The sequence below is a fragment of the Musa acuminata genome, chromosome BXJ1-6 (assembly GCF_036884655.1).
Source record: "Musa acuminata AAA Group cultivar baxijiao chromosome BXJ1-6, Cavendish_Baxijiao_AAA, whole genome shotgun sequence".
Lineage (NCBI taxonomy): Eukaryota > Viridiplantae > Streptophyta > Magnoliopsida > Zingiberales > Musaceae > Musa > Musa acuminata.
Genome location: NC_088332.1, coordinates 39,197,922 through 39,306,289, shown reverse-complemented (window position 1 = coordinate 39,306,289; position 108,368 = coordinate 39,197,922). Strand labels below are relative to the sequence as shown.

The window sequence follows — 108,368 nt, the reverse complement described above, 5'->3', positions numbered from 1 at the left end:
TATAAAAAAAAACCCACTATTTGTTTTTTAAAGATGATGCCCTCCTAATTCTGTTTTACTTGGGTGCCATTTTTTCTAATTTGAACAGAAATATCATCACATTTTATATCTAATGATGTTAAAATTAACAATAATTCATAATTTATTTATTTTTATTAAACTGATTCCTCCTCATTATTTTACCTCCTCCTACTCTTTCTCCTCATCCTCCCTATCAATCTCTATCTGCTCCCCTAATCTAGTTTTTCTCCTATTCTTGTTGTCTTCGCCATCTCTATCTTCCTCTTCTTCTCGTCCACTTTTGCCTTATCTCATTCCTCCTCAGTCTCCTTTCTCATTCGCCTCCTTCATTTTATTATCTTTTATCTCTATCTCCTCCTTCGATTATTTCGATAACGTTTCTTGTCCAATTATTATTGAAAAATATTATAATTCTTTAATAGAATCTCCTAATAAGAATTGCAAATTTATTAAAGACATTGCGATCGAGATAAATTAACTCAAAATATAATATAAAACTAACTTATATATAAAAATATAATTTTCAATAATTATCATTACTGATTTTAGAACTTCTATATTAATTATGTTTTTTACACCTTCACCAAATAAGTATATTCAAGAATATTATAATTGAAGCAAAAGAATTTTTAAAAATCCAATAAAAACTAGTTTATATATTAAAAATAAAATTTTTATTTTTATTAGTTTAGAAATAAAAGAGATATTTTCATATAAGTTATAATGTTATTAAATATATTTATAATATTTTAAAAAAATATTATAAATCTATTTAAAAATATGATATTTAGAAAATAAGATTGATTCATTATATAGATTGTTATGGGAAGAAGTCGTTGATGTCTTGATCGATTCGATGTGGTTCGGACATATGTATGTAGGATTGTATAGGATATCTTCGACGTGAAAACGTCAAACTCTTGAGGTACCATCTACACGAAGATCGAGGTCGAAAGAGGTTTTTCAACTTGATCTCTCTAACCCCAAAGTTAGTAACTCATGGTAGATGAGTGCAGATACGAGGGGTCAGAAAGTGATCCCCCCTCTTCCGTTGTATTGAATATGAACTTTTATGCATAGTTGTAAAAGAATAAAATATTATATAGAATATTCTACGATAAGACAACCTCAACAATCTCTCCTCAACCTTTTATCTACATAGGTAGCAAGGGGGATATAGCCTATAGTTGCTTGTCTTAGACCGTGTCCACGTGAGCAAAGAAGCGAAGGGTAGCCTTTGACTTTTTCTTCCACCCTAGATACCGTATGAAGGTATGTGTCAGGTGAAGACTGACTGGCGATGCTCTCCTTATCATTTGTCCCTTCTCTAAGATGTGCTTTGATGACTCTCGCAAGAGGGGTTCAAAGTGAACCCCGACCCTTCAAGCATAGAGGACGACAATGATGGGGGTTGGTTCCTTGACCTTCGTGGCTCCATAGTGACGAAAAGGGAGGATCAGGTGCTTAACCTCTTTACTTCGAGCGAAGGAGGGGGTTGAATTTCCCAACCTCTCTGGCTTGATGATGACCATAGGTGAGGGGTGCAAGCGTTAATGATCAATGATCCATCACCGACCTACCTCTCCCATTGTTGAGGGACCCACCTCGGGCACAGTGGTCCCATCTCTAGTCGACATGGTTGGGTTTATCGACCACCATGCCTCGGGTGGAGGAGGGGGTCGAGTTTCCTGACCTCCTTAGCTTAGTGAGGACCGTAGGCAAGGGGTGCAAGCATTGTTAGAGGTGATCCATCGCAGACCTACCTCTCTTTTTCTACTCATCGTCAAATTTCTTGACTTCCTTGGCTCAACGAGGACCGTAGGCGAGGCGCTACTAGCGACGGTCCATCATTGACTTGCCCCTCTTTTTCTACTCGTCACCGAGGCAGGCTATGAGAGGAATTAAGGTGGGCAGCAAATAGTGCAATGTGGGCTCCTTCTCTATTTCTCCTTAAGGGACCCACGTCGGGTAACAAGCCCACAATAGGAATGTTGTGAAGCCCCCCATCGATGACCTACCCCTCTTCTTTTGTTTGTCATTGAGGCGAGTTATGAGAGGAGTCAAGGTATGTTGTAGGAGGTGTTAAGGTGGGCTCCTCTTCTACTCGTTATTGAGGGAACTACGTTATGCAGGCAATGGGTCCACAATAGGGATGCTACGAAGCTCCCTATCATCGACTTGCCCCTTTCATCGTTGAGGGACCCACCTTGGGTAGAGGGAGGTCATCTTTGTCCGAGGTGCCTGTATTTTTTTTTTTTTAGCCTCTAAGCCTATGGGTTACATTAGGTAGTGGGCTATGCACTTTGAGTAAATAAGTGGGTTAACGTTCGATCTCTTTACTTCAAACATTTTTTCTCTTATGTCTTCTATCATAATGTATTTACTCTTATGCGGGTCGGGTTTTCTTGACTCATATATCTTGAACACTTCTCTCCTTGTGCCTTCTGTTATGACATATTTCTTTTTACGTAGGTCAAGTTTTTCGACTCACATGCCTTGAGCACATTTGATATTGTATCTCTCGCTATGGTAGGTTTCATATTATGTGGGTTGGATTTTTCCAACTCATGTGTCTCGGTTACATTTTGTTTTGAGCCTCCCATAGTGATGAATCTTTTATTGTATAGATAAGGTTTTCTCGACTCATGCGCCTCGGACATATTTTTATCTTATGCATCTCATCGTAACGAGTTTCTTCTTACGTGGATCGAGTTTTTCTGACTCATATGCTTTGGGTATATTTTATCTTATATATCCTATCATGACATGTTTCTTATTATAGAGACTCGACTGAGTTGGTATAGTCTTTTAAGTAATGTAATTTTTTTTCTCAGCTTGTAACACCTAAACCTAAAAATATTTTTTTTTATTTACAATTAGCACCGAAGACATAGTAGACCAAGGATTGATGCTTGAGATATAGTCATCCTGACCTGACCCCAACGGATGCCTTAAGGGTATAACTTCTTTAAATTTATAATGTAAGATGTCCTTGATAGCACAATCCTTTTTATCGTTTTGAGGTGACAAGTTCTGATCTCTCTCTTATCGAAAATTTTATCATCATGTGATAGGGCAACACCACCGCTCTCAATTTGTTTAGTGTGGTTTAGGATATGATCACATTGTGCACCAACGGGATATCCACCATCATAAATTTAGTCAGTATTATTTTAGAGTAGACTTGTCTTTGTATCAATTGTGACTCTCTTCAATCGAGCATTGATCATCCTTATATAAACCACCAAAGAATCATGATAATTTGGGTTGAAGTACTTCGGCTTTCCCCCCTTAAAGGTTATCTCCGGGTAGTTCTTTGTCCTTGAGTACTTTGTAATAGTAGCTCCTACATAAGCCTTATGCTCCGAGGAGTTATCCCCCTTGGGGTAGGTCTACTAATTATGACATTAATTTATCTCTCCATTGGCCCCTAAGGTCAGTGAGGGTTCTCAGCGCTTTTGGACGAACCATTTGAGGTGTCCCCAACATATCAACTCCTTGATCTACTCTTTCAAGTAGTGACAATCCTTTGTGTCGTGACTGTAATTTAGTGGAATCGATAGTATTTAAACTTATCTCTTTTTGCCGATAGGGTCTTTCATTGGGTGATGGTCTTTTAAGAATACTTTATCTTTTATTTGTAGAAAACCATTAATTCTAGTGAGAGGTCAACTTGGACCGTGGGTGATGTTATTAGGGTTATTTGTTTCTCTTTCGCTAAGTGACCTTGGGGTTAGGACTAATTGTGGCCAATCCTGTTTCGGCGTCTTCACGTTTGCCTAAGACTATTGCCTCAGTGGCAATCTATTGATTGACTGTTTAAAGTATCTTTGGTATAATTGTCGGTAATCTTTCTATCAATAACAAAAAAAGTGAGAGGGCTTTAGCCCTATTATAAAGGTTTGTATTATGAATGATAAAGTCTAGCATGCCTCAAATCTTGCTCATGAATTAAATAATGATGATTGCGAGTGTTTCTTCCTCCCTTTACCTGAGTTTAAGGAGTATTGCTATTGATAATTGTAGGTGTACATTCATGATGAAGTGAAGTTCAAATTGTCTTGCGAGCTAAGCAAAATAACTGATAGAATGCGACTTCAGGTAGACATACCATTCATATATTAAGCCTCTTAATGAGATTAGGAAGGTACGACGTATTAGGGTATCCGAAGTATCATATAATAATATTTGGGTACGAAAGGTTACAATGTGCTCCATTGAGTCAGCACTATCATCTAGCACCTCCAAAGATAAGAGGTGAAAATTCATTGGAATTGGTTTCTTTTAGATGAATAGTGATCAACCTGAGATGGGGTCGATCAACACTTCCCCTTTTTATTATTATAATTATCATCGCATCTTCTCCGGATATTGATCCATCTGCTATAGTTGGACTTATAGGAAATCCTTCGTCGACTCCACCGACTATGCCTCAGATTTAGATAGGGTAGAGTGGTGGTGCGATCCATTGAATTTCAAAATCGATGAGTGCTCGTGTTGGTGGCGATTGAGTTGGTGACTGCGGTTGAGCTAGTGGTATCACTTGTTGGGCTAACTGGGGAAAAAAGCGATGACCTACATCATACCTATTAGTGTCTACACTTCTTGAGTGAGATTTAAGAACATCATATCAGGGATAAGTATGTTGCTCGGGGTCATCCTTAGGGGTGAGAGGCTTGAGTTGTTGAATAGATACCAATGTCGCATCAATGTCTGCATCAAGGTTGATGCACTTATGTGCAGAAAGAATTGTTGCTACCCCCCTTGGGTAAAAGTATTGTGGCTCAGGAGTAAAATATATTTACTTGAGCATTCATTGAGATGGTCTATAGGCGGGTGCTCCTACGACATTGGATCCTCCTAATGCCAAAAATATTGTAAGAAGAATTTGCTGAAATCCTAATCAATTTGTCATGGTCTAGACGTATATGTGCAGGATTATTTGAGGTACCTCCCAAATGAAAACATCGAGGTACCATATACACGAAGATCGAGATTGAGAGAAATTTCCTAACTCAATCCCTCCGATGTTCAAGTTGATAACTCGAGATAGGTGAGTGGAGCGATAAAAAAAGTGATCCCATTTTTCAATGTATTGAATATGAATTTTTATATTTGATTGATAAAATATTTTATAAAATATTTTATAGAAAGATAACCTTCGACTATCCCTAGGTAAACGATATCCTAGGTAAGCGGTAAAGTCTACTTATCTTTATCTTTGACCTTTGTATAAGTGGATAAATAGAAATAGAGTAACGTTTATCATAACCGATAATATTCTCCTTGTTATTCATCTAAAATCCATGAACTGATTTACTAAAGTAGCTCTTAGAAAAAAACAATAGTTTTTTATTTTCTTTTTAAGAAATTCGGCCAAAATTTTTCCCTGGCATTTTCCTTTTTCTTCGCGACTCCACCGATACGGAGTGATTGGAAGGAAACCAATCGTCTCGGGACAACATAACGATGAGGTCGATCTCTTCTTGCTCACTCCCCCTGCCGCCACCGGCACCGCGAACTCCACCGAGAACCCAGCCCCTATCGATGGCCTACTCCCCCTACTCCATTAATTGCACTCTTGGTATCAAGAGTCGCAAACAGCAGGTCGACGATCCCGGCAAGGGAATCTCGCGATGCTTCCAGAATATTCTTCTCCGGGCGGTTGCCGGTGCCCTCTCATTCTCCCTCGTCGCCTCGCTTTCCCTCTTTGACGCCGCGGCCGTCGAGATTCCGTCGCAGGTTGATCTCCCGCCGCCCACCTCTGACCTCTGTCGAGAAGATGATGGCGAGATGGCCTCCACTGATGTGCTGCCGGAATCGATCACGAACGAGGGCCTTGTCGAGGAGGCGTGGGAGGTCGTCAACGAGAGCTTCCTTCCGGACGCCGGGGGCCGCTCTTGGTCCCCAGAGAAGTGGATGGTATCATTTGAACTATCGTCTCTCTCTCTCTCTCTCTAAGATTTTCTTGGTTAAGGGGAAGAAATATTTCAGGGCTAACGTAAATGCATTTGTTTCTTGGTTTTCTTGATCTTGATGTAATCTGATGCAGAATCATCAAGTCAGTGGTAGGCATGTATTCTTGAGTAGTTCTGAGTCATATCGTTAATTACTATGGTCAAGCGTAGTAGTAATTCTTTTAACGTTAATACAATATATTAGTGAGAGAAATGAAGAGATTGTAAGTGGAGAAGAGACATTTGAAGAAAGTTTTTGTGGACAATGAGATGGGTGAGTTATTCAAGTGTTATGTATACGGTATGTGACAGAAACGAGGAACAAAATTTATGATTCAGTTGCTAATTAATTGGCACTATTGATCACCCTGTTTGGAAGAAAGAATGCGTAGCTAAGTTTGGGTGTCTTGTCATCCTATCCAGTAGATGTCTGCTATGCAAATTGGATTTGCTAACTGAGGAAACAAAGAGGTAAATCAGAAAGCTTAACATAAGTTTCCATCAAGAACACAATTATCTCCATATATTTTCAATTATTCAAGCTATCTATTATGTGTTCAACTTCTTCCAAGTTAGTAAGAAATGTCATGAAGAATGGCTTGACCATTCAGAGGTCTTAGAGGAGGTGTACTAGATGCCATAATTGAAGACATAGCAATAGGAACTGGCTAATATAATATCGGCATTAGCAAATTTAAGCGGTTTATTCAGAAAAACTCAAGGTTTGTTTTGAGAGACAAAAAAGAGAACCAGAAGATAGGAATACTTAGAAATAATTTAGAAAGAAATAATTATATTTGTGAATGATCATAGCACTTGCAAATGGATGGTGACTAACAAAGAGAATGAAAGAAAGTAAAAATAAAAAATCAGAAGGGACTTGATTAGAATGACATGATTCAAGCAGAAGAAGTTTGTGGTCATTTAATCAGTAAGATAACAAAATAAATTTCTTATTTTCTGTGTGATCGAGTGAGCAAGCTTGCTGCAATATTAATTTGTCACTCAACTTATAAGAGGGTGGGTCTTGTCACCATGGTAACGTTACTATCCTGTAGCCAGGATGATCAGATTTTGAGGTACAAAGTTAGGCTCTCTACTTGGGGTAATACTATATACATTGATAACTCCAAGATCTCATATTGATGCGAGTCTCATCGATGGCATTACCCTTTCTTATTTTGCTTAGCATATCAAATCCTCGGACTTCTTTTGAACATCTGACACTTGAAGTCTTCAATTAGTTACTATGCTTATATGACAAAAGTCCATTTTCTTTTTTTCATTTCTACTTATAAATACGAGCATCTTCAATGTTTTCTAAATACTATTTTTGTTGACATAGCAAAAGAAACAAGACATCCTTGCTAGCAAAATACAAACAAGATCCAGGGCTCATGATGTAATCAAGAAGATGCTGTCTAGTCTGGGTGATCCCTATTCCCGGTTTCTTTCTCCTGCAGAAGTAAGTGATGCTAATAAGCACGTAGCATATCTATCATTCTATAGTCCACAGGTTTCTTTTCTTTGTTATTTTGATCATGAATTTGTTGTCATTAAGAAAAAGTTATCATAAAAATTGAATAATTACCTAATTTTGCCCAACAATTAGGTGTCTTATAACTTTTAACACCTAGAATAGAGTTATATGAGTACATTTCTCAACTTTTCACCAGAAAGTTCAGGAGGGAAATGCTGAGACTTAATCGAGATCAACAAATCTTTATCTGAAAATGATTAATTATGCACTTCTGTGAGTATCTTTACCATTAGATGAGTGCTTAGAATCTTACTCTATGGTAGATTCATTGCTTTAATGCGAATATTTCCGGTTCATGCTTGGTGTTTTGTATAATGCACTTTTACTTTGCATAGTCTGTTCTTCAAGGTTGCACTTGTAATAGGGCTCAGAGATACAAATTGGTTCTAGTGTGCAAACAATGTTATCATTTTGCTTTGCACTTCATGCTCCTCGTCTCTTGAAAATGGAGTTCTTTTGAAAACTATTATTTCTGTCAGTTCAATGCTATGTAAATTAGCACTAAATTTGTGATATGTCTAACTAAAATAAATCTATGGGAACTGTCAATTCATATCTCAATGGAGGTATTTCATTGTTGGTCTTTTTTTTTCATTTATAGGAATATTCATAAAAAAAATATCAAATAATTTTCTTTTTGTAATCACTCCTTTTATATTTTTAACGAATCTTTGCTAAACTTTTGCTTGATTTATCATTTTATTTTATTTTCCAATTTTCTTTTGTTTTACTAGTCTAGCTGAATTATTCATTGATTGTCAAACTTGTGACTGAGCAACATTATCTACCTGTTCATATGTGCTTTTGAATGAATTCTCTGGTTGCTTTGGATCAATTTAAATTGTACTTCCTTTTTGACCAACTCATGACAATCTCATTTCTGTGTATAATGACAAGGATTGCAATTTTCATGTTTGTTGGCATATGGTACTTTTATCGTTGATCAAAGTTCTCAAAGATGGCAAAGTATGATGTTACTGGGATTGGAATAAATCTGAGGGAAGTTCCTGATGATAAAGGTACTATAAAGATGAAGGTTCTGGGGATTATACTAGATGGTCCTGCTTATTCTGCTGGAGTGAGACAGGTAATTTTTCATTCTATTTATGCTTTTTAGGTCAGTTGAGCATGCTGCATATGTTTAGGTATTATGCTTTAACTCAAGATTGAGCGAGATGACGTTAAAGTAAATCTATGAAGGCAGTTTGCAGTTTATGATGGAAATCAGAATGCAAGCGCAAACTGAAATGCGACGTTCGTACGATAAAACCGGTTTACGTCTAAATGCTGATTCTGAAGATACTGAACTTAGAGATACGTTTTATAAATGCGCAGAAGGCAGTTTGCTGTTATGATTAAAATCAAAACGTAAACGTAAACTGAAATATGATGATCGTACGAAAAAGCCGATTTACGTCTAAACGCAGATTCGGAAAGCTTTGAACTTAGAAACTCGTTCGTAAAAGCGCAGAAGACAGTAAGCTATTGAGGAGGTTTGCAGTAAAGATAAAATGCTCAAATTTAATGCAAACCGAGATTTAGAGTGGTTCGGTCAATCTTGACCTACTCCACTTTTGGCTTCCTCCACCGACGAGGTCACCGACGTCAACTAGAGGCCTTCCTTCAATAGGCGAAGGCCAACTACCCTTTTACAGTTTCACTCCTTTTGACGGGCTTAGGAGACAACCCTTACAGAAATTTTCTCTCCTCTCTTTACAACTCAAAACTTTGAAGAAAAGAGGGAGGAGAACTTTTGGCCTTTACAACAATTTTGAGCTCTAAGAATCACAGAAAAAGATCAAGATTTCGGTGTTAGTTCATTCTCTTTCAGTGCTGAATGGGTGGGGTATTTATAGGCCTCAACCCAGTTCAAATTTGGAGCTCAAAACTGTCAATTCCCGGAATTCTGGGATCAGGCGGTTGCACCTCCTGACTGGGGCGGTTGCACCGCCTGGCAGAGCTCGAAGACTGAGCCTCTAGGCGGTGCCTCCTCTGTCAGGGGCGGTTGCACCTCTCTGCCAGAGCTCGAAGACCGAGCTCAGGCGGTGCTACCTCTTGTCAGGAGAGGTTGCACCGCCCAGTCTCGCTTGGAGACTGAGCCCAGGCGGTTTCACCTCCTGGCTGGGGCGGTTGCACCGCCTAGTCTCCCTGGGAGACTTAGCCCAGGCGGTGCTACCTCCTGGCTTAGGCGGTTGCACCTCCCACAGCAATCAGGGTCCGAATGGGTAGATCCATTCGGCCCAATTTGAGTTTTTCAGGGGCCCAATTGCCCCAAGATTAAGCTAATGGGATCACCTCCCATTACCAACTTAATCATTGTGCTAACTACGATAAATCCTAAGACAATTTCTGCAGCTTGCTCCGGTGCGTCAATCGCTTCTTCCGGCGAGTTTCCGGCGAACTTTCGTCGATCATCCGATGAACCCTCGGTGATTCTCCTGCGGACTTCCGGCAAACTCCTGGACTTACGACGATTCACTTGGCGAGTTCCGACGAGCTTCTTTGGCAAGCTTATGGACTTCTCGGATTTGTTCCCGCAGAACCTTCGACGACTGTCCGAACTTCCGTCGAGCTCTCGAACTCCTAACGTGATCATTGTCATGACTCCGGCGCAACTCCTGCTGCATGTCTTACTTTCATCGTAGTTAATCCTGCACACTCAAAACAAAAACTTCGATCGAGACAATTAATCCTAAGCAATTAACTAAGTTGTCCGGCATGTCATTGGTCCTTCGACGCTTCGTCCGATTCTTCGGCGCATCGTCCTTTCCTGCAGCCTATTGCCCAATCGGCCAGTTGACTCCGCAACTCCGATATCCTTGGCACAATACCCGCTTTTCTTGGCCCGATGCCCGAGTCCACGACCCGAAGCCTTCTGTCGATACATCGACTGATCCACCGGCCCGACGTCCAATCTTCTGACATGTTCCTCCGGCACAACATGATGTTCCTGCTTTAATTGTCTCATCTTGATCAAAGCATCCTGCGTTACTCAAAACGCAGATTAAATCATAAACATATATCAAGTGGTTTCATTATCAAAATATGAGATTCAACAATTTGACTATATAATACATATAACTATTAATTAATTCCCCAAGTACTTTTGATTATTACTCATCAGAAATTGATACCAGTCAATGGATCATGTCATATGGTTGAAACATATAACCTACCTCTCCCAAGGTGTTGTTTATTTTGACTTCTAATTCCTCATTGTTTCCTCTTAATTTCACTGGGGGGATTGAGTACACTGATATATTTTCCTACTTAAAAACTACATCTATTATTTTGTTTGATTTAACTTCTATATGTTTCTTCTCCAGTTTTGGAGATATTTATTAAAAATTGAAGTACATGTTTGCATCTCTTGAACACTCATCTTGTTCTCATTGTTTTAATGAGAAATGGCATGATGGAAGTCGTAGGACTGGCTATTTGCATGTGATGTCTTGCAGGATATTGAAATTCACACTTTTGTATACAAAATAATCTCAATGGAATCATATTTGAACAATATAAGATAGAAGTATGCAAAATGTGTTATAGTTTTACCTATGGATATATTCAGAGAGCTAAATGGTGGTCTGTGGAAGATCCTAACTTTTTGTTAGTTTTATGTGTTCCTTTTGACACACGTGATCTTGATTTAGAGTCTCACCTTACAGTATTGTTTGTCTTACAAGTATTCATCTAGTTATCATGGATTATGTTGATCTTTAGGTTATCTTATTATGATGAAAGCAGGTGCTTCTTCCAGCGTTAGTTGACTATTGTTGCTCATTCAATTTTATGTGTTTTTGTAAAGGGTGATGAGCTTTTGTCAGTTAATGGTGTAGATGTAAGAGGGATGTCGGCATTTGATGTTTCCTCTCTGCTACAAGGTCCACACGAAACATTTGTTACAATTGAGGTTGTGCTACAATCAATGCATATGATTAATTCGATGGAATTATTATAAATTGCAAACTCATCTGACCTTACTTGTAGGTTAAACATGGAAATTGTTGCCCTATCCAGTCTATGAAGGTTGAAAGACAACTTGTTGCTCGTTCTCCTGTTTTCTATCGTCTGGAAAAATTTGATGATGGAGACATCTCAGTTGGATACATACATATAAAAGAATTCAATGCATTGGCAAAAAAAGATTTGGTTATTGGTATGCCAGATCCCTGCTTTTAATAATTTCAGAAAAGTATAATAATGAATTTATTATGTTTTTAGTATTTCCTCAAATTGATTTGGAAAGTCATGCATTCATATATAGGATATTCCAGTAAAAGTCATTTATTCAATTTCAACTTCACCTAGTTTATATAGGGATTTGGAGTTGTGATTTATATACTTCTCCATATGCAGCATTAAAACGTCTTCAAACTGCTGGGGCATCGTACTTTATTTTGGATCTTAAGGATAATCTTGGTGGTCTTGTGCAGGTATACCAGTTTCCAAGTCTTTGTGGTCACTCAGCCAATTACTTTAATCAGTAAAGTCAGTGCTGTAACTAAACTATTAAACTTTATCATTCTTGAAGTGATGGATTACTTGATTTTTTATTTTATCATTTCACATCTTTGTTGGCAACTCTTATTGACTGGATTATTGCCGAGAAGATTGAAAGTTGAAACAAATTCACTGTTACTATTCCACATCATGATTGACCAAAGTATCCTGGTTTTCCCGTAACATGCCTGGTTTGTCCTCTCTCTTGTGTAAGATCAGTTTAGATTAGCTAGGATTGTCCAATTTAGATTGGGTTCAATTGTCTGCAAACAGACAACACATTTAAATAGGTTGAATAGGATGTATCTTATATGTGTTACATTACATGTATGAGACTCTATCTTTGGTGATTTATGTCACTGGTCACACTTTTAAATAGGTTGAATAGGATGTATCTTATATGTGTTACATTACATGTATGAGACTCATCTTTGGTGATTTATGTCACTGGCCATGGAAGGCCATGTGTCAATACTGGTATAGAAGTTAGATTGTTTTAGAAATATTGTATAAACTTCCTTTTACCCCACTTGAACGAGACTTTTATCTCTGCTGTCAGTGCTCTGGTGTTAAAAGATCCCCTATATTTGAAGTAACATTGAAAAATTTACCATTATACTTGACAATTCATAGTAGAGATTTTTTTTTCTCCCTGTATGCCCTTGTCAACTTGGTTTCTTGAGCTGTTATATTATCTTTAAATTTTTTGGGAAATTGATTCTTTTGAACTCGTTGTTTTCTTATGGAAATTTCTTGAATATCAAATTTGATATTTCCCACTCTTCTTCATTTAATATTTTTGTATTTGAAAATGTTCTTTAAATCTTAGCACAATATAAAGACTCAGAGAGTGATAAGTTTTCCTTAGGCAAGGTAATAAGATAGTTACCTTTTGGTAGTTCTGTCTGATTGGGATTTTTGGCTGAACATGGACCTCTGCTAAAGGAAACCTTAAAAATGTAGAATACTAGAATGTGGCTTAGACCATACAATAACAACAATAAAGTCGTAAGTCCCAACTATTTGGGATCTACATGGATCTTTTATCGTCATTGAGATATGTAAACCGTCATATATTTAATTAAGTTTAGAACATTTAAATATTTATTTATAGTTTCTATTAAGGTTTTTTAGATCTTCCCCTACCTCTCCTCTGACCACTAACTTTAATCATTTCGTTTCTTCTAACTACTGCATCCATAGATCTTTTAAGCACATGCTCATACCATTTTAAATGATTCTCTCTCATCTTATCATCTATTAAAGCGATACCCAATTGTTCACAAATTAAAATATTTTTTTATATCTTTTCTAGTAACTTCATACATTCATCTCAACAACATAAATTTTTTTATATATATTGCTTTTTAATTGTCCAACATTCAGAGCCATAAAACACAGTTGGTTTCATAACTATCTTATAAATTTTTTTTAGTCTCAAAGGTATCCGGTGATCACACAAAACTCTTGACGCTCCCTCGCCATTTTAACCATCTTGTTATTACAATCAATTTTTTTTATTTTATTGAATAATTAATTCAAGATACCTAAAGTTTCTACTTAAAGGAATATCTTTCCCATCCAACTTAACTGTATTCTTTTGCCTATTCCTAGTATTACTAAAATTGCATCTCATATATTCAATTTTAGTCCTACTTAATCTAAAATCTAGAGCAATCTAACTGTATAAAAATTTGGAATGTAGAAGTTACAAAAAAATTGAAGTTTACTAGTTTAGTTGGCCAAACTTGGGAGCAAAAGGAAAGAAAAGGGGCCCTTATGCTGTTGTCATTGCAATAGGGATCTTGGTTGAACACTGTAAGCTTTCTTACAAATTGTTATCATCACCCTTCTACAGTCAACTTATTGATTGTTGGTGTAAAAGGTTATGTTACAGTTGAAGTGGTCGCGTGTAGCTGCACCTTAAGGAAAAAAAATTAATGGAGAACTGAAAGAAAATAAAGAAAAAATTCATTGATTCTATTGGTTATAAGCCTTCCTTTAGATAGATAACCATCCTTTTATGTCAATGAGTATTATGTTTCCATGTAATCTCTATGGTGTGACTTTTGAGTGGAACAGTATGCACTGATGGCATACAAGTATAAGCACTACAGCATATCAATATGCTTCATGGAATGCAATTTTTCATTATACTACAGTTCCTTGTCAGTACTGTAAAATTTGCTTCTGATCATTAATTTTTTATGCTTTTCTTAATTCCTGCCTGATTTGTGTATCATTAATTTTCAGTATCTTGTGTTCTATAGAAACTCATTTTACATGTCCTAGCAACTTGTATGTTGTTAATTGTCACATGCCATTTTATCAGCATATTGGTCTTGAAAGACAGTGGAACTGATATTTTTTGGTTTCTCAAACCTAACAGTGTAGTTGTTTTCCTAGGCTGGAATTGAGGTTTCGAAGCTTTTCTTGAACAAAGGAGAAACGGTAGGTAACCAAATTGTTCTGCTAATATATTTTATAATATTTTTATCATCATTAAAATAGAAACACTTTTTTGTTATTGTTCTTGCGTTCTTTTCTTTTCCTATGTCTTTGATGGTAGTTTCCTCAAGCTCATACTATCTTTTTCTTGCTGGCATGGTTTCACAGACCATGACAATGTAACTTGAGGTTCATTTGGATGGTAGCTTCATTAAGAAACTTGGGAGCAAGGCAAGTTGTCTCTCTTTCCCATAAATCCTTCAATTCTTCCTGATTATGATTTTTAGTTGCTGAATTCTTAGGTGGTTTTCTCAAAGTGTTGTTATCTGATAGGAAGTCCATCTAATAGAAATGCCCCTACTTGCTAGGAAAGACTACCAATAGATGACTGCTAGAATCTTGACTCCTTGCTTCGAGTGGGGCCTGATCTGGCTTAAGCTTTAATTTAGTTGGATTTGATCCCTAAAGATGTCGCAACTCAAAAAGCCCCCCCAAAGGAATACACCGAAGGTTGTTTTTGAGGTGAGTGGTGACTCTAATTCCATTGCAAAATCCTTAGCATATAGGCAAGATGGGACTATTTTGAGATGTTACAATCTTTTTAACTAGATCCTAATGCTTTCATCAAGTCAAACACATGCCACATTCTATCACATCACAGTCTGTGAAAAATTCCTGTAGGTAAAGCAGGGGTGCGTGAACTAATAGGTTCTCTTGTAGGTGATGTGGGGTCCAGAGGCCCTATGGTCCATGACACCAATGCTATCCTACCTGGCACTCATCTCTGTCAAACCAAAATTTCACCGAATATGCAAAATTTTCCAATATGTCCTACAAACCATGAATGGTTACGAATCTTGTATTGGATAGTGACAGAGCTTCAGTTACCATGTTGGCTAAGCCTCAAAAAGGTTTAATCAAAGGTTGCTCTTTGGGGGGTGATTAGTGACATATACTATCACAAACTTAAGCCAAAAATGCAATGTGGGATACTTTAGGGTGTGACAAAAGAAGTTTGGACTTGTGGTGATGTTTGAAATGGTCTCTTGAGCTCGTTCTTAAATATCTCCATTCTTACCTTGGTCTCTTTCAAGCCATTGTTTTTGGCATATCCAACTGGGATCACCAGGAATTGACGTGTCTGCTGATCTAATTGGCATGTGCCGATTTTGACTGTTTTTGAGGCCTAGATCTCAAATCCGTGGCAATTTGGTGCATTTGGGTTGAATGTTGCCAATTTTGGTCCATAGTGGTTGGGATTGACCACATCCAGGTTAATATTGCAAATCCATTTAATTCATGTCCAACATAAAATTTGGAAGCTTTGCCTACTTCAATTTATTACAAAAACAAATAATCTTACAAGGGTTTTTAATCAGTTTATCACTACATTGCACTTAAGTGACTATGTTGCTGTAATCAGTAAGTTCATGAGAGTAGCTCTGTTTGCCTATACCTTGTTGTCACAAATTTTTGTGTGATTGTTGTTGATATATATAGCATTTGTCATCTTCAATCATCACTATGCTTCCTAACCTGAATTCCCAAAATTGCCTTAGTGTTTTAAACTTAGAAGTTGGATGCTTGATTGTTGTCCAATATACTGGATTAGGCAGCAGGGAAGTGAATGGGTCAATAAGAGCATTTATATTGAGGAAAATTATATCTTTTTATTTATGTTTTTGTTCATGGCTTCTGGTATGGGCCAAGGAAGTAAAGCAATTAGTACTATTGATTGACTATTTGGATTGGTTGTAATTAAATAAGATACAAATTTTAAATATTTTGCTTCTTTAATTCTTCGTTCTTCCAACAACAAAAAATTAATTCTCATTTGTACGAATATATGAAAGAAAGTGTTTCATTTTATTCACATCCATGGAGATTCCATTTTCTAAGAAATGTCCTAATCTTTTTAGGCTAATTCTTGTTTTGACGATTTTTTAACCTCTGATCAAAATGATAGATCTTGGTTCTATCATAACAACCCTATTGCACTAATGGAAAAAAGAACTTGCAAAAGGTTAATATCTTGGTCAATGTCACAGGAAAAATGATTTAAGTATTATTAAAAAGAAAAAGAACATGCATTTCTGTCATACTTTTCTCAGCTTTGTTTGAACAAATCTTATCTAGATTGGTTATACAGTAGTTTCAAGATGAAATTTATATTATGATTTTAAATATTAATATTTCTACATTTTGGAAGGTTTAACTTAAATTTCTATTCTTGTTGTACGTACAATATGATTTACTGTCTTGGGCTTATTTCAGGTTATCCATACAGTCGGTAGGGATCCTCAAGTCCAGAAAAGTATTGTTGCAGAAAGTGCTCCCTTCATTACCAGTCCTCTGATTGTATGTTTTTCTTTTCAGTCTTGTTTCTTTGCTTTTAATTAACATAGTTTAATGTTAGCCATTTTTTTTTGTTCGCGTGATACCATGAACTCTAAAGCCATAGTTGAACAGTACTCCATAGACTAATTTTTGTAACAATCCTAGTGAAGTATGTAACGTCATAGTTTGACAAGTGAGATGAGTAGATACACTGACTTGACTTTCTTACTTCTATGAACCTTCACTATTCTTTGGTATTGAACATTTTTACAGTTCTGGCTTTTTGAGTATATACTTTAGATTGAAACTTGTCATATAGGATGCAACTTAGCTTTTTTTTCAGATGAGATGACTGCATTACCATTGAAGGAAACTTGAAATACATTGTTATAAAGATTGACTAAGCTAACATGATATAGGATATGCAATATTCTTGGAAGACTCTTATGAGAATCTAATTAAAAGTTGTTCCAATGCCCATTCTTGCTAAGGTGAGAGCCTCATGGGTGGGTATTGTAGTTCTTCCTTCAATTGTTGATCGTCTTTGCATGTGCAGAATTTGATTTCTTTATTAGGTGATATTAGCTTGGTGAGGTCATCATACTCATTGGGATGGTTTAATCACGTGCCAATATTTGACTTCCATGGTGAAACATAGAACATCCTTTTATAAATTGAACAAATTCATGGGGTACTTGAAAGTTACTCTTAGAAGAATGAATTGTTATCTCTGTTAAGAGCATAGTGATAAGTATTGTGAACCCATTCATTGGCTTTAGAACATTCTAATCTCCTACAAAATCCATAAGTTGCACAGTGGCTCCTATAAACTTCTGTCATTGCATGCCCAAACTAAATTTTCTCATCATTCTGAACAATTACATACCCAAACTTACTGATCTCTTGAATTTTTTGTATGGTGAAATGTACATATATCCCTACCCACCTTTCTTTTTTGTGACTGCATAGAATGCTTACCATTCAATAATTTTTAGTTTAGATTACATTCTACATCCACGAGATATGTGAGGCAATGAATAAGACTTAAAGCTCTGTTGTGCTCCTCATCATGTTGTATGAGCTGTTTGAGAAATAAGCTATTGCATACTTCTTTTTCTCCTGGATTTTTAGGAGCTCAATGATGACATGCATGGAGGCTAATCAATGACAGTTTTCATGCAGGTTCTGGTAAATAACAGGACTGCAAGTGCAAGTGAAATAGTAAGTTGTCCAAATCTCCTACTCCCTATGATGATAAAGATCTCATGCTTAAAGTGCGTCGGTGCAATGAAACAACTTGTTTTATAGGTTGCTACAGCACTTCATGATAATTGCAAAGCTGTTCTTGTGGGAGAGAGGACTTTTGGCAAGGTTTGAACAAGCCTTCCTTCTCTATGCCTATTAACACATATCAGGATGTGCACTCAACCAATGACATGCAGGGCTTAATACAATCTGTTTATGAGCTTGATGATGGATCTGGTGTGGTTGTCACCATTGGAAAATATGTCACACCAAATTACAAGGACATTAATGGAGATGGAATAGAACCTGATTTCCGACGCCTCCCAGGTAACCAATTTATTTGACCATAGAAAAGGGCAATACAATAATCCAATGGCTAATAAATGCGCAATTGCAGCTTTGAATGAAGTGACCAATTATCTTTCGCGATGCCACACTCAAGACAAAAGTTGAATGTAGGTACGTGTTGCTTTTTTTTTTTTGTTTTTGTTTGGGGTATTCATCATATCATTTCTGCTGCTTGATGAATTTCTTTGTTCTTTTGATATAACAATAAATTCTAGAACAAATTTGATATGTTCTTTCATAATGATAGTTTTTCATCGAACTACTGCATTTCATGCTAGAGTTTAAACCTATGTAGGTACATCGACAGTCGAAGCTATGAAAAATGGGTCAATCTTCATAATTTTTTGGTTCTTGTTGGCTTCTCTTTCACCTGATTTTGACACATGATGCAAAGGTGTAGACGACCTCGTCTTTAATGAGCATGAAGAACGTTCAAGAGGTTCTCCATGCTAAATGAGCATGAAGAACGTTCAAGAACATCCATTTATGATTAAAAAATATAAAGTGTCGAACATGATCAAAATGTTTTCTGCGTGTGATACATTCATTAGGATGAAAAAAAATATCAACTACACCCAGCACGACCAAAGCATCCTCTTTTGCTTGATTTGTCCCCTTATGAAAAATCAAAAAATTAATTAAAATACTACTTAATCATTTTCTAATACGAGTTATAATAATCAAAATTCTGAAATAAATATTGTGTCGGATACATAATCCCGTAGTGTAATGGTGAGTAAATAATATAGCATGACGACGATGACAATTAGCATCGATGACCCATAGACCGTAGTAAACGAACGGTATTGAGGAGGAGAAGGGTGCAAGGGTTGTGGTGGTGGTGGTGCTCCCTTCGTTACGTCTCTACGACAAGAACCCATGAACCTATGCAAAATATATTTATCTAGGATAAAAAAAAAATGAAGTGCCTTCGTTCAAAATAAAAGATACATGATGCATGATGCATTCGTTCAAAACAAAAGAAATATTTGAAACACCCAACTTGACTTGTAAGTCACACAATGTGTTTCTACAAAAACAACAATAACGTGTTCCTATAAGATTTAAAAAAAAATCCAAAGCAACTAACACGATTAAAGCATCTCTTCTATACGTGATGCATCCTTCGAAGATAAAAAAACATCCAAAGTACTCAGACTCGACTACAGTTTACCTTTTGTGTGTGGTGCATCCACCTAAAATGAAAAAAAAATATATGTCTGACATGACCAAAACATTTCGATGCATTCATCAAGAATAAGAAAATAACCTAGATACTACCTAATTTTTTTAATCCGAGTAATAATAGTTAAGGTAAAAAAATATATATTGTGCTATGGGGGCAAGCAACCCTTATCCTTAATCACAATTATTCAAATTGTATGATCATTATTTTTAATCAATCGTACACTAAACTCAGACAGGAATCAATGCATCATTGTTTTGTAGGGATGAACCGAAACAAAATACAAGATACACATATTTTCTATCCTTCGATAAAATTGGAATACTAAGATATAAGATACAATCATTTTTGTCAAAATAAAAATCCCTCAAATCTCTTTTCCTCCTTTAGACATTACAACACTCGAAGAACAGATGTCAATACTCTCTCCTCGCTCTTGTTTCTTGATTAAACACTATGAAGAGTTGGTGGAGGGACCAAAATGGATGAGGCAATATGGAATCCAAGTTAAACTTCCAGACAACATCAAAACAACAACACATTATGAGTTTGTTCCCACGCAAATGTGCTCTCTTCCATAGCTGCATCTCTTCCAATATATAGATATAGAGCGAGCTTAATGTGCAGCAATTATAGCATCCAAGAGAAGCACAACGGATACAGGACGTACGCGACCAACAGCAAATGGTTTCTCTTCAGAATCTAACTATGACGCGGCCTTGTAATCGACGTGTCGATCGCATGTCGCGATGCACCAAACGAGCGTCTCACTCATAGGCGGAACCCGAAGCGAAGGTAGAAGAAGCAGAGCGTGGCGACGACGGCAACGGCCTCGACGACCCAGAGAACGTAGTAGGCAGCTGCGTCGAGTAGGAGAAGGAGGCGAGGGGCGGGGTGGCGGTGCTGCCTCCATCGCCTCCATGCCGACGAGAAGACGCGGACCCTGTGCCTCCACCCACGCTCTTTCCCGGAGGTCATCGCCACCGTTCTCTTCCTTAACCACTCTCGTTTCCTCCCTGCCATCGATCTCCCAACGAAGGCCTGCGTCTCTCTTCCTAAGGCTTTCATATACCAGCAGCGAATGGAAGGCGACAGGAAGGTGTGTGTGTGTGTGAGAGAGAGAGAGAGAGAGAGAGAGAGAGACTGATGAGAAATAGACATGTAGTCTCACGCGGTTGTCTATGGGACTCTCTATTTCTCGTCAAAACCGTAATTTGGACTCTTCTTCACCATGAACGGAAGCTCGGTCCACCTCGATGGTCTGATGGGTGCCGGGTGGGGTTACGTGATGGAGTGCGATTCGCGGAGGTGAGAAGATTAGGTGAGGGACGGAAGGAAGTGGTCAAAAAGAGCTCAAAAGGAAGAGAGAGAGAGCGTCACGAACTCGTCGTGGCAACGGGTGGTCGACCGATCGCATCAGAGGAGGAGAATAAGAGGAGGAAAACAAAAGTACTGGTGATCGAGTGAAGGTCAGAATTCCACTTCGTGAATTGTTATACAGCCCGAAGTAGACGACCAGTCGCAAGATGACACCAAAAATGGAGCTTACGGTCGACGATGACACATGAAGAAGTTAGGTTTCAGTGGAAACCCCAACGTTCTCACAATATCAACGTTCAAAAAACCTACCATAAGTGAGAACGAGAGAGAGAGAGAGAGAGTCAAATAATGTTATGTGGTCAAATCAGTAGAGATCACTATGTTCTCCCACTTCAAATTCTTTTTCTTCTTATTATAACTTTTTTAAATCAAGAAATTTAGTCTCATAAATTATATATTTATATATTTTTTAGAAATTCTTGGGACCTCCCAATCAAGTTAGGTTGGTGCCATGCTCATTTTATTTAGTAGTTGGCTCGATTACTCCCGAGCTTGCAGTCCAATTACTTTTAATATACTAATTTTTATATTTTTAAAAAATATATTTAAAATATTTAATTTTGTTTCTCTTTGTATCGTCAATTCTACTAATGAAAATATTATACGTACTCAATGATAAATCGAAGTGAGATAAAGTCGGTACGTGTTTAATGATAAATCCTATAGTATTTTCATCAGTAGAATCGTAAGAAAAAAATAAGATTAAATATTTTATTTTCATCCGATATTAATATAATATTTAAAAATATAAATATTAAAATATTTTTTTTTTAAAAAAAATAATTATAAAAAATATATAATTAATCTACTCGATGTCACCTGAAACGTGCGAATCGAGTGACATAATGACTAAATCTGCAGCCTCTCCCGCACTAAATATGGTGGCGTCTTCACACCATAACGGCGTCGCCATGGCGGCGCATTTCTCGTCTCTCTCGGAGACGCCGCCGCCGCTTCGTCTTCCCTGTTCCCCCTCCGCGCCGAGACAAATGGTGGAGAATATAGCCGTTGCAGACTCTTACCGTTTCGCTTCCGCCACCGTCACCCTTTAAATCCCCTCCCCCTCTCTTCTTCCTCACCTCACCCAAAGCAAATCAAGAGCCCTTCCCCCCTGCGCTGGCCATGGCTCCGAGAGCAGAATCCACCTTCCTCTCCCTCCCTGCTCTCTACCTCGCTCTCCTACTCCTCCTCTCTGTGCCTCTCGCGCGGGCGCAGGGACAGGTAAATTCCGGAACCATTCACCCATTCAGCAGCGGCTAGATTGATTGCTTCCTAGTGCTGTTCGCAGAAAACATGGTGCGTGGCGAAGCCTTCTTCCGACGAAGCCACCCTCACCGCGAACCTGAACTACGCCTGCTCTCAAGTGGACTGCAGCATCCTACAGCGGGGATGCGGATGTTTCTACCCAGACAACCTCATCTCCCACGCCTCCATCGCCATGAACCTCTACTACCAGTCCAGGGGCCGGAACTACTGGAACTGCTACTTCAAGAACTCGGCCCTCGTCGTGACGACCGACCCCAGTGAGTGCGCTCGCGTCGTCTTCTTCTCATGAGCAGCTTCTTCATCTGCAGCACTAAAGCCTGTTTGACCCATCGCTTTTGCAGGTTTCGGTAACTGCGTCTACGAATACATCTGAAGAGTGACCGAGTTCTCATGCCTGATGAGTCCCAAACATTACATTACATGTTCCTTCTCTGTTTTCTCCTCAGCAAAATATACATATATAATGGATCTTCTGAAACGTCTCTTCTTCTCGATGCTTAGTCACTCAAACTGTTGCTCTTCTTCAAAGATTCAATCTCCATGTTTCTTGAATGGCTCCGTCGGCTTTGCCGATCCTACTCAGTGGAGAACATAAGTGGTCATCAGCGATTCATTCTGCCATGGAACCTAAACAGAAAGAAGACGAAAGATTTAAACTGACTTCATCTGCTTCTAGCATTCGAACAACCTGACCCATGTTGGGTCTCTTGCAAGAGTCAGGATCGACACATCTCAGAGCGACTAACAATGCACGCTTAAGCGCCCGTGTCGAGGGTTTAGCCTCGAGATTTGGATCCACCACCTCCTCTGTTCTCCTATTCCCGACCATCTGTTTAAGCCACTCCACAAGATTCACCTGTTAAATAAAACGCACAGAGACGACAACATTGCCATGATCAGAGCAGGATAAACAACACCCACCAAGGAATTCGAAAGATCTGTTCTACCTCGTTTGCAGGCCTGCCATGATCTATGGGTTCCCTGCCACTCACAGTTTCCAGTAACAGCACTCCGAAACTGTAAACATCGCTCTTCTCGTTCACCAGTCCAGTATTAGCGTATTCAGGAGCCACATACCTGAAGTGAGAAGAGAAGAATTTGAAGTATGGGATTGTTCTTTGGATCTAAGTAAGGCACAGAGAAGAAGAAGACGTCAGTCAATGCACCCAAATGTTCCCATCACTCTGGTAGTAAGGTGGCTTTTGCCTGAACCCAAGAGCTTAGCCAATCCGAAGTCAGAGATCTTTGCATCAAATTCTGCATCGATCAAGATGTTACTTGATTTTATATCGCGGTGCACAACCTTCGGTTCGACGGCTTCATGCAAATAAGCGAGTCTGCAAGCCATACAATTGCCCGAATTCGATCAACAACCATTTAATGTTTGTGTCGATGCGAAGTCACAGACTTATTACCCCTTTGCAGTGCCGACGATAACCTTCATGCGGTTCTCCCAACTAAGAACACCGTGTTGTTGCAAAGCTCCATGAAGCCATTGCTCTAAGTTTCCATTGGTGACATACTCGTATACAAGCATCCTACACATGTTAGGAGTTCATTAGTCTGCCATACTTCTTCGTCTCCGATTAATCGTGCATTTATCAGACCAGTTTAACAAGTAAAAATAAGATTTCTAAAAGCATAGTTAAATCTATTTCTTCACCTGTGAGTTCCTTCGATGCAGTAACCCAAAAGCCTGACCAGATTCTTGTGCCGGACATGGCCAATAGCTTCCGCTTCCGCTCTGAATTCCTTCTCTGCTTGTCCCCTGGAAATCCCAAATCGAGCATAAAATAATTAGCTGATCATTCTGAAAGCACAATGTCTGTGATCAATGTGAAGTCAGTAACTTACAGATTGTTCAGAAGCCTCTTGACTGCAACTTCAGTGCCATTAACAAGACGACCTCGATAAACGACTCCATATCCACCCTCCCCAGTCACGTTCTCCTTGGAGAAACGATCCGTCGCATTCTCCAGATCCCGTAGAGTAAACCAGTGACCCCATCCCAGATGTGAGAACTCCGGCAAACCGATCAAAGGAGACGCAGAAACAAGGCTGTATGGTGAATGTGGTCTTCTAGCATGTCCTGAACTACCTTCGTCACCAGAATATGAACTTGCGTCCCTGTCATTGTGGTGAATTGAGCTGCATTGGCTCATGTTGTCAGCATCACTAGACATCATCGTCTTGTCGGAGTCATAGGAGGAGAAGCAATGCGTCTGATGCTCATGAGGAGTCTGAGCAACACTCTGTGGTCCAACTCTGTCTACTGTAATTTCCTTGGAGACACTGGGGATTTGAGATACCGGGAGTTCGTCGAAGCTCCTTGATGTCTTCTGGCGAGATGTGACCCATACGGACAGGACGGAGAGGATGAACACAATTAATACACCAACGGAGATGCCAATCACAACCCAAACTCTCAGGCCAAAGACTGGTGTCTTCTCCCATAATTCAGCATTTAGAGAATTAACAGGCCACATTTCCCTTCCTGGAACAAAGAGCGTGATGTTATCTTTCCATGAACCCTAAATCACCTTCTTTTTCCCCCAAATGCATACGATGCAAGCCAAACTCAGAATTTTATATCTAAATTCATGACATTTTTCGGTCGAAAACAAAACTCAAATCTACAGCACCAAAAAAAGAATTCATTGCCAGTGAATCACCAAAACCGAGGCTTTTCGATGGAACATCGGCAATACATCGGTTTCAGATCTTAAAAAAAGTAGATGAGAAAGAGACGTACCAGTTTTGATGGCCTAATCTTGATGATGCTTCGGTGACCAAGTGAAGGGCTTTCCAGCCCACAGGGGGGTTCCTTAAAGAAGCCGACGGAGTAAAACTGGGAAGAAAAGATGCGAGCGAAGAATCGAAGAACCAAAGCAAATGTGAGAAGCAAAGAGTAGCTCTGTGAAGATTCGAGAAGAATTACAAGTGAGTTGGATTTAGATCTATGGAAAGAATGATTGTAAGAACTAAATGGAGTCCAAATCAATCCAATAAGTATTTCCTACCCTAAAGGAATCAATCCTCAGGATTTTTTTCTTTCAATCAAGTTTCCCTTTACTCGAAAGGAAGGTGAGGCGAGACGAAGAAGAAGAACTATTTCCCCTTGAGTTTCGAGGTTGGTGTCTTCTCTTCTCATCTCTTTGTGGTCTTAAAGCTGAAGGGAGAGAGAGAAAGCTAGCTCGGCAAAGCCGTGAGAACGGAAGAGAGCAGTAGAGGGAAAACAAGCGAGAGAAGGGTGCAGGGTTGTCTTCCAAAGCAGAGGAATGCATGGGAGGCAATCCCGATACGGAAAGACCCCTGCACTAATATGGGATTAATGGGAGAAGATGCAGATGAGGATGAGGAGGATCGAGAGAGAAAGACGACGAGAGGACAAAAGACTCCAAATCCAGCTTGCTGCCTGGCGTAACTCCACATTTACAATTTTGTCGTCCCTCCTGCAAGCTTGCCTTGTGATAATACCATTAGCACGAGGAAGACCTTTCAACAGTTACCATGAAGAAGATGCATCGGTGTCTCTCTCTCTCTCTCTCTCTCTCTCTCTCTCTGCTCGACATGAACTGTGCACACCTCCATTGCCGAAGCCTGTGAGGAAACCACAACAGTGAATGGTTATTACAGTCTGTCATTCCACAAACCTGTGGAAAAACTGTGGGTGGTATGATTACTTATGATGGTCCATCGTCTTCTTGCACTCTGGTCACATGCTCCCCACGTCGACGCCATTAGAGAGCTGCAGCTCTCGTGACAAAAGAATGGAAAGGATCAGGTGAATCATATGAACCACACGCTAGATTTCACGTACATTCTCGCTGTAGGTGAGGTTGAATGGCGACCTCCTCTACCGCAGGCTTTGACTGCATGCCCGTTTCACCGCCAAGTTGCTCTGGATTCCCCTTCGCCATTGATGTGCTCGTTTTCATGGTTTCACTCTCATGTCATGTACGGGGAGAGAGGAACAAAAGTGTCCTTATGCGAGGAGGCGTCACGAGCTTCCTTTGGGCTCCTGCAGTCAATGCATCTACCATTGATCTGCCTCTTCCCGCTACTCTCGACCTGGCAAAGGAGAACATACTGTATCATTGTTTATATTTGACAGTAAATATGAGAGCATTTCTCCAAGAATGATTTCTTCTCTGAAAGCCTCAAATTTTCTTCAATAAATAAGAGTGATACATTTTGCAGTGTCTTATCCAAGAATATTTTTTTTTTTCTCTATCTAAGCCCCCAAATTTTCTCAAAAAAAAAAAGAAATAAAAATCGCTCGTCACCAACATCGGAAATGGCACTCAACTATCACTCAAAATGAAGAAATACAGTAGAATTCAGCTCATTTATCTGTTAAAAATGGCCAATTACAGTGTTGATGAATGTACTAAAAGAAACTCTTGCCGTGCCTTCTCCATCTTGATGATGAACTATCTTTTCTCGGCATCCTAACACGGTCACTTGGATGGGCATGCTGCTTTGAAGAGGGAGCATAGAAGAGCCATCACACCAATTTATTGCTTTGAAGAGGGAGCATAGAAGAGCCATCACACTATGTTTTCAGAGTTCCAAATCTGTGAAAAAGACGAAGCTATTCCTATTTCCGCATCTTCTCCGCAGGAAATGACAGTTTCTTCAGAAGATTGAGGCCAAAATGGTGATAGGCTCACGACGTTGCCGATGATAATTAGAGTTGGGGAAACTAATTCTGCTAGTCTAACCTCATTTGCAAGATTGTTCAGCATGGAAAAGACCTGTGATAAAGGACAATAATCTATTTACCATTGGAAGATACTTTCAGTACAAATCAACATTTTAGTAATCCTATAAACTGAATTTATTGTTTCAATGGAACTACTAGAGCACTTGCCATTCGCTGCTGAGGTGTAGTACCTCGTTCCACCGCAACAGCTGGAGTATTTGGGGGTAAACCTTGATTTATCAATTTGGAAGAAAGAGCTGATAGGGTCGATAAACCCATGTAGACAACCAATGTAGATTCAGGGTCAGCAGCACTTTCTGCGACATATAAAGGATCTGTACCTCCATTCCTCGAATGCCCAGTCAGAAATCTAACACTGCAGTAAAGAAGAAACATTAAGAATACGAACATAATTTATGAAATGGCTAAAACTAGCTAGAGCAGTAACTGATGACAAAACCTGCATTACTACACAAAAGGTGTTTATGGGGAAAACTAATTCATCAAATTGCAAATAACAAAAAACTACATTACTAGTTTATGTTTGCTTTGTCAGTGGTTAAACTAATGAAAAACTTTATCCACATAAAAAAATCATGACAACCAGAATGATATGGACATACTACGTATGGAGCCTATGCAGATCAATTTGATTTGCAATTTGTATAGTATGGACTATGGAGTTTAATAAAAGTCAAACACAAATTCAGTGATCACCATGTAAAGTTTCTTCCAGAAATGAAAATTTGAATGAATAAAGGTCTTTAAAACTTTATCTGCTTATTCTATGGCCAAATCAGCACGATGATCATCTCGAACTTAAAACGAGTAAATGAGAACTATTGTTGGGACAAGAGTTTCCTTTTTCTTTCCTTTCATGAGTTTAAATCAAAGGAGAGAAACCAAAGTACATCTGAATACATGATTAGACTAATAGTAAAACAGTCAAAAAAACAATTGCAAATTCAAGAGGCACAGTTGAGGCATCAGAGCCCTTAGCAGATGTATCAAATTTGGCCATTGCAACCCGTTGCGACTGATTAAGGCCCTCAAAATTAACTATATTACCATGCAACATCATTAGCCATTAACTAAGTGTGGCAGCATAATGAAATCTACAGGAATGAAATCAATAACCTAGGCCTTAAAAAAAAATAATAGGAGATATGTTTGTAAAAAAAGGGATTTGATAATCATAATTTTCACTTAAAAAAATATTCACAAGTTGGTTCCAGAGGTGAACAGGTCACTGTAAACAGCACCAGAAAGACAGGAGTCTATGAAAAACTAACACGATTCTACCACAACTAACAATTGATCCATTCAAGATGAGATTTCATTCGCTATATTTTGGTTACAAAGAGGTGCAAAGCATCCAACGATAACATGTACAGCCCTCCGAAGAAAAGAAGCTTATAGAATTCAGCAGGAAACATGCAATTGCATTTAATCATTCAAATGAATCATTCTGGGTAAAGTTACACTTACCTATTTGCAACACCTCTGTGAGTGAGTGGAATTCCAAGCTCTGCTGCTATTCCAGAAGCAGAAGTTATTCCTGAATAAATGAAAATATAATCACACATGGTCAACAAATTTCATTCATATAAACAGTTAGTTGAGTTAGAAGTTTCCATACCTGGAATAACCTTGACACTGATTCCTTGTTGCTGTAAAAAATCCATTTCCTCTCCACCTCTGCCAAATATCTAAAATAAAATGTACAAACAGCAATCATTGCTGTGACAAACTTAAAGCCCAATCCACAGCAAGAGAAGTTAAGGATTATAAGTTTGTGCAAGAAACAAGTATGAATCAGCAGTTGGCAGTGTTTCTTAACCTTAGGTATGGACATGCTCCAATTTCTGACAGAACCACTTTTTCTCCATTTCTCTTTTAAAGAAGCTAGGTGGAGTAAGTTGCTTGGGTGACAAAAAAAAAAGACTTGCATCAGGTGTCTTAAGTATCAGTTAGCTGTGGGCTTTTCCTACCAAGATAATAGATAGCTGAAAGTTGAAACTCAATCCCTACATATATGACAGTCATTCTGTTTTCATTTTCTCTCAATCTAGCTTCAACTATGTTAGTTTCGACTATTGCAGCGTAATAATATATCAACCAACATATACATCCTATAAAAGATTTAACATAGCATCATGAAGCATGCACAATTTTTTTTTGCAAAAATCCCTTCATATTTTCATGAACATCACCAAGTTGAAATATAGTGTCCTGAGGTAACATTTACACTTATCCTATTCAGCTTTAATTGGATAGTCAGAGATGAACTGCAAGGTAAGAATCAAAGAGAAAAGGGGATGTTGTAACTGTCATGACCCGAGTCTGATGAGCCAACTGGCCAATAACTCCATTTTGATCCTTGCAACCACAGACCAAAATGCTTAAGCGGGAGTTAACGTAGTACACTCATCAGGCCCTTATAAGTTAATCATACACATTGTCCGCTTCCGACGTGGGACTAATGGGATGTTACAGTAACTTTTTTCCTATATCCATAATTTTGGCCTCTCAAAACATTGCAGGATTAGGATCACATCAGACGACTCCAACATGAATATACTTGGAATAAGCACAGATATACTTGGAACAGTCTGATATAAACTAGTGATCAGCACATCACTATCAATATCCATGCACTTAAACTAAATACTAAAATGAAATAAAATTCCTTTGATGTTCTTTAAATGGTCCAGATATAGCTTACCCTAATCCTTCACAACGAGTAAAATGCAGAGAAAACTCACCAGAGGATCTCCTCCTTTCAGTCTCACCACATTGGCACCTGCCTCAGCGAAGCTCAGAAGCAGCTCATGAATCTCCTCCTACAGTAATACAGGAAAGAAGTAAAGAACATCCGAGACCAGTGAAAATGATACACATTTGATCGGTCACTAATTGCAACCGGTAGAATACAGTGTGAGCTGAGAAGAAGGAACTTCCATTCAAAAAGCAGTGACGAACCTGAGTTCGACTGTGGTACCCGGCAGTCTTTCCGACATAGAGCAATCTAGCATCAGCTCTGACCAAACCCAGCACATCATTGGACACCAACCGATCATAGAGGATGAGATCGGCCTTCTCAATCGCTCGCACCGCCTTAAGCGTCAGCAGGTCCGGATCCCCCGGCCCCGTCCCCACCAGCGCGACGCTCCCCGGCCTAGCACTACCGCCGCCGCCGCCAGCCTGCCTGGCGGCCCTGAGAGCTTCGAGGAGCTTCTTGAGCTCAGGTAACTGAAGGGCGATCTCGTTCTCCCTGTCGTCAACGCTGCTGGAATGGCATTGGGCGGAGAAAGGCGAAGACGAGGCGGGTTCGTAGACCCAGCTATCTCGTCGGTACCTGGCAGCGGAGTGCGCCTCGGTGAAGGGCGAGGAAGCGGATGAGGAGCAGACGGCGGGGCGACGGGAGGGGCGGATGTTGAAGGAGAGGGGAAAGGGGGGAGGAGGGGATTTGGGCGAGGGATGAGATTTGGAAGAGGAGAAGCGCTGTGGATTCGTTGCGAAGGAGGAGGAAGCGGCGGCGGAGGCGGAAGCTAAAGCCATTGCGGTCGTTGCGCTGAGTAGGGGAGGATGGGGAGGTGTTAAGAAGCTGTGGTTTTCTTTGATCCGACGGCGGCACCACAAAGTAGAAGAATTTACAAGGCAGAAAGGGGAAGCGAAAACGGAGTAAGCAAGCGCAGGCACGAAAGAAAGGGGTTGCTCGCTCTTTGGTGGCGTCCAAGGGGCGGAGGACCGGGGGACTCAATTGCGCCTCCTGAGAAGGATGAGAGGTCCAGGTTCAATGCACAAGTATCTGTATATATTAGAAGAACATGGGCACATCTCCCTAAGTCGAAGACGTCAGTCAAATTGGCTTTTCATAATGGGATTGGGCTGCTTGCGAAGGTAATGATGGCTAATGTGCCTTGCCATTCGCCGTACACTTACACGCGTATGTTGGAAAGACTTACCCAGGAAGAATGGGACTGGAGTGATGGGCTGTACCCTTTCTGGGATCGAACTGGTTCAGGGCGGATCTAACCGGAGTCAACGAAACTATGCTTCATACGAATTTACTCTACTAGCCAACCAGGAAATGAAGAAGGCTCCGGTGAGACAGACTCGAGTCATTCGACGCGCGAAACTCAACTGAGGCTCCGGCTGGCTGGGCCCAGTGAGCTCCGAGACTCGACACCTTAAATGAACTCCTCTCCACAGAGTTTGATCACGACGAGATCAAGAGAAAACGAAGTTTTCGTCTGTTTCTCTTCGTCATCCGAACAACAAGAGGTGTAACTTTTTTGACTACAAAACCTCTAATCAAACGTGTTCTGTGAAGAACACTAGATTCCTCGTATAACCTTTACAATGCTGGCCTTTGTTCTAATTCAAATCTCCAGGTATTTTACATCTATTAACAGTATTAGTAGTCTTTCTTGTATTAGTAGTCTACGAGCAACGTGCCATAATTCATTGGCCAAATAGTGACACATGAAAAGAAGCCTTTCTTTCAGGTGCTTTCTGTAATAACAATGTAGAATCAATGAAACAATGACAAAAAAGTATCCAATTATTACAGGGAATGGTATTACAGGGGATGGATGCTCATTCAGTGTCATCCATATAATATACAACTTAAGATTCCTTCATATCAAACTGCCACTAACCTCTCTATGATCCTATTTCAATAACTGCACGCCAATCAGACGGTTGATTTAAGAAATAAAAGCATGATTATGTCCAAAAAAACAGTGTATAGCAGATGTTGTGACCAACAGGAGTTGTCTTCTTAACCCAATCATGATAATTTTTCAGCTGATCAGAAAAACCTCACGGAACCAACGTCATCCCTGTTACCAAGATCAATCATTAAAATGCAATAATTCCTCAAAAGGTTACCGGATAACAGAAAACTAACGTCATACCGATATTCCAGGAATGTGAAGAAAAACCAATGAGATGAAATACAAGCAGACGCAAATGATCGCTCCAGAAATAAAATTATGGGAGAGACGTTTGCTGTCTTTACTAGGGATAAAGGTTGCTTTCAATAAATTTGTCAGATCAAATATTCTGTATGATATCTGCAAGAACCATAAATTTCAAATATTTCAGTCAAATTTATTGATGGAGTTTTTGCACACTTGATGTGAAATTGACTTACAAAGAGGTAAATTGCCGTAGTAAGTAGGAAATTGAGCAAAGGGTAACTTGGAATGAAACAAAGTAGCCATTTGGGCTGACCATTTGGCATGCTCGACCTGTATATCCATGAAAGACAGGCATTGAAGTTTGTTAGGACCTGTAATTCCTGGCTAATTCAATTATGGAACATGTATCAAGAGTCAAGCTGCAATAAGACAGCTTCACAAAATTCTGCACCAAAATTTATTTTATAGTCAACTCCAGCCAGCAAGTGACAGACTTATAGCACAATAGGTGTACTCTGGTTTTGATTATTCAAGGTAACACAAATACTTATCATGATTAATGAAGCAACACACAAAAACAACAAAACAGTAAAGTCCTAACTATTAATGAAGCAACACACGGATCTACTACACATATAATTGTTCCTTATTATCTCTAAGTTCATGAGAACAAGACTGAATATAAATTGCCAATCTAGCCTCTGTTTCATATTACCAATGATGATTTCATTATAAACTATATGACAGAAGAATAACTACTAAAATAGAAGTAGAGAAGGGTGGGTCAGGTAAGCAATTGTGTGCTGGAGAAATAATATAATTGCACAACAGTGGGACTACTATAAAACAAACTAGAGTGAAGACATGAAATGAAATAAGAGATCAAGTGCATATGGGTATGTACTGCCTCCCCTAAGGATCAAATACAGACACTGCTTCTTTTCTGGAATATCATATCTATTATACAATCATGAGAATTGAAAAAGGAGGAATGTGTGTTAATGTAGAATAATGTTGGATAGAAGAAATCTAAGAATTACATTCAAAGCAGGCACCTATCCGAAAAGAAAAACCAAAGCAAATACACCAAGGGAGCACATATGGGACTTCTGGAAGGATAAAATCTGTGAGAATTTGGACAGAAATCATAAGAATGAAACTAAGTTTCAGCTAACTGGCAAGAAGCTCTACTACTGGCTCAGGTTGCAGAAATAAGTATTCAGCCATAAGACTGGCTAGCTGTCTACAAGATAGACTGATCAAATAATGGAAGTTAATACCTATATTTTCCACGAATGGTGATGCTTGTTCTACGAATTGACTGGGTTCACTGATGCTTGTATTACCAAATGACTGGATTCAGCCATGCAAGCTTTGTGCCAAAGTGAGCCAAAAGCCAGAATCTCAGGCCAAGCGATGGTCACCCAAGATTATCAAGTCCTTAAGGATCCTAGACAGTCTCTTTGTTGTTGCATAGAGCAGATTTAGCTGGACCATTCCCCAGTCAGACTCAAAAGGCCTTATGCAGTAAGCTTAAGCCTGACCAGTCAATGAGGTGAAAGTAGGTCAGGTAAAATCCATGCTAAGGCACTTTCATATCCACATGAAGCCGGATACTGTTTCACGTATGTATGCCCTTTATATATCTGTATTCATATACATATTCTGGAACCCTAACACTTCCAGATATGAATCCAATTCTATCTGCATCTAGAAATCCAAAAATAATAGAAGAAAAGTGATATTCGATTGATTTTCCAGATCTGGATGAATTTATGTTTTCTCATTCTTCTTCTTTCCACACAATTGCTATAAAATTTTGACAATATGTCTGATACATTATCTTAGTTATTTCTTAAAGATATATACAATTCATATGGTTTCATATCTATATATCAACCTTAAATCCTCGAATCCATAACCATACCTGTACCATATACACAAATACAGTTAAAGAATATAGTATGTCTGATATCCATACCCAAGTTTACATGTGCTAATTAGAAGTGGATACCATTTTTTTTTTCTAATACCCAGTTCCTATCCAACGACAGAGAAGCCAAAACCGCCCATATCCTGTCCTATCAAGTTTTCTATAAGCAATTTTCTAGCTCATTCAAAATTATTCAGTTAAAACATAGTGAGGTCAAAGAACATGAATGTCAACAGAAAGATCTCATAAGCTCATTGCTAAAGTGTATTAAAACATCGAGTCCTATGCAGTTATATGCTTGTTGGTGTGTCAAATTGTAAAGTTGGAGAACACTCAAAATATTCTAGTCAAAACGAATCAGGATTGAAGTTATCATACCTCAGCCAAATATGGATCTGAGAGATATAGGTCTCTAGTGTGATCTTACCAAGCCACCTGGTAAAGAGAGAAGAAATGGTTAAAAAGAATGCTTTCAGACGCAAATATCTTGAAAGCAAACCTCAGAGCAAATGATGCAACTTACGCAAAGAGAGAGAGGGAGTAACTGCGAAGCTGCTGGGTAAAGTTCCGCAGGCAAATATAAACACTGGAATTAACCAAAACCAAGGTTATAATCTCTTCTAAGGCAATAATTTATAAATTCAAATTTATTTTAGATAAGCCTATACGCACGTGATTGGGATCCATGACGTGTATGGATGAAGTTTGTTGTAGGTAATTTTATCTAGTTTGTAGATGTATTCATACCATAAACAACCAACCTGCAAGAATTAAAAGGATTTGTCCTTAATCACTGTAGATTCTGCAAGTCATCCTACCAAATTAAAGTAAATGCTCATGACTCACCAACAAGGAAATAGAAACTATGCTTGTTTTAATAGACAGTTTCCTTTTAGTATCAGATTCTTCAAGCTTTTCCATCCATCTTTCAGCCTGTCATGGACTTGAAAATATGAGCAGCTGAAGAAAACAGAAAACAGATGAACATTCAAAATTGCAAGTGAGAGTAATCCATGAGCATACTAAAACCAATACCATAAAGATACTTCCATGAACGAATTAGAAAAAACTATTAATAAACATAAAACATTACAAATATTCAAGAAACTTACGGTTGGATGGTAATATGCATATAACATTCCAACGATCCAAATATAGCGATCAAGGCCAGATCTGAAGTGCCACTCATGTAAGAGTGGTAAATTTGCTTTTTTAGGATCTGGATCTTTGTATCCTGCATCAGAAAACCTTAGAAAAATTGCAAGGTTTGAGTGTCAGAAAATAGGCATAGTTAAAAGTTACTAACCTATCAAGAACGTGAAAGGAGTCCACAGGAGATCAAACACCCCAGGAACTTCCCAGATTAAGATCACCACCAGAAAGCAACATATTATCTTGATGGTCATTACAGGTGCAATCTCATTATACTTGTTAAAGATGCCAAGTGCTCCATAAACCATGAGAGTAAAAAGTGTGTGCATTGGACAGATATAGTACAGGGTGTAATCATTGTTCAGGACAAGGCAGCAAAATGACACAAAGATATTTAGCCTCCACATCATCTGCGCTTTGATATATAAACATTGTGCTTCCAGATTAGTAAGAGAAAAAATTGATAACATAAAGTATCAAGGGATTGGAACTGAAGCAGGCACCTGAGCAAACCGAGCAAGGCTGAAATCCTTACGCACGTAATAGTAAGAGAAATTCCCAAAGCCAGTCATCCACACATAAGCAGCAATGAACACTCGTATTGCATTGTACATTTCAGTGGCAGCAAAGTAGTGGTACATTAAGAACAGAACCTGGAAAGAAGATGGTTAGATGAGCATGCTAATACAGAGAAGTTCTCTAAAAAAATATGCTAATACTAAGATGTGACGTATCAAATATTACTGTCTAAACCAAGGTTCGTAATTTCGTACTTTACCGAAGTATTGAGTTCAACTCGGTATGATATGATATGAGTATGCTGAGCGATACACTCTAGCATACCGCTCGGTATATATATAAATAAATAAATAAACATATATAATAATAAGTAAAAAAAAAAAGGGACGACATCACATCGTTTCTTCTCCCCACGTGCGGAGAAGAAAACCCCGAAGCCTTGGCAACGTCGTCGAGGTTTCTTCGTGGGAAGTTTCTTCTCCCCGCGAAGCCTTGGCGACGTCGCCGAGGTTTCTTCTCCCCATGCCGAGGCTTCTTCTTCCCGCGCGAATTAGGAGAAGTCACCGACGACGCCGAGGCCTCATCGCCTCAACGACAGACTATTACTGAAATAAGAAAATAACACTACTCAAACCTTAAGAAGATACAATCATCAAACAAAGAGACTCATCAAAACACAAAAGCATAAGATTTTTTATGGGAAATTACTTGACATAAAAAATTAATATACAGTAGCTAAAAGGTATGTTCCAGAGTTATATCTCCATATCATAACTAAATAGGCTTTTCTCCAGACATGGTATGCTATGAAAAGTATTGATCTATTGGAATAACTTAACATTCTTATGGTTCAGTTTCGACATCGGGACTTTTCATCCAACTGGATCTGTGTCATGTGTTATTGTGAAGTGGATCCATTACTTAACCAAACTAGGTCAAGCCCTGCATAACTTTTCCCAGCTACTGACTATCCATTTAAAGAATTTGCTCCTTCAAGTGGCGTCCGGATTAATAATAAGGTCTCAGCCTCTGAAATCAAACTTGTAATAGTGAATCATAGATCCAAATGAGAAAATGGTTCTTTTGACATGGAGAAGGAACTTGAACCATGATGTTGCCATACCATTTTTCATTTGCCATAGCAGATGTGTCACCATCGGAAATATGTTAGAAACTAATGTGCATATGTGCCACACACTCTTTGAACATTTCACAAATGAGTATATGAAATCTGTCATAAGCAAGGTTTTTAATTTCGATGTATACCGCCCAATATGGGTGGTACGTATCAGTCCGAGAGCTTCTTGGCATGCGGACTGCCTGCTACCGGGCAGTACCAAGGTTTTGACCCCGTATCATGAGATACGAGGCTGTACCGGGCAGTAATGGTCGAAATCCGACTTATACCGGGTGGTAACGGTTGAAACCGACCATCACCGACCTATATCAAGTTTCAAACAGTCAATTTAACCATTGGAGGCATCCTAAAGGGTTTTTAAACCCTTTCCTCCCCCCTCTTTCAATTCATTTCACTCTTTCTATTTTTCAAGTATTTTCAGAGAGTTTTCAGCTATTTTAGGCGTATCGTCGATATGCCTCGGTACATACTATACTGAGCAAGGCTCGGTACGCTGTTACGGACCAAAATTATGAACTTGGGTCATAAGTATTATTTACATCATCAAATCTTTAGTGTTCATTTAATTCAAAACTACTAAGTGAAGTCCCCAGAACTGACATTCTAAGGCGGCAACCAGAATAGAAATTCATATTGCAAATGTCTTTAATTACCAAAGCATTTAATCTTGGCCTTTCTCCTCCAAGCATTTAAAAGGCCTCAAACATAGAATTACCCCAAGGTCTGCCACATTTTCCAGAGTATTAAAGTTTTTAACCACAATGGAAACTTTGCATCCCTTGCACATCAAGATAATAACTATGCTTATCTCTCTTCTATATAGCTCTGCTTTCTTATGTTGTAAGCAAGTTTCAATTTTTTCTCCAGCTAGTGCTGGTGATGTTTCACCTAACAGGATAGGGCCTGTGCCAGCGAGCACCAGGCAATTTCATGCCATGCTGTCACAATGACAATAACGCCCAAAAGGTGTGTCACACACCCTCAGTACAGTTGAATATGTGCAGATAATTATGCCAGCACACAGTCGAAGTTCATAGCTGCTGAAAGTCAGAATGGTGGCACTAGGCACACTCACAAAGTTACTGTTATTTTGGGTTTGTACTTCAAATGCACTTTTCATGCTGAGGAATATATCTTGCTCAATGCTTAACACATGTTAGATAGTCAAGGGCTGCATAGCCACATACAGTGGATACATTTTTCAAAAAAGAAAATCTCTAACTTGTCACCTGAAAATAATTCATTTCATCTAAATGTCCTTCTGGATTCTGCAGTAGAACCGCATGAGAAGGGGGAAATATCACTTAAGTAATGAGGTAGAAATTATAAGAATGACTCGTCCATTAGGATATTTGAGACAATGAAACAGTTTGATCATATATTAAACTTGGAACTGTATACTTCTCCACAATGGACAAGTTTTTAACCTTTCTTATCAGAATGCCATGTATTAGTATTCCACATATTCTGTTGCAAATAGTTGACCATGACAAAAAAAATTAAATTTATATGCTAGAGTATTCACCATACAGTAAGAACAATATACTAGTCAGTTATTTTCTGAGCAAAGATTTGCAATTAATTAATAGAACAGAGTCAAAGACAATAAATAAGTTTTTTTTAACTAAAAACATATTTTATTTTCAAAGTGATATAAAAGTGGAACATAAAATTTCCAACTTAGGTTTAAACAGTGACAGGTCGAAAGACGATAAATTGCAACGATAATCCAGGTTAGGAACCATTCATCATCATATTAAGATTTATCTAAGAGATCATAACATGTATTTTCCAATACATAATTACCACCTACGGTCTCATGCTATGGAGATCACTTAAAACTAAAATTTAGCATATAAGAAGTAGAAAATTAACAGACCTGCATCCATCCTTTCCATTCCTCAGTTTGATGACGATTCAGGAACAGTATGGATTTCCCCGTGAAAGCTGATTTGTCAAGGTGCTTTTTTAAAGAAGTCAAGGCTGAAGCTATTATAAGAATAATATAGAGAAAAAGAAATAGGTCCCGGCTGTACGACTGGCAAAAGCAAAACAAGTAAATCAGAAAAAAAGTAATCAGCAAAAATCTAGAAATTCATTACACAATTTAATCAGCAAAACATAAACAAGTAAAAAATATTTGACATTTGTTCACTATATCACATGCTAAAACAATAACCAGACAGGAAAACCATACAGCCTGATGCAGGTAAAATTGGAGAGACAGTTGAAAGAAAAAATATTACAAAAAGTAACCTTAAGTTGGAAAAAAGGGTACCGAAGAATTGTTATATCTGAAACAACCATAGCTACAAGTGAACCATAGTTTTAAAGTTTAAGTGATCTTCAAAGCATTACATGTAAAGCTGCCCTAATTATTCTTGAAGCCAACTTTTGAGTTTATTCTTTTCTTTAAACCAGGCCTATGAAAAGCAGGAACACAAAAAATTATTTATTCTAGTAGCCTCTCATCAATTGCAGAAGTAAAGAATGATCAAGAATTGGAATGAAGTGCTTTTATGAAAGAATGTTCTTATCTATAACAAATCTTTCTCATGCATCATGAATCTACTGCAGATGTCTGAACACAATATGTTCTCCAATATCAATATCACAATCACATTTCTTAATTCTCAGATCAACCAGATCACATAGAAAATAGTATAAAGTATAAACTATAAACTTTAATCAATGAAACATAAATGAGCTTTGAAATACTGGACACGATATTTTGGGAACCCATTTCATATAGTTTTCAGTACATGCAATATTAATTATGAACTACAAAATTGGTCCAAGACAGATTCCAGAAATGAAAATTCACTTTGTTTATAGTTTATACAGAACTTATATATTAACCAAACACTTCAAGATAATTTAAAATTCACACAAAAATAAAAAATAATAAATCATCATTTAGCAGGTATGCAACATTAGGAAAACAAATCAAAGCACAAGGCAAGAACCTTGGTGGACTGTGAAAACAGATTTGTCCGGTCACAAATGTAGAAGTAAACAAGAATTGCCCCAAATTCCGACCTGCATGATATTAACCAAATAATCAGGGTTGAATAGTCATACTTACCAAACCTACCAAACAAGTATATCATAAAGGCATCTTACATGGATCTCAACACTGCTCGATGTTCAAGCAAGAAAGACTCGTCCATTGATATAAACCTAGAATATGTATCAATTCCAAAACATATCAATGATTTAGTGAAAAATACAGAATGATGAACCACACCATCTTTCATGAATCTTCCAACAACCTGATCAAATTTGCTCGGACTGATGCATTATGAAATCTTGTAGATGATGATCTTGATAAGCCTCGTTCAAGCAAAGCAGCCCGATCATCTTCCTCGGCTGCTTCTTTATCCAGGTCAACCAGATTTACATCTGAATGGCTGAAGAACACAATATAATGTTGCTGAGAGGCATATAGGACTCTGAACTTATAGATCAGTTATGCATGCTAATAACTTATGTAAAAGAATAGGAAGGTGCATGTAAGCTGAGGACATTCCAAACAATTTTATGATATGAAGCTTCTTTTCATATATATCAATTTATCCTAAACAAGGTCCACCCGTAGTTGATTTGCTAAAGTATTGTTTCTCAAGAATAGGAAGAAAATACTAGAACATCTGAGTCCATGTCACTTTCTCAGTTGACAAGCTTGCTCTGCTCATGAGTTTTACAAACTTAATATATTTTATCCTGCACTAGATGTCATAAGCCATTCTATTGATGGTAAGAAACTCAAAGCATTCAAATGCAGCACATTTGTTTTAATGTATCATGAGTTATAAATTTGAAAAACATCTCCAGACACATTCTAGTTAGGCAATTAACAAAAGTAAAATTGCTCTTACATAATCAAGTAACTAAATGCATCCAAAGTTGCAACCTATAACTGTTGCAAATTGCACTTAAGAAATTTAGCATCAGTGATAATGAAATTGTTTTTATCTGAGTACTTCCTTATCCACAAGATAATGTTTAACATAAACTGCTTTGACTCCATAAGCCACTAAACAAATGTGTCTTTCATCTAGTAGAGTGAAACACGTGCTTCAGGAATAAAAAAATTAATCATATTCCAGAATAGATATCTTACACTTTTGTAAGAGAGGAAGACCTTCGGTACTCCAATATTTCTGAATATAACCATGCAATAAAAACAGGGAAAAAGCCAAGCAAGAATGACACCTGCAATTAAACATATGAGAGAAGACAAACATCACTTTAAATAACATGCCACTTAGAAATACTTGAAAAAAAAAAAAACCAGTTGGATATTACAAGAAATATTGTGGAGCAGAAAAAGAAATCATGTAAAATTTCAACCACAAGGCTAAATTAGGGTTCCCCTAATTTTCTTATTCATCATCAAATATAGCAAATGCATAACTTCATTTCCTGATAATTTTAAGTCCAATAGCAGTAAAAAATATTAAAACTATTTCAACAATAAGTTTCAATGTATTAGATAAGTATCTTAAAGGTATCAGGTATCCACATACATTGGGAGCAAAAATATAGTTACTTAGAGGCTCTGTTATGGCAGGGTTGAGGCCTTATTCCTTGTTGGATGACTGGGGCCTAAGGAGGATCACTAAGACTAAGAGGGTAATGTCTCACAAAATGATTGTGGATTTAAAAGATGCTAAACTTTTGTACATAACTTCTGTTTAGCAAACAAAAAACAAGTTCTCAGCAATATTTGAGTTTCCTTGTGGGAAAGCTTCAAATGTTGCTATAATGATTAAAATGCTCCAACTTTTTCAACCAAAAGAGATTTCTTTTACCTCCACATGCACAAAGCTTACTGTTAAAATAAATATCCTCCAAATTTGAGCATCCTTTACATGCTAAATAGCTTAGTTAGGCAAAACCGGCATATATAACAAAAAAAGGATGTCCCAAAAAATATGCAACATGGTTCTGGAAACTATATGACCAGTTAGCAAAATATGCAAAATGGTTACTATAATTAATCTAGTAATTGTATTATATTCACTAGACCTCCACACTGGTAATTTATGGTTAGCTGATCATAGCAGACATAAAAATCACAATAACATACATATTTTAACTTTCTTTGTAGTGAATAATTGTTAAAAAAAAATGAATGCATGCAAGCCACAGAAGATTGTTGAGTTTTCAAGAGAAAAATAAGTAATAGAAATTAACAAACAACAAATAAGCATGAGAAAAGGGAAAAATTAATGCATCATGTCCTTTCATTAAAATTATCCATCCTTCACAAACCCATAAAATATTCCATCCAGCAAGGAATCAAATATACTTGTTGGACTGGTATGTATCGTAGGTATTTATTGTTTCAACTATGGTATGCAGTACCGAATGTTACTGCTCGGTACGGGCGGTACGTACCGGTCCGACGGCATACCGGTACGCGGACCGCCAGGTACCAGACGGAACGTGCTACAGTGCTACAGTATTACACTGTAGTAGTGCCACAGTGCTACAGTAAAGAAGAAAATATATAAAACTGTTCGATACGTCCTGGTGTACCGCTCAGTACGCCCTGGTGTATTGCTCGGTACGCCGGTACCGTACCGTACCGAGCCAACCTCGAAATACCGGTATGGTACGGTATTGCATACCTTGGTTTCAACCAAGAACCATTATCAGATCATACAAGCATGCATCAAACACTATTTACTATTTATTAATATTTTAGTCATTTCATGTTGTACAAGTCGGTCTAACTCCTGGAATATAGGTACTACACTGATCCAACCAATTGTTGAAACCAACACATGACCAAGATTTAACTCCTTACCATATAGTTCCTTAACAATGTCCCAATAATTGTTTCAGGATAGGGATATTTCTTTTCTAAATATTGTTCCTAATCACACCCCACAAATGGCCAGTGATCCACACAATCACCCATAGTGTCCCCTGATCACAAAGGAGTACATGCCAATCTGATCTGGTATCATCTTTTACAACCGAGATATCATCTAAAGAACTATCCAAGTGACACTTCATGATCTTTCATTACCACAAGTGTCTACATAAGTTTTTGTGCAGACTAAAAAAGGACGAATATGGACAATCATGTAAAGTCTCTTAATACTTGGTAGACACTTCCTAAATCTTACCATGTATTGGCAAGGAACCCTCACTAAGATTTTCATATTTTTCTTTGATACGTGGAAAAAATATCAATCACAACCACAACTAAAGAAAATAGCCTGCTCTTTGAACGTGGGTTGGCTTTTCACAGTCACTAGATCAAAAAGTTCGAAGGATATACAATTATACATCATGTCACAAAAATTTGCATACTTGCATTTAAACACACAGGTTTCTCATGTGCATACACCAACAATTGGAAACAACTCAATCCACAATATGAATAGGCTCTATTCATCCGATGCATTCAAGTAACATGCTAGTAAAACTCATGATCAACTCAAGTTCTTTGCTGAACCAGCATCAGATGATAGAAACAGACAACTAATAAAGCACATAATTAAACTGAGGGTCGACACCAAACTTCTCAAGCTTTCTCAAAAAGGTTAGATCTAACTATCTCTCCGCAATACGTCAGCTTATTAATCATACTAATGCCCAAACCACTGCGAGCATTTCTGACACCGGAATTTCCAAGATTCGCCAAAGCAACAGCTCACCCAAGAATCCATGAAACACTTACAAAGTATCCCGACGAATTTGAAACCCCAAAAAGAACCACCAAAGAGTCCATGGAACCCTTACAACAGATCCCTACGAATCTGGGCCCCGAGAACCAACAAAAGAGCACCACGATTCCACGTACCTGACCGGCGGTCACTGGACCGGAGACCACCATCTTCCTCCACAACCGAACCGAGCCCCGAAACAAACTGCAAGAAACGACGGGATCAAGAGCCAAATAGATCCACGAATTAAGAGAATCAAAGAAGATCAAGCGACAGATACGCCTACCTTCTCTTCGGGATTCAGTGGTGGATCTTCATCAACATGGGAGGCTCCGGAGAATTGGAAGCGCCAAAGCGGCCACGGATCTGAAGCAACCGATGATGCGCACGAGACAGAGTCGGAGAGTGGGTGGAGGGATTATAATCGTACGACTACAGGAGAGAAGTCGCCCTCGCACGGGTTCGAGTAGGGGGAGCGGTTGGTGAATACGGAGAAGAGTCGGAGCCGGAGTTGGTGATGGTTGCTTGCCTTCTCTCCTCCGTCAAATCATTGTTTTATTATTATGTCCTATATTTCTCATAAAAACAAAGGGTTAGTAAGAGAAATTTGATAGCAAGTACATACGCGTCGAACACGAATCGTCCGGTCGCCATCGGGCGACAGGTTGTAGCGATGGGCCCACTTCGGCTCCATGATAAGCAACTCCGGTTTGACTTAGCCGCCTGTCTCGAGCCAGACACGGAGGTATTGCTTTCTCAGTAGTTCTGTAGTTAGTACATTATACGTATATATACTCTTCTAATGAAATATAATCACATCCACACTAATCATATGGATCAAAATATTATTATGTGCATGATCATAATTACAAAAGATAACCGTCGGAGGTGGGCCCGCTGCTGACGTCGGAGGAGAGACTGTGTTCCCTGTCTCGGCGGAGACAGGCAGCTCCGCCCAATTTGCACCGCTCGTTTTCGCTCTCAATGACGCGTCATCCGTTGTCCTCTGATCTCATCGAGGAATTTGGGAGAGGAAGTGGGGGAAGGAAGAAGAAGAAGAAGAACAGAAACAACAGAAATCGCTCCATCGTCGTCGATTTAGAGCCCTCTTCCGCACAAGAAGGTAAAAATAAAGTTCCACACTGAAGTGGCAATTGTTCCTCCTCCATGGTCGGCTCCTCCCATTTTCGTAAGAAGCGTTATGACGCTGGTCCGGGATATTTTCTAGTCTGTTCGAGCGCAAAACATGATCCGATCTGGTCTTTAAACCCCCTTCTTCAGGACATGGTCTTTCTGCCTTCGTTTACGAATTTACTTACAGGATTGTGGGATAAACTCGGCTTTGGTTCGTTGTTGCGGTATTGTAAGATAGCACTAAATAGGGTTAGTTAACTCGTCGTGAATCATAGAGATCTGGATGATCTTTTATGTTTTGCAAGTTAACCCTAGGATCATTTCATACACTTGACTCTTCTGTCATGTAATCCTCATATTTATCTGTAAAAATGTTTCCTTTACTTCATCTGATATGGAGGAACTATTTTGGCACGCTAATCATTGGATCATTCCGTGCTCTTGTCCCTTGTGTCACGCAATCCTCAGTAGCGTGATTTTTCAATGGTAAAATTTTCTACGTGTTAAAATGTTATCGTTTGACCCCTTTTTTTGACGTATAGGCATTGGATAGATTAACGTGCCTTGTTCATAGGCATGCTTTGAGCTGATCGGATTGTGGATGGCCTTTTCGTTACTCGTGTATTACAAGAGTCTACGGTTTCTTGTGACGTGCCTAAGTTGGTGTCTAAAAGGTCAGTTTTTTGTTGCAGGAAAATTATAGAAAAAATGTAGGTTGTCTCCCTTTCATTTTCTTCTCTGTTAGGTGCAGCCCCAAATTCATCATAAGGAATGGTAATTCTTTTCTTAGATTATAAATAATTGTTTTTTTATCAAATGATGGATATAATCCTCATTAATCAGCCTTCCACTATCATTTCATTTTCCTTTCTTCTTAATTTCGAATCTAGATCAAGTTGGCATTTCACAAACAACTTAAACAATGAAGTTCAACATTCTGATTGGCCAACTGGGGATGCCTGCATAGTGTTAGAATCAATTATTTGCTTGTGAGCATAGTAAACCCGTTTGTTTCTTGTATTGATAGTTCAGTTAGAGAAGTTGTTTATCACTGTCATATATGTGCATCTAAACCAATTCCACACACCAACCCAGTGTTGTTAATGGCATGACTAAGGTGTGGAAGGGTATAAGACCCTCCAAGGCCCTAATTCACCATTTCTCAGGTAAGGCTCACTGACACAAATAAGGCTTGCCCCTTGTGCACGTCATCAAAAACCTAGGCCCAAAAAGGCACACCTTGTGTAGCTGTGTAGTTCTTGTATAAGGTCGTGACAATCAATCTGATTGCTTTATCATATATTCTATTAAAATTTTCCAATCCTTGGGAATAGGAGAAATCGATTAGTGGACAACCTTCAATCATATATCTATTATAATCTTTTGTTCTTTTTTAATTTTGTTATATTTAATTGGTTTGTGCATCCCTCTTCTTTCTTCATTTTGTTTCAGTTGTATTTATATTATTTTCTTTTAAGTTATGCTTTTCCATTTCTACTTTGGTTTTCTTGCTACATTGCTTTTCTTCTGGCTATTGCATTGATGTAGTAACCTCCTTTATTCTACCAAGATGTGAACTATATCTTCATATTCATCTTATTTGCATTGAACAAAATTATTTATACCATTTGAACTAAGTTTAAATTGGCATTTGAAGTTCAAATACAACTGAATAGCTTTTAAATCATATTTCTAAAAAAGGACAATGAAAACATATTTATCCTCTTGAATGATGTAATCATTAATGGCTAGAGGATACTAAAAGATCTTTCTCGATAATTGCTAGTCTATGTGGATCATAATCGGAATGTTAGAATTGAGGAAATACTTCATTTTCATAGAAAACATTGCATATGGAAATAATCCTTTTTGAAATGCCTATATCCTTGTGAATGAGAGTAGATGTGTTAGAAGTAGAGCCAGTGAAGGACAAAATTTTCAGGCATAAACCAATCTTTACATTGTCGATATAAATATGCTTCTAATTAACTCTTAAAAATATCGCTGTTTGGATTTTTGTAGGATTAGTGTTTGACCCTGACAAAAATACCACCCTTTTAAGCACTTCTGGAGACAAATGAAAAAGCCTTAAGATACCAAATGTTCGCCAAAATTTGAGGGCAATTGCCTGTAGATTTGAGAAACCATTATAGCCTAATAGGTGCTGCATTTCTTTGTGTTTACTATTTCTTCACAGATTTTCAGTCAATCTGTAGAAACTATACCGTGCATATGAATGCAGTTAGTGTCTCCAAATTTTAGTTTTGTGCAATCTTTCTGCTTATAATGTGCGGCCCTGAATAGTCCAGTTGCATCTTGATCTAGAATCTTCATAGTATGTTGTCTCTTTAGAAAATAAGAAAATCATCCATTTTTTTTCTATATTTATTTTTACTGACTTTGCTATACCTTTTTTGCTGTTGCAGTTTCTTGAGGGTTACTGGAGTCCATCATGTCAGACATGAATGTTGATGAACCTGTGAAACAAGATGAGGAGAATGCCATGCCATCATCTCAACAAGAGGTGATATTAGAACTTCCTTTCTCTTGATCTACAGGTGATATTAGAACTTCCTTTCTCTTGATCTACAGATTCATGCAAATGGTACTTGGGCCATAGCTTCTTGGGAACATATTGACTAGGTTGTATCAACTTATAGTTGTCATATGAAAAACTCTTTTGCAGGAGGTGGCGATTAAGAAAAAGTACGGAGGAATCTTACCCAAAAAACCACCACTCATATCCAAGGCAAGTTCATATACTTAGTTGGAACGGTCTCTTGCTGTAGTTTTATAACCACTGCAAGTAGTTTTTCTTAAGCATTCTTGGAAACCAACAGTTCAGATAAATTCTTTTTTAGGACCATGAACGGGCTTACTTCGACTCAGCGGACTGGGCTTTAGGAAAGGTATATATCAGACTAAATATGTACAACACTAGTTTAATTTAAAATTTGATCTGGCCTTCTCTAATTCTACTTGGTTTTATAACTACAGCAGGGAGGGCATGCTCAGAAGCCCAAAGGACCAGTTGAGGCACTCCGACCAAAGTTGCAGGTACTGACCTTTTTGACAATTTTATGTTGAGCGGCAATCTAGTCATCAAAATTCATTCTGATATCTGCAACATGATAATAAGCCATACTTTTAATGCAATTACATCATCATTTCTAAACGAAAGTAGAGTTACTTTGTGATCGTGTTTGCATCCTGTTGTTTTATATATATATAGCCTACACCTCAGCAGCAAGTACGTTCCCGTCGCTCATCCTACGCATCTAGCGACAATGAAGGTACACCTGGTTATTTGCTTTCATTTTACCATCTTTATTTTTCTCATTATCCATTCAAAATCCTTCTAGCCTAATCTCTTTCCAACCTATAGATGGGGGAAACCTTGTTACCGAGGACATGAATGATGACGACAACAACAACAATCAGTGATTGCATATTGTGGAGGTTCATGTAAACCTCTTAAGACTTAGTAGTTAACATTCTTCCTTTATGAATTTTGAAGAGCCGATTTTTAAGATTTCATGAACAAGAAACGAGGATGTTTTTGTATATGGAACAAGATATGGCCACTGCAACTTTCTTCTGCAGCCAAGACATATATCTCACTGGAGTTTGCAGTAGCCACATTGTTCTTTGTGACTTGATCACCTTTTTATGATGGACAGAAACATTGTGATGAGTATAATTTAATCCTGTATGGCTATTTGATAGCTGCAGTAAAATTACAGGAAAGTATGTGGGGAGTCCAGTATTTAAGATGACATGATAAATATTCATCAGCAGTCTCACCTTGCAATAATGATTTGCCAAGAGCTACTAGTCAAGTCTAAGAGGTAACCATCACAGCACACATCAACACGCCACAAGTTCGTAATTTTTATAGATATTATTGATTTATCTTAACATATTTATATTGCCTTGCATTCGCTTGTGTCAAATATTCGTAGAATATGTCATCAATCATGTCAGGTTTATAATAATAATAAACCTGACATATTTATAATATCCAATCATCATAGACTTCAATAGTTTCATGTCAGATTTATTTATAATAAGTTCGTAATTTTTATAGATATTATTGAGTTATCTTAACATATTTATGTTGCCTTGCATTCGGTTGGGTGAAATATTCGTAGAATATGTCATCAATCATATCAGGTTTATAATCATAGTAAAGCAAAGATGTGACCATTATGATTGCTTGTGATATGGTCTTATCCAATCAACATATACTTTCATAATTACCTTAAAAAAAAGATAAATTAGGTGAAGAGAAGGGAGGCCACAAAAAACATAAATTAAACAAATAAGTAAAATGTAGAACATATGAGCGCAAAAACATTACAAAAGTATCCTTCCATCTCGCCTTTCTTTTATCTCAATCTACAAATGACCAATTGACCGGAAATGGAACGGCCTCAAATGGGGCGGCCGTCAACGGCAATGACTCTCTTCGGCCATCCCAACAACATTCCTGTTCCAATAGATCTCCGATGAGATTGTGCCTTTGATTCTGTCTCGTGGCAAGATCTACCGGCCCGCAAGCCCCCGAATCCCCTCCACACCTCTTGATTTCGCACGGGTACGCGATAAGAGAGATCCCGGTTCACAAATATACTCGTGTGGATTTCATGGATCCACCTCACACTTGGGGTGAAGAGTCTTCGAATACTCACAAAGAAAGCCCCCTCCAACTCCCAGTTCCGTGTGAAGTTTTAGCGCACACATCCCGCTATATTAATCGGACAAGTTTGAGTCACTCCCAGGGGAAATCTTCTCGCTGCCGAAGGTGGGATCTTTTTGTGTCCGAATCAGAAGGAAAAGAGCGTTCTTAGGCTTTGTTTGGGCTTAACCCGGAGGATGTTATCGCTGACGTGCCCGAGCGTGGATCTTTGCCAAAGCGGCTGTCTCGGCCGGCGGCGGCTGAGGCCGCTGCAGATGTCCGGCTCGAGGCGCAGAGGTGGTGTTCGGTGCATGGTCTCAACGACGCGGCATGGTATCTTTGGTTTGCTGGCTTGGTTAATTTGGTCGTGGAGAGTTGTTAGTGTTGTGGTGATTGTGTTTGAACTTGCCGCAGATGTTCCGAGCGCAGGAGAGGTCAGGAGTGTGACCGCTGAATCCAGAAGTGAACGCGTCCAAGTTTCTTCGTTGCTCGAAGTGGTTTCTGGCGACATGAAGATGCTAAATGAGAACCTAAAGTCGGTGAGTGTTGTAAATTCTGCAATTGTTCTTTGTCGTGTTACTGAAATGTTCTGGAATCATGGATTGCTACAAATAATTTCAGGAGAAATGTATTCTTTTTAATTTGATCTCAATAGTTTGGAACATCAAAAAATTGATAATTATGGTGAAAATCGTGACTCATGAGCGAAATTTGTTACTTCAATCTTTAGTCTACATTCTGGGTGCAATAAGATGAAACGATTATGACCATTGCACTAAAATGAAGAGACAACTTTGATTATTCTTAGAATCAAGCAACAACTCTATTGTCTTCTTGTCTAGAGAAGGATATGATATGTTTTTATGCTTTAGGTCACGTTGCAAGCCATGATGTTGTTTTAGCATATGAATTAGGATAAGAATTCCGCAGCCTATACACAGCCTGCCTCACAAATAGGCCTACTACATGCTGTCGCCCAGTTGTAAACCAAAAAAAAAAAAAATTATGGTTTCTTGAGAACCAAGACTGGTCGATTGCAGCATGCCTCCTCGACTCCTGATTTGGCTTTGTTTAAGCTTGCAGGTGGCAAAATACCAACTTGCAGGTTATTTTCTTGCACCCAACCATGTTGAGGAATCTAGTAATTTTCCTGTTATGTAGTTTATACTCTATACTCTATAGTCTATACCATGGTTCCCCTCGTCGGTCCATGCCAATATACTAATCGACCATCGGTACGGTATGTACCGATCTGTACTGACATCCCGATACATTGTACAATGGGGCATATCGACAGACCGATATGTACCACCCATACCAATCCTTGTCGGACCGGTTTGCTGCGATACGGTGAACCTTACTCTATATTATTACTATACGGGCAGTATGTTGTGGTATGACGAACCTTTCTCTATACTACTACTTATTTGCATCTATGATATATTTTGTTATGGTACCAAAATGATGGAGTTAGTTTCTGATGGTTTGAACTTTGAATATGGCTAAGTAAATGTTTTAATATGCCAGAGGTGAGGTGGTTAATACCAAGGATTGTCATTTCGGTCCGTATCGATGTATCGAGCCCTGGTCAGTATGGTTTATACCGAGACGTACCGACAGTACACATTAGTACACCCAAAATCATTAAAAAATCTCTAAAAATATTTAAAAAACAAAAGAAGTTAGATTAGAATTTTTAAGGTAGAAATAAATATAAATTTAGTGTAATTTTAGCAAAATAATGTAAATTAAGATAGAATAGTGCCACATATCTTTTTTGGAATTTGAAGAATAGGTTTGTGGTATGTTCTGGATCGTCCTTCCGTTAATATTGAATTATCTACAAAGAAATTATTTAAATTGTTAGATTGTTTTTTATATGACTTAAACTCTAAGATTCAAATGAATTAAGTAATCAGTCGATGGATATACCTGGTTCCACCACCAAAAAGAACGACGAGATTCCACGGGTGGTGGATCGGGATCCTCGATCCTATGTATCTGTATATCAATATGATATATTTGTTGGACTCAATCCCGAAATTGATCTCACGACATAGTGTACCAATACACTGTATGCATTGGTGCATCTATGTGGTGATGGTCATAGTTTGATCATCGTGAACCACATGTGTTTGAGGCAGCTCCTAAGGCAAGGACGAATGTGGCATGTATTGGTTCAGAGTATAGAGAATGTCAGAACTTCTACTTTCGCTACTGATATGTTGCTCTATATCATAAGATTGATCATTGTATTATTACTCAGAGAAGTATGACCAACTGTCATTGTACTACTGCCGGCCATAAGATTCTCCATAATATGATGGCTACGAATACGATGAACTTCGCTCTATGTCAATGTCATGTAAGCTCTGTTGCATTTGCTCAAATCATAACTTTGTTGAGTTTAGAAGAGTGAATATGTGATAATAAGAGAGAGATGTAAGTGAAAAAAAGTTCAAGAGATTGAGAAAGTGAAATGAGTTGAAAGAGGAGAGAGGAAAGGGTTTAAAAATCCTTTTCTAAGCCTCAAATGGTTAAATTTACAGTTTGAAATAGGGCAATCTCAACCCTTGATCAGTAACAGTCGAAATCCGACCATTACCGATTGGTACAGGTCCATAACGATCGGATTTTGACCGTTACTGCTTGGTATAGATCCCGTATTGCTCGATACAGTGTCAAGTGATTGGTACCGCCCGACAATGGGTAGTTTGCATACCGGTATCCTATCGGACCAATATGTTCTTCTCGTACCAGGTGGTATGCATCGATACAGCAAACCCTGGTTGATACAAATGTTGACAAACGATATATGATAAGGCATAAAAGATATTATGGTACCAAAAGATGTTTTTTTAATACGGAGTTTGTTTCTTATTTGCATCTATGATGGGGTAGAGGAAGGCCCAGAAGATGTTGACAAACGATATGATGCCCCTTAAATTAACTAGTGATCTTGTTCTTGATATAGCTCCATGGCCAAGAAAGAATCCATCTCATTGACCCTGAATAGTTGGGAGCTGCAGCTTGTCGTTGTAGAAATAGTTGACATCTCTTCACATCTATGCGATGTGAATGCACTGTGGGCTACATTTGCCATATGAGTTCTCAGTGGTCGCATAGGATATGAAATTCCTTTTCTTAGTGTTCATAGAAAAATATTGACAGTTCTAATAAATACAATCATTTTTTCCATAGTATAACTCAATTAAATAAAAGTACTCCTTCCTGATGAAGTACCTTTTGAGTGTTGGTTGGATAGTATATAGTAGTGTTGTACTCATCTCCATAAAATAAATTCCGATATTAATCTGTTTCTTCATATTATGAAGATTTACTAACATGTGAATGCACTGTGGGCTACATTTGCCATATGAGTTCTCAGTGGTCGCATAGGATATGAAATTCCTTTTCTTAGTGTTCATAGAAAAATATTGACAGTTCTAATAAATACAATCATTTTTTCCATAGTATAACTCAATTAAATAAAAGTACTCCTTCCTGATGAAGTACCTTTTGAGTGTTGGTTGGATAGTATATAGTAGTGTTGTACTCATCTCCATAAAATAAATTCCGATATTAATCTGTTTCTTCATATTATGAAGATTTACTAACATGTGTTCCAGAGATACACATTTCAGAGACTTGGGACACGCTAAATATTTACCTGGTACAATATCGTGATATCATTGTGGCAACTGATCACTTTCTATGCTCCTATCATCTAATACAAACTAGTTCATTGAAATGTGATTCCTCTACAAATCAATACGAATTTAGTGTATCCAGTCGTAGAAGTTAGAAACATTTTGAAAATTTTCACTTTTATTAATAACATTAATTTCATATAAATATCTGTTTAGAAATTGGTTCAGAAATTAGAACAGTAGGATTTCCTCATGTTGAATTTATATCATCTTGTATATGATTCTTATTGTGTTCTTCTTCAGTTTAGTCTTTCTCAAGAAGTCTGTCACTTCTTTCCCCATTCTAATTCCAACAATTTACTTTATTGTTTCGTGCTTTCTTGGATTTCTCTAAGCATATTCCAGATTTATTTCCTAGTGCTGGTTCTTAAAGGGATTCTTTTAGTAGAAGATTGTGCTGTAACTCTTAATATTCGCCATATCGTCGTGGCTGTAGGTTAAGCTTTGGTCAGCACCTAAGTAGGATATTTATATTTCTATTGATGACAAGCTTGTACTTCTACATAATTAAATATATCTCAAGAAATAACTTATAAACCTTCTTATAGATCATTGGTGCAGAAAATCCAGTTCTAATATCTGCAGCAGAACAAATATTTGGTGCTGGTGGAAAGAGGCTGCGGCCAGCTCTTGTCTTCCTAGTGTCAAGGGCCACTGCTCAAATAGATGGCATAAGGTAAGTTTTTTTATTTGCCTTACCACACCTATCAACTGCAGAAAATAAGAGAGAAAAAACCCACCATGGATTATTTTAGTTATTCAAAGTCTAAAACAGGGAACTGACTATGCAACACCGACGTCTAGCAGAGATAATAGAGATGATCCATACAGCAAGTTTAATACATGATGATGTGCTCGACGACAGCGGGATGCGAAGAGGTACTATTTTATATAATAGCTAACATGAGTTATACTTTGGTTCTGCTATAGCATTTAAACACAAACCTTCTAGAAATGATTTGAATGAATATGTGGCATCATAGAGAAAAGGAGAGAATTAGTTAAAGACTTCATTCGAAAGCTTATCAGTCGCAAAGCTGCGATATAAATCAAATTTATTGGCTGTCATTCCACTCCACATTAACAACATTTGGTTCTCTTCTTATGAATGATATATCAATTTCATGAATTGACGTAACAAACAATCTGCAATAAGACTATGAATATCTGTTTTCTGGTATCATGATTAAGGTCAAGTATATTTTGTTGCTGAGAATGAATATTATGTCAGCAATGCATAAATTAGGTGAATACATGGGTGATATGTTCTGTAATTCAAAGATACACAAACACCATATCAAACACGTGCTGGGCTATGGTAACAATTATTTGCGCATACAAGTGGCGGCCTATGTAATATTGGGACTGGTGCAAGATGATTGATGATGTTGCCTTTATTAGTTGATGGCAGACATGCAACAGGAGTATTTAGATCTGCTCCTGCTAGTAAATCACTCTCGGGACTGGGTCAAGTGTCTTAACCAATTTGTTTAACTTGGATTAATGATGTAAGAAAAACCAAATGTATTACCGACCAGGTCACTCACATTGAGTTGATAGGAAACAGTTACACAAGAGGTTGTTTGTGATTGACATGATGCAATCATTAACTTCAGGTCCAAATATGCTTTGATCTAAGTCTTTTGATGCAAATTTATGTTCTTCAGATTTTTACATAGAAGGGGAAAGCTTATATATCCAATAGTTTTGGTGATTCAAGTCTAATTGTTACCAATGAATAGAATTTACATGTGTAAAATGTTAAAAGAGTCTAGTTACATGTGAATTTTCATGGTAGTTTCTGGTCATGTTAGACTTGATTATGTCCACCTTTCTAGATGCCACAAAGTTGAATTCCTGTTGGAGTTTATGAAACATTGAGCAAAGGGTTTATAGCAGACGGTTGTGTCACAAAAATGCTATGAACCTCTGGTTGCTCAAGTCTACTTTCTGCTAGCCGAGCAAATTTGTGACATAATATTCAGCAACTATGAAACAAATGGGGTCAGGTTGGTGAACAATCTGACAAAGGCCACAGACATATGCATAATTGTTAATTTTCTGACACCATCAAATTGAGTTTAGACATTTCTGTTGCTTGAGTTCAAACCGTGTTAATATTTTTCAGGGAAAGAAACCATTCATCAAACTTATGGGACGCGAGTGGCTGTACTAGCAGGAGACTTCATGTTTGCACAATCTTCTTGGTACCTTGCGAATCTTGAAAATATTGAAGTCATAAAGCTCATAAGTCAAGTATGTTAGGCATATCTCTTTTTTTTTTTCCCTTTATTTTTGTTCTTTAATTATACACTTTGCCTTTTCCCCTTCAATTGCTATCTTGCTACAGGTTATCAAGGATTTTGCTAGTGGTGAAATAAAGCAAGCGTCAAGCCTTTTTGATTGTGACCTTACTCTTGAAGATTATTTGCTTAAGAGCTACTACAAGACTGCATCTTTAATTGCATCAAGCGCAAAGTCTGCTGCTATATTCAGCAGTGTCAGCACTAGTATATGCGAACAAATGTTTGAATATGGAAAGAACCTCGGTCTCTCCTTCCAGGTAGTCGATGACATTTTGGACTTCACCCAGTCAACAGAACAGCTGGGGAAGCCTGCAGGCAGTGACCTATCAAAAGGGAATCTGACTGCCCCAGTTATATTTGCTCTAGAAAAGGAGCCAAAACTCAGAGAAATTATCGACTCCGAGTTCAGTGAAGCTGGTTCCTTAGACACCGCAATAGAATTGATTCTTGAATGTGGTGGGCTCAGTAGGGCTCAAGAACTAGCAAAACAGAAAGCCGATTTGGCTATCCAAAAGCTCCAGTGCCTTCCTGAGAGCGAGTATAGAAACTCGCTCGAAGGAATTGTGAAATATAATCTTGAACGGATCGACTAGGAACCTTGTACCCTTCGATCAAAGTTGAGCCTCAGCAACACCAAAGAACGGCTGCCACAATGGATGGAAGTGTTAGTGTTTGCAAGTGTACACTTGCTATAGCCCTGCGTTCATGCCTTGTTTTGCAGGAGAACAAAATGAATTATAAGTTCTGGCATGTATGTGGTGGTACATTTGAAGCAAATCTACTATTCGAGGAAGGTACAATTTGTTTGTTTGCGGTTCTTCCCAGAAACACACATGTAAAGCTACTCAAGTATTGTCTCACTGCTGATGGGCTGTATTTATGGGATAAGTCAAAAGATACATTAGGTTGATCAAAGTTCAGTTTAATACCACTGACATGCTACATTTCTGAAGTGTTTGAATCTGTGTATAAATTTATTTGTCGATTTAATAATTATGTTTGCTCACCAAACATCAGCTCTTGATTTCTGCATGCTCTTTGCTCATTCAGGTGAGCCTGGTTCTAAGCATCCGACATGCCATTTCCTTTTCCTGGATTCTACACTTGCCAAACTTTATGCAGACTTCAATTAATGAAGTACTTAACAGTCTTCTCCGTTGAGAATGTTGAGGACATTGTGTCCACCAACAGATCTTGGCATTGAAATGCTCGTCTTCTGTCTTCCAAGTTCTACATCTGACTTTTTAGGTTCAGAGCAGGTTGCTGGTCGATCTTGATCTCCCTTTTGTCAACGACCCTCCTCCAGCTGAGGCACCAAGAATGGTGATCGTACCAAACCCACTCTCTTCTTCTGGTTCAATGGATCTGAACATTACCTGGGGCTTGAACAGTGACTCCTCAGCCCATGGAGTCATTTCACGTTCATGTAGGAGATGTTTGTACTTGTGCCTGCAATTGTTTCTCTTCCAGGTTACACTGTCAAAGAAAGGTTCAACTTCAATTTCCTTTGTTCATCTGATGCGAAGTGGATTTCGCATGGCCTACATCTGATTTGGGGAAGCTCCCCTCTGCAAAGTGCAGACCACGGGTGACAAAGACATCTGCCATGGGGTACTTAATTCTCGGCCTTTCATGGCCACACCTACAAGCTGGAAGATGGCAAGTCATCAATTGATAGATTTCACCAAACAGAGAGAGAGAGAGAGAGAGATGCTTCCACGCCAGGCCAAACCACAAGCGCCCCCTGCGAGTGGTCCTTGTGTAAGCTTGCTTTTATTAGAGAAGGAATCCTTACCCCTCATGGCGTCTTAGGAGGAAGAAGAGAAGAGGGTCTCACTACTTCCGGTTGCTGATAGAGACGGTCTCTTGGTACATGGCCATATCGGACCATGCAAGCCTGTCACAGCTCGACTTCATTTGCGTCTGAAGCTGATGATCCCCAGAGATCTAATATTCATTTTGTTTTGTGTCTTGTTTTATGGTGACATGCATCGCCCTTTCTTCTCTTAGCTACTGTTGCTGTGGATTCTCTCTCCCCTCTCTCCGTAGTGACCTTTGAACCACAACACAATATGTTCTCCTACCACTGATTGTTTCTTCATTTTCTTCCGTCTTTTATGGACTTTGAATTACGCAATCTGCTTAGTGTTTGACTCATTGATTGTACTCACCGAATTCCTCAACAGAGGGAAAGCATTGACCAAAGATCATGAAATTAATCCTATATACATCCCTCCGAGTGTAGAGAGGTCAGTGATGAACAATAATCCATAATAATATTTTTTATACTATGTTATAGTATTTTCTCATCAATACTGAAAATAATATAACATAGTGTAAAAATATTTTTACTTGACCAATTCATCCTATGAAAAGAGAGGAAAAAGAGTATTCCAAATATTAGGCAAAAAAAATATTCTGAAAATAGGAGCACTTCTCCTAAAAAAAAAACAAAAAATATATATAATAGATCTTTTATATATTTATATTTATATTTATATTAATACATATTGGTTGGTGAAGAAGACCACCAGCAACCGTTAGGTTCCCCATTACTGTTTAGGTATGAGACGAAGAAGCTACAACCGAGGAAGACGACGCAGTGTGAGACGACGGTCCATATCTCACCCACTTCCACAACCCAAACGTGTCGCCCACTTGACTCCACCGATCCTATCCGGCAGAAGCAATTGGACAAGCCGGCCATCCATGGTCTTCGCCTCGTACCCAACCAACATGACTAGGTGAATGAGGCGTTTCACCAGCCATTTCCAAGCTCTCTCTCTCTGTCTCTCTCCCTATCAAGACAAGCAGACCCAATGAGAGCATATTTTCCTCACGTACTTAGCCTTCTCTATCAAGAACTCGGCATGTGTGGGAATCAAAGTAAGCATGGGTCGGTGAGGGGTAAATTTAACGTGACATTGAGACTTTTGTGTTCGTCGTCGACGTCCGAGTTGCATAAACAACTACCGACGCGGTATTTACCTGAGGTGTACATTCACTCGCTCCAACCAAAGAAACCTTCTTTTCTTTTACTTTCTTTCGATTAGGGGGAATACCATATCAACTCGAGCATCATATGAGGGTTGCCAACTAAGGTTGACTGATCTACTTTGCTCGAATCGGGACGACGACTTACATCCTGCGATCTAGTTGATGAAAGCATTTGTAATTGCAATCTAAGTCAGAAAGCATATTACACCCAGCATTATGGATGTATTATGATACTACCATTCTTTTCTCATAATATTTTCAAATCATTGGTATTTTCGAGCATATAATTCATAATATTTTCAAATCATAATACTACCATGTGGAGAAAATAATTTATAACTTACCCGAACTAATTTTTAGATTTTTGAAAATATTACTATGAATATTTTTCAGGGGATGTAGCTCGGCAACTCAATAACTAACCGAAGCTACTTTTTAGGTCTTTATTCTTGACATAAAGTTTGAGTGACGAATGATGAGTAATTAATTTTATATTCCCTATCAATTAGGTAGGGTAGGCCTCACAATGAGATTTCATGCCGACCATATGGTTTGATTGTTTTGTTTAATATATATAAGATTAGTAGAAATGAGGGCTAATAGATTATTAGATTATTCACTTGTTTCTTTTTCCTTCTGAGTTTCATATCAATTATTTTAATCTTACTTAGAAAATGTCAAAGAATAAATAAGGCACGAGAAGGAAAAGACAAAAAAATGTCCCTTACCAACCACGTAATTATAATGTGTGATCACATTGTCGAGCTAATTATTTAAGGCAAACTTTTTGGTTGCAATATGTCTAAATGAAGACAAGTTGTTATTATTATTATTGAAATCATTAAGAAACTAGTAATATACATATATGGAAAACCTCATCTCATTATTTGTTTGATTGTTGAACTTAAATATTAAAAAAATAAAAAAATGAGAGACCCACTCCCTCATTCTAATATGTGTCAATATGATCTTTATTGCCATCTTGTAAGCAGTGGTCAAATTGATTAGATTATGGTTCTTTAGATCCAACACTCAATTGAAGGTTCCATTTTTTTTAATGGTTGTTCATAATCAATTCAACACATTGGGCCTAAAAAATATTGTTATTTTAAACAATTTTTTACATTATTTATGAAAAGTATTCTCCTTTTTTAAATGTGGTTATTTATAATATATCTCATTTTGATAGCGAACGGATCGGGTCGGTACACCCACCACCTCCGAGCTGACGTGGCACCCACAGTATTTATATTCGCATACGCGTTGACTCTTTTTTGCTGGATTCGTGCAATCTAGTCGCTGCCGATAAATAAAAGTCTTCGCCATGGCTTGGCTTCCTTCGGACACGATTTCCCCAAGGATAAGATTGACCGGGTTCAAAGGAACACCGTGTCCATGGCAGCACCGGCCATGGCTCCACGAGCCGAAGCTTGGAAGCACGGGAAAGAGAGGACTCATGTGCCGTCTCACAAGTGGCGACGGACGCACCGACGCATGCATGCAAGCTTCACCCATTTCACGTGGCAGGAAAGCGATGAAGGGAAAGATGCGTGACGCTGCTGCGAGGAAAAGCCTTCACGTCGACTGTTGCTCATCTGTACACTTTTAAGTCCTCGGTCATCCCATCGACGAAGAAGAGAGCAGCAGCTTGCAGCACGTGGAAAGAACCTTGCGCTGTAGATTAGGCATCCATCAAGAAAGGAGAGAGAGAGAGTCGCTTGGATTAACTTCTACTTTATTGTGTCGGTTCTCAAAGAGATTATTGACTCTGCAGTAACAGAAGCGAAGGAGTTCGTTCATGTTTCTCTGACTATAATATGCAGATATCACAAGGGAAACATCGAGAATGATGACAGATTAAGAATCATATGTCTGAAGACATGCTATACCTCTGAAGTCACTGTAATGGCTGTAGTATAGGTGTTGGGGGGGGGTCTGCAAGAAAGGGACGCATCGGTAAACCACCCTGTCGGCTGATCTTTTACTCCCATGGTTGTCACATGGTGATTTAAGAGCTCAGCCGTTGCCATCAATAGCTTCATGATGGGGTTGCAGGGTCTCCATCTCCATCCTTTCACCTCCTTACCCTTGAAAGATTGTCAGGAAGAGCATGCTCCTGTTTGATCATATAATAATTGAGGCCAACCTATGAACAGGAGATAAGCAGCATTTATATCGTGATTGAATCTTGATGCATTATTTTGCACTCGTGGTGCTACGAAGCCTACAGCTGGAGCAGAAGACAAGCAACCACTGGGAATGCCTACAAGAAACCACAGTTGTCAACCATCACTGATACAAGTCACTTTATTTGAGCTCAACCATGAATAGCTCTGCAATATACCGAGGCCAAGCATTGAGTGCCACGCTTCAGACCTTGTGTTTTGTTAGCTTCATTCAGCACTGGCTGTAATCCCTGCAGGTTGTATGATATCTGTCCATGCTATTTCACTTCTTTCACCATCTGCAATGCTCTGATGCAGAGATGATGAGGTTTAATTGAACCAAGAACATACTCCTGTTCCTGTGTATTTAGCAAGTCAATAAGCACAGCATAGCATTAGCCGTAGCTTTGTTGTGCCCCACAATAGGCTTGTTGGTGGGTTACTTTCAGCAGAAGGGTAACAGGTAGCAATCAGAACATTTCTGCAGAATAGATTATTTTGGACAAACTCATTCAACCGTTCAAACAAGTCAAAAACTTGTCAGATGTCAAATGTCTTTCTTGCTTGCAGAGCTGGAAGATGAGATGCAGTAGATTCATGGATGCAGAGCTGCTGTTGTTTTGCCCTTTAATCTGTAAATTGAACCAAGAATAAGTCCTCAGAACCTCGGCTTCATATTAACATCTTACTTACATTCGCATGCAATTGCTACTTCATCAATGTTCATTGATGAGTAAACTCAATCAAGAGTAGTACCTCAGAAGCCCTGCTGACTAATAGCTTACCTGCATTTGCATGCAATTTGCACTTCATTAATGAGATCAGCTTCACCTTTTCTACCTTGGGAGGTTGACTGCAGTTAAAGAACCACCAGTTAAAGCACTCCTCTGAGTCTTTCAATGGTTCATTGAACATTCCAGGAAAGTACCATTACCTGGTGGATAGACTCGTGCATGCCTGACCAACTCAATTTCCAGTAGTGCACATACCAACTTTGACCATGTTTGGGTAAAACTTGGTCAACAGCCACACCGAACCTCTGTTGGCATTCTCATGAGGAAGACAACAAACACCAGACTTCATCTCTTTTCTTTTCCTCGAGTAACACCAACTTCATTAAAATAGCTGCATCTTGCAGCGGTAGGTTGAGATATCCTTTTTTTTTTGGCTTCATTATTTGCTCAGACAAAAATCATTTTAGTTTTAGAATATGTTTGCAACCAAAAGTGGCTCATTTTTTAAGCTGCCAAAGAAAATAAAATAAATTTAAAATTGTATTTTAAATATTTATTTTTAGGAGATAAAATGAATAAAAAACCATATTATATTTCTCCACCTCCAACGGTAAAAAAAAAGGGGGAAGATTCGAAGTGGTACCAAACAGCGGCTACCGCCGGTCGCAAAAGCTACACGGGCACGCAAAGCTCCGCTGTGTTCGACTCCCACATTCTTACGGAAATACCCTCATTGTTTGTTCATAATTACCTTCAGTGCCCATGTTTCAATGTAGCCATCGCCTAAAGGTTAAGGACATTTCTGTCCATAGAAATAAGGAGAAAACGCTTTATAGTCCGACTCCTACCCCGCATCGACAACAATTAACACGGGAAACAACTCCCACCACCTCTTCCCTCTCTCGCTCTGTCGGCCTCTTTCGCCTCTCGCTATAAGGAGCCCGCGGATTAGGGCTTCGGGCTCGATTCCTTTGTGCTTGGGGATTTTTGAGGGAATAGTCGAGGGATTTCGTCGAGGCGGTGGAGAGGAAGAGCTCTGGTTCTGATTCGGTACGTGGAGGGGCCGGATCTTGCGGAGTGCGAGTGGCGGCAGTACAGGAAGCGAGGAGGAGGAGGAGGAGAAAGATGATGTGGCGGCCTAGCTATCCGTGGTTATGATCTTGGCGGAAACGGCGTCCTCGTGGCTAGTTTTGCGTTGAGGGACTGCGAGTGCTTTCAGGATTGGATCTTGTCTGTCTACCTTTGGGAAGATCCGTGCGGGGTAGCGCGGGACTGGGGGATTGTGATCCGGAGCTGGGACCGGTGGGGCAAATGCGGCTGATCTTTTAGAGATCCGTTCTTTTTTAGCTCAATCTCGTGCAGAGTTTTACGAAGTGCGTGAAAAGGAGAGAGAGGTGATAGTGGACAAAGAGAGGAGGAGGAGAAAAGAGGAAGAGGCTTGGATTGATTCGTCAGGAGGGCCAAGTGCTAAGCGGTAAAAATGCAGCAAGATCAGCGGAAAAAGGTGGGTCTTTTGATCCGTGCTTGGCTTGTCGGTTCTCTTTCTCTGTTTAACTCACGATGTAGATCTGATGGTCTCGGTCAGTTTGTGCTTAGTTCGAGTGCTGAGTTGCTCCTATTGACTGGTTTTATCCTGTTTCTATCTCTCTGCTCTCCTCCTTTTCCCGCAATTTTCTTCTAATTTCACCTCCTCCTCCTTCTTCGAATGGGTTTTTGTTACCTAAACTGAGTCAATTCTACAGCTAAAACTCATCGATTTGTGAACGGAACGATTAGCTTGGTCGAGATGAGATTCTGTCAAAGATTGTACCAAGTCGCATACCAACTTCCTGTTTTGAGTCTGTACGTTTCACCTAACTAATCTGGTACTCGTCAAAAGTTCGATATAATTCTCCTCGGAACCGAGTCCAAATAGCTACAGTCGGTAATCTCAGGATTCTTTTTTGCGTGTTCTTGGTTTTGCTTACCTTTGTCAAAGGCACAGGTTTTGCTTGTTTGTTTGTTTGTAATAAGCGGACAATACTAATATTGACTTATAAGGGTCTTATGAGTGTATTATTATTAATTTCAATATTTTGATCGATGATTTGGGCTGAAAGAAATTGATAGGCCATATAGTTCTTCAGACTTGGGTGGTGATAAATTTTTTTTATTTATTGGACTTCTTTGGGATTGTGTTCTCATCTTGCAAATTGCTTATGATGGTCCATATAATGGTTTGGGTTTCTTAGGATGCTCTGAGATGGTGCCTTGATGCTGTTTGAAACGAACAAATACATATATATAGTCATCTGTAGAGACTGAGGAAATCGACTTAGTCCTTAATGCCAATCAGTGCCATAGGTTGGCATCAATGCAATATGTAAGTTGATGTATCAGGCAGGTTTGGTAATTATAGGTATGTGGCCCCACAAATTCCCTGTTACAACTTTATAACAGAAGAAAGACTTGTATGGATGCATACCATTTACATATGCAATTTTCCTTGCAGTATATTAAAAAAGGTAAATACGTGTATCACAATTTTCTCATTAATTGAGAAACTTGTTCAATTTACTAACTCAAAGCATCAATTCAATTATTGGCCATTTGCTTTCAGTTGTGATGTACTAAATTTGCAATTCCTTGCATGGAAAAAGTTGCTTAATCAGTTGATTCCTCACAGGATTTGAGATGCCTGTGGTAATAGTATTGAGGATTGTTTTATTTCTTGTAAGCTCTGTTGCATTTTTTATGAATTGTAATTTGCATTATAGCATTAGTGACGGTTTACTGGAGGAGTTCACAAGTTTGGTAATTCTCAATTTCTCATCTATAATGTAGTTTGTTTTATTATCTTTGTTACTTTTCAGAGAGATGATCGACTGAATTATAATTGATGATCGAGTAACACAATACCAATAATGTTTTTCTCAAGCACAAATTATTGGATTTGAAAACTGAGAAATAGTGATCATCTTTTGCTTCTTCCCGATTTGAACTGTTATTTTTCCTCATTGTCTTCTGCAGAATTCACCAGAATTGGACTTTTTCAGTGAATATGGGGATGCCAATAGATACAAAATTCAGGAGGTTATTGGCAAAGGTAGCTACGGAGTGGTTTGTTCAGCAATTGATACACATACTGGCGAGAAGGTGGCAATCAAGAAGATACATGATATTTTTGAACACATCTCTGATGCTGTTAGAATCCTTCGTGAGATCAAACTTCTTCGTCTTCTAAGACATCCTGATATAGTGGAGATAAAGCACATTGTATTGCCACCGTCAAGGAGGGAATTCAAAGATATTTATGTTGTTTTTGAGCTCATGGAGTCAGATCTTCACCAAGTTATCAAGGCAAATGATGACTTAACAAGAGAACATTATCAGTTTTTTCTTTATCAGCTGCTTCGTGCACTAAAATATATCCACACAGGTAAAGACTTATATTTTAGAAATTTATGCAGTTATTGTTTGATATGAGTTAATGTAACTTTTGATTGTTTTTCTTTTCTTTTTGTCTAGTCAGTGACGGTCTCTTGCCAGGAACGGTCTTTGTTGGTTTCCACATGCATAACAAATTGTCCATTTATCCTTCATTCTATGAAATTCCTGCCTTTTTCTTCTCAAACTTATATATGATGCATGTTTGTCGATTTGGGTTTCAACTTCTGGCAATTTGTCTCTTTTTTTGTGTGTATGACTATTCGTTATGATGGTAATTCGACTATGTTTGGAATGCTGAGTAATCTTGAGGAATCAACATTCTGACATTCAATTTGTTTCTGTGCAGCTAATGTGTATCATCGTGATTTAAAGCCAAAAAACATATTAGCAAATGCAAACTGCAAACTGAAAATTTGTGACTTTGGACTAGCAAGAGCCGCATTTAGTGATACACCCACAACAATATTTTGGACGGTATGTTTGAAGATTTTTTTTCTACTTCTGTTATAATCTACTGATATCCTTCGCTTGTGTGTTGTCATTTAAGAAGCAACTACTACACTTTTTGACCTTCTAAAGCACTAATATGTAACAGGATTATGTCGCAACCAGGTGGTATAGGGCTCCTGAGTTATGTGGATCATTCTTTTCAAAGGTAACATATTACTTGATGATTTTAATGTCATTACCCCTGTGAAAAATTTGCACTATCATATTTGGTGCTTGAAGCATATACAGACACGATCATGCAAGTACGTTCATGCATTAATCATTTTTTTAAAGTCATGGCCATGCAAAGTTGAAACATATGGTAGGTCTATTTTCATGATATGTAGATCCGATTGTCTACCAAATACTTATGCACCTTGGCTTGAACTTCTGGTCTTGTTTTGTAATTTGTTCTTTGCTTCTGTGTTTCAAATTTTCAATTATAACAACTAATCAAGAAATCCTCTCCTTCATGAACATTTCTAAAATATTTCTTGCTATTAGATGATCTCATGTGCTATTAATTGAATATATTGTTGAAAGTTTTGCACCTCATTTAACTAAAGCAGTTACCAATTAGTGTGAATATGTTACTGCCTTGGGTTCCAATACTTCATTCTCTGCTCCGATTAGGGTGTTGTGATATACTCCCTTTGTTTAAAGAATAAAAATATTTTTTTTCTTTATGCATCAAGGATTATGTAATGGAAGCACTATTCGAACTTTAGAAAGACAATTTTACTTTGTGTGTCACCATGTCTTTTGGTTTTTTGATGGGCTTACAAATAGTTGGGGGACAAGGGCCACTAGAATGTTGGCATTAACAATAATGAGAGTTTTTTGTTTTCTAGTATGTTATCAATCGTGTGATCTGTTGAGGACTCTACAGTTATTAATTTACTTGATGCTCTATTGCCACTGACAGTCAAAACATTGTGGACTCGAAATTGTTGTAGTTGGATATTCTTGATAAGTTTGGTCAGTTTAACAGTTGTCTTGTTTTGGTGGGTTTTGTTATAAACTTGTAAGAAACATAATAATTACATATATTAAAAAATGCTTCTTCAGGAAGGATTTTGAAACTCCTGTAAGCTGAAATATCTTTAACAACAGGTACTTGAATTGGTTTTTTTTTTTTTTTTTTTTTTTTTCAGTTTCTATATTTGAACTGTGAGATTTTGTTAAAAAAGATACTGACTGCTTTTTCTGAAATCGCAGTATACCCCTGCTATCGATATTTGGAGCATTGGTTGCATTTTTGCTGAGGTATTGACAGGCAAGCCTCTTTTCCCTGGCAAAAATGTGGTTCATCAGTTGGATTTGATGACTGATCTTCTGGGGACACCTTCCTTAGACACAATTTCTAGGGTATGGTAATTGCTTAAAAACTAAATATTAAGATGCAGTTGTTTTGGAAAGGAGAAAGAAATCTGAAAATTCTCAATGTACATATCCTTCCTGTTCTTTTCTGATTCCAGGTCCGGAATGAGAAGGCAAGGAGGTACTTGGGCAGCATGAGGAAAAAACAGCCTGTACCATTTGCACAAAAGTTCCCAAATGCAGATCCTTTGGCATTGAAACTTCTAGAGAGGCTTTTAGCATTTGACCCTAAGGACCGGCCAACAGCTGAAGAGGTATGCACATCCAGTTAGATCCATGTCTTCATATCTGTTCTCATGATTTTTTTTCTTGTCGATACTTTTGATATATCTAGTAATCTTTATCAGATAGATCAAGTGCTGTCCTCAAAAGTTAACACGACTCCTTCTCATGTACCAGGCATTGGCTGATCCGTATTTTAAAGGTCTTGCCAAGGTAGAGAGAGAACCATCTTGCCAGCCAATCACAAAGATGGAGTTTGAGTTCGAGCGACGAAGGTTGACCAAAGAGGACATACGAGAACTTATCTTCCGTGAGATATTAGAATATCATCCTCAGTTGCTCCAGGACTACATTAATGGAACTGAAAGGACGAACTTCCTATATCCTAGGTTTTATATTTCAGATCCATTCTCCCTTCAGTGTCTAATCATCCTGGTTCTGACATTCTCATGAATTGGTAATATTTCCTGCTTTCTGTTTGTGCAGTGCTGTTGATCAGTTTAGAAAGCAATTTGCTCACCTCGAGGAGAATGGCGGTAAAAATGGGCCTGTAATTCCATTAGACAGGAAGCATGTTTCTCTCCCTAGGTAATTTTGATCGTTGTTCCTTTGCTTTTTACATGTATGTAGGTAAAGTTCCAGATTTATCATGATTTAGAAGGATAAAATTCATTTAAGAGTGTAACGTACTACCAGTTGATAAAATTCCAAGATTGTTAACCTTTTCTTCGTTCAGAATACTCTAATTCTGTGATGAACATGCTTTTGCAATCGATACACATGTTCTTATTCTCGTTAAATGTTGCCTGTAATTTAATTTCTTCATATCTTTATCATCAAATTGCCTCCTGGTAGGTCTACGGTGGTTCACTCTACAACCACCCCCCCAACCGACCAACCAAACATGAGTTCTTCGAGAGATAGGCAAGGCACAGATGAGGCATGCAAGAACACTCGAGACATCGAAAAGTCATACGGAAGCATAGCAAGGGCTTCACAGGTGGCACAAAGGATTTCTACTGGTATTTGCTCGGATCCAGGATGTCCGTTAGTAGTAACACTGCTGCTACGTGCCGACCGTCTAATATTGTGCTTCTCTTTTCAGCTAGACCAGGAAAAGTTGTTGGTCCGGTGATGCCATACGAAAGTGGATGTGTGAAGGATGCTTATGATCCAAGACGGTACATCAGGAATGCAGTTCTTCCGCAGCAACCTGTCATTCCTCCAGCATACTGTCATCACAGTAGTGCAGGAAACTTGGAGGCTGATCGGGAATCCATGCAGCATAAGTCGCCCCAACCATGCATGCCCGGGAAGGTGTCTCCAGACATAGCTCTTGACATGAGAGCTTCCCCCTTCTATCTCTCAGCAGCCACGGCTGAGCCAGCCGAGAGGAACACTGTGGCGGCAAGCCTGTTGCAGGTGAAATCCCCCTTCAATGGGATTGTCGCAGCTGCTGGTGCTGGTGCTGGTCATAGAAATGTTGGCACCGTTCAGTTCGGCATGACAAGCATGTACTAAGCACCGACAGGGGGGAGACTGTTCCTCGCACTCTAATATTCCATACAGACGTAAAAGATAGCCTACAGGGAGATGACGATGCAGAGGATAGAGGATAAAATGACGAGACTGGGCAAGAGCGATGAGAGCTTCCACTTCGCACTTGCAATTTGTGCTGCGTACTGTAAATGACGGAACACTAAGAAAGGATGGCATGTAAGCACAGCTCTCGTGGAACTGTTCATCTTCGCCTACAGTTTGAAATTGTTTCTTGTTTGACTTCTTCACTCTCTCTCTCTCTCTCTCTCTCTCTCATCAGATATTCTTTTAATCTTTAGTGCTCTTTTACCATATGGTGCTGTATATTTGATGTAACGTTGCCAGTAATGATTGATGTGACGTAGGTTTTCTTCTTCTTGCAAGTTTAATTTTTATATATTTAAGTATAAAATAAAAAAATAATTATTATATTAAATTAAATATCTAATAATTTTGACTTATTAAAAAATAATATTTCTCTCTTTCTCTTATAGATTTGAATCTTAAATCTGATTTCATTTATTTTGTATTTATTTCTTGTTCTTTGTTGTGTTGAGTTGCTGTTGTCATGAGATAATATATATTAAATATAAAATATTTTTAGACCAATAAAATTTATTCAAACTACTGCATTAGAATATTTATTCATTATTATGGAAGTTGTTAGCTTCAACAGGAATAATTGAAGGAACATCCACTCAACTGTCCCCAAGAAATGAAGCCATTGTACTAAAGCTTGGTGTAGTGGGTCATTAAATCTGAAAATTATTATTATTATTATTTTAATTTTATTATTAACTTATTACTTATCTTTAGTATCTCGATCTATGATATTTACACGCGTAAAAGATTGAGATTCCTACCGGAGTTAAAAAGATAATTTCATAAGATTAAAAATCAAAAGAGATGAGTTTTATTGAAACAATGATATTAAATATTTTACTTTCATAAATATACAGATCGATCGAGATATTAATCTATAATTAGCCCATATTATGATGATACTACTAAACATGTAATTCTAATTTCAAAAGGACTGAGTTCAGACTTACCAGTGCTGCAGGAAACAAAAGAAAAAGGTAAAAGAAAAGATAGAAAAAAGAAGATAAAAAAGCAAAGAAAATTGAAGATGCCATGTTGATTAGCTACTGTTGCAGTTAAGACTGGCTGCTCTATGTTCCGACTCACAGATTCTTCATCTCTCTTTTAAGACATCATCTCTTGGCTGATCAAACTGAAGTGAAGTATGATCGGAGCATGGTGCTCCGTTGTTATCCGCACCAGATCAGATACGTTTGTGGCAGTACCGATGAAACAGCAGCTCTTTAGTCTGACTTGGCTGTAGACGTAGTAGCCTCAAGAAGTAGCATGCGGCGGATTGGATGCTACTTCTGAGATATAGCAGTAACATTACTATTTCTTTTAATGTTAATTTGATATTATTCATTCAAATAATTAGGATTAGATAAAATAAAAGATAAGAATTTATATTAAAATGAATAAATGAAGGTGAAAATTTTTATTGGAGTACATTAATTAAAAAAATTATTCTCTTTCTTTTTCTAAAGAAAATTTTAATTCAAAGTACATTAATTAAAAAATTAATAGATCCAGAAATAAAAAACAAGAAGACGATAAACATTGGAGTAAGTATTCCTAATTAATTTCTTTCTAAATTTAAAGATGATAATTATTAATTTTAGACCATTAAGATGAAAATTCTATTTATTTCACAAGAATTATAGAATTTGATATAAGAAAATTTTGTTGAATATGATCGATAAGATCCTAATATTACTAAAGATCAAAAAAATCAAATGAATAAAAATATACAGAAAGATGTAAGAGTGTTCTACGTTGCTACAACAAGTAATAGATGAGTCTCTATTTTCGAAAAAAATTAGTTTTCTGATGATAACTTCAAATTATAACTATTTTGAATTAAGAGGATGTGATAAGATTAGATAAAATAAAATAAAATAAATAAATAAATAAACTTAAATAAATAAATAAGAATAAAAAGAGTAATTAGGATATAATATATTTTTTATTATTAAAAAAATTATCCTTTATCTTGAAGTTATATGATAAAATCCTAAAGTCTTATCGTCGCTCTGATACCAATTGATAAGACTCTAAGATCTTATCGTGTCTTTGATACCATATGATAAGACTCTAAAGTCTTATCGTTACTCTGATATCAAATGATAACACTTTAGGGTCTTATTATTTGGTTTCAGAACGACGATAAGACTTTATGGTCTTACAATTCTACGAAAAGCCTAACATAAGTTACTTCTGAGATATGAACTTTAATAACATATATTAACAGTCTATAAACAAATAAATGCTTTTGACAGCAGTCACTCCAAAGAATCAACGAGAGCTGCCCACTTATTCATGAGAGTTGCATATGATGGATTGTAACTCATCGAAAAGAAAGAGTGATAACCCAGAAAATTCTCAAGGCATTCTCTGCTTGTATCACTCAACCACAGGCACTACTAAGTCATGCCCTGTCGACAAAGATAAGCACAAAAATTAATGTCCCTAAGAAGCAGTCATAAGTATATAATGATAGTACGTCCCTAACAAGCACAAATGACCATTGTACGTACGTGTGATCTCATAAAGAAGGCATGGAGCCGAATTAATCGAATTGTACTTCCAACTCCATGTATCTACCAAACGAGAACGAGACCAACCATGATAATAATAAGCCCCCAGTCCTCCTCCATTTCCCTTGACTGCACATTTAGTCTTCATGCCGGTGTTTGAGTCTATCCCACAATCTAATAGCTTAGGTATTTGGATCGAGTTGGTGTCTACTCAATATATATATATATATATATATCAACTATGATGAATTTGGCTCACACTAATCATCAATGGATTTCTAACTCCAAGTCAAGCAAACAAGACTACTCTCCGAATAATAGAGTGAGTTTGGAATTCGATCAGAGTTTCCATGTATAATATACACACACCATGGATTGATTAGACAGTGTTCTTGCACTTAAACTACTACGCGCACAAGGAGCGCAAAGGTAGAGAAAAGCATTCATACTATCGTTGGCTGCTGTGATCGAAGGAGGTAACAATGTCCTGCAAGAGACCATAGTCCGGAGTTGGTGGCCTTGGCAAATGCATATTAGGGTTCGTGTATCCCGCTGGGAAGGCTTGCTGCAACAGAAGGTCGTGGCGAAGGTTCGTCGGCATCGCCGGTGAGGGTGACGACGAGTATGTGCTGCCCCAGACGTTCACAGGACTGTGATGAGTGTGGTGCCCTTCGTAGGTGGTGATCACGACTGTTGGATCCTGGTGTGATCTCTCCACTCTCTTCTTCACATCGCAACTTTGGGCTGTGCATCGGTAGTAGCTTCTGAAGTCGATGCAGATGTCATCGATTAAAGATAAATTGGCAAGCAAGATGACGAGTTCACGAGGTGCAGACTGCTCACCTTGGATAAGCGCTGTTCTTGACTGCCTTCTGGCCGTACTTCCTCCACCGATAGCCATCTTCCAGGTGATCCACCTCACTCCTGGTCATGAACGCAAACCGGGGCTCCCTTTCCCTCTTCTCTCCTTTCTTCCTCCTTGGATTGTTCCTGCGCCATCATTTTCGGACAACATATACCCATTAGTATCAGTCACCTGCTCCAATATTTGTATGCATGTTCATCTAATGACTACCTATTCAAGATCCAAACCCAAAAAAACACCTCACATTAGAACCTCCAAATCGGAGATCCCTGTGTTCTTGTTACCAAATTGCACCATAGACAGACAGTATTTGAGATTTTTAGATTCTAGATCAGGTACAGATGCTATGATCTAAGTAATTGATGCCCCTCCAAAAGCCAGCTGATCTTATCAAGATAAACAAGAGGAAAAAAGAAACCTTTGAATCTCTTGAATGCCAATAGGGAAAACCTAAAAGGTAAGATTTGCTTTGTGAGAGGAGGAGGGAAACCCTAGAGGCAGTGAATTGCCACCCCAATTAGAATAACAACCAAGGGAAGAAGATCACAAGGCGGATCTAACTTGCAGCTGAAGTTTTCTTCCCCAAGATACGCATGTAACGCAGTCATCATACGGCGCCTGACAAAACTGTCCGGCATCAAGAACAGAAGAACAATAGCAGCACAGACAATAGAGGGAGCGATCGAAGCCTACGCTTTCTTGAACTCGTCAGGCCCTTCTTCACCCCCATCCGCCTGCTTCTCCTCCTCTTCCTCCTCCTGCTTCCGCTGATCCGTCTCGCGAGGCCCCGAGTCTTCTTCGCCCACCAGCTCCGTCGATGACGAAGACGTGGAAAAGTTGGGCGTCACCAGAGTCTTCCCATCGCTTCCCCCGGCCGGAGCGGTCTTGCTCCTGCGACTACCTACCACTAGATCATCTGGCTGCGAGCTCGAGAAATCGAAGCCTCGAGCTAGCAGGAGGTAGTCCATCGGCGACCCATGCAAGCGGTCACTCGGGCTCAGGACATGAGACGCCATCTGATGATCGAAACCTTGAAGACCGTCGGCTCTACCATCGCCTGGCTTCTGGGAGAAGATGGAGAAGAGATCGTCGTAGTGGCCATGGAGGTAGGGCTCGGTTCTCTCCCCGGACATGGAGAGAGCAATCAGGGAGAGAAGGAAGCGAATAAAGACTAGCGAGATGGTCTGAGAAAGGAAGGAAGAAAGAGGCTGGCTTTTGTCTTCTTTCTTTTGTTTTGGTGCAAAGATGCGGGCAGATAGATGCACGACTTTGGAACACAACTCCCTAATCTATCAAATGAGGCGATCTCTTCCACCTTTTCCTCGCGCTGCTGTGGGGAAAATATAAGGAATGGTTGACGCCCGCAAGGGAAGAACGGCGACGCGTCGGTGGCAGAGACAAGGCATCGGCTGCCGTCGGTCACGTGGGTCAGAAAGCGGAAACGGCGGTCAAAGTTTCAGACCGTTCCTGCTCCGCCTCTCCCCCTCATCCGTGGGCCCCATCGATTCCCGCACGTGTTGATTCCATTCCATCGGAGTGGGGGCGGTGCGTAGGGCCGCTAACATCCCTCCGATCTCCATCGGACGTCCCAGCGTGCGAGGCGCTTTGAGGGCTCGAAAGCTCTTGCCGCCGACGACAGTCCACATAGCATTTTCCGTCGTCGTACCCGCACTCCTACCTTCTCGGTGATTGGTTGCAGCGAGGACAAAAAAAAAAAGCAGAAAAGAAAACATAACCCTAGTGGGGTCCATACGCAACGCGGACATCTTAGATTTTGGTGCATCCGACTCGCGACATCGCACCAACGAAATCTACGATCGATATGTGCTTCTCGTGCAGCGGAGTTGACTGTTACCTGCAAACTTCGTCAGACAAAACAGTCGCATCGATTTCACACATAGATAGATCACATACACACTGCCGCTTACAAGGAACAGTGAGGAATCTGTCGTAGCAGAAACTGTGGCAGGAACCGAGTCATCGTATTTGGTGGACGAATGCTTTAAGGTGAAGTGCGAGGAATATAAATCTTAGGATAAGTTTCTATATCTAAGGTACATAAAGCAACCGTCAAGCTTCTCATGAGAGGATGTCTAGAAAGTCAACCGATTCTCTTCTCCTTCCATATGCACCATTTAGTGTGTGCATCTATATTCATGTACATATAACTGCTATGAAGGTCTTAGATCCCATATATACTCGTATACAGTGTATTATCATTCCTGACTTCAGTGTGGTTCCGGAAAGGGTTTAGACTAGAGTGCATGTCTTCCTTCATACACGCGGATTCTGAAATGGGTTGGACGCATGGATAGTCTAATGCCATTTCATGTCTTGTTAGATACTTGATTTGTCCGATACATTGGTCGGTCGAATATTAAGATCACCTTAGCATCAGATCAAATCGATGTGACATTCGATAATTCCGATATGTTAGTCGAAACTTTCACCTTATTAGCACGAACCTTTCATGACTACATAGTATCGAATGAGTTATTGTTAAGGATATTCTCGATCTAGTCTTTATAGGATTCTTTGTCGAACCATTTCTTCTTTTGACAGTAAAACTTTGAGATAAGTTGTGACATAAGATTTGATGTGTCGGAGAACCAAAATATATCGTAATAAATAACTTAATTACTTTCGTTCCCGTAGGATCAGTTAGGACGAGCATATCTGCGTGGGCTTACCTTTATTGCTGCTACACTAACCTTAATATTCTCATCTTCTGATGTCGCTCTTGTTCGCTGAGTTCATCAGGAAGTTGCAGGTTTATTTCTCTAGGATTCCTTTGTCAGGCATGGAAGTGGAGCGAGTGACAGTGGGGAGGAGGGAGGACACGCTTTGCAGTACGAGAACATGGGGCGGCTGCTTATGCTCTACGGCTATGTCTCTCGCCGAAAGAAAAAAGGTTGAGAGAGAGAGACAGAGAGAGAGACAGAGCCTGAGATTGTTGACCGAGAGTGCAGTAGTAGTGACTGCATGGTGTTGGGTGGGTTTGGTGTCGAGTGGGGGAGACGACGACGCAACGACGAAGGGGACGAGAAATTTTCGTCCGGCATTTTGCGCCACCGCGCCCGCGTGAGCTGCGGCCTGGCGTGCGGCATCTCCTCCGCACAATTGACAGCCGACAACTGCGGAGGGACTGCAACCATTATCATCAAGAATCTGACCCCATTTATACCGTAACCCATCAATATATATATATATATATATATATATATATATATATATATATATATATGAAAAATTGTCTTCGTTCTGTTCCGTTAACGCAATGAAATGAGATGTTCCTGCAAATAACAGGCTGCAAAATTTGCAATCGATGACGAGCTTTAGAAGTATTCTACAAGAGACTATCAAAGGTACAGCAACTTTCAAGTCACACGGAGATGCTTTTCTCATCATTATACTGGCAATCTATGAGCATCGACGACGGCATTGCGGCTTCCCTATCTGAAGATATCACGAGGTCATCATGAGATTCTTGATCGAGGAATGACCAGCGATCTATATTGGACGGTCGTCGTCGTCATCCCCACTCCCGAATCGATCTTTAGATACCGAGGAGAACACGCATCTCCGTCGACCGAGCTCTTACCGACAAAGCCACGCGAGAATCGTTGAAGAAACTTTTGTTGTTGTAGGTAGATTTTGCGATCTTTATGTGGAACAATACTAAGATTGTGTCAAGATACGATAAATGATAAGATTGGCAGTGGGGTCCCCACGCAAGGAACGAAGAATTTGCACGCTTTTAATATGGTGGGAAAATGACCTCTCTGGGCGGTCACTTGAGATTTATGTGGGATACGGACATCTGAGTTCGTATCTACGACATCATGTTGTTGTGGTCCACTGAGTGTTTTCGATGGTCATTCACAAGTTTACTAGAGGAAGCATTTTCCGACATAAGTAGGTCTACTACATCTACTTCAACGATTGCCTCGTTTAGCCACCAATTGCAACCCCACTTAGTGATACGCACAAATATTAGGGAACGGAAAGATGAAGGCCTGATTTGTAATTCCATGTTATCAAGACAGTTAATATTCCAAGAACCAATATTTCTGCCTAGTAAAAATACCTTACCAGCCATAAAATCACGTTAACAATAACAGAGCTAATATTTCCTTTTGCACATTTATTAGGAGACTGATTTCAAGAAAACACAACTATTGTTGTTTGATAAGCTAACAACAATGCAAGCGTAGGTAATGGATGCCATAAGCAAGACTCCATCTTACATTATCTTACAAGAACAATAAGCTTAACAATGAAAGAAGTACTCACCTGCAGTTTCTCTGTCTTGTTACCTTAACCAGTTGATACATCTCTCTCGACTGGCCTTGGACATCATTATATAGGATGGTGTTCTACAAGTCTGAAATGTCCCAGTAATTCTTAAGCTTGTCTTTTTCTAAAATAAAAATAAAATTAAACAAAATTTATAAAAGAAAAACCAACACAGCCATTGCTACTCTTCCGGCCGAAATTATTACATGGAAATGTCATGATCACTTATAAAGCTAAGTCTAACATATCCGCAGCAGGAAAGATTGGGCCTGGAACTACTACGGATGCTCAAAGTCATCAAATTTGGTTAAAGATGAAAGTAAACCAAGTAACAAGACATCACTGCTATTATATATGATTGGATCAGAGAGAGATAGGACCGAACACCACTTGCCTGCACTGCAATGACCTTACAGACTATATACATTTTGACTCTGCTAAACCTAGTGCTGTTGATCATCATATCATCTGGTAAATAAGTTTGTCATCGGTTGGGAGTGTTTCATTAGGCCATCCAAACTCGTTGATCTAGCCAAGCCCAAGCAGAAATGGTTTGCTCGAATGGTCGACTCGCAACAGCCACCACTGTAACACTGGCTCCACAGATGGAAGCCCGTGTATGGAATTGTCCCCTGTTTAGACTTACATAGAATTCACGGGCAAATACACCCTAGATGGGGCTTGCTTTAAGACCCTGCAGCAGAAAGTGTAGAGGTTGTATGTATCTTCAGAATCAGTGGTAGGGGGAACGTACACAATACAAACAGCAGGGCAATTGCCATTTTGGAAAATAGTCAAATTGGTATTCAAAATGCATTACATGAACCAAAATATTGTCAAGGAGAAAGAGAAAACAGTGGATGGAAACAAAGTGAAAAGTAAATGAAATATTTTGACAGCTATCAACATCAAACTTCTCAGTGTCAGATGCATGTCATGTTAGTATAAAAGTGCATCCAACTATGATAGATTAGCAAGAAATTATTGGTTTTAATAATGTTTTCATCATATGACATGGTCAACTGGACATCTAAATATTTTTTTCAGACACCAGGTTTGAAATTTTAGATTCGTTGAAGAGTTAGATATCTAGAGGATACCTTTGCTTCAGTGAAGAGATTTAAAGCTAATGTGTATTCTGCATTGCTACTGAACCAGTGTGAACTTTGGAAATGCAAAGTAGTTACTCATTAACAGCTCGAAAAAAGAAGGGAAAGGAAAAGTTTCAAAATTTGTGATTTCACCTTATTCTGAGAGGATGCCACACTAGCCCTCCACTGCGGATTTTGAGTAGGTGTACTTCTTTCTCTGATAAAAGTTACTATGGTGGATGGTGCTGGTCTATCACTATCAGCTACAAGACGAGGAGGCATTTCTCTCATAATCCATAACACAAAACCTGACGGTACTGATGAGCCTGACAGAATTTGTATAGAATGAGCTTTTGCAGGATAAATAACTAGACAAATGCAGAAAGAAAATGGAACATGCATGACATGCAGAAAGAAAATGTACACAGGCAAGTGAAAGAAGTTGATGAAGCAGTAGTGCTCTCCCAGGACTCATAGCACCAAGATTCATAAACAAAATGGCAAAGGAAATCATGAGGAAAAACAATCTATAATCTTTGCAGATATTTAGGTGAAGTTCAGATATGACACAATCTCAGATTTTATGCAGAAATCAGTAGAGTAGGGCAACTACACCTTCCGTAAGTGAGTGGAATGTGAGGTGAAACATCAGAAGCTATTATCAATCTATAACCTATGGAGATATTTAGGTGAAGTTTAGATATGACATATACATCAGATTTTGTGAAGAAATCGGTAGAATGAATAAACCTCAGTGACCCGAGTGCAATGTGAGGTGAAACATCAGAAGGTATCGTCAAAGGTATCTCAAAATAAAATCTTAAATAATCAGAAAAAGATAATTCTCACCTCATTTCGAGGAATGCTGTAAGTCCATAAGGTCTGCTCCAGAGCATCTCAGTATGTAGATAAAAAGGTCTGCTCTAAAGCATCTCATAGTGTTGAAACTTGAAAGATCTCTAGATGTTCTATTAAGTCGATAAAATATAAAGCCGCAAGGTACACTGGTTTAAAAGGTTAATTATCACTTTTATGCATCCCATATCCCATAGATATTGACCAACAATACAAAAGCAATGGTTTTGGGAATAGATCCTCAACTATATCATTTTTTTTACGAACCAATGCTGATTTCTAGTTGTCAATTTGTCCAATAAGAATCCCTCTTGACAGCATTTAGGTGGAATGACTCATTAGTTCGATATCAATAAGACATGAGAATTATATAGTATTAAAGAGATTTGAGCCCTTAACTGATTAACATTTAGATGGGAAATAAACCTAGCAGAATGATAGATGGATCAGTTATCTCAATGATAATAAAAAAAACTTATCTGCACTTTTTTTTGAGCTAGACTGCATGACAAATTATCAAGATTTCATCTCTTCGATGATTTGAAATATGCTATTTCTGATGATCTATAAAGATACAGAAACACCCCACTAAAGCACACAAAAACTATCCTAGTCAACACTCAAAAATTGTGTTTCTTTAGTAAACTAATACTTTATCATGTGAAAGATAAAGTGACTCAAGAAAACAGAAATACTTGGAATGTTCAAATTATCTGATAGTTAAATTCATAGCAAGAAACAAAATACTTCTGGCACTACATATGTGAAGATGATGTGTATAGAGCATGTGCTTGTGCAACTAACAATTTCACTTGTATTCAAGCCATAAATCTTCAGCCATAATGCTTATAATTGGCATACCTATAAAATAATAGAGAAATATAAAAGCAGAACTGCTTAAGCAGTCTGAAGGAGCCAAATGCCAATACGAAAGAACCTGCAACTGCAAAGAAATATGGAAATCATAATGTAACTGACAGATGGCACTTGATGCTAACTAAAGCAAAAGAACAACTTTGCAAGAAACAGCAACATACTGGAATATTAGTAACAAGAGATAGCACAGCAGATGATGTGAAACATATAACAGTGACAGCTGCCAAACTTGCAACCTGCACATAGCATCAAGCATGGGATATGTTCAGCAGCTTGTCAAGAATATAACTAGCATAACTTAAGCATGGATAGAAGTATATTGTACTAGTGTCAGGTATGGAAAAGCAATGCAAGTATTGAAGCTGATTTGAAAAACATGGAATGACATTAAATTTCATTAAAGTTAACAATTCATAATGCAATCTATAGTTCATAATTCATAGTACGAACTTTGATCATTAACCTAGTACTAAGACATCCAGAAGAAGCAAAAGTTAATCCTCCGAAAGCACATTTTAATTTATCTCTTGAGATGTATTCAACATATTTGGAACACCAACTGATATATTCTAATCATTTTTCTTTACATATTTCACTTTGAAGATGTTACATTAGCCCAAGTTCATGGGTCCATGATGAACTGATTCTATAGGATGAAGCCATTATGTAGATTAACACTCATTACTTATCAGATGACATGAAAAGCAAATTACCTTATATCCCGTGAGAAATAAAAGTCAATAGACAGAAATATTATAAACCAAAAAATGTAAAGATTCAGGTTAAAGGAAATTTTTTTCCAAATAGATACCTTCCACATTTCAGTTGATGCCATTTCAGATCGTACATTGCTCATCTTTGAGAACAGCAGCACCCCTTAACATGATTAATTCACAAACATGTTAATTCACAAACAAATTTTCGGTATGCACACAAGTGGCTCAGCTAAATTACCAAACTGTCATTGCAATTAATAATGGGGTTCATCAGGACATTCACTAGACAGATCTTTTACTTTCTTGACCAGAATAAGTTTTTTTACTGAAAACTACCAAAACAACAAGCCAATTTAATATTTTTGGATGGTGGTGAATAGTCAAATAATTTTAGTCATCGTCATAAATAGTTGGCATAACACGTGCATGATGCAACCCAGCAAAAAATTTCCAGAAACTTGACATTTGAGACACATGACATTAGAGTTGAAACACATTCAATCTTCCTTGATCTCATAAGTTATGCTCTAACATATTAACATATTGAAAGAACTTAAAATTTTGGATGGAACTGCTTCTTTGATAAAGTGGCACGAATGACAAGAGAATAGCATTAAGCTGACAAAAGTAGGCTCCATCATTTTCTCTAGCTAAAGTAACAAACAAAGGAGCACTGGCTTTTTGTCACCTGCACTTTAAGGGGACAAAATATTGTGGCGATATAATTTTGCTGACTTTAAGAAACATCATCTCACTTTAAATTGGATTAGCACAAGTCATCAATCATAACTACTTTGTTCTATCAAAGGGAAACAAGTATACAATAGGCAATTAGAGAAAGGTAAATTCCATACAGAAGGGCAAAGTAAAGTCCTTTTATCATTTGCAGGCTGCCTTTCATCTTCTGGAAAAGATAGGTTAAGGCATTCTGATATCGAAGCACACCAATTTTTAGTCCCTTACTTCAAAGAAAATCAAGAAATTTATATAATTCAATGACATCGAATTTCTAAGCACTGGACACTGAAAGAAAAAAAACAAAGTTTTAAATCTTGATGGGACAATATAGACAAAGCTGCATCGTTCACAACTGATTGAACACTGGGCTAATAGAAAGGAAATGATACTGTAGAAAGTGCTCCTATTCTTTAATGAAATCCTCCAATGATTTGCAGGTTACAAGTTACATTTTGTATCATGGATGTCAACAAGAATAAGTTAATCAGTAAACTAATTCAAGTTCTAGTAGACGATGACAAAAATTCTAGCCAATGACAATTTCTAGCCAATGACAAAATTTCTAGCCGAAAAATCTCATGAGCACATAAGACGATGAGAATTTTCAGCCGATCAAATGAAGACAAAGAGCATGAGTCATCTGCATTTGCAGAAAGAACTAACAGAAACAAGCAACACACCTTTGAGTAGGTATGGTGGAAATCAATCTTATGTGGCTCAAGAAAAGATGAGAAAAGAATTGACTCAAAAAGTCCTGTGATAGGCAGTACATAGCATTCAGACATGACTGGAATGCGCACAAGAGAAAGTAGCATGTCCACCGTGACAGCTTTCACAGAATTTTTTTTCTTCTTCTCAAGTACAATTAAGTATCCCAATGAACTCTACCAGCAAAATGTGGGCATGCGTTCATGCCTCTTAAAATCAATCAATCAACTAGGGTAGGGAAAGCATTTAATTCAAAATTTTAACCACAGTGACCTTCACAACTAGTGTCCATGATGTCTTTTAGACAGCACAGGATGTGTCTAAATTTTTTGAAACCTGCATCACAATCAGGTGTTGCATCCATTAAGTCTTTTAGACAGCTATGGATGTGTCTAAATTTTTAAAACTTGCATCACAATCAAGGGTTGCAGGAAAACCCACTACACTTGCCAAACTGTCAAGGTGCAACTACTGATGTCCATACCCTTTTTATGTTGCAAATTTTTAGAAAAAATAGGTTATGACTTGTGTTTAGATTGCATTTTTGGCTGTAAATCTTTGTATCTATCTTTGATTTTCAAGTGCCTTGTAAAAGAAAGTCTTACAAGTCTGATTCATTGCATAGGTTACAGGCATGTGCCTTGACTTTGGATCTGAACCGTTCATGTTCTGGAAGACAAATGAAGAATGCCAGTACAAGCATCATGGTTCATTACTTTCAAATCTATGATAATGGTAATATAGGAAGCTTAAAGTTACACTCTATACATGTTTCCATGCTTGCAAGGTACTAAAAGAACCAAATTTCACCAAACCATTAAACTAGTCAATAGCAAACAAATCAAAAAATGCTTACCGTAGCATGCCAAAACACCGCCTAGAAGGAGCATAGCTACCGAAAAAATATACAGATAAACCTGCAAAATAAATAAATAAAAATCGGTGCAATAGACTAAACATTTACTGAGGACTACAAAACGAAGATATAGAAAAGCAAATAGTAACTTGTGTTGAAACTAAAATTTCATTCATCTACCTAGTTATCAGAGAGCATTAAATGATATATCCACTTGGTTTGTCCAATTACCAAACTGGAATCCTGCCTACAAATTCTAATGGAGGTGCCAAGTCAATTTGCACCTATATACATATACGTATACTCCAGTATGTGAATATCTGGTTAAGGAACATGGCCTTGAAATTAGGCCATAAGGCCTAGCAAAAAGGGCATCCTAGACAAAGGTTTGTAATTTTGCATCGTACCGGTGTTTCGAGCTTTGCTTGGTACGGTACGATACAGGTATACCGAGTGGTACGCCAAGATGCACTACTCGATATATATATATATATATATATATATATATATATATATATATATAATTTTTTTAAAAAGGAGGCGTACGCTACCTCGGCGATGTCGCCTCCTTTTCTTCTCGTCATGTCAGACGAGGAGAAGACTAGTCTTCTCCTTATCTGCGACGTTCGGCAAAAGAGTCAAAGGCCGCAAAAGCCATCGGCCTTCAGCAAAGGTCGTAGGCGTCTCCAGCCTTCGATGAAGAACCCAGCAAAGAAGAAGTCGAGCCGTCGCCTCTCCGTTACCTTCTGGATCGGGATCGTCGAGGGAGGGCAGCGCCGAATCGTAAAGCGTCAAGGTTCTCCCGATTCTCCCTCTTCTTCTTCCTCTTCTTTGAGCGCCTTCTCCTTCTTCTCCCTCAACGCTTCTTCCCTTGCCACAACCAAGCTGCAGCCAGGCTGATACTGCCTAGTAGCGAGCAGTTTGCTTACTGATCTGCTGGCGGACCAATACGGTATCGGGCGGTATTATTTAAAATTAAAATCCTTGTCCTAGACCGTAAATTGGAAACAACAACACGTAATAATGTCTATTAAAACCCACAAAGTCCATTGAGAAACATCTACACAGCCCATGAAGCTTGTCCATAACCCACAAAAGGAGCACAAGTGCATGTACCTAGGAATTTGCAAAGGGCAAAGGAGATATATGTAAATTTAAGTCAGCAGGCTAAGTTGCTTACTTTGTACAAGTACAAATATGTAAAATAAACTATATAAGAAAATAGGTCAGGCTCTCCATGCTCTGATATATAAGATCCAATTTTTGCAAAAGATAGAGAAAATTGGTCAAATCTAGGCAATATCTGGTTTTTCAACCATAAAGAATTTTTCGGATTGGTTAGAACAGCCAACTACATACCCTAGCCACAAGAGAAGAATCAATAGGATTTTTCCCTCTACCAATCCATATCAAGACAGCAAAAGCAATCATAGAAACGAAAGTCAGGGCAATCACCTGCAAAAGAAAGGTGTAACATAGTTCATTAGTACAATATATGCTATCAAAGTTCAGAATGCAAGATTAAAAAGGTTAACTCCAAGGAAGGCATGAACAGTTTGACATGCTCAACAAACACTTAATTACCAAGATTACAAATTTTTGTCGACTTCCAACATGAACAGATCGAGGAAAGCAACATCTCCTGCAGCTATCAACATGAAGAGGATTTTGTTTATGCATTCCCTTTTCCAACAAAGCTTCATTACACCCATGTTCATCATCATCTTCTTCTTCATCATTTGCCTGATGGCACAGATCAACCCTGTAAAAGTATTTGTTTTACAGGAACATATGCCAAATTATAAGGTGCAAATGATTTTTCCTTTTTATATGGATGTTAGCACAAGCTTTAACTTATAAATTTTGTTTCAGTATGCTCTTCCATAACAATACTATGTCTTCCTAGAAGGCAGATAAATTATGTGTAGCAAAGGTATTAAAGGGATCAGACAATATGCAATCTTTATAATATGATATTATATGCATTTTTGACATACTCAAGTTAAAAAAACATACAAACACAACTGGTATGCATAAGCAAGTCATGGAAAATTAAGAAACATTAAGTAAATCTAAGGACTATATGCAAATGTATCTGACAATGCAACTTATTCTGGTAAAATAAATCAGGTAGTGAAAATACAGTTATTTTTTATAACTTATATAACACATATCAATATCAATCACCATCTCATAGAATGTATTCTGAATCAATAAAAATTGAATCATGCGAGAGATAGTCATAAAAAACGTTAAGATAAGATTTCTGTTTAAGCAACCTCAACATTTAATCTATAACAGATGCATCAGGTACCTAACCGAATCACCATATAAATGATAATCTAAAGCCCTCCAGAAGGTAATTTAACACTTAATACCTGCATAAAGTATTTTAGCATTTTTGCAACATAAATATATGGTGATCAGGGCACACCAAAAGAGTACAGATAATCTCTTAGGACCATCAAATACACTTTTCCTGGAAAATCAAGGTCAAGAATACATGAAGCATGGGCACTTCAAAATGTATTCCATGTTCATGTTGTATCCTCAGACACACACTTCTTGTTGGATATTCTCTAAGATGTTCGGGACATCATGTTCAAAATGTATTTCACTTCTGTTGTATTTATTTACCATGTATGTAAAATAAAATCGAGGGACAAGAGCCTGATACAACAATAAAATGTATTTTTAATAAAGTTAGCAACAAGTACATCAAGCCTAGAGCTATACTAAAGTGTCAAAGAAATACATAGCAGTATATCATTAAAAATTATAATAATGAACTTCATTCGTGCTCCTAACAACATGATGTCCCAAGAAAATCATAAAAGGTAAATAGTTTATTATAAAGATAAAATGATCGTTAGACAAAATAGTCAAAATAATTTTTGTTGAATATAATCTGATTCTCATAACAAAGAGCATAAAGTATCCCACAGGTAGGTTATCTTTAAGTATTATTAAATTAAATATTTAGATGAAGTGTGAAGTGATTTAGTCAATTATCAGAAATTAATGATATTAGTTACTTACCAGAAAGACACAAGCAGAAGGAATGCAGCTAGAAAGAGAATCTGAGGACAAACTGCAAAATAGATTTTAAAAATTTTAAATATTAGCATCAGTCATGAATTCATAGTTGAATTTGAAGATGAGTAATGGTGAAGTAAATGCATGAAACTTAAACCAAGGTGATAAAGCTCTGTTTTAAAAGTATAGTTACCCATGAGGACAAATCCACAACCATGTGACCAACACTTCCATCCCTCACAAGTAGCAACAAGAGTAGATATGAAGTATGCCAGGTATCCTGCCACAGATTTCACCTAACTCATTCTAATACAACAGTGAAAGTTGTGCAGAATAGCTGATGAAAGACACTAGAAACAATGAACTATTGATATCCTGGAACTAGTGTTTAAAAATAAATAAGAAACTCTAGAACGTCTAGCAGAAAAGAGAAAAAGAAAAGGGAAACTTCATAAAATAGCATAACATAAGAAAATAACCTTCATTCTGAAGAAAATGAGCTGATTTGACACTTAATTATAACATAGAATTCATACCAAGAACATTTAAGGTATAAAGAAAATGAAAATTAACTATTTACATTGAAGTCCATAGGAAAACAATGACTTGCAGCTAGGTAGCTTAGGTGCATGTCATGGAAAAACTAGCATTGTGTGGGCCACCATATTATAAATGTCTTAATCTTAAACTAATTGTGACATTCCAATTATTTCCCAATCAGAATTTATTTGAATCGATGCTTAAGGGAGTGGCATATCTGGAGGGTGTAAATATTTGGATTAATGTACATGCTATATTAAAATTTGGAGGGAAAATATGCTATTTTAGAAACGAAAAGGTTTGCCCAATTTTATCTCAATTACCTCATTTGATCTTATGACTTCAATCCATTTTTATATGACAATTGATTTCTGATTATTGTTGCTAACAACTATTCAAGAAACTGATGCTTCTGGCAGATGCAATCATCATTTATCCTAGGCTTTAAATGGACCAAGCAAGAGGCTCCAATTTACAGCTTTAGTAGACATCGCTTTGTTTATAATGTTTCACTCTATGTAATGAACTTCATTCATGCATCAGCAACTTGTAGTACTTTCTCATAGTAAAAATTATGTCCATATCACTGAAAATACAGCCAGATTTTTCCAGCACAAGACTTATAGCTCAGTGTATGATTTTATAGCTTGTACATAAAAGACAAGTGAAACAAGTCAACAAGTGGAAAGCATCAATCGTAATAACCAATTTTATGTTAAATCACAAAAGTTCATACAAGCCCACAATAAATAGTTGCTGACATCAAGGAACCAGCATGCAAACTCTATTTGCTTTCGTATAAAATTGGCACTACTGATGTTATGCTTACTAATACAACTGTGAGGATACCAGGGTCTGCCGTACCGAACCGTACTGCCCGGTACGGGCGGTTCGTACCGGTCCGACAGGTTGTCGGTACGCGGACCGCCTGTTACCGGTTCGAGTGCACTGTAGCACTGTAGCAGTGCACTGTAGTATTATAGCAGTGCTACAATACTCGGCACACCTAGGTGTACCGCTCGGTATACCGTACCGAACCCAGATCGAAATACCGGTACGGTACAGTATTACGAACCTTGGAGGATACTATAAAATAATTAACATTGAGCTTCACAAACTAAAGAATGAAACCAAATACGATAAAACTACAGTCAAATTCAATATCGTTCTGCCATAATAGGTGGCTCACCTATGTTGGATGAGCCAATCATGATATGGAATATCTGCAACAAATAAGCCATTCAGAAATTTAATTAATGACACACAATAAAACAAAAGAAATCGCCAAGCGATGACACTCACCAATAATGCTTCATGCAAAATTCAGGATAAGTAACACATAAAGGAATAAGAATTGATCCTGATCCATCCTATACAGTAACATATTTGGATTACAGTAGCAAGATGATCAAAGGACCAAGATTACAGTAGAGGCTAATAAACTCATCAGGGAGAGAAACACTATTTGACATATGTCAGATGGCTACCCAAGAAATTATTTATGTTTGACCACTTTAAAATATAACAATCAAGCAAGGAGTTCAAAAATTGGGGTCATCACAATATGAAATATTTTTAGCTTCTGCTTTTATTTATGTTAGCATCTTAAGAACTATCTTCCAACATAAATGGCTGATATAAAGCAATCAACCATTAGAACAATGGGTGCTACTTCTTTGGATATGCTGATTGCCTTTATATTTAAAACAAAGTAACAAAAAGTAATTGAAAATTGTACAGCCTCGCAGCAGTTCTTCACTTACCTTTTGCCGAGTCCAGCCAAGTTGTCGATTTCGTAAGTGAATTCTCAACAACTGCCGTCAATTGAGAATTAATTAGTAAACAATACAACTGAAGAATGGTTAGTGTAAGAAGACTACAATGAGATAGATCAATATATGCACACACATCTAAATCACTAAGTGGGATAACACAACAAAACTACTATCACTAAAGATTTGGCCAGAGTACAGCTGAAATCTCAGACAACGAATTACCACACGTCAAGTGACCAATAAGAACAAGCATTACTTCGTATCTCCAGATACGTAGATCCCCTAAAACTGGAATGGATAAGAACCAATTCCCTTGTGACTGCTAACGTTAAACTTTTCTCAGTACATTCCCTAGAGTTCTCAGACAAGCCACTCTCTCAGATACTCATCCTTGTGTCCTAATCCCATTATCATAAAATAGTCTACATGATATAGAAAATTACAACATAGATAAAAGAAAAGAAAAATTAAACTCGATCCACTTACAGAAACAAAAGAAGAAACAAAACAAAAGAAATTTAAACAATTGAAAAAACACCAAATACTAGGGCATATAAAACTAGTTATTTAGTTATTAGATATTCAGTAAAACACAATATCTAAAATTTTGAATTATATTTATGAAAGCACCACATTACAAAAATGAGCTAAATGCATGCAAGATATAGAAAGCCAGAGCATTACGAAGCAAGTACAGGAGCAAAGTGGATTAAATTATGACTTGTTGCTAGTGGTTTGAGTCTTTGATGATCTGCAACTCCATTCCAGTCACTGTTTCCAATTGTACTTTCCCATCTGGGAAGATGACAAGTGATAATGTTCTCAGAAGCAATTAATTAACCTCATAGGGCCTTTAAATTGGCTCATTGAAAACAGCAAGTTCAACTACCAACCAAAATGGCCTAATCCTATAGAAACTTACATTTAGTTTCCCTTTGCAGGATATCATATAATTCCAAATCATCTCTTATATGCATATTGAACTAAAGACTTTTGCTTTGGATGCTAATAAGACAACTTTCACTTTGAAGACTAGAAGTGGCTAGAGGCTACAACACCATTTTATGGTTTGGGATCCCACACACTGCAGAAAGCATGGCAGGAAGACTCAAAGTTTCAGTCTCTTTTCCACCATCACCTACCTAATCTTGACCTATTCACATTAAAATACCATGTCAGAAATTCTTTGCAATCTACGTAAAGGATGCGCCAAATGTTGTATGCCAAAAAGAACTAAGTGTCCATCAACCACATCTGATTGTTAGATCGAGCAGTGCAACTGCAAAGACAGGATAATTAACAGCATATACAAAGAAGCATCCCGCAATTGATCTGTTGCAAAGAATACATTGAAAAGCAAAGGTGCCTGTGTATAAAATAATTAAATAGTTTGCAGTCCTAAATTATAAATGATTCCACGTATCTCAAAGCGTTACGATTGATAAGCTTAAAAGATTGGACTATTTTTAAGTAGTCGACTGACAAAACAAGCTGCAAACCGATGTGGTTTTGATATATGATAGGCTCTTCAAGAATCTAGTTGACCATGTACGGTGATCGCTAGTATGGTTTGATCATTAGCTGGACCGGGCATTACCCATTTGATTTGCATGATAAGTACAATTTTTTTCCTCGGTCCATGACAAATTAGCGATTGCCAACGAAGACCTCTTGCACCGCGGAGCGAAGAAGCAATCATAACACAGGAATCACCACCTCATGTAGAAATCGACTAAAACGGCACCGCGTAGCCGGCGATATTTAACTCCGAGGAAACAGGGAACCTCGACGATGCACATCAAGAACTAGCCACTGGCGATGGAGTGAATTCTTTAAGCTAATAGCGATAGCAGGGAAGGAAGAGAACTCCAGGACCAAAGGGGAGCCAACCTGCAAGAACGCGACGACCGCCACGGCCCCATCGACGGCGGCAAGGACCGCCTCGGCCGCTACGACTTCGGTCGGCAGGCGCCTCCGTCCCGCCGCCCCCTCGCTCAGCATCTCCCCGCCAGCCCTCGAAACGACTCGATGGGCAGGATTTGCGCCCCCTCGATCGTTTCGCGGGGATTCAAAGAGCAACCTCGGATAAGGGTTTCGGATTTGGAGAAGGGCAGAAGAGAGCCGGAGACGAGGAAATTAAACAGGAGCCGGAGCCAACGCACGAGGGTTGGGGACGGATGGAGAGAGCTGTTGCCGACGTTGGATGCGCTCATAGGTGAAACCAACAGAGCAAATTTATTTTTCCCATAGCCGTCGACGGTCTACCCCAATCGTACCCATCCATTTAATTGGTAACATATCGGGACACAAAGGTGGATCTCCTCAATATCCGCGGTAATCGCGTGGCAGGTATACAAGGCGAGTGCTGCGGATTAGGTAGGAAAGCGTCGCTCAAAGGCAAGGGGGCGGATCCTTTTGACCCATTACGGCGACAGCTGTTCCTGGGGAGGGCGCCCTCGTGAGATGCGTTGGCTCCGCTCCCTACCGGTACCTCGGGGACCCCTCACCGCCCTCTGGGCTGCTCCCCTCGCCACCACCGCTGCTGATTTTTACAAGGTGAAAATTATTTTTATGATAAATCTCAATTGAATATTAATTAACGTTGATTTTGACTTGCCAATCGAAAAACCCATCATATCTAATAGATATATATATATATATATATATACGATTTGACTTTAGGAAGGATTTGACTTAAAAGCTGATCAAAGCTTAGAGTTAATTCGATTAAATTAGAATATTCCAATTTAAATGTAAGACATGATGCATCGGTCAACCGAATCGCAATCAAGCTTGTTTTTAGCTGCGAAAGATGCGTGATTTGACGAATTCTTTCTCTGGTTGTGCGTTTTTTGTGGCGCGGAAGGGCGACATCAGCTTTGACGAATGCTCATATGACACTGAGTTGGGAGAAGATTATGATGATTATATATCTTCAATTATATGATTAAAATTCATCAAAAAAACATGTTAGTGATATTAAATTTTACCTATTTTTCCATTTGTGTAGCCATGACCTGTGATATCATGCAAACAAGACAGTCAAACAAGGATTCAACCAAAGGCTGTACAGAAGAATTAATTGTAGTTACCTCCTCCCTTGCATCCGTGCTGGCCATTCTCTGGCAGGACTTCCAAGTCAATCACAAGCCTGTCAGAGAGACAATAAATGGCAACAAGCAGATTAGAAACATGTTATTACTCATCGACATGTCTTTAAATTCATGAAAAATTAAATCAGACTAAATCAATTCGATGAATAATTCCTTCCCCGACCGAATCAATCAAAAGACTAATTCCTTTCATGATTGAATCAATCAAAAGACTATTTCCCGTTATTGACAATATTCCCGCGGATTTTTTTCACGAATCTTGGAGAGGTTTCTCAAGATTCACAACACTTGGACATGCCAACTGGTAGCCTTGGGAGCGGGAGCTTCAAATTGGTAGTGCCAGTAGCAATACTCACATCGGTTAAAGCATGAATTGATGGCTTAGTTTCATCTGGTAAAAAACATGGGCATCCCAAGATATGGGATGCCGGTCATTGTGCTTGGTTTCACCTTTGGGGGATTTAAAGATGATCACAAGATAGGCTTGGACATGGAGATTTCATACAATAAATTGGAGTCACATTACCTGAGTGGACAACAGCAAGGATTCTCTAGTGCAGCACCCATTAGAATTTTGCTCGCTGAATCTATCGATCATAGATGTCTGCCATTTGAGTGATTGCAACTCCATATCTTTGTAGTGCTCGAGGTTCTCCCAATAACTTTTCTCGAATGACTGTTCAGAAATCTGAGTCATTAGGGATATCAAATGCAAAGCATAAGCAAGAAAACTCGAGTGTTGGATATTGATGATATCACATGAATGACAGAATTGCTTACATCAAGTGCCATTCAAACCTATCCATGTCAGCTTGCTATCCCAAGATCATGAAAGCAGCTTTACCATGCATAAACATTCATTTGTGCAGACAATTCTGGAGCATTGTCAGAAATTAATGGTGGCTATCAGTGCAACATAGGAATTTGGAAGATGTGGCTAAGAACAAGAGAGCTGATTTTTACTCACAAACTAGTAGGCTTACAATATACGATTCACAATTTCTTCTACATCCAATTCCATGTTTTCCACCTGCAATTCTTATATCATGAATGTAAAGTGAAATAAATTGCAAAGGCAAACTCTGCATTTACTTAGGCAAACAACTAAAATTCATGAAGGTGACAAACTTCTGTGTGTCAGCAGTCATAGCACTCACATAAAAGTTTGTTGCAGTTAAATTTGCAATATGACAGGAAGATCTAATTAATCTAAGTCATCGGAAAAATGAAAGATAACCTTTAGCATGCTATAACATTTGTAATGAAATGCAGCAGGCAGACACTAAAACAAATGAAAAAGGAACCCACCTAGGTGAGGTGGTGCGAACTTGCGGCGTCTAGCGTCATTCCACAGCTGGAAAGAGCCAAAACTTATTTCCACCAGGGAAGAGGACTCTACTATCAAAAAAATAAGAAATCATGTTGCAATGCCGACATTATCCACTGCCTGGCACTCCACTCATTCCTAAATTCTCCTGACAAGCTCCTAGGATTCAACCTCCAAAAAGATTGCCAGCTAAGAACATTACCTTTCCAAATGAAGCTCCAAAGGTTAGAGGAGCACATGGTCACCCGTAAAGCAAACTATTCGGAAGGTGCGAAAGAAAAAACAAGTAGAACATAAGTAGGTTCTTGATCAGTTTTTCATCTTACCTAAAAAACAATTTCTGGTTTTGAACTGTGAACAAAGAAATCCTTCCAACTTGACACAAAATTAGAGAAGCTCACAGAAAACTCCTATTTTCCTTTAGTTGTATTAAAGAGAACATTGGTGAGCCATGAGCTACTTAGAAGCTTTAGGAATTTTCTGAGGTCTCTATATACAAATAATAATCTAACAGACAACATGAGAATGAGGAACTGTGCGTTAAGGAGTCAATGAAAATTACTATGCCTGATAATATCTATAAGATTCAACTAGCATTGAACATGGGGGTTCATTTAGGTCATAAGTTAAATTTGGCAAAAAATTTGAAAGTAAACTGTCCCAGCATGTTTAAACTTTAAAGGTAAATTTGGCAAAATGATATACAGATCCATCATGCATAATTTGTGCCTGAATGTTTCATATGTACCTTCCAGTCTTGGCACCAATAAAGCAAGATTTCAACTCTATATGTTTCATGTGTCATCATATAAGTGTATCATATCATAATGACTTTTCTCAGTTGAACAAATCAAATACCTTTTCTAGAGCAGCTCACTGCTTATCACTTTATGAGGCGAGTAGCTATATACGTTAATTTTTTCCAGTGTCTCTAGTGCCCAGATCTTTTGGAACATCTACATCATCCAACCTCACTACGAATGATATAAGCATGTCCAGATTTGTCCATCCAACATTATCTATAGTGTGGCAAAAAGCCAAGAGCCCATACTCCGGTGTGTGGCCTTTTCCCTTAAATAAAACATGTCACGGTAAATCAAAAGCCAATAATGCAGAATCTACTGCACAGCCTTCTTCAATCATGTTACCATAAAGGCTATTCAACAATTCATGGATGCAATCCTTCAGATGGCTGCAAGAGTCACCAGACAGAAATGTGCGAGTTTGGTTCCTTATTTCAATCAGGCTGCATCCTGGTTCCTTCAGAAGCTTCTTTTGCTTCATTAAGACTCTCACTTCAGCAACATCTTTCCACATTCTTGATGCTGCAAAAGTTTTGGCCAATGAAACAAGAGCAGAGCTGTCATCTGGTTCCAGAAGAATAATTTGATCGGCTGCTCTTTTAGCAATCACAGGATCTCCATGCATTTTGCTAGCTCCTAGCAATGCTCCCCAGATAACTGCATCTGGTTCTATAGGCATATTTCTGATAAGAGATTCGGCCTCTTTCAGGTAACCAGCTCGACCAAGAAGATCTACCATACATGCATAGTGCTCCCTAGTGGGACTGACACCATGATCTTTCTCCATCCCTTCAAAGTACTCCAGGCCCTTGCTAACCTCTCCCAGATAACTGCATGCAGAAAGTAAGCTTATGAATGTGACATGATTAGGTGTCACTTCTGATATCTGCATCTGCTGATAGAAGCCAAGGACTCTATCTCCTTGTCCATTTTGTGAATACCCAGTCAACAATGCATTCCAAGATATCATGTCGGGATGTGTCATAATTCTAAAAGACCTTTCTGCTTCACTAAGAGCTCCACATTTTCCATAGGCAGTGATCAATGCATTACCCACTCCTAGGTCAGATTCATATCCCCTTCTCACAGTTCTGCAGTGGATTGCCCTGGCCTGCTCTAGAGCTCCAATGCTTGCACAAACACTGAGCGCACAGTTATAGGAGAAATGGTCAGGTTTGACATCTGATTGTTCCATGTTATAAAAGAACATCAGAGGAGTAGGGTGTCTCATCCTGCCTATAGAGTTGATCTCCATGTTTCTACAAATTTGCAGGTACCCAAACATCATTGTGTTCCATGATATTAGGTTCTTACTAGGCATCCTATAAAAAATGCCATGAGCTGCATCTATATCACCATCAGAAATATAAGCAGATAGCATCGCTGTCCATGAGACCACATCACAACAAAACATCATGTCAAATATTAAACGAGCATCTCCGACTTTTGCTTGCTCTCCATACATTGTTATCAAAGAATTGGCCACCGAAATTTCCGATTGAAGGCCTTCTTTCACCACATACCCATGAAACTTTTTGCCACTTCTTGCATATTGGAGATTTGAGCACCCACTTATGAGGCTCGTGAGGGTAAAGCAATTTGGTTTCATGCCATCATTCATCATATCGACAAAAAGAATGAATGCTTTTTGTTGCATACCATTATGCACGTAACCAGCAATCATGACATTCCAAGATATCACATTTCTCTCCATCATTCCTGTAAAGATCGACTCCGCCTCCAAAATCTTCCCATTCTGAGCATATGCCCCCAATAAGATAGACCACGAGACAACATTATGCTCTTTAGTATCATCAAAAGCTCTCTGAACATCTTGTAAACCACCACATTTGGCATACAAATCCATCAGTGTACACCCAACAAGGACATTCCTAATCCATCCCAGTTTGACTAAGCTGCAGTGGATTCCCTCGCCATATTCCAAATGTTGTAAGCTAGCACAAGCCTTCAGCACCGCCACAAATGTCAACCCACTGGGAGGTTCTCGTAGCATCTTCATCCTACAGAACAATTCCAACGCCATCTCATCATGCTCTTCTCTCTGACAAGCATTGATCATCGAGTTCCAGGAAACTGCATTTCTGATAGGCATCTTATTGAAGAAATCCATGGCCTTCTCTAAACTGCCATTCAGTGCATAGCCAGAAACCATTCCGGTCCACGTGTACACATCTCTCACAGGCATGTTGTCAAACACCTTCTCTGCATCACTCACCCTATCGCACTTTAAGTAAAGATTAACAAGCGAATTGCTCGCCGCCACATCCATGGGTAGATTCTTCTTGACCACGAAAGCATGAATCTGTCTCCCTTCTTCCAACGCATTGAGATTGGCGGATAGTGACAACAGATTGGAGAGTGCGAACTCGTCCGGATCAAGATTCATAGTCTGGAACCGTTTAAAGAGACGTAGACCTTCTTCACCGCGGAGGCCATTAAGGGCGTCGCCAGCAATCGAGGAGTTCAAGCAGCACGGATCTTGATGGTCCTTGACGCCATCCAAGATGTGGCGGGCCTTGGCGGTTCGACCTGCTCGGCGCAGGGGAGCGACAATGAATCTTGCGGTGGGGGGATTCGGGTGGGGCATTTCGTCGAGCAGGTCTGCGGCATCGGCTAAAGATGAACTTAATCTGCGTCAATGAGGATCTCCTCTGACACGAAGAACCCGACATGTCATTCTTTGTGAAACTATTAATATCATCCGTGGGATGCACACACTATGCTGCTAGATCAACGTAAAAGGAATTTATAGAGGAGTTGACTCTCTGACATGTTCGAAACAGTAGACGTCCAACAGGCTCAGTATACTAAAACCTTTAGAATGCTAATTCAAGTTAATCTGTGTTTATTTCGAGGGTGCACAAAAGAGTCGAGCTCAGAGAACAGATTAAATGTAAAACGAAAAGAGATAAAACATCCCAAGCTTATTTCTATGACAGCGATGAAATCAATTGCTAATTGAGCTCTGGACCACCTCCAGCAAGAACAAAGCCAAGATCATCCAAGTCATCCTCCTCAAGCCTCATCATCAGTCATATCATCGATCAACTCTGTTCACCTTTTCTTTCTTTCGGGCCAAGATCCCGTCTCTCGGCATCAACAGAGCAGTGCCTCGGCGGGTTCCGCCGTTGATGTCATCAATTCGACTCTCATAATTGTTTGTTTTCAAGGCATTGCGAGAAGAATCTGTGTTTTCTAAAAATAGAGCACGCAATGTGATCAAATACACAATGAAACAGAAAAGAACAAGAAGACATGTTATATGTCACAGATGTGGAAACCATCGGAACAATTGCCAATATACTTTGACATGTTATATGAGTGCTAAATAAACTGAAAGCAAAGGATATCCATAATCGAACACACAGATCACCATTAACAAGCAACAGCAGGATAAAGAGGATGGAAAACCACTCAAGACAGAGAGAGGAACAGAGAAAGAGAGAAGCACAGACAAACAACAGGGATAGTCATATGCAACATTTAAGGCTTGAAATTTGCAAACTGGCAGTCTAAAAATATGAGAGACTAATCATATATTTGTCAATTAAATGTGAACTGCGTGAACTATATGAGACAATAGCAACTTGATGTAAATTAACAGACAAGAAAAGATAAAGCAGATAACTAAATGTAGGCAGGCCAGTTTGCCATTAACCATCAAGAAGGTAAATGGAACACAAACACCAGCAATGCCAAGAGATTTGGGCAACAGGGAAAAAAAGGATACCCAAAGAACTTGAGAACCTCGGCAAAGTTGCCATCTAGCAACACTTCTGGGCTTATAAACCAGGATAAGAAAGGACTTTAAGTTGATGGTTAAATGTTGGCAGGTGAGTTTAACCATCAACCATCAAGAAGGTAAATGGAACACAAACACCAGCAATGCCGATAAATTTAGGCAACAGGGAAAAAAAAGGATACCCAAAGAACTTGGTAACCTCGGCAAAGTTGCCATTTAGTAACACTTTTGGGCTTATAAACCAGGAAAAGAGAAGACTAAGAGTTGAAGGTTAAATGTAGGCGGCTGAGTTTACCATTAACCATCAAGAAGGTAAATGGAATACATCAACCAGCAATGCCATGAGATTTGGGCAACAGGGAAAAAAAGGATACCGAAAGAACTTGGTAACCTCGGCAAAGTTGTCGTCTAGCAACACTTTTGGGCTTATAAATTAATCAAATTACCAGGATAACAAAAGACTAAGTTGACAATTAGATCTAAGAAGCTAAGTTTCTCATTAACCAACAAGAAGGTAAAGGGAACACAAACACCAGACATGCTGAGAGATCTGGGCAACAGGAAAAAGAAGGAAATGGAAATCAACTTGGTAACATCAGCAATGTTGCCATCTAGCAACACTTTCAGGCTTTTAGAAGAGGTTAATTCACCTCCTAAGATATCAATAATTGGATTTGCCAATCAAAGCTCCCGTAAATCAAATTCTTCAAGTTCCAACATTTCCAATGATCAAAAGGCATACCAAAAAATTTGAGCAAAACCAATCTTAGTTATGAATAGAACTATGGATTAAATATTCTGGAACAAAATAACAAAAGTGGGAAGCATTTGCAACAAGGAGAAAAAAAAAGTGACAAACAATGTGGCAAAACTCACTAAGTTTATATCTTAGAACCATCTTACAACGGCATTTATTTTGTTGGTACATCAGACTCACATTTGTTCAAACACACAAAACCATGGAAGTGGGTTCAGAGCAGTGACTGAATAATGCAATCAGATATTCTAAATGCTTTATTTCAATCAGTACAGATTAACAAAGAAATAGATCTATGAGAAACCATAACAATATCCAAAAAAAATGTTTTCAATGTATGCCCATGTTAAGCTCATACAGCACAACCCACTTAGGCATAAGGCCATGTGAAAGACTTGACAAAATCTAACAATTAAACAAGCTCCTTACCCATGATTTTCAAAAGCCACTCAAGGCAAAACTTGTCAACTTCTACAAATGTCAATATCCATCTAGCCATCAGAGATGCAATGCAGTTGCTTAATTGCCAGTGGGAAATATGACTTTACATACTTTCTTGAAAAAACATCGAAAACTAGCATATTTAAGACAACACATATTACAAAAAGAGTGTAGTAGAGATACATAGGAAATGCATACTTGTGGAAGCTAATTATAGAACATAGACTATAGAATTGACATGCAATCTCAAAAAAGAATTGTCTAAAATAAATACTACAAGTTTGTGCAGCAACTCATGTCCTAGAAGCTATGTCAATACATATGGACATGAATCATGGTACTACAGAGGAAACAAACGAAAAAAACATACAGAAAACATGCAGGACGAGAGATAAGGTGCCTATTCAATGTGATGCCTGAACAAATTATTTTTAGATAACTAGCTCAAAGGGAAAATGCAGGATGAACCTACAACATTAAGCTTGCTCCTTTGAAATTTAGGTAGCTTAGGCTCGAGTTATGAAAACAGCCTTTCTACTTCATGGGGTGAGGCTGCTTTACATTAATGCTCAGACAGGAGCCTCATGCATCAGGTTCAGAGTAGTGCACATGACCAGCAAAACTAATGAACCTCAAGCCTCAGCTTTTGCATAAACTACCAAATATGTCTTAGAAACTAAGACATAATCCTCCAAAGACAATACACTGAAATATGTTCAATAGCACAATGGAAAATCATATGCAGTGTTTAATGAACAATGTTTTTTGTTTGAAAAACAAAACTACATGAGCTTTGACCTCATTATAATTTCTACATCTTGTTACTGATAGAGCTCCAAAAATAGGCAATTCTGAATAAGAATTACATAAACAAGTTTGGCCTTGACGCCTTGTACGTGGTTTTCAGCTTCCTGCTTGGAGGTCTAACCTTCTTAAACACTAGAGGAAACTTGATTTTGGAATCATGGAACTGCTTAGTGCTCTCCCTCTTGCAAAGCTTAGAAGGTATTGTAGCTGTTTTAATTATCTGAATACAGTGATACCTTACTCGATGACGTGAAGCCATCTCATTATACATCTGTTCAACAGCACCATTGAGAGTAGTATCACGATATTCCTTGTACATGTTGTGATAACCTGTTCTGCTCTGATATCGAAGCCAGATGCCATAGTTCTTGATTTTAGTGGGCTTCCGCTCAAAAATCTGCATTTTCATTAAATCTTCACAGCGAAAATATGGAAACAGAAACCCTGAACAACAAACCTACACTACAACACAAGCATCGAAGGCAGTAAACAACTAAAATCTGCATGTTCCCACAATCAAATCACGATGAGATCGGGACTGAACCGACAACTACCACAAAGCTGTCATCGTATGACTAGTTCTGTTCAAAAACATTTGTCAACACGGACCACAAACAATCATATACTGTTACAGAATTTGGGATCAGCAGATGCATCATGCACATCAAACTTCCATATATTCTAAACAAATGCAACATAACTCATTTCTATTTATAGTAAGACAAATGGCCACGTGACACCAACGTTAGTATATTACAGACAACATGATACATTAACACACACCAAGTTCAAATTAACAGACAATTAATATATCTTGAGTGAGAGATTTAAGATCAACTTGCATTGTGACTGGATACTGTATGAATCAAAAAATATAAAAGGAAAAACAGTTGAGCAAACACAGACTAGATAGAGTGGAAAGAAATGAAAAGACCAACTAAAGTTCTTTCCCTCTCCAAAGTCTCCACAATTCAACAAGGAACTGACTCCAGAGAAAACAAATTCGTTCCCTGTTCCCTTATAAACCTTGAACATTTTTAATTCCCTAACTACTGATAGAGCGCAGTAAAACAGATTATGGCCAAACAAGATCTATTGCAAAAGAAAATGTATATATCGAACGTAAGGACTAAAGGATAGGCGTAAGAAGTAGAAACCTCGTTGATCGCCAACACTTGTCCGTTGCTCTTCTTAACCTTCTTAAGCTTCCTCAAGAAGTACCTACGGTAGCCATAGAATCAAAAGATACGAATCTCAAGGAAAGAATTTGGGATCTTTATAAGTAGAATTCGGAATGCGCACCAGAACTTGGATTTGGCGCGGACCTCGTTCGTAGCCCACAGCTTCATTCGGTAGATCTTCGGGTGCTCATCGGTCGCCGAAGGGAGAGCTCTACCGACCACTTGATACTGATGGAACTGCAAACAACAAGCGATAAAGAACGATCAAAGAAAACTCTTAAGAAACGTCCGATCCACGGAGGCCAACACGCCTACGACCAAAGCAGACGTCAATGAAGAGGAAACGGTAGGAATCGAGAACACAAGAGAGCGCGTTGAAGCCCTATAATAGAAAAGAAGGACGGCGATAAAGACAAGAACGAGGACCTACCCTAAAAACCACCATGTCCAAGATTTTGAAATCGTCGTCTCCGCCTTCCCCCTCCTCCCCTCCCCTCGGAGCCACTGGCGGCTGAAGCACTCGATCGGAGGAAGGCGTTATTAGTTTCGTACTTATAGAAAGTGCGCCACGAACCCTAATACGCAGCAAAATTGGCTGAACCAATTGGTGTTCGGCCACACGAACCATGGACTTATATATGTGCCTAAAGCTTGACCGATTAGTTGCAGATGATCCATTGTGATCGGGCCACGTCGTAGGAAACGGTTCGACCAAAATTTTCGATGAATCGGATCGAACGATTTTATCAGTAATGTTCGGATCCGATTAACGCAACACATGTTATGACTCGTTATATATATATATATATATATATATATATATATATATATATATATATATATATATATATATATATATATATATATATATATATATATTATTACCTTGAAAAGAATGAATGATGAATCTCGATCGAGTCAATCTTACTTGATCTTATTAAAAGATAATGTAATATCACACTTATATCAATAAAATATGATATTGAATATTCTCGAACTCCCCTTGACTCTCACCCTTACTTTTATTCTTCTTTATCCTAATGTTTCTTCTAAGGATGTAGATGCTAGATATCCTCCTCTATGATCGCCCAAAAATGCTAATGATCCATCTTGTTCTTCAAACTTATAGGCTAAAACTCAATGAACGAATGATGTTGATAAGAATATTAATTTTTTTCATAGAATGATCGGTCACAAAATTAAAAAAATTATTTAACACATCCTTCTTGAATCCCAATATTTCATCTATGATGTTAAAGATATATTAGGTGAATTTGTTGGTTGGTATCACATATTATGGAATTACTCGGTGTATGATTAACCCTTTTTACTTTCCCAATTCTACTTGGTCTTGGTAACATGGTCTATTGTGATTTCATTAAGGACTTCAGCCGCTTGGAAATCAGAATTGCTCTCTCTTTTGTGGGGTCGATTGATTTGCGATTGAGTTCTTTCATCATTTTTATGAAGTTCTCAGCCCCTATTTCATAGTTGCATTTAATTTTTTTTATAATTCTATCATTATTCCTCCTAATGACATGATTTTATCTTTAAAGTCAATAATCTTAAAAGGAGATATGATATTAAACTCATAACCCCTTGTAATATTATCTATAAAAATCTTACTAAGGTACTATCTCTTAGACCGGTTCATTTTCTAGGTTCTATAATTGATCATAATCAATCTGCTTATGTTAGGGGTCATAACATTCACAATAATATAATTGTTATTAATGAGCTTGTTTACTCCATGTTTATATCTCGAAACAAAAATTCTTTCATCATTATTAAAATTGACATTGAGAATGCTTATGATTGAATATCTAGAGATGTCATTATTAATATTATGAAAGCTATAAACTTCTCCGATATCTTTATCCATTGGGTTAGAGCTTATATTGACTCTCCACTTATTTTTACTACATCAACCATTATACATATCATTTCTTCACAACTTATAAGGGGATAAAACAAGGTGTTTGTTATCTCCTTATCTTTTTATTAGTGTTCAATAGTTGTTTTCTACTGTATTGGATGAGACTATTAGATCTAAGAAGATTCTTCTTTCTTTTAGCATCGAGGATATCAAAATTTTGAACTTTATGTTTGTGGATGATGTGATTATTACCGTTAGAGGTAGTGAAAGATCTTGTCAAAACCTCCAAAAGTCCTTTGATCATTGATCTAAAACCACCGATCTCAATATCAATAGAGTCAAATCTCTTATTTATTCCTCTAGGCATTATGACATTTCTATTAAGTACAAAATCTATAACTTCTTTAATATGGAAGGAGATAGTCGGCCAAAAAATTTCAATTAATCTTAGTCGATGATGGAGTTTTAAATATGATTCAAGGGTGGCAAAAGAACCTTATAGATCACGCAAGAAAAATATGCTTATTTATGCTATTATTAATCATATTTATTTATACTATTTAATGACATCTTACATTTCGGATAAAATCATCCATAAGATTAACAAGACTTCTAGAGAGTTTTTTTATGGCGGTCATAATACGTACAACAATCTCATTAATTGGGACTCGGTTACCATGTCTAAAGATGAAGGTGGGCTAAGCATTAAGGATCTCCATATTGTTAAAAGTATGATTATACCTAGAGATTATTACCTCTTCTCAATGTGGAGAATGTACTTTGTGCCAATATTCCTAAAACTAAATATATTGTTTCTTTGAGAGTCAAAGAGGCATTTATCATCCTCTAAGTCTTAAAAGAAATATTGTAAGCTCCTTCAAAGCTTTGCCAACTAATTATCATTGCTTTGTGAGTAATAATAATAAAATTGATTTATCAAAGGATCGGGTGATATTCCTCTTCCCTATATTAGTGAATTGCAATATTACTTAAAATATTATATTCTAACTTAGCTGAGAAAATAGCTAATATCCATATGTCCCTCATCCCTAATGATGATATCCGGTGCTAGTCTCATCATCAAAAGAGGATCATGATGGCTCGAAAGACTTATATGTTTCACAATGACGGACACCCTTCTTGTTAACGCTAAGATCGACTGGAATGTGATTTAGAGGTTACTGAGGTTCCAAAGATTAATTTTCTAAAAAAATTGGCGTGGAGCGTATTGTTTACATTTGAATGATTTTCTAAATTCTCTAGCACTCCCATGCTTGTTTGCCTCGTTTGTTTGGGGTTTATTGATTCAATTGTGCATAGCATAGTTTCATGGTTTTTCTTCGGTGAAAGAATGTAGATTATTGGAAGAGGGCAACGGGCTTAAAAAGGAACAAAGTGACTATATGCATGCTATTATTGTTAGTACTCTTTGTAATTGATAGGGCATAATTTGATAGTGCCCCAGCAGCAATCCACATCAACGCCAACAAAAGGCTTCAAAGTCAATATAGCATACCACGTCAATACAATGTCGTATCACAAAAGTTGGGACGACATCGCTCAGGTACGATGTCGTTCCGTAAAAAGTGAAATGACGTCGCTCATGTGTAACATCGTTCTGCAAAGATAAAGACAGTGACGTTGCTCGGGTACGATAACACGTCGCAAAGAGTGGAACGATATCGCTCGAGTACAACTCCACCCCGCGAAGGCAAGGACGACGTCGCTCGAGTGCGACGCAGCACGAGACAACCACTGTCAGCATGAAAGGTATGGGTTCACCGCTTAAGAGGTCGACAACCATTAAGAGGCTAGAGACAGCCAACCCCCGTGGGTAGGCATAAAACCTATCAGTTGATCAAACCGGAGGAGGTTTTTTTTCTGCTCAAGCATTATACTCTCACTCATTTAACCAAAAGTTAACTCAAACTTTGGAAGGGTCGAGTTGGGAAATCCCCCTCCTGATCTCGACCTGTGTGCATGAGCCCAACGACGAAGAAGCACGCTACCCGTCAAGAGAGAATGTCGCCCTCGGGTGACGAGGTTCACACCCGACCCAACACTCGAGCGTCAATGCGAGAGACCCTGCGCATCAAGGACTCCAAGACAAAAGGTTGCACCGAACACGGGACGATCGACGTCAGCTCGTGAGACCCGAGCATTAGACCAGACAATCTTGCACAACTAGAGTGTACTCTAGCCGTGCTGACTCCCCGACGTAAAAAGATACTAACAGTAACCAATACAGTGATTGTCATTTTCATAATCGCAATATCTAAGTTACAACAGTTTGGTATAAGATGTGTGCTCTCGTCAGCAAGTAGATGAATGATATACACAGTACATGTTGTAGGAAGTGACGTACTTACTGAAACGGATGCACCCTTTATGAGTTGTAATGTTTGTGCAGGTTTAGGCTTCATTCTCAAATATCGACAAGGGAATTTGATGGTTGTGGGTTGTCTTACTACACCTACTAGCTCAATTCCACTTGCAAAGAGCGAAGCCATTTTGGGAGGATTACATTTTATGACCAAAAAAATATAGATTCACTTTGACTGCAATCAAGTGGTGAAAACTCTAAATAATTTTGAGGCTATGCATTGGTTTTTTAGAAATACTATCTGATTATTTGTTTAACAAATAATATAGTCAACTATCATGATCTCATGTTCATTTTATATCCACCTGATTAAGCTTTAATATAGTATATTATTTATTTATATATAAAAAGAACACCTACCTCATAATGCACATAATATTATATTAGCAAATTGATATCATCTGAAGTTTCATTTAATATAGTCTGTTATTTATTTATTAAAGAAAAAACACCGACGCATAATATATTAGCAAATTGAGTGGGTCTTCAAAGCACATAATGACAACAGATTAGGTTTGCACAAGTGGCATACAACAACGGGAATGGGTCCGTAATCACTCCTCTGCAACGATGCACTCCATCGGATGTCAACGATCACAGCAGAAGACAACGGCAGCCATGCACGTGAAAAGAGGGAGGGAAACGAAGGTGGACGACAGTTCGACGCGGGAAACGAAGTGGCTTCAGCTACGTGGCGATCACTGCGGAGGCACTGCTCGTCCTCTCCGCGTGCCACTTCCGGATCTCCTCTATCAAATCACTCAGGCCCTTGTAGGACGACCCGCCCTCGGTCACCGCCGCCCTCGCCATCTTCCCGTGCTCCCTCGCCCTCCTGCGCATCGCCTCCGCCTCCTCCCCGCCGCCCATCACCCTCGCCACTGCCTTCGCGAGCTCGACCGCCCCCACGAGTGGGCGCTCCGACTCTGCCGTGCTCCCGGGCCGCTCCGCCGCCCTCACGCCCATCCGCAGCACCCCCACCACCAGCTTCTCGTTGATGAACTGCTCCGTCGACAGCGGCCACGTGACCATGGGCAGGCCGGTGGTCACCCCTTCGAGCACCGAGTTCCACCCGCAGTGCGTCACGAACCCGCCCACCGCCGCGTGGGCCAAGATGGCCACCTGCGGGGCCCAACCCCGGATCACCAGCCCCCGGCCCGCCACCCGCCGCTCGAACCCGTCCGGCATCCACTCGTCGACGTCGTCCCTCACCACCCACAGGAACGGGTGACCAGCTGCCTCCATCCCCAGCGCCATCTCCCGGAGCTGCTCGCCCCTGAAGTGGCTCCAGCTTCCGAAGCACACGTACAACACCGACTTCGGTTCCTTTGCCTCGAGCCACGAGAGGCACCGCGCGCGATTTGCGGCGGCGACAGGGTCGTCACCACCGCGCGCACCAAGGCCCTTGGCGTCGGCGTTTGCCAGCGCCACTGGGCCCACGAACCAGCTCCTGATGCTACCGACTTTGTGGTAGTGTTCGGCATAGGCCTCTTCCATCTCGGCGAAGCTGTTGACGACGACGCCCAAGCTGCCTTTCTCCGCCTCTGCGAGCTCTTCAAGGATGCCTGTAATGATGGTTTCCCCTCGAATGAAGTCGGGGAGCTCGGAGGGGACTAGGTGCACGGGGTGAGGGAGGTCCGGCACGAGGAAGGGCTCGTTGTCGCCAGAGGTGGCCAGGTGGGGTCTCTTGCGGATGACGGAGGCCATGACGCAGACAGGGAAGAGGCCCAGCGCCTGGAAGGCGATGCGCGGAACGCCAAGATCGCGAGCGATGTAGGTGGTCCAGGGGAAGTGAGTGTCGGCGACGACAGCGTCAGGGCGGTGGAGGCGGAGGAGGCGCTCGTGTTCGGGGCGTGCGAAGGGGGTAGCGACGTCGATCTTGTAGGAATCGGAGGGAGGCAGGGCGCTGATGTTCTCGACGCCCGGGGGAAGGCCGCACTCGGAGGAAGGGAAGGGGTAGACGAGAGTGCGGAGGGGGAGGCCGGAGGTGGCGGCGTCGTCGACGGTGGCGCGGATGAGGGCGGCGTTGGCGGGGGTGACGAGGACGGTGGAGTCAACGCCCCGGGCGGCGAAGAGGCGGGCTATGTCGACCAAGGGGATCATGTGGCCAGTGGCGAAGAAGGGGATGAAGAAGACGCGGATCGCCCTGGCATCGTTCTCAGAGGCTACGGAATCCATCACATGCCTCCCAGATCACGAAACCCCTCATTTTATGGTATTGATGGTGCTAAACCTGCAAAGCACGTCCATTTCTTTAATCGCACGGGGATCGCGTGATGGACGACCACCAACTTCTTCGGTCTCGTCTTTGATTAGCTCCATTGAAGCCAACAAAGTCGGAAAACAATCGAGAAGTGAACATCTCCGTAAGAATTCAATATATAAGGCTGATCCTTGAGGAAAATTGAAGAACATCACCCAGCATCTACGTTGGAATTAAGATTGGAGTCGAGAGCAGAGTGGTCAGAAGTGGCCTCAATACGAGGACAGAGGATATCGGAACAGCCTACCAAATAGCAATCTCTCTATAAAATCTCTCGCGTCCTACTGCTAAATCACTCTTCATCTCCAATGTCTCACCTTATACACCGAGAAGCTTTCCTACTGCTACGTAGGGAAGCTTCATGATTCATGAACCATGACTCGTGAATTGCCTGTTGGTGACACTCTCGGCACCCTCGAATGATTCAGAGGCTCTAAGCACGCCGGTTCCGGCGCCGTCGCCTCTTAAGGCAGCTCCCACGTCGCCGATCGCGGCGCCCCCCACGAAGGAGAAGCCGGGCGGGAAATTAAGCAGAGCCTTGGCGCCCCGCATCCGGAATGCCGCCCGGTCGTAGGCCACCGCAGCCGCCTCCGCCGTGTCGAACGTGCCGAGCCAGAGGCGGGCGCCGTTCCGGGACGAGTCGCGGATCTCCGCCGCGAACTTGCCCCACGGCCGCCGCCGCACCCCCCGGTACTTCCTGAAGTGCCCCGTCGGCCGGGCACAGTTGCAGATGAAGCCCGCGTCGCCTGCCGCAGCCGGAAAAGACAACGACGGTTGCTCCACGGCGGAGGAGGCGGCGGATGAGGAGGAGGAGGCCATAGCGGACGCCTCGGAGAGGACCTCAAAGAGGACCATGTCCTGGGAGTCGTTTTCATTGAGGGGCAGCTGCGTCTGGCAGCAGTCCTCCTCCTTGGCTACCACGGCATGCCGCACGTCGGGTGCCATGCTCTGTCCGACCTCTTCTGTGGTGGTATTTGAATCCTACTAAGGCTTGAAGAGGGGCGGGTTAATCCAAGACGAAGGTGCGAGGAAGCAGCCGGAGGTAGCCTGTCCGCCTGATGTCTCGGTTCAACGGCAAAAAGGACGAGGAGAGGCGTGTTTGAATTGACCGTCCGAGTCAAGAATGAAAAGACTAGCCCGATGACATGAACCGGGTGGGTCGGTGAACTGAGGATCTCACAGACTCGGGTCCGAGATCGCAGGTTGGGTTCGATCATTGAGTTGCTGTTCGAAGTTTGAAGATTCCAAAGGTCAAAGGTGGGTCCCACGGAGGTCCATGGTTTCCAAGCAGGGCCCATTTGACTCGTCCAAAATGAACTCCAACAAAGACCCACGTGGTCCTTGACAAGAATCCAGAGACGAGCCGCTCGGGGACGTCTACTGATCCACGAAAGCTACCCTGAGTTTTACACGTGGACAGAAAAAAGTAGATTCCACATTATCGATGAGATGATGCCGACGTGGTGTATCCATGGAACACATTTCCATCAATCATGCATGCTTTTTTCGTATGTGAATGAATGCGTTCATGCATTACGCACTCGCATGTCATTTGCATGGGAAGAGGCCTAATATGTCGTGTTTTGGGTCTGCGGGGCCTGAAAGGAGTTGACATGTGTTTCATCGGTCCTCGGGGGAAAAAAGGTGGTTTGTGATTTGGATGATCGGCATGCAACTCGTTTTTGTTTATGGAAATAATGTTTATGGAAATAAGCGAAAGTGTTGTGCTCTAATGTAGCAGTGGACTACACCAAACTGGGCTTCTTCAACCCCAAACCAACGAACGTGACATAATCTACATAGCTTAAGTCTTGATTTAGTTTAAAGACGACTTCTTCCGTGACAGCAAAGCTGATGGAGTCTTGTAGTTCATGAGATGATCAGTGATGATAATACATCATGATAGTTCTCCTTTATTTCCTTCCACTTCTTTAATAAATGACATTTCATTATTAAAATCATATGATATAATATTAAAAATGTTCAAATGCTATAGTATTTTAGTATTTAAAATTTTAAAGTATCCCATGACATTATCTAAAATTATAAGATCGTAAACATGATTTAGTAAGAAACTAACATAACTTATATTTCTATAAGGTGAAACTTTATTTATTTATTTTTAAAGGTTATTTTATATTTATTTATCTGATAATATTTTTTGTTTATTATATATTTGGACTATACAAAAAATTTATAAGATTATAAATATATATATATATTTACATGAAATAAAAATAATATTTTTAAATAAATATTACAAATTAAATTGATAATTTTTTCATAAAATAATAAATTAATTTTTGAAATATATTTTTCATATATTATTTACCAAAGGCATTTGACAATTACATATTCACTCAAACTCATTTCTCTAACTATATATTAAAAAAATTAATATATCCTAAAACGTTGTAAATATATCCCACTTACTCAATTTTGTCATATTGAGCTTAATAGTTTAGTACTTATTATTGAATCTCATATTTTGATGATGAAATCAATTGTAATTTATTTGATCTAATTCATATGTTGAGAAAAGTGTACAGGATTAACTATGATAATAGTAAGACATAAAGCAGGTGTTGTGCCGGAGTCAAGATCGAGATCACGTT

General features: G+C 38.9%; 14 protein-coding genes across 25 annotated transcripts; 5 read left to right on the top strand and 9 right to left on the bottom strand.

Moving 5' to 3' along the window:
* Window positions 1–5,436: 5,436 nt before the first annotated feature.
* On the top strand, window positions 5,437–18,741 carry LOC135676915 (carboxyl-terminal-processing peptidase 1, chloroplastic-like). 4 transcript variants are annotated; one of them, XM_065188626.1, is made up of 13 exons: window positions 5,437–5,943; window positions 7,324–7,443; window positions 8,468–8,605; window positions 11,327–11,431; window positions 11,509–11,677; window positions 11,878–11,954; window positions 14,428–14,472; window positions 16,744–16,827; window positions 17,989–18,027; window positions 18,115–18,177; window positions 18,249–18,378; window positions 18,449–18,506; window positions 18,695–18,741. In XM_065188626.1, the coding sequence occupies exons 1-12, from the start codon at window positions 5,491–5,493 to the stop codon at window positions 18,502–18,504; spliced, it is 1,479 nt and encodes a 492-aa protein (XP_065044698.1). In that variant the 5' UTR covers window positions 5,437–5,490; the 3' UTR covers window positions 18,505–18,506; window positions 18,695–18,741. The 4 variants fall into 4 exon arrangements, with proteins under 4 accessions (XP_065044698.1, XP_065044697.1, XP_065044696.1 ...); XM_065188625.1 differs by having other exon boundaries at window positions 18,449–18,510; XM_065188624.1 differs by having other exon boundaries at window positions 18,449–18,741.
* Window positions 18,742–21,864: 3,123 nt separating this feature from the next.
* LOC103989208 (glucan endo-1,3-beta-D-glucosidase) lies at window positions 21,865–22,709 on the top strand. Of its 2 annotated transcripts, none has more exons than XM_009408002.3 (3): window positions 21,865–22,186; window positions 22,242–22,488; window positions 22,573–22,709. In XM_009408002.3, the coding sequence occupies exons 1-3, from the start codon at window positions 22,088–22,090 to the stop codon at window positions 22,602–22,604; spliced, it is 378 nt and encodes a 125-aa protein (XP_009406277.2). In that variant the 5' UTR covers window positions 21,865–22,087; the 3' UTR covers window positions 22,605–22,709. The 2 variants fall into 2 exon arrangements, with proteins under 2 accessions (XP_009406277.2, XP_009406278.2); XM_009408003.3 differs by having other exon boundaries at window positions 21,874–22,186; window positions 22,254–22,488.
* LOC103989209 (probable receptor-like protein kinase At2g42960) lies at window positions 22,574–26,330 on the bottom strand. Of its 2 annotated transcripts, XM_009408007.3 has the most exons (9): window positions 25,915–26,330; window positions 24,984–25,831; window positions 24,086–24,725; window positions 23,895–23,999; window positions 23,647–23,769; window positions 23,398–23,568; window positions 23,179–23,308; window positions 22,893–23,087; window positions 22,574–22,806 (listed from the first exon to the last, which is right to left on the bottom strand). In XM_009408007.3, the coding sequence occupies exons 3-9, from the start codon at window positions 24,715–24,717 to the stop codon at window positions 22,729–22,731; spliced, it is 1,434 nt and encodes a 477-aa protein (XP_009406282.2). In that variant the 5' UTR covers window positions 24,718–24,725; window positions 24,984–25,831; window positions 25,915–26,330; the 3' UTR covers window positions 22,574–22,728. The 2 variants fall into 2 exon arrangements, 1 of the variants encoding a protein (XP_009406282.2); XR_010514468.1 differs by lacking the exon at window positions 22,574–22,806 and having other exon boundaries at window positions 23,069–23,087; window positions 23,179–23,568; window positions 24,984–25,145; window positions 25,252–25,831; window positions 25,915–26,329.
* A 192-nt stretch (window positions 26,331–26,522) lies between these two features.
* Window positions 26,523–30,727, bottom strand: LOC135676914 (S-adenosyl-L-methionine-dependent uroporphyrinogen III methyltransferase, chloroplastic-like). 2 transcript variants are annotated; one of them, XM_065188621.1, is made up of 6 exons: window positions 29,919–30,726; window positions 29,702–29,779; window positions 28,576–28,645; window positions 28,425–28,494; window positions 27,105–27,312; window positions 26,523–26,988 (listed from the first exon to the last, which is right to left on the bottom strand). In XM_065188621.1, exons 1-6 carry the CDS (start codon window positions 30,495–30,497, stop codon window positions 26,782–26,784), a joined length of 1,212 nt encoding a protein of 403 aa, XP_065044693.1. In that variant the 5' UTR covers window positions 30,498–30,726; the 3' UTR covers window positions 26,523–26,781. The 2 variants fall into 2 exon arrangements, with proteins under 2 accessions (XP_065044693.1, XP_065044694.1); XM_065188622.1 differs by having other exon boundaries at window positions 26,825–26,988; window positions 27,128–27,312; window positions 29,919–30,727.
* Window positions 30,728–31,485: 758 nt separating this feature from the next.
* Window positions 31,486–43,826, bottom strand: LOC135676913 (protein REDUCED WALL ACETYLATION 3-like). The gene is made up of 17 exons (XM_065188620.1): window positions 43,576–43,826; window positions 43,427–43,493; window positions 40,730–40,821; window positions 39,879–40,016; window positions 39,730–39,786; window positions 39,573–39,645; window positions 38,486–38,644; window positions 35,453–35,602; window positions 35,104–35,359; window positions 34,910–35,031; window positions 34,644–34,730; window positions 34,470–34,558; window positions 34,321–34,383; window positions 34,176–34,232; window positions 32,098–32,194; window positions 31,859–32,017; window positions 31,486–31,783 (listed from the first exon to the last, which is right to left on the bottom strand). Exons 2-17 carry the CDS (start codon window positions 43,457–43,459, stop codon window positions 31,778–31,780), a joined length of 1,638 nt encoding a protein of 545 aa, XP_065044692.1. The 5' UTR covers window positions 43,460–43,493; window positions 43,576–43,826; the 3' UTR covers window positions 31,486–31,777.
* A 458-nt stretch (window positions 43,827–44,284) lies between these two features.
* LOC103989204 (uncharacterized) lies at window positions 44,285–48,058 on the top strand. 3 transcript variants are annotated; one of them, XM_009407999.3, is made up of 8 exons: window positions 44,285–44,412; window positions 44,966–45,097; window positions 46,850–46,947; window positions 47,110–47,172; window positions 47,285–47,332; window positions 47,421–47,480; window positions 47,656–47,716; window positions 47,809–48,058. In XM_009407999.3, exons 3-8 carry the CDS (start codon window positions 46,876–46,878, stop codon window positions 47,865–47,867), a joined length of 363 nt encoding a protein of 120 aa, XP_009406274.2. In that variant the 5' UTR covers window positions 44,285–44,412; window positions 44,966–45,097; window positions 46,850–46,875; the 3' UTR covers window positions 47,868–48,058. The 3 variants fall into 3 exon arrangements, with proteins under 3 accessions (XP_009406274.2, XP_009406273.2, XP_009406272.2); XM_009407998.3 differs by lacking the exon at window positions 44,966–45,097 and having other exon boundaries at window positions 44,288–44,412; window positions 47,424–47,480; XM_009407997.3 differs by lacking the exon at window positions 44,966–45,097 and having other exon boundaries at window positions 44,288–44,412.
* Window positions 48,059–48,879: 821 nt separating this feature from the next.
* On the top strand, window positions 48,880–56,069 carry LOC135676912 (solanesyl-diphosphate synthase 2, chloroplastic-like). The gene is made up of 6 exons (XM_065188618.1): window positions 48,880–49,434; window positions 49,516–49,640; window positions 53,360–53,487; window positions 53,587–53,690; window positions 54,940–55,067; window positions 55,162–56,069. Exons 1-6 carry the CDS (start codon window positions 49,299–49,301, stop codon window positions 55,708–55,710), a joined length of 1,170 nt encoding a protein of 389 aa, XP_065044690.1. The 5' UTR covers window positions 48,880–49,298; the 3' UTR covers window positions 55,711–56,069.
* A 5,812-nt stretch (window positions 56,070–61,881) lies between these two features.
* Window positions 61,882–68,320, top strand: LOC135676911 (mitogen-activated protein kinase 10-like). Its single transcript, XM_065188617.1, has 10 exons — window positions 61,882–62,517; window positions 64,023–64,431; window positions 64,789–64,916; window positions 65,038–65,097; window positions 66,150–66,299; window positions 66,410–66,565; window positions 66,711–66,922; window positions 67,020–67,121; window positions 67,389–67,555; window positions 67,639–68,320. The coding sequence occupies exons 1-10, from the start codon at window positions 62,494–62,496 to the stop codon at window positions 68,052–68,054; spliced, it is 1,824 nt and encodes a 607-aa protein (XP_065044689.1). The 5' UTR covers window positions 61,882–62,493; the 3' UTR covers window positions 68,055–68,320.
* A 2,662-nt stretch (window positions 68,321–70,982) lies between these two features.
* On the bottom strand, window positions 70,983–72,862 carry LOC135676910 (WRKY transcription factor 71-like). The gene is made up of 3 exons (XM_065188616.1): window positions 72,249–72,862; window positions 71,534–71,680; window positions 70,983–71,454 (listed from the first exon to the last, which is right to left on the bottom strand). The coding sequence occupies exons 1-3, from the start codon at window positions 72,686–72,688 to the stop codon at window positions 71,139–71,141; spliced, it is 903 nt and encodes a 300-aa protein (XP_065044688.1). The 5' UTR covers window positions 72,689–72,862; the 3' UTR covers window positions 70,983–71,138.
* Window positions 72,863–76,134: 3,272 nt separating this feature from the next.
* LOC135676907 (tobamovirus multiplication protein 1-like) lies at window positions 76,135–89,512 on the bottom strand. Of its 3 annotated transcripts, XM_065188613.1 has the most exons (14): window positions 88,933–89,512; window positions 88,640–88,854; window positions 87,031–87,081; window positions 86,457–86,490; window positions 84,921–85,007; window positions 84,731–84,782; window positions 83,276–83,453; window positions 83,051–83,146; window positions 81,692–81,752; window positions 79,485–79,549; window positions 78,835–78,909; window positions 78,659–78,740; window positions 77,096–77,268; window positions 76,135–76,545 (listed from the first exon to the last, which is right to left on the bottom strand). In XM_065188613.1, the coding sequence occupies exons 2-14, from the start codon at window positions 88,739–88,741 to the stop codon at window positions 76,522–76,524; spliced, it is 1,080 nt and encodes a 359-aa protein (XP_065044685.1). In that variant the 5' UTR covers window positions 88,742–88,854; window positions 88,933–89,512; the 3' UTR covers window positions 76,135–76,521. The 3 variants fall into 3 exon arrangements, with proteins under 3 accessions (XP_065044685.1, XP_065044686.1, XP_065044684.1); XM_065188614.1 differs by lacking the exon at window positions 86,457–86,490 and having other exon boundaries at window positions 88,933–89,511; XM_065188612.1 differs by lacking the exon at window positions 88,640–88,854 and having other exon boundaries at window positions 88,933–89,509.
* Window positions 89,513–90,616: 1,104 nt separating this feature from the next.
* LOC103989810 (pentatricopeptide repeat-containing protein At2g13600-like) lies at window positions 90,617–94,978 on the bottom strand. Of its 2 annotated transcripts, none has more exons than XM_065188611.1 (4): window positions 92,341–94,978; window positions 91,123–91,185; window positions 90,936–91,030; window positions 90,617–90,831 (listed from the first exon to the last, which is right to left on the bottom strand). In XM_065188611.1, exon 1 carries the CDS (start codon window positions 94,891–94,893, stop codon window positions 92,569–92,571), a length of 2,325 nt encoding a protein of 774 aa, XP_065044683.1. In that variant the 5' UTR covers window positions 94,894–94,978; the 3' UTR covers window positions 90,617–90,831; window positions 90,936–91,030; window positions 91,123–91,185; window positions 92,341–92,568. The 2 variants fall into 2 exon arrangements, with proteins under 2 accessions (XP_065044683.1, XP_065044682.1); XM_065188610.1 differs by having other exon boundaries at window positions 91,139–91,185.
* Window positions 94,979–95,111: 133 nt separating this feature from the next.
* Window positions 95,112–99,821, bottom strand: LOC135676908 (large ribosomal subunit protein eL20). The gene is made up of 4 exons (XM_065188615.1): window positions 99,665–99,821; window positions 99,356–99,471; window positions 99,211–99,274; window positions 95,112–98,450 (listed from the first exon to the last, which is right to left on the bottom strand). Exons 1-4 carry the CDS (start codon window positions 99,677–99,679, stop codon window positions 98,109–98,111), a joined length of 537 nt encoding a protein of 178 aa, XP_065044687.1. The 5' UTR covers window positions 99,680–99,821; the 3' UTR covers window positions 95,112–98,108.
* A 4,079-nt stretch (window positions 99,822–103,900) lies between these two features.
* LOC135676906 (probable UDP-glucosyl transferase 73B6) lies at window positions 103,901–105,707 on the bottom strand. Its single transcript, XM_065188609.1, has one exon. The coding sequence runs from the start codon at window positions 105,666–105,668 to the stop codon at window positions 104,181–104,183; it is 1,488 nt and encodes a 495-aa protein (XP_065044681.1). The 5' UTR covers window positions 105,669–105,707; the 3' UTR covers window positions 103,901–104,180.
* Window positions 105,708–105,857: 150 nt separating this feature from the next.
* Window positions 105,858–106,698, bottom strand: LOC103989196 (pathogenesis-related genes transcriptional activator PTI5). Its single transcript, XM_009407988.3, has one exon. It carries the CDS (start codon window positions 106,696–106,698, stop codon window positions 106,120–106,122), a length of 579 nt encoding a protein of 192 aa, XP_009406263.2. The 3' UTR covers window positions 105,858–106,119.
* Between the last annotated feature and the right edge of the window lie 1,670 nt (window positions 106,699–108,368).

Coding starts and splice junctions, on each gene's coding strand:
- LOC103989810 (XM_065188611.1), bottom strand. CDS start 94,893: ATGCCCCACCCGAATCCCCCCACCGCAAGATTCATTGTCGCTCCCCTG.
- LOC135676906 (XM_065188609.1), bottom strand. CDS start 105,668: ATGGATTCCGTAGCCTCTGAGAACGATGCCAGGGCGATCCGCGTCTTC.
- LOC135676908 (XM_065188615.1), bottom strand. Junction 99,275..99,355: donor CGCGCCAAATCCAAGTTCTG/GTGCGCATTCCG, acceptor TGGCTACCGTAG/GTACTTCTTGAGGAAGCTTA. Junction 98,451..99,210: donor AAGTGTTGGCGATCAACGAG/GTTTCTACTTCT, acceptor ATGAAAATGCAG/ATTTTTGAGCGGAAGCCCAC.
- LOC103989208 (XM_009408002.3), top strand. CDS start 22,088: ATGGCTCCGAGAGCAGAATCCACCTTCCTCTCCCTCCCTGCTCTCTAC. Junction 22,187..22,241: donor TCGCGCGGGCGCAGGGACAG/GTAAATTCCGGA, acceptor ATTGCTTCCTAG/TGCTGTTCGCAGAAAACATG. Junction 22,489..22,572: donor CGTCGTGACGACCGACCCCA/GTGAGTGCGCTC, acceptor TCGCTTTTGCAG/GTTTCGGTAACTGCGTCTAC.
- LOC135676915 (XM_065188626.1), top strand. CDS start 5,491: ATGAGGTCGATCTCTTCTTGCTCACTCCCCCTGCCGCCACCGGCACCG. Junction 8,606..11,326: donor ATTCTGCTGGAGTGAGACAG/GTAATTTTTCAT, acceptor GTTTTTGTAAAG/GGTGATGAGCTTTTGTCAGT. Junction 16,828..17,988: donor TCATTACCAGTCCTCTGATT/GTATGTTTTTCT, acceptor GTTTTCATGCAG/GTTCTGGTAAATAACAGGAC.
- LOC135676912 (XM_065188618.1), top strand. CDS start 49,299: ATGTTATCGCTGACGTGCCCGAGCGTGGATCTTTGCCAAAGCGGCTGT. Junction 53,488..53,586: donor GCTCAAATAGATGGCATAAG/GTAAGTTTTTTT, acceptor AGTCTAAAACAG/GGAACTGACTATGCAACACC. Junction 55,068..55,161: donor TCATAAAGCTCATAAGTCAA/GTATGTTAGGCA, acceptor ATCTTGCTACAG/GTTATCAAGGATTTTGCTAG.
- LOC103989209 (XM_009408007.3), bottom strand. CDS start 24,717: ATGTGGCCTGTTAATTCTCTAAATGCTGAATTATGGGAGAAGACACCA. Junction 23,770..23,894: donor TGCATCGAAGGAACTCACAG/GTGAAGAAATAG, acceptor TAACATGTGTAG/GATGCTTGTATACGAGTATG. Junction 23,309..23,397: donor AGAGTGATGGGAACATTTGG/GTGCATTGACTG, acceptor TTCTCACTTCAG/GTATGTGGCTCCTGAATACG.
- LOC135676913 (XM_065188620.1), bottom strand. CDS start 43,459: ATGGTGGTCTCCGGTCCAGTGACCGCCGGTCAG. Junction 38,645..39,572: donor TGTTTTCACAGTCCACCAAG/GTTCTTGCCTTG, acceptor TGCTTTTGCCAG/TCGTACAGCCGGGACCTATT. Junction 35,032..35,103: donor TCCTTTCACGTTCTTGATAG/GTTAGTAACTTT, acceptor TTTCTGATGCAG/GATACAAAGATCCAGATCCT.
- LOC135676911 (XM_065188617.1), top strand. CDS start 62,494: ATGCAGCAAGATCAGCGGAAAAAG. Junction 65,098..66,149: donor GTGGATCATTCTTTTCAAAG/GTAACATATTAC, acceptor CTGAAATCGCAG/TATACCCCTGCTATCGATAT. Junction 67,122..67,388: donor AAGCATGTTTCTCTCCCTAG/GTAATTTTGATC, acceptor GCCTCCTGGTAG/GTCTACGGTGGTTCACTCTA.
- LOC135676914 (XM_065188621.1), bottom strand. CDS start 30,497: ATGGCTTTAGCTTCCGCCTCCGCCGCCGCTTCCTCCTCCTTCGCAACG. Junction 28,646..29,701: donor TGAAAGGAGGAGATCCTCTG/GTGAGTTTTCTC, acceptor ATTTTATTTTAG/ATATTTGGCAGAGGTGGAGA. Junction 26,989..27,104: donor CTACACCTCAGCAGCGAATG/GCAAGTGCTCTA, acceptor CCTTTATCACAG/GTCTTTTCCATGCTGAACAA.
- LOC135676910 (XM_065188616.1), bottom strand. CDS start 72,688: ATGTCCGGGGAGAGAACCGAGCCCTACCTCCATGGCCACTACGACGAT. Junction 71,681..72,248: donor CCTGACGAGTTCAAGAAAGC/GTAGGCTTCGAT, acceptor ATGATGGCGCAG/GAACAATCCAAGGAGGAAGA. Junction 71,455..71,533: donor AAGAACAGCGCTTATCCAAG/GTGAGCAGTCTG, acceptor CATCGACTTCAG/AAGCTACTACCGATGCACAG.
- LOC135676907 (XM_065188612.1), bottom strand. CDS start 89,043: ATGCTGAGCGAGGGGGCGGCGGGACGGAGGCGCCTGCCGACCGAAGTC. Junction 83,454..84,730: donor CTTCTGCTTGTGTCTTTCTG/GTAAGTAACTAA, acceptor ATACTTTTACAG/GGTTGATCTGTGCCATCAGG. Junction 78,910..79,484: donor CATCAACTGAAATGTGGAAG/GTATCTATTTGG, acceptor TGCTATGTGCAG/GTTGCAAGTTTGGCAGCTGT.
- LOC103989204 (XM_009407999.3), top strand. CDS start 46,876: ATGTCAGACATGAATGTTGATGAACCTGTGAAACAAGATGAGGAGAAT. Junction 46,948..47,109: donor TGCCATCATCTCAACAAGAG/GTGATATTAGAA, acceptor ACTCTTTTGCAG/GAGGTGGCGATTAAGAAAAA. Junction 47,717..47,808: donor CGCATCTAGCGACAATGAAG/GTACACCTGGTT, acceptor TCCAACCTATAG/ATGGGGGAAACCTTGTTACC.
- LOC103989196 (XM_009407988.3), bottom strand. CDS start 106,698: ATGGCACCCGACGTGCGGCATGCCGTGGTAGCCAAGGAGGAGGACTGC.